Source organism: Megascapheus bottae, chromosome 18 (genome assembly GCF_031878675.1).
Source record: "Megascapheus bottae isolate mThoBot1 chromosome 18, mThoBot2.hap1, whole genome shotgun sequence".
Taxonomy (NCBI): Eukaryota; Metazoa; Chordata; class Mammalia; order Rodentia; family Geomyidae; genus Megascapheus; species Megascapheus bottae.
In genome coordinates this window covers 40889422-41028548 of record NC_143526.1, presented here as the reverse complement: position 1 = coordinate 41028548, position 139127 = coordinate 40889422, and the positions used below count along the sequence as shown (strand labels likewise).

At 53.8% G+C, this 139127-nt stretch overlaps 4 protein-coding genes across 10 annotated transcripts in view; 2 read left to right on the top strand and 2 right to left on the bottom strand.

Moving 5' to 3' along the window:
- Adnp (activity dependent neuroprotector homeobox) overlaps positions 1-14709 on the top strand; it is a 30326-nt gene extending 15617 nt beyond the window's left edge. For 6 of the 7 annotated variants that reach the window (XM_090352524.1, XM_090352528.1, XM_090352521.1 and 3 more), the window contains 3 exons: positions 5271-5383; positions 7821-7913; positions 10550-14709. In XM_090352524.1, the coding sequence (XP_090208650.1) occupies positions 5276-5383; positions 7821-7913; positions 10550-13654 (3306 nt within the window). In that variant the 5' untranslated portion in view covers positions 5271-5275 and the 3' untranslated portion in view covers positions 13655-14709. Of the gene's footprint in view, positions 1-2703; positions 2751-5270; positions 5384-7820; positions 7914-10549 lie in introns of those variants that run through there. The other variant, XM_090352527.1, reaches the window with a different exon arrangement.
- Positions 14710-23895: 9186 nt separating this feature from the next.
- Positions 23896-51010, bottom strand: Bcas4 (breast carcinoma amplified sequence 4). Its single transcript, XM_090352874.1, has 5 exons — positions 50840-51010; positions 45376-45447; positions 39942-40043; positions 36305-36439; positions 23896-24234 (listed from the first exon to the last, which is right to left on the bottom strand). The coding sequence occupies exons 1-5, from the start codon at positions 50924-50926 to the stop codon at positions 24157-24159; spliced, it is 474 nt and encodes a 157-aa protein (XP_090209000.1). The 5' UTR covers positions 50927-51010; the 3' UTR covers positions 23896-24156.
- Positions 51011-59752: 8742 nt separating this feature from the next.
- Positions 59753-79375, bottom strand: Pard6b (par-6 family cell polarity regulator beta). The gene is made up of 3 exons (XM_090352520.1): positions 79039-79375; positions 72753-72975; positions 59753-62562 (listed from the first exon to the last, which is right to left on the bottom strand). Exons 1-3 carry the CDS (start codon positions 79102-79104, stop codon positions 61736-61738), a joined length of 1116 nt encoding a protein of 371 aa, XP_090208646.1. The 5' UTR covers positions 79105-79375; the 3' UTR covers positions 59753-61735.
- Positions 78706-136980, top strand: Ripor3 (RIPOR family member 3). The gene is made up of 22 exons (XM_090352519.1): positions 78706-78738; positions 119426-119553; positions 123214-123360; positions 123454-123532; positions 124046-124069; positions 124530-124583; positions 125568-125717; positions 125845-125908; positions 126131-126174; positions 126327-126452; positions 126716-126861; positions 128011-128140; positions 128488-129054; positions 131940-132055; positions 132577-132700; positions 133178-133313; positions 133473-133634; positions 134026-134187; positions 134446-134648; positions 135443-135526; positions 136440-136530; positions 136704-136980. Exons 2-22 carry the CDS (start codon positions 119435-119437, stop codon positions 136802-136804), a joined length of 2829 nt encoding a protein of 942 aa, XP_090208645.1. The 5' UTR covers positions 78706-78738; positions 119426-119434; the 3' UTR covers positions 136805-136980.
- The last annotated feature ends 2147 nt before the right edge of the window (positions 136981-139127 follow it).

The following is a 139127-nucleotide window of genomic DNA, read 5'->3' as shown; positions in this document are numbered from 1 at the left end:
CCCAGGAATGGCAAAAAATAAATTAATTAAAATAAATATCTCTTTTACTCTGAAAATTGTTGTCACTTAAACTATTGTAAATCTCTGGCTCAAACACCAGTACAGCCTCTAGCTTAATTGGAATACTTGGTTTTTGTTTAAGGGTTTGGCTTTCTTGTTTGTTTGTTTGGGTTGATTAGGTGTTTGTTTTTGTTTTTGGCCAGTCATGACACTTGAACTCAAGGCCTAGGCATTGTCCTTGAGGTTCTTTTGCTCAAGGCTAACCCTCTATCACTTGAGCCACACTACCATGTCATGTTTTCTGGTCTTCACAGAGTCTTCACAGACTTTTCCTGCCCTAGCTGACTCAGAACTGCGATCCTCTGATCTCAGCGTCTTAACTGGCTAGAATTATAGGCATGAGCCACCAGCATCAGGTCTGCCAGGCACAGTGGCTCGGGACTGTAATCCTAGCTACTCTGGAGGCTGAGATATGAAGATCGTGGTTCAAAGCCAAGCCCGGGCAGTACAAAGCCCTGAGAGTCTTATCTCCAGTTAATCACTAGAAAATGGGAAGTGGAGCTGTAGCTCAAGGGTAGGGTGATTGATAGCCTTGAGCTGAAGAGCTCTAGGACAGCACCCAGTCTCAGGTCCTTTTGATGTGCCTGGGCTGACTTTGAATCTTGATCCTCAGTTCTCAGCCTCCTGAGTAGTTAAGATTACAGGCGTGAGTCACTACACCTGGCTTCTTTTCTAGTGAGCTTTACCCTTGAGCTGCCAGCCCTGCCTGTATTATTTATTATTCATTAGTTTTGTTTTTAACATTTTGTTTAATCTTATTTTACTTTCTAATAGTGTTTATAATATGAAATAATTTTCAACATAGGACTAGTTGATGCCACATCTGAACATGTCATCAGACTTGACCTTGAGCCACTAACCTGGCACTGTCATCCATTGGGTTCTCCATCTTCCCTAGCCCAGAAGAACTGAGCCTAGCCGTTGATTAGACTCAGAGTACTTGTTCTCATAGGTAGTTATAACTAGATTTGTCCGTTGGTGGACTCTGCTCTCCATTTCAAGTGTATCACCACTCTTCCCCTGTGGAGACGGGGCCCACAGGTAGATAGATCATCATCAATCACTACATAGGTTGTCTGACTTTACCTACTCTCTCAGTACTTGGAGTAAGAAATGTGTTTACTCCACATACTTGGGAGAGAGGTCGCACATACTGTTTTTATGGCTTATATGTATATCCTCAGATCCTGAGTGTGTGCATCTCTCTCTCTCTCTCTCTCTCTCTCTCTCTCTCTCTCTCTCTCTCTGTCTGTCTCTGTCTCTGTCTCTCTGTCTCTCTGTCTCTGTCTGTCTCGTCAGTCATGGGACTTGAACTCTGGGCCTGGGTGTTGTCCCTGAGCTTTTCAGCTCAAGGCTACCACCCTACCCCTTGAGCAACAGTGCCACTTGTGATTTTCTAGTGATTAATTGGAGATCAATCTGCAGAATCAACCTAAAAAAAGAGCATTTATGAGAAGAGCATTTGCATTAAGCTTCTTAAAATTCTGGCAGTGTTTTGGCTCTTTCCATGTAGTGTTTTTGTGTTTTATTTTATTTTCCTCAAGGCTAGCCACTTGAGCCACAGTGCCATTTCCAACTTTTCTATGTATGTGGTACCAAGGAACTGAACCTACGTCTTCTTGGGTGCTAGGCAAGCACTCTACCAGTAGGCCAAATTCCCAGCCCCTTTCAAAGCATTTTATCTGTTTGTTTGTTATTTTTTGCCAGTCCTGGGCTTGAGCTCAGGGCCTGAGCACTGTCCTTGGACTTTCTCAAAGCTAGAGCTCTACCACTTGAGCCTCAGCACCACTTCCGGCTTTTTTCTATGTATGTGGTACTGAGGAATTGAACCCGGGTCTTTGTGCATGCTAGGCAAGCACTCTACCACTAGGCCACACTCCCAGGGCCTGTTTGTTTATTTTTGCCAGTCCTGGGCTTGAGCTCAACAGCCTGAGCACTATCCTTGGACTTTCTCAAGGCTAGAGCTCTACCACTTGAGCCTCAACACCACTTCCGACTTTTTCCTATGTATGTGGTACTGAAGAATCGAACCTGAATCTTCCTGCTGCTCAGAAAGTACTATACCAGTAGGCCAAACTCCCAGCCCCCCAGTCAGAGCATTTTTAAGAATAACATCTAAAACTAGGCGCTGGTGGCTCACACCTGTAATCTTAGCTACTCAGGAGCCTGGGATCTGCGAATAGTGGTTCCAAGCAACCTCTGAAATTTCTCTGCTTTTTCTACTAGACCCATTTCATAGATGTTACTGTTTTATAGAAGGTACTCCATTTTCCTTCTTGAGTATTTACTTTTTGTCTGCCACTCCCTATTTGGTTTTATTTGTTTTTTGTGCATCATGGAGCTTGAACTCTACCTGAGGGCTGTTCTGTGCTCTTCATCTCAAGGTCACCTGCCCAACCCTGGGGCCAAGCTCTACTTCCCATTTTCTAGAGGTTAATTGGAGATAAGAGTCTCAGGTTCTTTTGTGTCAGGGCTGGCTTTGAACCTTGATGTCAAATCTCAGCCTTCTAAGTTGCTAGGATTATAGGAGTGAGCCACTGTGCCTGGCTGCCACTGCCTGTTGAGTCTACCAAGCCTTTTCATTTTGTGTTTGTATGTAGTAGGGGTGTTTCCTGCAGAAGTCTGGACAGACAAGCAAAGAGCACAAAGTATATCGGAGCATTTTTCAGCAGTACCACTACTGTTACAGTGTAGGTTTCCTAGAAATGATTGGTGAAGAGGGAGGGAGTACAGTACTAATCCATTGGATCTTTTCCCTATTTTCTGCCATGAGCAAAACAGGTTGCATTTTCTAAGAGGAGCTATCCTTGGTTCTGGGGTAATGGTGCTGACCTGTTCAGCAGCCAGCATGATGACCAGGAAGACTAGAGGATTGGCTACCAAGGGAAATGCTATTTGTGCATTTCTATCAACATCCTGCTCTATGACAGTTTTTAATTATGGTTAAGATTCTTCACCCATAAAAGTAATAATTATAGGGCCGGGAGCATGACGTAGTGGTAGAGTGCTCACCTAGCATTCATGAAGCCCTGGGTTCAATTTTATGGTGCCACATACACAGAAAAACTCAGAAGTGGCGCTGTGGCTCAAGTGGCAGGGTACTGTCTTGAGCAAATTGTCTAAGGGCAGAGCCCAGGCCCTGAGTTCGAGCCTCAGGATTGGCCAAAAAATATGTGTGTGTGTGTGTGTGTGTGTGTGTGTGTGTGTGTGTGTGTGTGTGTGTGTGTGTGTGTGTGTGTGTGTGTGTGTGTGTGTGTGTGTGTGTGTGTGTGTGTGTGTGTGTGTGTGTGTGTGTGTGTGTGTGTGTGTGTGTGTGTTAGTGTGGGTGTGGCTCAAGTAATAGAACACCAGCCCTGAGCAAATAAGCCACTTGAAGCCAAGTGTCATAGCTCACACCTGTATCCCTGCTACTCAGAAAGCTAAGATCTCAGTTCAGAGCCAGCCTGGGCAAGAAAGTCTGCCAGAAAATCTGAAGTGGAGTTGTTGTGCCCTAAATGAGCAAAAGAGCTCAGGGATAGCTCCCCCTCCCCACACCCCAAACATAGTGAAAACTTGAGGCCCTGCATTCAAGCTCAGTATCACATACACAATACATATACATATACATCTTCGCTTTGAAAAATGAAGAAATAGCCCTTGATCTCAGAGGCACATTTTACTGGAGATTTTTTTTTTTTTTTTAAGCAATTGTTTCCTTGTTCCAGGCTCAGGAAGTATCTTCTGGGAAGGGATGCTGTGGCTAGAGGATATAGAAGGGTGACTTCTTTACTGGCCTAGCAGAGAAAGGGCAGGGACAGTAGCTGCCAGGACTGTGAGGGGGCAGAGATGTAATTCATAATAAATACTCTCCTCTTTGTAGCCCAGTTAAACTTTGATATATCAAAGAGGATATTTTATTAGAGCTAATTGACTTGTAGTTTACAGGTGGTACTAGTATTAAAAGCAATATCTTGCCAGGCGTGGTGGTAGCTCATGCCTGTAATCATAGCTACTCACGAGGCTGAGATCTAAGGATCACAATTAAAAGCCAGCCCAGGCACTAAAGTAATATCTTTATTAATTATGGATTTACCTACGTGAAATTTTAGTTCTTGGTGTTTTAGCATTTGTTTGCTTTGCCATGGTTTTAGGTGTACTTTATTCTACAAGATAGTTCAGATTCAGATTAGTGAATTGATGAAAAATTCTCGGCTCTACTTTATGGAACTGTTTAGTCATGTTAGAAACTTTACAAACCATTCAGATTTTACTAACTGCAAACAAAGGTTTATATTTATTTAGTAAGCTGATCAAAATTTCTGACTTGATATGTTGGGATTGTTAAGCAGTGTTTTAAGTCCCTTACATGTCCTAGCTTTTTTATTTTTCAAAGGATCCTGTAAAGCCTGTGCAGTTGCCATGTGCCCTGGTGCTGAGCTCAGCCTTCTTCTGTCTGCATTTAACCCAGACCTGTGTGGGTCCCTTTGGCCACATGTTTTTGCTGGTTGACCAGCAATGTGGACAGACACTGCTAAGCATACTGTTCACAAATCCACTGCAGGAAGCAGCACATTTCCAGCAACAAAGCTTCCCCAGCCCTCAAAATTGTTAGTAGTCATAGTGAGAGGGTAAGCACTTTAGTATTTTCAGAGGTTCATCACCACAGGAAAAGGCACTCATACTTGATTTTAAAACAATTACTTGGTTGGTATTAAATCTCTGATTCTCAACTTCAAGTTTCTTGTTAAAATTGCTCTTTAAATCAGAATTGGCCAGGTGGCCGTGACTCACTTTTACCTGTAATCCTAGCCACTCAGGAGGCTGAGATCTAAGAATCAAGGTTCAAAGCCAGCCCCAACACAAAAGGATCTGAGACTCTTACCTCTAATTAACCACTGGAAAACGGGAAGTGGGGCTTGGCTCAAGGGCTAGGGTGGTAGCCTTGAGCTGAAGAGTTCAGGGACAGCACCCAGAGTTCATGCCCCATGACCCACCCAAAAAAAAAAAAAAAAGAATTGTGTCAGGTTAGACTCAAGAGTCAATCTCTATAATGGCAGATGTTCTATCAGAAAATGGAATCCGTGAACACTTACTTTGTTGCAAAATCTAGAACAGGGTTCTCTATCTAGTTGTATCAGATAGAGTCAGGGCTTGGGCCAGTAGCCATATAATTAGTAAATATTACACATTGTGCATGTTTTGACTTTGACTTAAATTTTTTTTTCCAATAGAAACTATGTTCCAACTTCCTGTCAACAATCTTGGCAGTTTAAGAAAAGCCCGGAAAACTGTGAAAAAAATACTTAGTGACATTGGGTTGGAATACTGTAAAGAACATATAGAAGTAAGTAGCATGCCGTTTTTAATTTTAATCTTAACTCCACTTCTCATCCATTACTGTATTTTGGGTCAGGTGTGATCTGAATTTTAGCTACAGCACTAACTTGGTCAACTTTCTCAGTGTACTTGTTCCCTTCTCCCTAACATGGGCTCTTTCATCTTTGCATCCTAAGCAAAAACAGCTGTCTTGAGAAGTGACAGGTACTTTAAAAGCTTGAGGACAGGAATTCTACAAGTTACAAAAGAGAAATGCTGAGAAGAGTGGTTTGAGCTCACAGCTGGGGAAAGGGCTGCAGGACTCCAGGGTCTGTTCACATTCTAAGAGTGTTCGGATTCTTGTTCTTGGGGTGAGGCTGTTGGGATGCTTGCTGTCTCTCCTTAGGATCTGAGCTTTTCTCAGCTCTTTTGGCCCTCTGGAGACTACTATCTTCTCCTTGTAAAGCAGTCCAACCTTGACAGCCTGGTTTATAACTTTTTAGTCTATGAGCAGACCTAAGCAGTAGTAGCCTCCTTTTTTTCCAACTCTTGTCGCTGGTTGGTCTGAACCTTTGGTTGAAACGTTGAGAGATGTTTTCCCACAAACCTTTGAGTTCCAGCTGGCCAAAGACTGCAACTACCTTGTTTGTCTGCGTATCCACTTTACCCAACTCAGGACTTGGCACTTAGACACCTGCTCTGAGCATGTTTGACGACTGGAATTAGAAGTTAAAGAGTAGTTCATTCATAAAACAGGTTTTCCTCTGCCGAGTGCCACTAACAACATTCTAGGAGCACATCCTGGAAATGGAAGTTTCTCAAGAGTGGCTTCTCTAACAGTGGATGTCCATGGTGGGAGGAGACTGTTCATTTGCTCTGCCCTTGGAGGGCGTCATCTTCACAGAGGTCTGCGTTTGATGAGTGCCTCCCATTATTGCACATATTCTAAAACTCTGGAATTCGCTTATGCTTGATTTTCCACCCAGAACTGTGAGCCATTTTGGAGCAAGGGAAACTTCACCCTCAGATTTTACCTTCCTAGTCCGGTGAAGGGTAGCATTTTAGTTTTTTTACTTAGGAGTATGAATTTAACATCATATGCTTACTTTCTTTGAAAGTAAAGCTATCTTTCCTTTTTTTATTTTAAAATTCCTAAATTTCAGCTGGGCACCATGACTCAAGCCTATAATCCTAACTACTTAGGAGGCAGACAGATCAGAAGGTCACAGTTCAAGGTCATTCTGGGCATGCTGTTGGTCATAAGACACCATCCAGTGACTGGACTCAGTAGCTCATGCTTGTTGTCTCCAGCAATACAGGGAAACATGAGTAGGAAAACCACAGCCCAGACCACCTCATACACCACAAATAATGCCACTGGGCATTGATGGTTCACACCTGTAGTACTAATGAGCTGCATGAGGCTAAGATCTCAGAATCAAAGTTTAATGCCAGCAAGAAAGTCTATAAGATTCTTATCTCCAATTAATCACCAAAAAAGCTGAAAGTGTAGGTGTGGCTCAAGTGGGTAGAGAGCTAGCCTTGAGTGAAAACCTGCGGCCCTGAGTTCAAGCCTCAGTACTGACACACAAAAAGTGGAAAAGGAGGGCCCAGAGCTTAGCCTAGTGGTAGAATGCTTGCCTAGCATGCACAAAACCCTGGGTTCGTTTCCTTGCTACCACATACACAGAAAATGTCAAATTAGCCAGGCGTGGTAGCTCATGCCTATAATCCTAGCTACTCAGAAGGCTGAGATCTGAGGATCAGGGTTCAAAGCCAGCCCGGGCACAAAGGATCCTAAGACTCTTAGCTCCAAATAACCTTTGGAAAACGAGAAGTGGTGCTTGGCTCAAGGGTAGGGTGGTAGTCTTGAGCTGAAGAGCTCAGGGACAGGGCCCAGGCCGAGTTTAAGCCCCATGGCCCCTCACCACCACCACCCCCCAAAAAAAAAATGAAAAAGGAGCTAGAGGTGCAGTTCAGATAGTAGAGAACTTACCTGACAAGCATGAAATCCTGGGGCTTGAGTGCTTTCCCTGAACTGTTTTCCTGCCAAGACTAGCTTCAAACCACCATCTTCAGGTCTCGGCCTCCTGAGTGCCCAGGATCATAAGTGTGAGCCAGTGACATCAGCAAATTCTTGAGTTTCCTTCCTAACTTCCAAAGTCACCTCTGCAACTCTGATTGTCAATTTTTCTTCAGTATCATACCTGCAGTAACTGTTGCTAAATCATCTCACTACTGCAACTGATATTGCCTAAATGGTATTAATACATGACTGCATTTTTTTTTTTACCTATTTACAACTTTCAGTAGTTTCTCAGAAAGCAGGCCATTGACTTTTTAACACTCCTAATTTAGTTATTAATAGGGCTGGTTTTCTTGAGCCTTTTCCTACCCCCTAGTTTAGATGTAGATTCCATATCATAGAATTGATACCATTATAAACTTCTTTCACTGTTTTCTAGGATTTTAAACAGTTTGAACCTAATGACTTTTATTTGAAAAACACTACATGGGAGGATGTAGGACTATGGGACCCTTCGCTTACAAAAAACCAGGTAAGTACATGCATAGGGGTATCCCTCAGTAACAACAGCCTTGGTACACCTCGTCAGTGATAGCCTTTCACACTAACACATTGTTCATGGGATTGTTACAGAATGTGGAAGATCTGCATTGTGTGTGTGTGTGTGTGTGTGCGTGCGTGCGTGTGTGTGCGCATGTATGTGAGTATCGCTATCTTATGTGGTAGGGAAAACTTAAGAGCATCTTTTTGCTATTTTTGTCATGAGATTAGAATTTCATATTTTTTTCTGAGTTTGAGGTGTTATGATTCACCAGTATTCCTTCTGTAAGTGCTTTGACTCTCCAACATTGTTTTTCCAGTTAGCTATCACTGGTCTGTGTCTGTGTTGCAGCCTCCTGTTTCTAAGGAGGAAAGGAGCTAAACTCTCTTGATCTGTGTTGTAGCACTATATATGTGGGAGGGTTACAAATTTATGTTAAAAATAGCATTACTCTGAGCCGGCACAGTAGCTCACACCTGAAATCCTAGCACAGGAGGCTGAGATCTGAGGATCAAGGTTCACAGTCAGCCCGGGCACAGGAGACTGAAAGACTCTTTATCTACAATTAATGATTAGAAAATGAGAAGTGGGCTGTGGCTCCAGGAGTAGGGAGGTAGCCTTGAATTGAATAGCTCAGGGACAATACCCAGGCCCAGAGTTCAAGCCCCATGACCCACCAAAAAAAAATTAGTCTTTGGCACCAGTAGTTGTCAGTAGATGAAGATAAAGTTTTGTGTGGCATTTCTTGGTGCATAGAGAGAAGTGGTTGTTCCAATTCCATCATACTTAGAAACTGTGTTTTCAACTTGAAGAAATGTGAGGGACTAGGAATGTGGCTTAGTGGTAGAGTGCTTGCCTAGCATGCATGAAGCCCTGGGTTCGATTCCTTAGTAGCCATAAAAAGCCAGAAGTGGCTAGGCATATTGGCTCAGGCCTGTAATCCTCGCTACTCAGGAGGATGAGATCTGAAGTTCACGGTTCAAAACCAAATTCAAGGCCAGCCCGGGCACTGAGGAATATGAGACTCTTATCTTTAATTAATCACTAGAAAACTGGAAGTGGGGTTGTGACTCAAAGGGAAGGGCGTAGCCTGGAGCTCAGGGACAGTACCTGGGCTCAAGTTCAAGTCCCATGACCACCCCTCCCCCCAAAAAAGAAAAAAACAAAAAACAGAAGTGGCACTATGGCTCAAGTGGTAGAGCACTAGCTTTGAGCACAGATAGATTCAGGGACAGAGCCCAGGACCAGCAAAAGAATAAAAAGAAATTAGAGGGAATTCTTACTCTAATCCTCTAGAACCAGCAATCAGAATGGGACAGCTTTCTAGTGCGATGCTTGCTTGCTTGCTTGTTTTTTGTTTTTGCCAGTCCTGGGCCTTGAGCTTAGGGCCTGAGCACTGTCCTTGGGCTTTCTCAAGGCTAGAACTCTACCTCTAGTGGGATGCTTTCTATGAGGCTTTAGCTTCCTATAACAACAGGGTTCAGCTTTGAAGAAGAGCGTTTTCACTTTGGTTCCCACCAGTATCTGAAGGAAAGCAGGTTTCTAAGGAAAAAAGATGTCTCCCTAATGTGTTCACTTGTCTTCATCTAAGGGCATCAGTTCAGTAATTCTGAATGTCCTTTGGTGTTGGTATATTTTGCATCCGATTATTGCCTTTTAAACACCACACCCCCCTCAGTGTATAGTATAAATTCTGTGTTTGAGTTAAAGAAGCGGTCATTTCATCACCCCTTGTGGAGCTGCTCTTGCTTGAAGAAAAAAAAATGGCAAGGCCTGTGAGAGGATGCTGACTTTTCTAATCAGGTGTCTGGTCCACCTAAAGTCTGAAAGCTAAACTATCCTTTCGATTAGAGAAGAAAACGTTTAAGATTTGCCAATTTCTATGAAAATTTTTCTATGATGGAAAGGATAAAAAAGTATGTGTCAGTTTCTTACAGTTGTCTAATTGTGTTGTAACAGTCTAGGCCACTTTACCCTGTTGTAAATCTGAGCAGTAGCCATTTGCCTTTGCCTGGCCTGAACTAAGTAAGTAGGTCTGGTTCTTTCTTAATCCTGAGGAAGAATTTAATATGTTGAGTTTTTCACTTACATTGGGAGACATAAAATATCTTCTCATGGGGCCGGAAGTTTGGCCTAGTGGTAGAGTGCTTGCCTAACATGCACAACACTCTGGGTTTGATTCCCTGGTATTACATACACTGAAAAAAAAGCTGGAAGTGGTACTATGACTCAGTGGTAGAATGCTGGCCTTGAGGAAAGCCCAGGGATAGTGCTTAGGCCCTGAGTTCAAGCCACAGGACTGACACCCCCCCCCCCCCCCCCAAAAAAAAAATACCTTCTCATGCCGAGTGGTGGCCTCATGCCAGGAAACTGGAAGTGGTACTGTGGCTCCAGGGATAGTACAGTAGCCTTGAACTGAAGAGCTCAGGGACAACACCCAGGCCCAGAGTTCAAATCTCAAAACCGACAAAAAAGGAAATGGCTTCTCATAAAGAGGACAACGCATACTGAAATCAGTACATTTTTACACTTGGTTCTTCCATTTCTGGGAGAGCTGGAAGAGCCTTTTGCTGCTTGTGTGAAGTGGCGTTCTCATGTCTGATGCTCATTTCTGCTTTTCTTTCTAGGACTATCGGACAAAACCTTTTTGCTGCAGTGCTTGTCCATTTTCCTCAAAATTCTTCTCTGCCTACAAAAGTCATTTCCGGAATGTCCACAGCGAAGACTTTGAAAATCGGATTCTTCTTAATTGCCCCTATTGTACCTTCAATGCGGACAAAAAGACTCTGGAAACACACATTAAGATATTTCATGCTCCAAATGCCAGCGCACCAAGTAGCAGCCTCAGCACTTTCAAAGATAAAAACAAAAATGATGGCCTTAAACCTAAGCAGGCTGACAGTGTAGAGCAGGCTGTTTATTACTGTAAGAAGTGCACTTACCGAGACCCTCTTTACGAAATCGTTAGAAAGCACATTTACAGGGAACATTTTCAGCATGTGGCAGCGCCCTACATAGCCAAGGCCAGTGAGAAGTCCCTCAATGGTGCAGTTCCCCTGGGTGCAGGTGCCCGGGAAGAGTGCAGTATTCACTGCAAGCGATGCCTTTTCATGCCAAAGTCCTATGAGGCTTTGGTGCAGCATGTCATCGAAGACCATGAACGCATAGGCTATCAGGTCACTGCCATGATTGGGCACACAAACGTGGTGGTTCCCCGGTCCAAGCCCTTGATGCTGATTGCCCCCAAACCCCAAGAGAAGAAGGGCGTGGGGCTCCCGACAAGAATCGCTTCCCTTGCTTCTGGAAACGTCCGGTCTTTACCCTCCCAGATGGTCAGTAGACTGTCAATACCAAAGCCTAACCTAAATTCCACAGGGGTTGGTGTGATGTCTGGTGTACACCTGCAGCAGAACAACTTTGGAGTCAAAGCTGTGGGCCAGAGCTATGGCGTCGGCCAGTCCATGAGGCTGGGTCTGGGTGGCAATGCACCTGTTTCCATACCCCAGCAGTCTCAGTCTGTGAAGCAGTTACTTCCGAGTGGAAACGGAAGGTCCTATGGGCTTGGGGCGGAGCAGAGGTCCCAGGCTCCGGCCAGGTACTCCCTTCAGTCTGCCAGTGCTGCTGCACTCTCGTCAGGCCAGCTGAAGCCTGCGTCCCTCTCCCAAGCACAGGCGTCCAGAGTACTTGGCCAATCCAGTTCCAAACCCACAGCTGCAGCCACAGGCCCTCCCCTGCCCAATACCTCCGCAACCCAGAAGTGGAAGATCTGCACGATCTGCAATGAGCTTTTCCCCGAAAATGTATATAGTGTACACTTTGAGAAAGAACACAAAGCGGAGAAAGTCCCAGCAGTAGCCAACTACATTATGAAAATACACAATTTCACGAGCAAATGCCTCTACTGTAATCGCTATTTGCCCACAGATACCTTGCTCAATCATATGTTAATTCATGGTCTGTCTTGTCCATATTGCCGTTCTACTTTCAATGATGTGGAGAAAATGGCTGCTCACATGCGAATGGTCCATGTTGATGAAGAAATGGGGCCTAAGACGGATTCCACCTTGAGTTTTGACTTGACATTGCAGCAGGGCAGTCACACTAACATCCATCTCCTGGTCACCACGTATAACCTGAGGGACGCCCCTGCGGAGTCCGTGGCCTACCATGCCCAGAACAACCCTCCTGCTCCTCCAAAGCCACAGCCCAAAGTGCAAGAAAAGGCTGACGCCCCTGTGAAGAGCTCGCCGCAAGCTGCAGTGCCCTACAAAAAGGATGTTGGGAAAACGCTGTGTCCTCTCTGCTTTTCAATCCTCAAAGGACCCATATCCGATGCCCTTGCCCATCACTTGCGGGAGCGGCACCAGGTCATTCAGACGGTGCACCCGGTGGAGAAGAAGCTCACCTACAAATGCATTCACTGCCTGGGCGTGTATACCAGCAACATGACCGCCTCCACCATCACTCTGCACCTTGTACACTGCAGGGGAGTGGGGAAAACCCAGAACGGCCAAGACAAGGCAAACGCGCCCTCGAGGCTCAATCAGTCTCCAGGCCTAGCCCCGGTGAAGCGCGCCTACGAGCCAGTGGAGTTTCCCTTGCTGAAAAAGCGGAAGCTGGAGGACGACAGCGATGCCCCCAGCTTCTTTGAAGAGAAACCCGAAGAGCCCGTTGTTTTAGCTTTAGACCCCAAGGGTCACGAGGATGATTCATATGAGGCCAGGAAAAGCTTTCTAACTAAGTATTTCAACAAGCAGCCCTATCCCACCAGGAGAGAGATTGAGAAGCTCGCGGCCAGCCTGTGGCTGTGGAAAAGTGACATTGCTTCCCATTTTAGTAACAAAAGGAAGAAGTGTGTTCGCGATTGTGAAAAGTACAAGCCTGGTGTGCTCCTGGGCTTTAACATGAATGAACTAAATAAAGTGAAACATGAGATGGATTTTGACGCTGAGTGGCTGTTCGAGAACCATGATGAGAAAGACTCCAGAGTCAATGTGAGTAAGACTGTGGACAAGAAGCTAAGTCTCGGGAAAGAAGACGACAGTTCCTCGGATAGTTTTGAAAATTTGGAAGAAGATTCCAATGCAAGTGGTAGCCCTTTTGATCCTGTCTTCGAAGTTGAGCCTAAAATGCCTGACGATCCAGAAGAACATGTGTCAAAAGTGATTCCAGAGGAGGCTTTAGAATCTGAGGAGAAGCTAGACCAAAAAGAGGAGGATGGTTCCAAATATGAAACGATTCATTTGACTGAGGACCCAACCAAACTCATACATGACACCTCCGACACCGAGGACGAGCAAGATGACGTGGCTGCGTGGAAAGATGGGCCTTCGCCCTCTGAGAGTGGACCTGGTTCCCAGCAGATGTCAGACTTTGAGGATAATGCGTGTGAAATGAAACCAGGGACCTGGTCAGATGAGTCTTCTCAGAGTGAAGATGCGAGGAGCAGTAAGCCAGCTGCCAAAAAAAAGGCTACTGTGCAAGGTGACCGAGAGCAGTTGAAGTGGAAGAATAGTTCCTATGGAAAAGTGGAAGGGTTTTGGTCCAAGGACCAGTCACAGTGGAAGAATGCATCTGAGAACTCTGAGCGCTTATCTAGTCCCCAGATGGAATGGCAAAACAGTGCCATCGACAGTGAGGAGGGAGAGCAGTTTGACGGCGTGGCTGATGGGGTAGCAGAGCCCATGCATGGCAGCCTGGCTGGTGTGAAACTGAGCAGCCAGCAGGCCTGAGTGCCTGGCACCTCCACCTGTGGACATGTCAACTGTTCTCTCCCAGCCTGACCACAGAGCTGCCTCTTAACTGGCACTGCCTGGGGTGACTGGTCAGCAGGCTGCTGGGGACACGTGGCTGTTTCTCAGTCTATGGCGCACGGTTGATTGGCTGATCTTGCTTCAGACCTTTCTGGTAGATACGGTAACTAAATGTGACAAGCCAGTAAGCTGGTGGCTCAGGAATGCACACGGGGAAAGCAGAAGCTTACTTCATCTGGCTTTCAACACTTCTGTCCACTGTAAACATGTGGTTGAATCGCCTTGAGCAGCGGTGTCCCAGCTTGCGTGGTGGGTATTGCAGGCCAGCGTGCAGGCTACCAGTCTCATGTGTACAGTAAACTCTGGGAAATCCACCCTCCTTTTTCACATATTCATTCTGGATAGCTAAAATGTATATTTGTACAGTCTTTTAGACCTATTCAAGTGATGCTTATGATAATTGTTATTGTGTGCTCCATCTAGATTCATTTCTTTTGCTTTTTTCTTTTTTAAGAGTTGCCCTTGCTGTGTAATAAACGCTGTATCTAGCTTACTTAGCAGAAGCTTGAACCTGCTTTAGTATGGACCTTTGGACAGGCTTAGTTTTTGCACATAATCTTGTACAATCTTGGAACAGAGGCCAGCCACATAAGATATATATCTGGACTCTCTTGTATTATAGAATTTTTCTTGTTCTGAGTATCCTTGACATTACAGCTGTCAAAAAAAAAAACCTATTTCAGATATGGTTCTGGAATCTCTTTTAAGGTAAAAAAAAAAATCACACACAAGAACTGACTTTGCAGCTACTAATTTTGACACCTTTTAGGTCTGTATAAAAGTGTGATGTGTTAAAGCAGCAAGCACAGTTGTGCTGCATTTTGGATATTTAGTTTTTTCTTTAGTTAAACACCATCTTGGTGGTTTCATTTATACCATCTAATATATGACACACTGTTGTAGTATGTATAATTTTGTGGTCTTTATTTCCCTTTGTATTCATTTTAAGCATCTAAATAAATTGTTGTATTGTGCTTAATGTAAATACTTGATTTATTACACACAATGGTGTCCCATGTCCAGTGTGTCCTGAGCCATTCGATGCCATGGCAGGCTTCCCCTCTTGGGAAGCACAGCCAGTCACCAGGAAACGTGTGGGAAACCAACATCTACTCTTCGTGTAAATGAGGCTTTCTCTTGAGGTACCTGTTACAAATACTCTGGTTTTGTGTTTTGGTTTTGGTTAGCACCCTTGAGTTTTTCGGCTTCCTTTGTTAAGGAGCTGGGTGATAAAAGAATGTGAACATAATTTGACATTGCTTTCCCAGGAGTCTCCATGCTTTCTGAGAACCTTCATTCTGAATGACTTGGGCACTAATTTTCACGTCATTATGGGATCAAAGTGTGCTAAGCAGTGCACCAGGAGTTTGGCCTAGAGGTAGAGTGCTTACCTAGCATGCACAAAGCCCTGGGTTCAATTCCTCGGTACCACATACACAGAAAAAGCCAGAAGTGGTGCTGTAGCTCAAGTGGCAGGGTACTAGCCTTAAGCAAAAAGTGCCCCAGGACCAGCCTGTGGGGAGGGGAGGGTACTAAACGGGTAGCGGCAACTCTGCCTTTACAGTCCCTGTGGCCTCTTGCTGTGAAGAGGTAGGCTTTAGAGAGCCCGTCTCAGACCATGTTTACTGTGCATAGATTTCCGAGAGCAATTCTACTTAGTGGGGGAGGAAGTTGCAAAGAAGCATAATTAGACCATTCTGAGACCGGTCATTTAACTCTCAGGACACTGCCTTACTGAAGTGGCCCAATTCTAAGTCCCTTTCCAAAAAATTCCACTTGCTACCTGCAGCTACTAAAATTTTATCTGGCTCCTTAGAAACAGCACAAGGAAGATATGCAGGCCTTGGGTAAACTACATTTGAGGGTAAGGGACTGATATGGATAGCTTATAAATTAGCTGTTCTCCTGCTAACACTAATGGCAAGTTGTCCCCACATTAAGACGCTACCTATTAGCAAATAAAGCCCCAGTGGAATTTAAGCCGTGTAGAAATTAGTCTGCCTGGGTGGAGCGGGAGAGCTTAGATTCTGAGTACAGGAGCCAGAGGCTGAAGGCCTCCTGGCTTACAAAGTGGGGGCAAAGTTTTGGCAGCAGTCGGTCAGATATCTGCACTGGTCTGGTCCCAAACTGGAAATGGGTTGCAGAGACCGTCATGCTTCAGTAAGGCCTTTTTAAGGGGGGTTGGGAGGGTATGCTGCTGCTGCTGTCCCACCCCTGCTGTCCTGCTCACTCAGGAGGCAGAGACCTGAGGATCCAAGCCAGCCTGGCAAAGAAAGATCTTGAGATGCTTTACCTCTAACTAGGCACCAGAAAAACAGAAGTGGAGCTGTGGCTCAATTGGTCCTTGAGCAAAAAACCTGGACAGCATCCAGGCCCCAGGATCTAACAGGTTCTCCCCCTTAGAGTGGGAGAGGAACTGTTAATGCTGCTTAGAAAACGAGATCATTTTGTGTAAAAGCCAGTGCCGTCTGCCACTTGTGACTGCTGAACTGTTCTTGTAGACTTGTAAAATCTTAATCACGGATGGAGCACTTTGGGTGGTTTTGTTTTTGTTTGGGGGCGCTCAGGGTGTTTCCCCACACACACCTTGCCTAGCTTCAAGCACTGGGCTCCCATCTCCTTTCTTTGTCCCCTGTTGAGATGCAAGTAGAAAGGGACTGCTTTCTCTGCCTGGAGCCCAGTCTGCTCTGTCATAATGTCCATCTTGGAAATGAGCCACGTGCAAGAGACAGGACTTGCCATCTGAAACGGCCCAGACACGCTTGGACCTGCTTCCTGCCACGTGAGCTTTGCCAGCACTGACCCTAGGAGGAGGGGCCAGACGTCAGTCTCCAAGCCATAGATGCCAGAGACCCCTTTCCTGAGCCACAGAAATGGAGGCGTTTCTGCACAGCACGGGTCTCACTTCCCAGCATGGTCCTGCCGTCCCCCTGCCTGCTGCTCACCACGTCACTATGAGCAGTCAACATTCCCGAGAGATGGAATAAAAGGAAATTGAGGTGACATGTGGCGTGTCCCTGAGTTCCACAGCAGTATTTGAACTTGAACTTTAAATTTGAGTGTGGTAGGGCTGGGTGAAAAGAGCAGGCAGTTGGACACGCAGTCACCATCTGCCCTGCAGGAGGAGGAGAACTTCAAGCTCAAGTGGCTTGTCTGAACTTCAGTACATGAAAAAAATGGCTCTCCTAGACGCAGCCTGCAAACTGGACATGGGACAGCTGCAGTGTGCTAGCTCTCCTCACAGGAACAGTGACAGCGGGGCCTGAGACAGCACCCAGGGCCCAGGAACTGAAAGAGCCATGACAGGTGGTTTTTGTCAGACCTGCTTGCTGCTGTCCAGCAAGAGGGGCAGGAGACACTGGGCCCTGTCCTGGGGGCATGGGCAGCAGGCTTGACTCCCACCTCTTTTGCCAGGGCATCCACTCCTTAATGGAGCCTCCTGGTTGAGACCAGCAGAGGGGCTAGCCTGGAACCCTCATGGCTTGAGTCCTCAGAAGAGGGCTCAGAGAAACCAACTCAAACAGATCTCGCTGATAAGGGGATGCTGCCTGCACAGCCAGCTCCTCCCCTCTCTTCACTGCCAGCAGCCTCGGTGCCGGGGATGAGAGCCAGGGCCTTGAGACTCTAGCCAAATGCTCTACCCCTGAGCTACAGCCCCAGGTCATCCTCAACACCCCTTTTTAATAAAGGGAAGCAAGCGGTGTCGGTGACTCATGCCTGGAATCCTAGCTACTCAGGAGGCTGGGATCTGAAGATAATAGTTCAAGACCAGGCAGAACAGCAGAATCTCTAAGACTCCATCTCCAAGATAACTGGCAGAAAATGACTGGGGGCTGTGGCTGGGGTGGTAGAGAGCCAGCTGAGCAAGTAAGCCAAGAGCCCAGAGGCCCTAAGTTCCAACTCCTATAAAGGAGGTCATGTTAACAGAAAATGGAGGGGGCGACCCACATACTTTACTATCAATAAATGTATCCATAAAAACAAGCACAAGGCAAAACTACATTGTTGCTATCCATTATTGTGAGCCTGACATTTGCTGTGTTCCCTAAGACGAGGCCCACTAGCCCAGCCTGGCAGCAGCCTTTCTCCTTGGCCCAGGGAAGTCAGAAGACTGCTGTGCCTTATCGGTAGCACTTCATTTTCCCAGTTAACTCGCTTCCTTTGGCAGCAGCCACACAGCTTGCTTTGCCCAGTCCTCTACACCTGAAGAGCCAAACGTGCCTCTGCCTAAGGGGGGCGGGGGGACACTCACCTTTCACATAGGCGGGTGCCTTGTATCTGTGGGTACTTTCCACCACCCCCCTCAGCAGCTCGGAGCCAGGGTGCTTCACTGCAGCCGGAGGTGCTAGCATATAACCGACAGCCTGACACACCTCGTTGGTCCTACACTTGGTAGAGCAGAAAGGAGTGATACGGGCAAGAAGTGGAGAGTCACAGGGTGAAAAATGGGGACCAGAGTGTGGCCTAGTGGTAGTGCTCCCCTAGCATGCATAAAACCCTGGGTGTAGTTCCTCTGTACCACAGAGAGAAAGCCGGAATGGTGCTGTGGCTCAAGTAGTATAGTACTAGCCTTGAGAAAGCCCAAGGACAGTGGCCAGGCTCTGACTTCAAACCCCAGGACTGGCACAAAAAAAAATAAGGGGGGGAATGAAAAATGCAGTAGTAATACTAGACACTTGAAAATGAACTTCACAACTAAGGGGGATGGGAGAGAGGAAGGGGTGACATTGCCCCTTAAAAAATGTACTCATGGCCAGGAGTTTGGCCTAGTGGTAGAGTGCTTGCCTAGCATGCACAAAGACCCGGGTTCGATTCCTCAGTACCACATACATACAAAAAAAAAAGCCGGAGTGGTGCTGAGGTTCAAGTGGTAGAGCTCTGGCCTTGAGAAAGACCAAGGACAGTGCTCAGGCCCTGAGCTCAAGCCCAAGACTGGCAAAAAAAAAGAAAAAAAAGAAAAGAAAATGTACTCATGAGCCGGGCATGGTGGCTCACACCTGTAATCCTAGCTACTCCAGAATTTGAGATCTGAGGATCAAGGTTCAAAGCCAGCCTGGGCACAGAAAGACCTGATACTCTTTATCTCCAATTAACCTCTAGAAAACAGGAAGTGGGACTTGGCTCCAGGATCAGGTGGTAGCCTTGAGCTGAAGAGCTCAGGAACAGCACCCAGGCCCACTTCAAGCCCCATGACCCACAGGAAAAAAAGGAAAGAAATGTACTCATGGGCCAGGGGTTTGGCCTAGTAGCAGAGTGCTTGCCTACCATGCACAAAGCCCTGGGTTCAATTCCTTGGTACCACAAACATAGACAAGTGGTGCTGTGGCTCAAGTGGTAGAGCTCTAGCCTTGAGAAAGTCCAAGGACAGTGTTCAGGCCCTGAACTTAAGACCCAAGACAGGCAAAAAGAAAAAAGAACCTGATTTACATGACTAACTCCTTTGTTGACTAACACTTTGTTACAACAATTTTTTTAAAAAAATCTATTGAGTGTCGGGAGTTTGGCCTAGTGGTAGAGTGCTTGCCTAGCATGCATGAAAACCAGGGTTCAATTCCTCCATATCACATACATAGAAAAAAAGCCCTCCTTGAGAAAGCCCAAGGACAGTGCTCAGGCCCTGAGCTCAAGCCCAGGACTGGCAAAAAAAAAAGTCACCTATTGATACCTTGGGGCTCCATCCCTGAATCCTGGCTCCTCCTGCACCCCGGCTCTGCTCCATCTGCCATGAAGCCTCTCCCTGCAAGGACTGAGACCTTCCACCCTCCAAAGGAAGAGATGGCCTCTGACAGGCAGCCTCTACTGGTTTAGTTAGTCAGGGAAAGCCCAGGCTTGCCTTCAAGTGCACGCTCCCTGGTAGACTCCCTGACTCCTTCCCCAACCAGAGCCACGAGGCTCAGCTTGCTAGATATCCAGGCAGGCCTTCCGCCCACCCAGCTGCTTGCAGGCCTGAAACACATGCGCTAATAGTTTCCCGGCATTTGTGATGTTTTTAAGTTCACCTTGAGCCCCTGGGCCTTGCCAGGAAGCTGTCTTTGAGCTTCTTTTGCTCAAGGCTAGCACTCCACCACTTGAGCCACAATACCACTTTTCTGTTTTTTTCTGTGTATGTAGTGCCAAGGAATGGAACCCAGGGCTTCATACACACTAAGCAAGCACTCTACCACTAGGCCACATTCCCAGCCCTAGAAACTGATTTTAAATGAATGTATTGAAAAGATAATCACCAAATGTCAAAAAGAATCACTGCCCTGGGGGGGCCTACTCCTGTTTTCACGCAGACACAGCTGGATGGTACTGCGTGCACCTTTCTCCACCTGGTTTTTGTATCGTGGCAGTGTACATGTCCAGCTCACGATCTCTCATCCCACGGCATACGAGTCCACCTGTGGACAGGCAGCTGGACATGGGCCCCACAGGATAGGCAGCTCCACTTCTGCCAGCCTTTTGCTGTTTCCCCATGCAAACACCTTGCTTGCACATTGTTGGGGTTTGGGTGTTGTTTAACGTGTATTTCTCGTTTGCACATGGAAGGTGAATTCCTAGAGGTAAAATGACTGGGCTGGGGGTACATACACCCGCCATTCTGATAAGCCCTGACAATGATGAGTCACCAATTAAAAAAAAAAACTGAGCCTGCTCAACCCCCATTGAGTGGTTACGACCACCCGTGTGGCTTCATCCGTGTGGTTATTGACTGTGGGCACTGCAGGGTAACATAATACTGTGACAGCGTGTGCTGTTGACCTTTAAAAGCTCAGCCGCACCGAAGCTCGGGCTCTGGTCCTTTTGTGCCAGGCTGGCTTTGAACCTTGACCCTCCCATCTCAGCTTCCTGAGTAACTAGGATTACAGGCACAAGCCACATCGCCCAGCTTTAGTTTACTTTTTTTTTTTTTTTTGCCAGTCCTGGGCTTGAGCTCAGGGCCTGGCACTCTCCTTGGGTTTTCTCAAGGCTAGAGCTCTACCACTTGAGCCATAGCATCACTTTTGGCAGTTTGTTTTTTCTATGTATGTGGTGCCGAGGAATCAAACCCGGGTCTTCATGCATGCTGGGCAGGCACTCTACCACTAGGCCAAACTCCTGGCCATATTTTACTTTTATTTATTAATTTTTTATTCTGGGGCTTGAACTGAGGCCCAGCTCTGTCCCTGAGTCTCTCTGCGCTCAAGGCCAGTGCTGTACCACTTGAGCCATAGCACCACTTCTGGTTTTTTTCTGTTTATGTGGTACTGAGAAATTGACCCCAGGGCTTCATGTATGCTAGGCAAGCACTCTACCACTACTAAGCCACATTCTCAGCTTTTTTTCTTGTCAAGTACTGGGGATCAAATCCAGGGCCTTGGGCCTGGAAGACAAGAAAGCCTCCGCTGTTCCTCTCGGAGTTTCCAGTGTTCTGTGCTTACTGGTCTCGCCGGGCTCCTGTGCACCTTTCCAGTGACCTTTGTCCTTACTGGTGTAAACAGTTTGCGTGTGTCTTTAGATGTTTAAGGGCCTTGGCAAGGCATTTGGCCTAGTGGTAGAGTGCTTGCCTAGCGTGTATAGACCCAGATTCGATTCCTCAGTACCACATACATAGAAAAAGCCAGAAGTGGTGCTGTGGTTCAAGTGGTAGAACTCTAGCCTTGAGAAAGTCCAAGGACAGTGCTCAGGCCCTGAGCTCAAGCCCAGGACTGGCAAAAATAGATAAATAAATAAATAGATGTTTAAGGACCTTCCGCATTCGTTTCTGTAAAATGCCTATTCTTTTTTTTATTCAGCAGCACCTACAAGGTGCAGTTTACACGTGAAGGAGATTACCTATTTGTAACATAAATTGTCAGATTGCCCAGTTTTCCATCCGTCTTGAATTTGCTCAGCATTCTGTTTGATTGGGGAGCCCTGGGGTGACGTTTCTTTGCTTCGTGGAGATGTTTGTGATTCTGCGTGACTCAACATCTCGTCATGGCCTCTGAGGCTTCACTCTTGCCTGTGTGCTCTGCTGCCTCCTCCATTTCAGACCTTGAACTCCCTCATTCACTTCCAGTCTGGAGTCCCACCAGGTGAACAGAGTGAGGTATGGAAGGCTTGTTTTATGTGCCAGGTGTCTCAACATAAAAACAATGTCAAATAGCTGCAGGTCAGCCACCAGCCTACGCTGCCCTCTTGAACCCTGCGGTCCACATGACGGACGACCCCAGAGCGGGGCTCCTGTGGCACCTGCAGTGACCTTCCTCCTGATGGCCAGTCACCTCCCCCAGGCCCCAGTGACCCTTGCCTGGCTGGAGGACAGCCATTGTGGCCGGCTCCTTGTCACCTCCTGCCCCTCGCCAGGCTCCGGGCCAACCACATAGCTAGGAGACAGTAAGCAACAGGACCAAGGTCACAAAGCTGAGGGACGAAGACTGCACCTGCCCCAGCAGGTGTCTCTTCCTGGCCAGGCCTTGCACCATTTCCTCCCCCCCCCACCCCCCTGCCCGGTCCTCGGGCTGAGCACTGTCCCTGAGCTTCTTTTGTGCGGGGCTAGCACTCTACCACTTGACGCACAGCACCACTTCCAGCCTTTTCTGTGTATGTGGTACTGAGAAATCAAACCCAGGGCTTCCTGCATGCTAGGCAAGCACTCCACCACTAGGCCACATTCACAGCCACATGCTGCATCTTCCGGTGCCTTCATCACAAGACACTCCCTTCCACAGCCCCCTGGCTCCTGGTTCAGGCCCTGCCACAAGTGATCAGACACCAGACCTCCTGGAAATTGGCGTTCTCTACTTGTCTAAATACGAACTTCCCAGCAAGCCCGGCACGGCCTGAGCAGGTAGGCATGGTGGGTGTAAGTGCCCTGATCAATACAACACCGCCATGAGAACTGAGGATCTGCAGCTGTCCTTGCAGCCAGCCAGCCAGCCCTGATCTAGCCAGGTGGCATCTCTGTGGCCAAGGCCCCAGGGAGCTCTGGGAACAGTCGGGATGGCTGGCCACAGAGACGGGCGTGGTGAAAATCCGGTAAGCCACACACGTGGGGGTCCTTCCTGTAAGGTGAATCTTGCCTCTGTAAGGTTGGCCAAAATGGTTTCCACAGAAAAATGCTGACTCCCTGAAACTGAATCTACCGCATTCGTCCAGTCCCCAAGCTTCCCAGAATATCTGCTTTTGCATTGTCTTGCCAGATTCAGTATTTTAGCTTTCCTTGAAATTTGTGTGCCTGTGAGTGTACCTCTGTGTGTGTGTGTGTGTGTGTGCCAGTACTGGGGCTCAGATTCAGGGCCTCATGCTCTGGTTTAGCTTCCCCTCTCTCTTTCTCTTTTTTGTCAGTCATGGGGCTTGAACTCTGGGCCTAGGCCCTATTCCTGAGCTCTTCAGCTCAAGGCTACCACCAGACCCCTGGAGCCACAGCACCACTTCCACTTTTCTAGTCATTAATTGAATATAAGAGTCTCACATTCTTGGGGCCGGGAGTTTGGCCTAGTGGTTAAAGTGCTTGCCTAGCATGCATGAAGACACAGGTTCGATTCCTTGGTACCATGTACATAGAAAAAAGCCAGAAGTGGTGCTGAGGCTCAAGTGGTAGAGCTCTAGCCTTGAGAAAGTCCAAGGACAGTGCTCAGGCCCTGAGCTCAAGCCCAGGACTGGCAAAAAAAAAAAAAAAAAGAGTCTCACAGTCTTTAGTGCCAGGCTGGCTTTGAACTGCGAGCCTCAGCTCTCAGTCACCTGAGTAGCTGGGATTGCAGGTGTGAGCCACCGTGCCCAGCTCTTCCAGCTTTTTGCTGGTTAATTGGGGATGAGAGTATCACAGCCTTTCCTCCCCAGACTGACATAACCTGAAATCCTAAGGTCTCAGCCACCTGAGCTACAAATCCAGGTGTGAGTCACTAGCTTCTGGTAATTTCTTTGAAATTTGAATCCCACAGTTCAGTCATGTGTGTGAGAAAGCACAGGTGTGCGTGCATGTGCACGCTTGTGGTGGGGAAGGGTGGCGGAGTGGAGGGAGTGAGAGCTCTCCAGGGTCAGGACAGGCCACAGGCTGTATGGGAAGCTAGGAAGGTGGCTTCCACACTGTAGCTGGATTGCAAGGCCAGGCCAGCTCTCTCCTTTGCCACAACCTACAATGCAGCCCAAAGACAGGTGGACACGAGTGGAGAGGGAAGCCACCCTCCCCGTTGCGCTCACAAGCTGGCCATGGGGAGCTCTGGATGTGTTTATTGAGATGATTCACAAGGCAGGGAGCTGGGGTCTGCAGGCTGCATGCTCTCCCCTACTTCCCATGCCACCCGAGATCTGTACCCGTGAGTGCCCGCTGCTGCTGCAGACTCCATGCGGGGGAGGGGGTGCAAACATGATGAACAGCAGGGGGTGGAAAGGGCACTGCGGCCGCCAGCGCTGTGATGGGTGTGCGGGAAGCGCTGGCTGGGCGCTGGCTGGGCGCCGGCTGGGCGCCGGCGGCTTCAGTCTCCGCTGTCCCCGGGAAAGAAGTCGTCGGTCCTGTACAGGTCAGGCAGCTCGTAGCCTGCTGGCGCAGACGTCTGGAACAAAACCAACAGGTGTCAGCAAGAGAAGCCAGCACCCACCCAAGCATCCCAATTGCTTTGTTCTTCTGGTGTCTTGAACTCAGGGCTCAAGTGCTGTCCCTGAGCTTTTGTCGGGAAAGACTGGTTCTCTCCCATTTGAACTACTCCTCCACTGCGGCCCTTTCTCTTGTGGTTGTTACTTAACTGACGATGAGAGTCTCACTGACGTTGCTGCCCGGGCTGGCTTTGCACCTCGATCCTCAGATCTCAGCCTCCTGAGTGGCTAGGATGCCAGGCGTGGCCACCAGAGCCCACGGCTCAGCAGGCAGCCTCTCTGCTGGGGCCAAGCAGGGCCGTGGGGACGCTCCACGCAGGGGTCCCCCAGGCTCCGGGAGGGCCTGCACCTGGGGCTACACATGTGACGTGAGCTGAGCAGTCCTCCAAGAGAGGGAGCTGGCGGTGCCCCCCCACCCTGGGACGCGAGCCTGCGTGGAAGGGCCTGGCAGCGGGCGCGCCTTGGTGGGGAGGGTAGGCTGGGAGCTCTCCCATGGCAGCGCTGTGCAGGGACAGGGGCCCCGGGAGGGCAGAAGGTCGTCTCCGTGGCAGCGTCGAAGTTTTGGGAGCCACGTGAGGCAGAGCCTGCGCAGTGAGCGCCGTGAGCTGTCAGGTGGTCTGCACGCTGGGCCACAGCAGACCCCAACGCCCAGACAGCACCCCCAGAAAATCAACAGAACCAACCGGGCGTCGTGGCTCACACCTGTCACCCTAGCTACTCAGGAGGCCGAGATCTGAAAATGGCGGTTCAAGGCCGGCCTGGGCACTTAAGTCCGTGAGACTCTTCCATTGATCACCTGAAAACTGGAAGTGGCTCTGTGGCTCAAGGGGTAGGGCGGTCGCTTTGAGCTGAAGAACTTGGGGACAACGCCCAGGCCCAGAGTTCAAATCCTACAATGGACAAAAATAAATAAAACAAGCAAACAGAATGAAGGAATGAATGAAGCGGCTGGGATGGACTCTGTTGGGAGGGAGGGCTGGTGTGGCTCTGTTTCCACAAGGGACAAAGGCCCTGGCATGGGGGGGACACATGGAGAAAGGGCAGGGCCTGGAACAGCAGAGGGAGGGACGGGGGCAGCCAGAGCTCCGAGGTGACCACTCTGCTCAAGCTCCGTCCCTAGAGATGGTGGCGGGTGGCGCTGCTGTGCCCTGTCCACTTCTCCTCGGTGACTCCGTGGCTCTGTGGCTGTGGCTCTGAACCTCAAGATTCACATGTAAGATGACCACAGGGACTGTGAACAGCCAGAAGATGGAAGGAGTGATCAGTCAGAAGGCAGGGTGGAGCCCAGCTGGGCAGTGGCCCTTCCTGATAAAGGGCCAGCGGCTGGAAGAGGGGTGCGAAGGCAGGACCGGCCCCTGAGGCCCCTGAGCTGTGGAGAGGCTGGGGACAGGGGACTCACCCTGTCGTCCAGGCGTCACCTCCAGGGCTCCCCTTCTCTGGCTCTGGCCCAGGAGGTCGCCCCAAGCGTTTCCTCCATCCTCCTCTTCCTACCCCGTGTGCTACCTAACACTTTGTCCAAGAAATCCACCAGCAGCAGAATGGGGGACAGAGGGGACCCGCTGCACGGGGCATGGCTTCTCCCGGCCCAGGCGACTGGCCCAAGGCGGAGCACGTGACCCGGCGGAGCCTATGAGAAGCCGCCTCGGGTCTCCACTGGAGTCGGTGGGGGAGGATGGCCCTGGCCTCCACACTCCTGTAAGTAGGGCCAAGAGCCGGGCAGGTGCAGCCTTCCTGTCAGCACCCGGCCTGCGGCCAGGCTGGGAGGAGGAGGCCAGAGCGCAAGGCTGGAGTAGCCCGGCCTTCTCCTGCTTCTCCACCTCGGTTGCTGCCACTCGCAACTGAGGATCCTGCTTAGAACAACCCACGAGTGCTTAGACACAGCAGCTTGGGTGGGCAGGCGAGGCCAGCCGGCCGGGCTGTCAGCACAGACGCCCGCTGCCGTCGGGGTGGTGAGCGGGGCCACTGCCATGCACACAGCCTGCAGGGGCGGCAGGGCTGGGGACAGAGCGCTGGGGGAGCAGAGCTGGAGACCCCACTCCCCCACCTGGGCCTGGTGCCCGCCCCACCTCCCAGGCCGCAGGCAGCCCTGTTCCTCGCTCTGGATGGCTAGGTCAACACGGAAATCCCACACCCAGGGGCTCAGCCTGGCTCTGCAGCCTGTGCACTTTGCCCCCTCCCCCCTCCCCCCCCACCACACATACCCAGTGTCCCCACACCATACCTTGCTCTCACCATTTTATTTTTTGTGTGGGGGGGTCATGGGTCTTTTTGTGTGTGTGTCAGTCCTGGGCTTGAGCTCAGGGCCTGAGCACTGTCCTTGGACTTTCTCAAGGCCAGAGCTCTACCACTTGAGCCACAGCACCACTTCCGGCTTTTTTCTATGTATGTGGTACCGAGGAATTGAACCTGGGTCTTTGTGCATGCTAGGCAAGCACTCCACCACTAGGCCAAACTCCTGGCTGGGTCATGGGTCTTGAACTCAGCCTGGGCGCTGTCCCCGAGCTCTTCAGCTCAAGGTACCGCCCTACCCCTGAGCCAAGCCCCACGTCCCGTTTTCTAGAGGTTAATTGGAGATGAGAGTCTGGGCTGGCTTTGCACCTGGAAAGAAGTCTGGTTTTTAAAGTTTACAATAGATTCCACCTTTACAAAATGATGAGAGCTGGGGGGTGCCGGGGCTCACGCCTGTCACCCAGCTACTCAGAGGCTGAGATCTGAGGATTGAGGTTCAAAGCCAGCCCGGGCACTAAAGTCTGTGAGACTCTTATCTACAATTAACCACCAGAAAATGGGAAGTGACACTGTGACTCAAGGAGTAGGGCAGTAACCTTGAGTTAAAGAGCTCAGGGACAGTGCCCAGGCCCAGAGTTCAGGCCCCATGATTGGGGCAAAAAAAAAAAGTCCTGCTGGGAGCACAGCTGTGATGATGGTGGTGCTGCAGCCACCTTGGGACTAGGAAGACAAGTCCACAAGGTAGAGATAACATAACAGCCCCCAGGAGTCTACTTCTTGAGAAGCCAACTCAGCTCAAATGGCCACTTCAGTACTTCTTTATCATGGGAGGGAAAGCCACAAAACACTTTCAGTTAAACCACTTGGGTCAGGTTTCTAGGAGACAGCCACAGGCAGCCTGGGGACCTGCAGCACGTGACCGTGAAGGCTGTCCTCTGCCGTGTCACCAGGAGTTCCCAGGGCCATGCAGACAGGCTCAGGACTATGAGATGAGGTCTCCACCGGAAATGAGATGGCATGTCCAGGAGCAGGCAGGCGCCAGGCGCCCAGCAGTCCACACTCACTAGCACTTGAGCTCAGGCCCGGCGCTCCCGGCCCTTCTCCCTAGAACGAGGACAGCTGCCCCAGCGGGAAGGTTCTGTGAGACACCGAGGCGCCGTTCTCAAGACCTTCCACCACTCACGAAGGCCCGGGACCACGCCACGGGTCAAGAGGGTAAGGAACCCTAAGCTGCTCTAGCAGCCGGGCGCCGGGGCTCACGCCTGTCCTCCTAGCTACTCAGGAGGCTGAGATCTGAGGATCGAGGTTCAAAGCCAGCCCGGGCACTGAAGTCCATGAGACTCTTATCTCCAATCAAGTGGAGTGGTGGCTCAAGTGGTAGAACACTTGATCAGAGAAAGCTCAGTTCAAGCCTCAGTACAGGTACACAATGCGCACACACACGCGCGCACACGCGCACACACTCACACACACACACGCACACACACACAAGCTGGCTCCTGCCTCCGGGCTTTGTCAGGGCCCATCCTGACTCAGGGATCTCGGTACCTGTTGTAAGCATTTAATAGGGTGAAAATATTAGCATGATGGATATAATAAATATAATATGAAATGGTATATGATGAATGCTAAATGAATAGGCTATAAAATAGTGATATCATGATATGAGAAGAGTAGAATAATTAAATGAAATACAGTAATGAAATGAAACTAAGAAATATATTGCCAATACAAGCTTGTATTAAAGGCTTCTGGACATACGACTGTAACCATAGGAACGGTCAGGACCATGGCTTACAACATGTAGTATAATAGGAGCCCAGACACCTGGGCAGACTAGATAGCAACCAGCACATCTCTGGGCACCGCTGCCCAGGGCGTAACCAATCCAGACCAAGCAAGGACCAAAGCAAAACCAGTCCAAATCAAGGAGTTTGGGCCAGAAAGGCGCGGGCCAAGGACCAATGTAAACCAAGGACCCAGAATGAAGGGCGGCACCTCTGCAGGCCTTAATACTGCGGTTTCAATCTGGCAAATATCATGTAACCCTTTTATTAATTACAATAAAAAATTTTAAAAAAATACTGCGGTTTCAGAATCTTTGGCCATGCAGAATCTGCTCCTTGCCGAGAGAAGTCCAACAAGGCCGACACTCATGCAGCCCCGGAGCTCGCACCACAGCAGGACTGAGAGCTGGGTCTAACATCTGACGGGCAGGCCCTGTTCGACTTCAGGACTAAGAGATGTCAGCGGGGTGAGTCCAGCGGGTGTGCTGGACAGGCAGATGAGGACTAGAAGATAGGAGCTAGAATACAGTGTCAGCTCTGCGAAGCTAGGTTAGATCAATAAACTATGTTGCATCCTATTATCTGCTTATTGGTGAGTGACTTCGCCTGCTCACGACAGTACCGCTGCCCCTTCTGGGCTTCCTGCCAGGGCTCAGGCTGCACTGCACTGACCTTCAAGTGTCAGCTTGGTGAGCCCTTCTCAACTCTCCTGGGAACCCCAAATTTCAGCTTCCATGTAATTTTTTTTTTTTAAGCACTGAGAGTTGAATGCAGAGTAAGTAAGAACTCCACTGCATCCCCAGCCTTTTGTTGTTGGTCATGGAGCTTGAACTCTGGGCCTGGGCTCTGTCCCTGAGCTCTTCAGCTCAAGGCTAGCACCCTACCCCTAGAGCCACAGAGCCACTTCTGGTTTTCTGGTGGTGAACTGGAGATAAGAATCTCACAGACTTTAGTGCTGGGGCTGGCTTTGAACCATGATCCTCAGATCTTGGCCTCCTGAATAGCTAGAATTTCAGGCATGAGCCACCAGAGCCACCAGGGTCCAGCTCAGCCTTTTTTTTTTTTAGGTAGTTCTCTTGCCTGTGCCTCCCACACAGCCACCACACTGATGGGGGAAGCATGAGACAGAATCTTGGTGTGGTTTTATTTGCATCTCCTTTAAAGCTAAGGAAGCTGAACCTGGGTCCCTGAATCTATTCAGCATTTGCATTTCTGAGAGCTGTCTGCCCAGTTCACCCAGCCATTTATTAATTGGGGGGGGTCCCCTCTTCCCCAGCTTGGTATAGAATTCATAGCCAGGGCAATAGAGCTGGAGAAAGAAAGAAAAGGAATTCAAGTTGGGAACAATGAATTTAAACAATCCCTATTTGCAGATGTCACAATTTCATACTCACAGACTCTACCCACTCTGCCACAGCACTTCTAGGTCTAGTCAACTATAAACCTTGCAGAGGAAGTGGCACTGTGGCTCCAGGGGTAGGGCAGCAGCCTTGAGCTGAAGAACTCAAAGAGAGTGCCCAGGCCCAGAGTTCAAGCCCCCAGCCACCACCACCACCAACAACAAAATACCTTGCAGAAAGTAACTAAAGAAGATACTAATGTCTGGGTTCTGGGGGCTCACACCTGTAATCCTCGCTATCAAGAGTCTGAAATTGGGCAGGAGTGTGGCCTAGTGGTAGAGTGCTTGCCTAGCATGCACGAGGCCCTGGGTTTGATTCCTCCATACCACATACACAGACAGTGCCCGGGTCCTTGGCTAAAACCCCAGGACTGGCAATAAATAAGTACAAAGTAAACAGTGCTCAGTGAACACTTGCTATTTTCATTGCAGTACCAGCCCCCTGAACTCACACTTGCTTTTTAAATGCTGTCATTAGCTGGTGAACAGGCCAAGTGTATGCGGTCTGCTGTGTTCTCAGTACCCAATGCATCATTTTAAACACGAGGCCTTTAACCCAGGGCTGTGGGACTCGGTTCTAACATGCCAAGAGTCTCAGAAACAGGGCGTGTGAGGCGTGAGCTTAGCTGCCAGAGGGCAGCTCAGGAATGGACAGACCACCAGGCAGGAGGACAGGCGCTGGGCTGGTGGCCGGCCAGCCCAGGGGTTCTGGGCACCACCGGGCAGGGTGCAGCATCTGCCTGGCCTGTGGCTGTCCACCTCCCAACCCTTGACTGACAAGCTCTGTCCTCAGAGCCAGAGTCCTTGTTTCCCCTCAGGCACAACTCCTGCGCCCCACTGCCTGTGGGGCCGCTCCCCCGACGGCCTCCTGCTCTCCCATCGGTTCTGGAACATTCCTTCATCTTTTTTTCTCTCCCGTCAGACAGGGAAGTCAGAAGCAGGAGGCTGAGCTGTGGGGGTCCCTGATGGGGGGCTGGCCTGTGGCGGTGTGTGAGGCTCGGAGCCCCATGCAGTGTTCAGAGCGGAGCCTCTGGGAGGCCCCAGACCCCTGGCTCATGGGGCGGAAGCTTCAGGAGAGGGCCTGCTGGAAGAGGTAGCTTGCCCTGAGGGGACTCTGGGATCCCAGCCCGTCGTGTTTTTCTCTCCCTGCCCTTCCCCCTTCTCTCCATCCTGGCTGCCCAGGGCTGCTCTGTTCACCCCCACGCACCCCCTGCCATGAGCCTCATGAATCTTTCCCTCCTCTTGCCTGTCATCGCAGCACTGCCTGACCATACACGTGTGATTGTGATGTTTGCATCTGTGTGAACACACACTGGGCGGATATTGCACTAGACCCTTCTGGAAGCCGAGAGGAGAGGTGGTCCCCAGAGCTGGGAAGGAGTGGGGGAGGCTGGCCAGTGGGTACGGGGGGGGGGGCTCTGTGGAGGCCTGCACCACAGGGTGGCAACATGTGGATTCTAGCAAGAGTGACTGTGCCAGCCTCTCTACCCACTCCACCGTCATCACTCCCAGCCCCCAGGGCCCATCACACCCCAACACGTTCCTGTGGGCTTCATGCATTCAGGGCACCAGCTCAGGAAGGGTACTGGCTGCCACTCACTTCTGATGGCAGACTGGCCTCAGCGCTGGGCTGGGCCCTCAGACCATGGTGGGTGTCCTGAAAATGCCAGGACCCAGCAGGGTGACCAGAGCCAGGAGGATGCGGGCAGGGGGACAAAGGGAGGCTCTGTGGTCATGTGCAAGAGGCTCGGAGAGGGCCTTGGGATGGGACAGGGAGCCAAGGAGGACAGAGGTGGGGCCTGAGCATGGCACACAGGGCCTGTGGGGACTCACACTTTTTCTGACCTAGAACAGTGCCCACATGGAGCAAGGGCTGGGAGAGCAGGAGTCATGTGGGGCCCGGTCTCAGTCTACAGCCACCAGGCCACAGAGCACTGCCTGCAAAAGAGCAATGCCAAGCTGAGGGCTCCAGGCCCAGGGCAGAAAGCAAGGTGGCCAGGACACACCCAGGACAGTGGCAGTTGGCACTTTGCATTCTAGAGACTTCTGTCTATAGGAAACACAGGAAAGCCGGGCAAGGGCACCAGTATCTTCACCCTGACAACTGTCCGGCCTCTCTCGCTGGTCTTTCTCAGTCTTCACACTGGGGGAAGCGCTCCTGGTCCCCCAAAAAACAGCCCTGCCTCGAAGGTCAGAATTCTGTATACAATGTGGGGAACAGGGCAACATAGAGGGTGTCACCCTAAAACAGGAAGGTTAAGGGGCTTCCCATGAGACCATCACAAGCAGACCTCAAAAATGAAAACCCGCAGGCTGGTGCAGTGGCTCACGCCTGTCATCCTAGCTACTCAGGAGGCTGAGATCTGAGGATCAAAGTTCAAAGCCGGCCCAGGCACAAAAGGACCTGAGACTCCTATCTTCAATTAACCTCTAGAAAACAGGAAGTGGGGCCCTGGGTGTTAGCCTTGAGTTGAAGAACTCAGGCAGAGAAAATGCCCGGGCCCAGGGGTAGGGCAGTAGCCTAGAGCTGAAGAGCTGAGAGACAGTGCCCAGGCCAAGTTCAAGCCCCATGACCCACAAAAAAAGAAAAGAAAAGAAAACCTGCAGTGAAAAGAAGCATCCTCACCCCCTTCACCCTTCACGTTTTTACAAGAATGCCATGCTTTTAACCCAGGATCTGGTTCCCAAACCAGCCAGCCTGGAGCCCCAGTCAGGCCCCTGTGTGCACCCCCCACGCTGCTGGCTCAGGGGGCCTGTGTGGTGGGGGCTGGGAGGTGGTGTTCGCTCCTCCATGGTCACCTTCATAGTCGCCATTTTGCCGCAGAGGCTGCTGGGAGCAGAAGGAAGGCCAGTTTAGGAGGAGGCGCCTGGAACCTGTTGGAGGTTCTTTGTGTCTGCGTATGGCCTGCGCCAGCCGCCAGCCTCACCACCAGATAAAGCCCGCCAGGCTCCTCCCAGCCACCCCTCCAGGGGGCCCCGCTGGGCCAGGCCTCCTCCCTGCCAGCCAGCTGGGCGAGGCTCCAAGGGGGAGGGGAGGGACGCCGGCCTGGCACGGACGCCTCCTGCAGGCCAGCCGGGGCAGGGCAGCTCTGCCCACAGCCCTCCTCCCAGAGCCTGGGCCTCCCGAGGAGCCGGGGAGGCAGGCTAGTGGGGGCCAGAGGCCTCTCCAACTCTGCTGGTGGGTATTTACTGAACACCTACTGTGTGTTGGTATTGCACGGGCAGCACAGATACCCACAGAAAATACTAGGAATGCCACTGCGCCAGACCTGCTAAGCATGGAAGCTGACGAAGGCCCACCCAACCTCCACTTTACAAGAGAAGCCAGGGGACGAAATTCTTCCATGAGATTCATCCCCTAAAATACTGGCAATGAAGTCTAAGGAAAGCCAGTCACACCCTGAGCTGGCCTAAGACGTGTGGATTGGGTAGATTTGGCTCAAGGAGCACCAGTGTATACCCAGGGTCATTGGCCAAGCCTTTGGTCCCTGGGCAGACAAGAGGACGGAGAGACAACTGAGACAATCCCAGCTCTGCCACCTGTGCTGTGTGACCCTGGGCAAGTAAACAGCTGTCTCTGAGCCTCAGGTCCCTTACTTGAAGAATGCCATCATGAAATCTCCCTCTGTGGCTGGTCTAGGAAGCTGAGATCAGGCACAATGGCCCTGCAGATACAGGAGGCACCTGGTAAAACTGGGCTGCCACGCGGGCTGGTGTGAAGAGTAGAACTTGAGTGGAGCTGGTGCACAGGGCAGGGATCAAGTGCAGAGCCAGAAGGGCCCTGGCCCAGCCCACAGGGACATTAGAAAGACAGCTAGCTGACTTTCGGACATTGGAAAATTGGCATAGGATACCAACTGCCAGCTTTCTTCTCCCCTGTCCAAAGTAAGCCCCCACTTCTGTCCAGCACAGCCTGGCACCTTGCACCCCTTCTGAGTCCCCACCATGCCCTACTGTGAGAATGGGGCCAAGTCACTGGCTTGTGGCACCAGAGCGCCATGGCTGGTGGGGAAGGCGGCCGTGATGCTTCACAGCTGCTCCTCTGGACTCTGCAGCGGACCACCACCCTCCCCCGAGCCCCTCTGACTGCCTTGCCTTTTGGGCAGATCTGAGCCACTGAGGCCTGGCTGGTGCTGCTGGCCCTGCCGGACAGGGATGAACAAGGGGCCCAAGCCAGCCAAGTCCAGGCCAGGCCACCACTGCCTAGCAGCCAGCTCTGTGAGGGAAGCTGACACTGGCCACAGCTGGTTTTGCTGTTAGCCAGCATCTTCCTTGGAAAGCACCACGCTCCTCTCCATTGGAAAAATTAATCAAAATGACACCTCGTGAACAAGATGTCTTGGCTGGGAAACAAGACGTTTTGGCTTCACAGAAAACAAACGGTGGTTTATAACTAATTAGCAGGGCTCTGTATTCTCAGCACAGTGGCCAAGCGAAAGGTCAATTCAGGCCCGGCCTGGCCACGGGATACCTGCCACGGTTGCCTGGGTGGCTCTAACCCTGAGGCCTTACGCTCAAATTGTCTCCAGAACCAATTCCAAACCAGCACCAGCACCATCATCTCCAGAATGAACCCTGAACAACTCCAGATGGGACAGCTTCGGTGTGCGGACAGCAGGAGACAGGTCTGTCCAGGAGCCCGGGCCCCACCCCAGCCTCTTTCCCCTCTCTGACTGGACAGGGGCAGAAGGCCCTGAGGCAGGGATTCTGAGGAACCCCGGACCCATAGGCAATGATTCCAGAAAGGAAACTACCAACCAATGGCTCAGTGGCTCTCCCCTGTAATCCTACTAATCAAGAGGTTGAGATCTGAGGATCCAGGTTCAAAACCAGCCTCGGTACAAAAGAACCTGAGACTCTAATCTCCAATTAACCACTAGAAAACAGGAAGTGGTGCTATTGCTCAAGGATAGGGTGGCAGCCTTGAGCTGAAGAGCTCAGGGACAGTGCCCAGGCACAGAGTTCAAGTGTCACAACCACCAACAACAACAGCAAAAAGTCCAGGAGACTCTTATCTCCAATTAATCATTTAATCATCAGACACTGACTCAAGGGTAGGGCAGTAGCCATACACTGTAGAGATCAGTGACCACGCCCGGGCCCAGAGTTCAAGTCCCAAGACCAACAACAAAAAGAAAAAAAAAAAAGAAAGAAAGGAAACTACCAGCAATGAATTCTGAGCCTAGAGGGGACCAGGCACCTGCTCCCAACAAGTTCAAAGCTGCACAAGAGCCAGCGGCTAGGGCTCACTCCTGTAATCCCAGCTATGCAGAAGCCTGAGAGCTGAGGATCCTGGTTCAAAACTAGCTCAGGGAAACAAATCCAAGAGACTCTTAGCTCCCATTAACCGCCCTAAAGCCTGAAATGGAGCTGTGGTTCAAGCAGTAGAGTAGTAGCCTCGAGAAGACAGCTCAGTTCAAACCCTAGGACCAACACTCACTCACACACACACACACACACACACACACACACACACACACACACACCCCTCAGGACCAGGACAACCTTCAGCCTTACTTTACAGGCTGTGGGATGCCTATAGGGTTGACCTCCACAAACATCACCCCATCACCCCAGACTCACTCCAGCCTACACCTGGGGTGCAGCCACAGCCCTGTGTTCAGCCCTGCACAGTGGTGTGCACACACTCACTGCACCTTCCCTGGCCAGGACACGGCTGTCACGTGACTCACCCCCCCAGGGAAGGACCTGCTTCCTGGGACAAGTCCCCACAGGTAGGCCTGGGCCTCTCCAGGAGTCTGGCAGAGGTGAGAGATGCGGGTCCTGACATGTCCCAGACAGAGGACATGGGACGTGGGAAGGAGGGCCCCCCAAGGGAGGCCTAGCACTGACTGCCCTCCGGGGTCTCCTTCTTCACCCAGAACCCCGGAGAATGTGACTGCACAGGCCAAGGCCAGCAGGGCCTGCCATTGCAACACCACCGGGGGCGGCCTCGCTCTTCCTGCCCCAGCCTCCGGCCTCTCCTCTGCCATGGAAGCAGGCAGGTGAGCGGCAGGTGCCCCAGGCAGGTGTAGGACCAGATGGAGCCCCTGTAGGGCCAGGCCTGAGGCCCAGAGGCCCCCCAAATGCTGACAATGAGCACATGAACCCCACCTGAGACGCCAGCAGCTCACCCACCCCTCACACGACTGTCACAACCCAGCTGTCCCCACGCAGCTGACCATCGCCTGATCAGTGGAGATGTGGGAAAACTGGGTGGGGGGATGTGGCCTCAGAATTCAAGAAGGACACCGCGGTCCTTCCTCAGGGGCTGTGGGAGTTCCCAGGACAGGGGAGATGGGGAAGAGGCAGCTCTGTTGGCTGAACGCCTGTCACTTCCCTGCTCCTCTGCTCAGGTCCAGGCTGGCTGGAGACCAGGAAGGGCGTGGCTGTCACGGAGGGCCTTAGGCCTGAAGAGACAGAGCTAGGGGCCAGGGGTTGCCTCTGCTTGCTATGGTTAATTTTGTAGCTGGCAAACAGGAGGAGCTCAATAAAATGGTGGGTGCACTCAGGGAAAGGCTGAGTTCCTGGCTCCTTGGACTCCACACTGGGTCTGGAGGGGATGCCAGGAAAGGCCCCTGGCGTATTGGGGGGTGGGGAGGGGAAGCTACTCACATTCTGGAAGGCAGGTATCCCCAGGGAGCGCAGCCACCTCTGCAGGGCCTGCGGGAAGGCACCGTGATCCTGCTCCGCCTGCACAACCAGGGCTTCCAGGAAGGCGGCGTGATGTCCAACCATCTTCACGAAGGCCTGGAAGAGAGGCAGGAGCACGATGCCACATCTGGTGAGACCTTTGCTGGCACGCCCTCACCGGGGATGCCAGGCTCCTCCACCAGAACCCACACCCTCGGCTCGGAGCCTAGCAGGGCCACCTCAGACACTTGGTGCCAAGTGATTGCCCCTGCCACCTCAGCACAGTCCATACTCTAGATCGCAGTCAGTGTATTTAGCTCCCCTTAGAGCGGCCACTGAGGCCCAGAGAGCTTGAGTCACGTCACTAGAGGCACACAGCACAAAGTGGCAGAGAGGAGACATAAAGTACATCGTCAGATGCTGACACTGTCTTCCTAACTAGGTAGGAGGCTGTGATCTGAGGATCATGATTCAGAGCCAGCCCAGCTGGGAAAGTCGGAGACTTTCTTCTTTTTCTTTCTTTCTTTTTTTTTGGTGAGTAGTGGGGCTTGTCCCTTGAGCCACAACACCACTTCCAGTTTTCTTGTGGATAATTGGAGGCAAAAGTCTCTCGGACTTAGTGCTTGTGCTGGCTTGGAACTGAGATTCTCAGATCTCAGCCTCTTGAGTAGCTAGGATTACAGGCGTGAGTAACCATGCCCATGATTCTTATCTCCAATGAACCACCAAAAGCTAAAAGTAGAGCTGTGGTTCAAGAGGTAGAGTATTCACCTGGAGTGAAAAAGCTCAGGGTCAGGACCCAGGCCATGAGTTCAAGCCTTAAGACCAACATAAAAGGGTTAGGAGTTTAGCCTAGAGGTAGAGTGCTTGCCCAGCATGCATGAAAACCCAGGTTCGATTCCTAGGTACCACATACAGAGAAAAGCTGGAAGTGGTGCTATGGCTCAAGTGGTAGAGCACTGGCCTTGAGAAAAGTCCAAGGACAGTGCTCAGGCCCTGAGATCAAGCCCAGGACTGGCAAAAAAAAAAAAAGACCAATATAAAAAAAAAATGGCTAGGGGTTGGGAGTTTGGCCTAGTGGTAGAGTGCTTGCCTAGCATGCTTGAAGCCCTGGGTTCGAGTCTCTGGTACCATATACACAGAAAAAGCCGGAAGTGGGGCTGTTGCTCAAGTGGTAGAGCACTAGCCTTGAGAAAGCCCAAGGACGGTGCCCAGGCCCTGAATTCAAGTCTCAGGACTGGCAATAAATACTAATTTTAAAAAACCCTTTGTGGCGGCTACCCTCATTGTCTGGGGGAGCCCAGAATAGGAGACAGAGGGGAAGGGGGCCTAGCATATGACTGGCAGGTACTGAACTCTGGGCCTGGAAGCCAGATGAGAAGCCAGTTCTCCTCAAAGCCCCCAGCCCACAGACCCTTTCCTGGGCACATTTGGGGCTTCTGACTTCAGAGCTGTAAGACAAGCATGTGTGACCAAGTGTGGTTGCGCACACCTGTAATCCAGACCCTAGGAGGCAGAGGCAAGAGGACCCAGAGTTCCAGGGAAGCCTGGGCTCCCTAAACAGACCCTGTTTCTAAAAACAATGGTATGTTCCTGGAAGTTGTGTTTTTAGTAGTTTGCCACTGGGGGCACAAAAATGCTATAAAATTAACAATAAAAATTGGGTTTAAAAGCCGGCATGGTGGCTCGTGCCTGTAATCCCAGCTACTCAGGAGGCTGAGATCTGAGGATCGCGGTCCAAAGCCAGCCCAGGCACTAAAAAGTTCATGAGATTCTTCTCTCCAATTAACCGGTAAGAAAACTGGAAGTGGCACTGTGGCTCAAGGGGTAGGACAGTAGCCTTGAGCTGAAGAGCTCAGGGACAGCGCCCAGAGTCCATGAGGCCCAGGCCCAGAGTCCATGAAGGGAGTGTGGGGGAGAATTGTGCTTGAGCCAGGCATGGTGGTGCTGCCTGTAATCTCAGTACAAAGGAGGCTTATGAGTTCAAGGTCAGCCTGGCCTAAGCATCAGGACCTTGTCTCAAAAATAAAAACAGGAACTACCACATAAAAAGTAAATATGTACGTATTTTGTAGAACTAGAGTGAGAATCTTTACAGGTTCTTTCCCCTTTCAAATGTGCAGAATAAAAGTCCAATGAATCAGCCATTCCAAGGACAAAGTTTTAATCACATCCCTGCCCCATTCTCTGCTGACAGGAATGTTAATTCTCTAAGTCAGTACTGATTACCAAGCATGCGTGGTGTCTGCAGCCACAGAGGCTCAGCTCTGAGGACCACAGCTGGCTGGCCAGCCACTTCCCACTTCCCAGCCTGGCGTATCTCCTGGCCTCCCAGGCTTTCAAGGTAAGGAGTCAGCCAAGCTCCCCTCCCCCTCCCCCGCCAGGGGAGCCCGGGCTGGGGCGGATTCCTGCAGCCCGGGAAAGGACTACCTCCTTTCCTCTGGGGGATGAAGCTCCTCCATGGGGGGAGGGGACAGGAAGGGCAAGTTGCTGGAGTTCGAGCCGGGGACCCCGAGTGCGAGTCCCAGTAAATACTCAATCAGGGGAATGCAGAGCAAACAGCACCTGGCAGCCCCGCTGGCTGCCTCTGATCCCCACGACCTGGAGCTGGGGTGCACTGAGGCGCACTTGTGCTCATGCCAGTCATCCAGTGGAACACTCTGAACTTCACACAGAACTGGCATGAGGGGCACCCCCAGACAAGAGGGGCCAAGGCTACCAGTGCTGCTGAATTCCACGCCGGGCTGAGCACTGTCCTCGGGCTTTCTCAAGGCTGGCGCTCTACCACTTGAGCCACAGCACCACTTCCGACATTTCTGGAATCGAATCCAGGTCTTTGTGCATGCTAGGCAAGTCTCTACCACTAGGCCAAACCCCTGGCCCCTCAAATTCAGATGTTTATATAAAGGAGCTCCATTTATTTTATTATTATTTATTTATTTATTTTGGTACTAGGACTTGAACTTGGAGCTTGGGTGCTGTCCCTGAGCTTTTTTTTTAATTTTTTAATTTTAAAAATAATTTTTATTGTAATCAGTAGAAGGGTTCCCTTATATTCTCCAGATAGAAGGCGCATTACTTCACAATCATTGCTACCCCTTCTCATGTTTTGTCCCCCCTTGAGCTTTTTTTGCTCAAGCCTAGCACTCTACCACTTGGACCACATGCCATTTCTGGTGATTAATTGGCGAGGAGAGTCTCATAGACTTTCCTGCCGGAGCCGGCTTTGAATGGAGAACCTCCAAGTCTCAGTTTCCAGAGTAGCTGAGGCCACAGGTGTGAGCCCAGCAGGAGCTCAATTTCTTTTTTTTTTTTTCTTTTTCTTTTTTTGCCAGTCCTGGGCTTGAGCTCAGAGCCTGGGCACTGTCCTTGGGCTTTCTCAAGACTAGTGTTCTACCCTGAGCCACCGTACCACTTTTGGCTTTTTCTATGTATGTGGTACCGAGGAATCGAACCCGGGTCTTTGTGCATTCTAGGCAAGCACTCTACCACTAGGCCAAACTCCCGGCCCCTCAATTTCTTGAATGTTAGGAAAATCCTCACCTGGGCTCCTCCTTGGATCCCCACCTCCCTGCCCCCACCCACATTCCCAGCCCCCTTAGCCTGGCTGCACACGCACCTCTAGCCTGTCTACTCGAGCGTAGACACCCCGGATCTCCACCGCCTTGGCCTTCAGGAGCGGAAGGTTTTCCTCCAGGATCTGGGAGGTGTCACTCCTGATCTGAGAGAGAGGAGCAAGTGAGGAGTGCTGTACAGATCCCCCTGGGGCTGGCATGCCACCCCAGAGCCCCCTGCAACCACACAGACAGACTGGACCCAGCAGGACGCTGGGGGGACACCGCCACCACACAGGACCTGGGGCCCAGCTGAGCGTGCGGGTACCACAGGAACTGTCATGGAACAAACATTAGTTGATTTATTTTCGCAGTCCTGGGGATGAAAGCCAGGGCCTGGCCATGTGCAGCCAGGGCTGCACCTTGGAGCCACCACCAAGATGGCCCACCTGACCAGGGTAGAGGTGAGAAAGCTTTACAGCAGTAGCCAGAGCTTCAGGATTAATTCTGGGGAACTGGGCAGGGGGGAGGGGAGCAGGGTTAAACCTGGTCACAGGCTTTGGACAGCCAGAGTTCCTATTATCTGGGGATTGAGATATCTCAGGCCAGGCCTTGTGAGATAAGGAGGTCCCTGGCTCAGGGGAATTTCCACTCTCATCCCAGATGTTTATCCATGAGCCTCCACCACTGGAATCCAAGGTGACCGCAGAGAACTGGGGCCTTGAGCTGAGGAAAAATGGCAAAATGGCAGCTGAGCATGTGCAGGCAGGCCCAGAGCCCTCGCAAAAGCACCATCTAGGCTCCTGTTGTAGTGCCACCAGGCTGGAGAGAAGCCCAGAACAGGGGGTGCCTGGCCTCAGCACCTGTCACCCCTTCTTCACCAGGCTTGGGTCCCTCCTGGGCCTGCACAAGCCCAGGTGACTTGAGGGAGGGCTGCCTCGTCTGAAAGAATATACACCACGCACCTCTTGTTCTTAAGGCTGCGGGGATTTGTGGTTGCTGTTGTTGTTATTTTTTGTTTTCTGCCAGTCCTGGGGCTGACACAAGCTGTCCCTGAGCTTCTTTTACTCTACCACTTGACCCACACCATCATGTCTGGCCTTTTCTGTTTATATGGTACTGAAAAATCAAACCGAGGGCTCCATGCATCCTAGGCAAATACTCACTAAGCCACATTCCCAGTCAAGGGGGTTGGACTCTGGGCCCCGGTGCTGTCCCTGAGCTCTTCAGCTCAACTGCCCGACCCCTTTGAGCCTCAGAGTCACTTCTGGTTTTCTAGTGGTTAACTGGAGATAAGTCTCAGCGTCTTTAGGGTCCTTAGTGTCCAGGCTGGCTTTGAGCAATCATCCTCAGATCTCAGCCTCCTGAGTAGCTAGGATTACAGTGCTCCGGATGGCATTTTAACTGAATTTCCAATTTGGGCCTTGGAAAAGTAAGTGGCCGAGACTAGAGCTGGGACAGGAAAACAGAAGATGAGGGGGCATTAAATTCACTAGTTAAAATGAAGCCTGGTTGCTCAGGCCTGTAATCACAGCTATTCAAGAAGCTGAGATCTAAGACATGTGAAAGGGTATCAATGTACGTGAATTAATGCACCTTCTAGCTGGCAAATATCATGGAACCCTTTTACTAATTACAATAAAAAAATTATATAAAAAAAAAGAAGCTGAGGTCTGAGGATCATGGTTCAAAACCAACCTGAGCAGAAAATTGTGAGACTCTCATCACCAAGTAGACATCAAAAAGACAAAAGCAGCCAGACGTGGTGGCTCACACCTGTAATTCTAGGTACTCAGGGGGGTGAGATCTGAAGATTATGGTTCAAAGCCAGCCTGGGCACTGAAGTCATGAAGAATAAGCGGTGCTGTGGCTCAAGTGGCAGAGCTCTAGCCCAAGGACAGTGCTCAGGCCCTGAGTTCAAGCTCCAGGACTGGCCAAAAAAAAAAAAAAAAGACAAAAGTGGTGGTGGTGCTGGTGGCTCACACCTGTTATCTTAGAGTTCTCTAGAGGATGAGATCTGAGGACTGTGGTTGGAAGCCAGCCCAGGTAGGAAACGCTATGAGACTCTTTTATCACCAATTAACCACCAAAAAAAACAAACAAAAAACCACGGAAGTGGCACTGTGGCTCAAAAGAATAGAGCACTAGCCTTGAGCTGAGGCGCTCAGGGACAGTTCCCATGCCCAGAAATCAAGGCCCAAGACCAACAAAAACAAAAACATAAAAACCTCTTTTTTTTTTTGAGTGTGTGGGAGTCATGATACTTGAACTCTGGGCCTGGGTGTTGTCCCTGAGCTCTTCAGCTCAAGGCTACCACCCTACCCCTTGAGCCATAGCCCCACTTCCCATTTTCTAATGATTAACTGGAGATAAGAGTCTTCTGTTCTGTGTGCCAGGGCTGGCTTTGAACCTTGAGCCTCAGATCTCAACCTCCTGAGTAGCTAGGATTACAGGTGTGAGCCACCACACCTGGCTAGGAAAAAAAACAACAACAAAAAAAACCCGCCACAAAAAGCAAAACTTTCAGAGCTGGGAATGTGGCTTAGTGGTAGAGTGCTTGCCTAGCATGCATGAAGCCCTAGGCTCCATTCCTCAGCACCATAGACACAGAAAAAGCCAGAAGTGGTGCTGTGGCTCAAGTCGTAGCAAATGGGAAGCCTTAATCCTCCAGAACCAGATAGATGGGCAGGCAAGGAGGACGTGAGGCTGGTCCCGGGAGTGGAAAGCTGGGGACCCCCTCCCTCCATCCCACTGGAAGAGCTGAGGAGCCCAGACACATGTCTCTCCCAGGGGCCCTGCATTACAGGGCAACAGCAAGCAGTAGGGAGCTGGGCACACTTGCCACCAGCACGCTGCAGCCACGGGGGGGCGGAAAGAGCCCCAACTCTCTTCCAGGCTCCACTCTGGGCCAGAAACAGTGAGAGGTGACGAGCATTGTCCGGCATGGCCCAATAACATTGCTGGAAGACAGCCTGGGCACCGACCCATCCCTCTTCCAGCCTGGGCTGAGACCTTGAGCTGTCCAAGGTCATGGGGCTGGGAAGAGGGAAATGAGAGAGATCCCAGCCCAGGCTGCTCCACCACCCCCCCAGTCGTGGCCTGGCAGCCTGCTCAGATCCCACATGGAAAACAAATGCACATAAATGAGAGGCTGACACCTGTGAATCCCCGTACATCCCAGCACCTGGGCCAAACCACAGCGCCGGCTGTCCTGCGCCCGTGGCCCACGGGCAGCCATGAGCAGCTAGGGACAGATGCCCCACGGCTCCACTGTGCCCCACAGCCTCCCCAGCATGGAACCCATGGCCACCCAGGGCACTTTTTTCTTTTCTTTTTTGTGTCAGTCCTGGGGCTTGAACTCAAGGCCTGGGCCTTGTCTCTGAGCTTATTTTGCTCAAGGCTAATACCCTACCATGAACCACAGCACCACTTCAGGCTTTTTTGAGTAGCTTATTGGAGATAAGAGTCTCACAAAGTCAGGTACTGGGGGCTCACGCCTGTCACCACAGCTACGCCAGAGGCTGAGATCTGAGAATCGCAGTTCAAAGCCAGCCTAGGCAGGAAAGTCAGTAACACACTTATCAATTAACCACCAGAAAACTGGAAGTGGTACTGTGGCTCAAAGTGGTATAGCACTAGCCTTGAGAAAAAGATCTCAGGGAGAGGGGAAGGTAATGGGGACCAAGACATGTGAAAGGGTATCAATATATGTGAATTAATGCACCTTCTATCTGGCAAATATCATGTAACCCTTTTATTAATTACAATAATAATAATAAAAAAAAGATCTCAGGGATAGCACCCAGGCCCCGGGTTCAAGCCTCACAAACTTTCCTGCCTAGAGGTAGCTTCAAACCAAAATGTCGGCCTCCAAAGCAGCTAGGATTACAAGTGTGAGCTGCTAGCACAGAGCTGAACGTTGCTTCTTAAAGGGGGGTCTGAAGGGAGCGCCCACACCTGCCCCATCTCCCATCACCAAATGACAGGCGTCCAGACTGGCACTTCCTGCGAGGGCGAAGGCCGATGAGCATGGACTCAGTGCTCCTGGGACCTCTGCCAGGCCATAACAAGGTTCCTTAGCCCAGGGGGCTTGGCAGACCCCCGCCTCTGCTCCCTGGAGCCCAGAAGTCCAGGTGGCAGGTGTTGAAGTCAGTGGAAGAATGCCAGAGCCACAGGCCCATCAGCCCCCTTTGACCTTGGGCAGGCTTCCTGGTGGCTGTGACCAGCAGGACACAGAAGTGGCTGTCATTTCCACATGGTGACCTTAAGAGACTTGGCCGCTTCACTTTCTGCCAGTGAGGCCCAGAAGACTTTCCTGCCCAGGCTGACGGTGAGCCAGGATCATCGTGGCTCAGCTTCCTGAGTAGCTAGGATGACAGGCGAGCCTGGCTAAGCAGCCATGGCTTAACCACATCTACCAAGCTGTCTTGCTGAGAGGCGTCACATTTGCTTGGGATCCCAAGTCCTCAGAGCCACCAGCATTTGCTGACCTCAGAGCTCCGTGCCTGGTTAGGCTTTCAGGTCCTGGCACTTTGGGCCTTCTCCACCACCATTCACGAGGCTCCTGGATTGCCTGCCACACAAGGTGAGCTGATACCTGGCCACCAAGCTGTCCCTGGTCATCAGCCCGTGGCCCTTCTACCATGGCTTCCGCATTCTGGCATTCTCCCTCAATGCCAGGCCTGCCTGGGTCCCCCAGTACCCCACACCCTGCAGCCTGGGGCTCTCCTGCTACCTGCTCGCCTTATCGTGCCCTCACTGTGTCCAGAGGCTGCCCAGGGGGTGTGAATGCCTGCTGCAGGCACAGGAGGGTGCTCAGCGCCTCACTCAGGCTTGGGACCCACCAGGTTGGCGACCCCCGCTGTGGAGCAAGGCCTACCTGGTGCCCAGGATACAGCCTCTGCCTTTAGGCCTCAAATCTGGCTTGCTGGTTTGTCCTCAGTGAGCCTGGGGTATTCTAGAAAATTCTATCCCCACTCCCGGGGGCTCCAGCCATCACTGGCTGCAATCTGAGCCCCATGGATCTTGAAGAAATGTCTGGAGAATTTGAACCTGCCTGTGGGCTTCTGTCATTGTCTCCTGTCTTCTCCCCCACCAGCCCTGCGGACGTGACCCAACAAGCCCCGGAAGAGGAGAGAGGGGCTCTGGAAGGAACTCGGTGCCCAGCCCTGCCAGAAACAGGCGCAGGGCAGAGCAGCAGGCTCCCCCTGGGCCTCCAGGCCCAGCCACTTCCTGGCCGGCTCCATGCTTGAAGGGCGAGTTAAATATAGAGGTGTCCCCGCAGCGGGCTCCAGGCGAGCCCCCGAGCGCCACCTCGTGGCCCGTGCCGGCGCCTCTGTGGACCAGAAACCATCTTGGGGGGAAGAAGGAGATCAAGATGGCCGCCCCAGGAAACACTTGGGAGAAAAACAGATGCCAGACAGACACACAGACTGACAGACACCCCTCACCACCGGCCCATCTCTGGAGCCCTGAGCCCACCCCACAGCGCCCACTCACCATGTCCGCCAGGCTGCAGAACTCCTCCAACATGAGAAACAAGCCCTCCATGGTGGATTCCACCTGCCTCGCCTGCCAAGAGACCACACCGGCCACACATCAGCCAGTGGTTTCCAGGGAGACAAACCCTCCTGGCTCTTCTTCTTAAGCAAAGATTGTCTTCTTATGACTTCCTTCAAGACCCTTCCTGTCTGTGTCCTGTAGGAATTAGACCCCCACCCCCACCCCGCTTCCAGAGGGCCAGTGAAGGCCACGGTGCTCAGTGAGGACCCAGGTAAGTGAACGCGAGCAGGGAATAAAAACAAAGCTGCTCCCATCCTCCTGGTGTACAGAGGTTGAACCTGAGGCCCAGAGAGGTGTGGTGACCTGAGCAGGGTCACATGTCTAAAGGCGGGGCGGGCGGGGAGAGATGCTAAGGGCGGCTGGACCTCACCGCCTCAAAGCCACAGGCAGGCGAAGTGAGTCACAGAAGATGCAGAAACAGGCACTGCCACGACTCCATCTGATGGAGGAGGCCATGCCAGACCCAGCAGATGTACTGGGGGTTTGTTGAGAATTCAAGTTTAACCATGTATTGTACTTCCCCAAACCTCTAGGGAAGCAGGGGTGGACCTTGGCCTGGGCCCCGGGAGCCACTCTGACCAGTCAACCAAAGGCTCCAGCCTGGGCAGTGAGACATGGATGAGGAAAGAAACCACAAGTGGACAAGTGGACACCCGAGGCGCGGCACAGACTTGGTGTCCCCGATACCACCAGAATAAATGACAACAGCAATAAAATCCTAGGCTGAAATTTCCCCACTGGGCTGGGCTGGGTTCTAGGACAGAGCACTAGGATCCACCTCCAGCACCATGAAGAAAAACGGAGGAGCCAGGAGTCTGGCCTAGTGGTAGAGTGCTTGCCTAGCATGCACAAAGACCCGGGTTCGACTCCTCGGTACCACATACATAGAAAAAGCTGGAAGTGGTGATGTGGCTCAAGTGGTAGAGCTCTAGCCTTGAGAAAGCCCAAGGACAGTGCTCAGACCCTGAGTTCAAGCCAAAAAAGAAAAAGAAAATGAAGGGAGGAAGAAAAGACAGTCAGAAAACAGACAGACAGACAGACAGACAGACAGACAGAAAGAAAGAAAGAAAGAAAGAAAGAAAGAAAGAAAGAAAGAAAGAAAGAAGGAGGGAGCTGGGGCTTGGCTCAAGGGTAGGGTGGTAGCCTTGAACTGCAGAGCTCAGGGACAGCTCCCAGGCTGAGTTCAAGCCCCATGACCCACAAAAAAAAAAAAAGAAAAGAAGGAAGGGAGGAAAAGAGGGATGAAGGGAAGGGAGGGAGAAGGGAGGGAGGTGGAGAGGGAGGGAGAGGGAAGAAGAGGGAGGGAGAGAAGAGAGAGAGAGAGAGAGAGAGAGAGAGAGAGAGAGAGAGAGAGAGAACAAAGAAAAGGAAAAGCAGTACTAGGCTGGCTTCAGCTGGAAGGCGTGTGCCTAGGTCCTGCCCCCAGCAGCCCCCAGGGAACGCAGACCCTGACTTGCTACACCTGTTCATTCATCAAGAGAAGCCAAAAGTTCCAAGTCTGTGGAAACACCCCAATTTATTGTGTGTGTGTATATGCGCCAATAGTGAGGCCTAAACTCCAGACCTCCCAGGCTGAAGGCTGCACTCTGCTCCCTGAGCCACAGCTCTACTTCTGGTTCTTTGGTGGTTAATGGAAGATAACAGTCTCTTGGACTTTTTTGCCTGGGCTGGCTTCGTGAACCTGTGAACCTCATATCTTAGCTTCTTAAGTATCAGGGGTTATAGGCATGAGCACTGGTACCCAAGCTGTAAATACCTCAGTTTCTAAGTCATGGCATACACTCAAAAAGCCGGGTGAGGTGGTTCACGCCTGTAACCCTAGCTACTCAGGAAGCTGAGATTTGAGGATCGCGGTTCTAATCTACCCAGGCAGGAAAGTCTGTGAGACTCTTAACTCCAGTTGACCACTAAAAAACAGGAAGTGGTGTTGTGGGTAGGGTGGTAGCCTTGAGCTGAAGAGCTCAGGAACAGCACCCAGGCCCAGAGTTTAAGCCCCATGACCTACAAAAGAAAGAAGGAAAGAAAAAAGAGAAAAAGAAAGAATGGGAAAAGGGAGGGGAAGAGAAGGAAGAAGGAAGGAAGAAAGCCCCGAGTTCAAATCTTCCTTTTCTCTTCTGCCAGCCAAGACCTTAACTGGATGCAGGCTCGCTGGGACGGGAGCCATCACGGCCTTGTGACGTCACGAGGCTGCTCTGGTGCTGTACCTCACAGCCCTGCCACACGAAGATACCTATCATTCTTGCTCCCAGAAGACCAAACCTGCGGCTGACCCCTCTGTGTGACCCTCAGAACTACCACGAGTCAGCTCAGACTGCAAAGTCAGGGGCTTTTTGGTTTTTTTGGTCATGGGTCTTGAACTTAAGAGCCTGGGCACTGACCCTGAGTTCTTTGTGCTCAAGGCTAGCCCTCTAGCACTTTGAACCACAGAGCCACTTGCGGTTTTCTCCCTACTTCGGATTTTCTCCTAGTTGATTGGAGACACAAGCCTCAGACTTTCTGGTCTGGGCTGTATTAGAAGTAAGGACCCTCAGACCCCAGCCTCTGGAGTAGCTAGGATTACACAGGATTATAGGCAGGAGCTACCAGAGCCCAACTTCCTAGAGGCTCTCATCTCCAACTAAGCACTAAAAAGCTAGAGGTGGAGCGGTGGCTTCATGATAGCTAGCCTCGAGCAAAAACAGCTCCAGGCCATTGCACAGGCCTGGAGTTCAAGCCCCAGGATCCACACATATCCACACCCATACCCACAAGTCATTTATTCAAGTCACACAGCTAAGAACTACAGAAACCAGAGCAGAAGTCGGCTTGCAGAGGGGCCGCTGCCTGGGACAGGGCGGGGGGGGAGGGTAAGGCGGTGTGTGTGTGTGTGTGTGTGTGTGTGTGTGTGTCATCAGCTGCCCCCACCTGTATGGGCTCGGGAAATGCCAGGAAGCTGGGAAGAAAGCAGGTACTGCCTGCTGAACCAACAGAGGTAAATGCCCAGAATATTCCACACCTCCAGGAAGCCTGGGGGCTGGCCACACCACTGGGCCCAGTCACCACAGGACCCTTTCCTCCCGTGATAATCCTCTAAGCCGCCCCATGCGCCCCACACCAGCCACAAGCAGGCTGAGCGCCTGAGCTGCTCTGTGCCACACCCCAAGCTCTGAGGGGAAGGAGGCACGCACATATACGTGCGTACACACACAGAGAAACAATCTGTTTCCCTGATCACTGCCTCCAGCCGAGCAGGGTCAGGGCTCTCCGCGTGCTCTCTGGCCTCCCCTTTCCTGTTTTGTTCCCCTTCAATCTACTCATCTATAGGGTTCTGTTAAAAACAAATCTGCGGGCACGAGGTATGGCTCAACTGGTACAGTGCCTGCCCTGAGTTCCAAACCCAGCACTACTAGCACCACCCAAGCCCCCCCCCCCCTTTTTTGTCAGTCATGGGACTGGAACTCTGGGCCTGGACGCCGTCTCTGAGCTCTTCCTCTCAAGGCTACTGCCCTACTCCTTGAGCCACAGGGCCACTTCTGGTTTTCTAGTAGTTAATTGGAGATAAGGGTCTCACAGACTTTAGTGCCCCAGGTGGCTTTGAACCTCGATCCTCAGATCCCAGCCTCCTGAGTAGCTAGGACACAGGTGTGAGCTACTGCGCCCAGTTTCCAAGCCCTTCTGTTCAGAACAACTCATTGGGGACCACCCCACAGCCACTGAGAAGCCACCATCTCCAAGGTGGAAGGAGACAGGTGCTGGCAGGGCCATGTTGCAGCAGTCTGGCAACCTCTCCAAAAACAGGGCTTTGAAAACCCGTGACCTTGGGGCCAGGAGCATGGGCTTGTGGTAGAGTCTTCCTAATATGCACGAAGACCCAGGTTCGATTCCTCTTATCACATACACAGAGAAAGTGGTGCTGTGGCTCAAGTGATAGAGCCTCAGGACAGGGCCCCGTCCCTGAGTTCAAGAAAAAAAGAAAACCTTGTGACCAAGGCCTATCCACAGAACTGTGAGAACACATGCTGTTACAACTTATCATAGAAACAGCCTTGTATTGGTGTCTCTCACCTGTAATCCCAGCTACCCAGGAGGCTGAGATTTGAGGGTGGAGGTCCAATTACCCACCAAAATGCAGGAAGAACAGCTGTGGCTCAAGTAGTAGAGCACCAGCCTTGAACAAAAAGAAAAAAAAATCAGGGGCAGTGCCCAGGCCCCGGAGTTCAAGCTCCAGGACCAGAAGAGGCACACAAAGAAGCTTCTTCTGTGAAGGCAGGGTTTAGTTTTTATTCTTCAGTTCTAGGTCCTGACCTCAGGGCCTGGTACTGCCCCTGAGTTCTTCAGCTCACAGCTAGCATCCTGCGGCTTTGATCCTCTGATCTCAGCCTCCAGAGCAGCTAGAATTACAGGATGAGCCCCAGGCCAGTGTGAGGGCATGTCAACCCCCGGAATGACACCACCACAGTTAGGGCTGGGTCTGGGAACCGGGGAGGGGTGCATCAGGGAGAGGGAGGGCCAGGCTGTAGGTCAGTGCTCGGAGCCCAGCCCGCCGCGTTTCTGGCTGGTGAACTTGGGTCACTTTCACCTAGACCGCCTGCAGCTGGAAGGAAGTGCAGTTTGAAATCGACTTTGTATTTATGCTTTAAAATAGAAATGCAGACGGCGACGTGCTATTTCCCTCCTAGCAACCACAGCCACCGGGGCCTCGGGGCTTCCTGGCACCCACGCGGGGCTGGCGTCAGGCACAGCTGGGGGGGCGCAGGGAGGGGGAGGAGGGGAAGAGACCACGGACAGGGCCCAGGGCAGCAGGTCCAAGGGCGCTTGGCTGGGGGGTCCCAGCTTGGCGGATGTGGAGGTCCAGGTGCGGGGCCAGGTGCAGGTGGGGGCGGGCGCGGATGGGCGCGAGTATTGGAGAGCTGGGTGTGGGTGGGGCTGGTGCCGGAGTCCAGTGTTGGGGGTCCGGGTGATATGGGGCCTGGCGTTGGGGGCCCAGGCGGAATGAGGCCGATGCGGGGAGGGGGGGGGGCGCCGGATGCAGACGAGGCAGATGTGGTGGGTCGGGGCCCTGGTGGGGACGGTGCTGCTGTGGGGGCCCAGGCGCCGATGGGGGTGGTGCGGGGGTCTGGGTACTGAGGGGTCGGTGTGGATGAGGCCATGCGCTGAGCCGGGGCAGATGGGGCTGTTGCGGGGGCCGAATGCAGATGGCGCAGAAGCCGAGTGCTGGGGGGTCGGATGCGGATGGCGCAGGGGCCGGGTGTGCAGAGCCGGGTGAGGATGGCACTGGTGCGGCTGGAGGGCCTGGTGCGGTGGCGCAGCTGGAGCGGGCGCGGACCTCCGTGCATTCCGGGCCGCCGGAGGCGCTGCCCAGGGACCCCGGCCCCCGAGACCGACCCTCTTCCTCCCCTTCCTCCTGCTCTCCCACCCCTACCTCCGCCCCTGGCTCTGGGGTCAGGGAGAACGCGAGCTCGCGAGCCCCGCTGCGTACCGGCTCTTGTCGGCCGCCGTCCACGAGCATCCCGGGGTCCGCAGGCAGGGCGGGCGGGCGGGCGGAGGGCGTCTCGGTCCCGGCTCCGGAGCCCCGCCCCGGCCACTGCAGGCTCGGAGGCCCGCCTGGCGGAGGCGGGGCTGCGGAGCGCGGCGCCGGACGGCAGCGCCACCCGGTGGCGAGCGGCGCGTCCTGCGCCCGCCGCGGCCCGCGGAGCCCGGGCCTCACCTGCAGCGGCTCGTGGCTCCCCGAGCTCGCTGCCAGGTGATCCCTGCCAGGTGATCGCGACCTTTGGGCTTGGCGCCTCCGGATGCCATTCCGCCCCTGGGTGCAGGGTGGGGTGAACTCCGGGTGGCTCCGGGCTGCATCTCATCGAGATGCTGCACCCTAGCTGGGATCAAAGCTCCCAGGGACTCCGGGATGGAGGGAGCCTCTGAAGCCTTTCAGGGCTGCCAACTGCCAGGTGAAAGCCTGCAGTCCCCGCACCCGGGAGGCTGAGGAAGGAAGGACACCTGAGATAGAGCAACACCCGGTGCAGGGAGCGCTGGGAGAGGAGAGAAGGAAATCGAGGGGCAGCAAAGTGGGGGAGCCCCCTGAGGCTCCAGGCCAGCTCCCCCTGCCAGGGCTCCCCCTCTTTCTCATATCCTCCAGGGAATTCTTAGCACACTAAACTTGATACCCACCCACCATGCTCTCAGAAGAGGAGGAGGGGCGGGCCCAAAACATTGCAGTGAGCTAAGCACTGAGAAGAGGTACAGGGACTTCAGCAGTTCCGATCTTCTTCGGAAATGTTACGACTTTTCTTTTAAAATAGATTCCCTCCCGTCCCTCCTCCCAAGCCACAGCTTTAGCTATAGCTCCACTTCCAGCGTCCGGTAATCAAGTGGAGATAAACGTTGTACAGACTAGGGCCAGGAGTGTGGCCGGGTGGTGGAGCGCTTGCCTAGCATGCACCAAGGCCAGGCTCGCTTCCTGGGTCCCACGTACCTAGAAAAAGCCGGAAGTGGTGCCCAGGCTCAAGTGGCAGAGCTCTAGCCTCGAGAAAGCCCAAGGACAGTGCCCAGGCCCTGAGCTCAAGCCAGGACTGGGAAAAAAAAAGTCGTACAGGCTTCCCGCGTTGGCTGGCTCGGAACCTCAGGCCTTGGCCCCCTTGGATCGCCACCCGCGGTGCCCAGCTTAACCGGGTCTGTGTGTCGGCTGCGGTGGAGGTGGATCTCAGGACTCAACCCTCCCGGTCCGCGTATTTGCTCAAGGCTGGTCCTCTACCACTTGAACCACGCTCCTGGATTTACCGTCCAGGGCTGGCTTGCGGATCCGCAGGACACGACCGCTCTGCAGGCCCTGCGGCGTGCAGCCGTCTGCTCACCACGGCTGCGCGGTCCACCACGGTCCCTCCACCCGGCCTGCGCACCACAGGGCTCTCTGGAAAATTCTTGGCAAAGCCTTGGCGCGCAGGTGCGCAGGGAAAGGACTTCGCTATCCCAAGAGCCGTCTGAGCGCACGCCCGGCCTCAACCATGGCCCTGAGTCCCCGGGTGCGCACCGCCGCCGGCCGCGCCGCCGCCGGGGACGTGTGGGAAGGGCTGGCGCTCTCCACCGGTGCCCGGCTTCACCCCTCCCTCGGAGCCTCAGACGCGGGGTGGCTGCGACCGCCCTCCGCGGGGCCCCGAGGCCGGAAGGCAGCCTGCCCAGGCCGCGCCCTGCCCAAACCAGTTTGAACCAGCTGAGGGCGGGAGCCCGGCGCGGCCCCACGAGCTCCCTCTGGCGCCCGAGCGGGGCTGGGAGCCTCCGCGGCGGGGACAGCCGCCCACCCGCGGGCGCCGGGCCGCGGGCTCCCGCTCCCGGACGGGCCACCGCTCCCGCGCCCGGAGGGGCGCCGGACTCGGCGGAGAAACTTCGGGAAGACCCCGACGCCCGCCTTGCACCCCTCAGGCTGTGGCGACCCGGTGGGAGCCGTAAAGGATTCCCCGCGACTCCCGCCGGGCGCTGCTCCGTGGGCCCCGTCCCTGCGGGAGGCGCGGGCTGCGGCCACCCCCGCCCCAAGGTCCCGGCTTATCCCGAGCAGGACGAGCAGGAGTCCAGTGAGCACCTGGGGCTGGTTGGAGCCGCTGGGAGCCGCCGGCCCAGCGGAGGAGACGCCCCGGCGCCGCCTCCCCGCCGCCCATCCATCGCCCTGCGCCGCCTCCCTACGGCGCCGCCCCGGCCCTGCCCACGCCCCGCCCCGCCCCGCACCTGCACCGGCCCGCCCTGGTACAGCACTGCGCGGCCCTAGTACCGCCCCGCCCCCCGCGGCGCCCCCGCCCCCCGCCCCGGCCCTGCCCACCCCCCCGCCCCGCCCCCGCGGCGCCCCGCCCCGCCCCGCCGCGCACCTGCACCGGCCCGCCCTGGTACAGCACTGCGCGGCCCTAGTACCGCCCCGCCCCCGCGGCGCCCCGCCCCCCGAGGCGCCCCGCCCCCTGCCAGGTCTCTTCCTCCCTCCCTGCTGGCTCCCCCGGGCCCTCCTAAGGCGATCTCACCCCCGGCCGGCCTCCTCAGTCTCTTGCCGTCTTCTGTCTGAGCCTGGAGCCACACAGACCGCGGGGCCGCCCAGGACGCCCTGCAGGAGGCCGCTGCGCCCAGGTGCCTCTGCCTTACCCAGTCCTGGCCCGCAGTCCCAGCCTGCAGCCACTCCAGTGCGTGTGTGTGCACGCGTGTGCGCGTGCCACTTGAGTCACAGCTCTACTTGCAGGGTTTTGGTGGTGCATTCGGGATTAGTCTGTTGGAGTGGTCTGCTGGGGCTGGCTTCAGGTAGGGATCTGCAAGCCGGATGGCCTCGCCTGCAATCCTAGCTGCTCCGGAGGCTGAGGACTGCAGTTCATAGCAGTCCAGAGGACGAGGTTGGGAGTTTGGCCTAGTGGTAGAGTGCTTGCCTGGCATGCACGAAGACCGGGGTTCGATTCCTCAGTACCGCATACATAGAAAAATTGGAAATGGCGCTGTGATTCAAGTGATAGAGCTCTAGCCTTGAGGAAAGCCCACGGACAGTGCTCGGGCCCTGAGTTCAAAGCCCAGAACTGGCCAAAAAAAAATAGCCAGGTGTGGAGCTGTGCCAACTTCCTATCTTTATTTTTATTTATTTATTTATTTTTTTTTACCAGTCCTGGGCTTGAGCTCAGGGCCTGAGCACTGTCCTTGGACTTTCTCAAGGCTAGAGCTCTAGCCCCAACTTCCTATCTTTAGCTGAGGACAGAGCCTAGCCCTGAGTTCAAGGCCCAGACCACCCCTACACATACACACACACACACACACACACACACACACACGCACGCACGCACACACATCTCAGCCTTTTTTTTTTTTTTTTGGTCAGAGCGCTGTCTGAGCTCTCCAGTTCAAGGCTAACACTCTGCCACGTTGAGCCACAGCACCACATCTGGTTTTCTGGTGGCTAATTGGAGATAAGAGTCTCCTGGTCTTTCGTGCCCCAGCTGGTTTTAAACTTCAATCCTCAGATCTCAGCCTCCTGAGTAGCTAGAGGCACCAAGCTAAAGTCTTTTGATGGTGAGGTCAGGTTGTTGTTCTATCTCTGAGACTTGAAGGCAGGTCACTGAGCTTGCTTGACCGGCATCTTACCACATGCGCCTTGCCCCCAGCCCTTTTCACTTTATTTTTCAGGTAAGGTCTCTTATTTCCTTGCCTCCCTTTGCCTTCTATGTCGTTGGGACCACAGGCTCATACCACCACATTAGGCTTGTTAATGAGATGGGAGGGTCTCACTAACTTTCGCTCTCAAACCTCAATCCCAAGTAACTGGGATTACAGACGTGAGCCACCAGGCCCAGGAGTGCTGAAGTTTCTCTGAAGAAGAAATAGGCGCAGTACAAGTTGTAGTACAAGTCCTGCAGGTCTGCACTGGCCATTAACGGAGCTGCCCACCTCTCACACGGATCCCTAAAGGGTCTGAGGCAACACAGGACGTGGCTCCACTTCTGGTTCAAAGTCAGCCTAGGCAAGAAAGTCTGAAACTTTTTTTTTTGGTGAGTCGTGGGGCTTGAGCTCTGGGCCTGGGCGCTGTCCCTGAGCTCTTTAGCTCAAGGCTTCTACCCTACCCCTGGAGACACAGCCCCACTTCCTGGTTTTTAGTGATGAATTGGAGATAAGAGCTTCATGTTCTTTAAGTTCTTTAATGCCCCGGGCTGGCTTTGGACCTCAATCCTCAGACCTCAGCCTCCAGAGTAGCCAGGATTACAGGCGTGAGCCACCAGGCTTAGCTTTAGTCCAAAACTCTTATCTCCAAATAACTACCACAAGGCTGGAAGCCGAGCTATGTCTCAAGTGGTAGAAACCATCTATAGAATGCACGAGAAAGCGGAGAGGTGGGCTCTCCTCGTTCCAGGCTCTTGGAAAGCTCCATTGGGTTGGGCAGTCGGCTCCTCTGAGCACGGTGTGACCTTTGCAGTTGCTTACCTCCTCTGGGCTTCATTCCTGAGTAAGTACATGGCAGGTCACCGGGCCATGGCTCATCCACATGCATGGCTTCAGGCTGTTTGGCAGAAGAACACTCAATAAATACGTGCGTGTGAGTGGGATCAAGAACAGGCAAGCGTGGCCAGGCAATAATGTAACAGAGAACCCTGCCAGAAAAGGCGTCTGTCACCCAGTGGTGTCAGATGTGTCCCATGGGACAAGCTGAAGCTCTGCCTGGGCCTCCAGAGCAGCGGGTGGGGTGGGCTGGCTTCCGAGGAGCTGGAAAGATGGTGCTTGCACCACCTGTGTGGCCAGGACAAGCAGAAAGCCTGGAATTCCTGGGCGCTAAGCAGCCCAAGTTTTCTGAAGGTAACACCTGGTTCCTAAGCAGACTGGCTGTCTGGGCATTGGTGCCCCCAGAGGGACACAGGGGGGTTTGGAGGGGGTGTACTTGGCGCAAAGGGTTGGCATGAGGTGGTGTGGAGACAGACTGCTACCTCTCCCCCCCCCCCGGGACTCCACTGCAATGTGGATTCTGAGATGGCCCAACAATTCCTGAAGACCACCAGTAGGCCTGCCTGCCTTCCTCCCTCCATCTCTCTCTCTCCCTCCCTCCATTCCTCTCTTTCTTTCTTTTTTTGGTGGGTCATAGGGCTTGAGCTTGGCCTGGGTGCTGTCCTGAGCTCTTTAGCTCAAGGATACCACCCTACCCTTGAGCCAACCCCACTTCTTGTTTTCTAGCAGTTAATTGGAGATAAGAGTCTCATGTCCTCTTGTGCCTGTCTTTGAACCTTGATCCTCACATCTCAGCCTCCTGTGTAGCTAGAATTACAGGGATGAGCCACTGCTCCTGGCTTCCCTTCCTCTCTTTCTCTCCCTCAATTCCTCCCTTTCTTTCTTTTCTTCCTGTGTCAGTTCTGAGGCTTGAACATAGGGCCTGGAAACTGCCCTGAGTTTCTCCTCTCAAAGCTAGCACTCTTCTACTTGAGCCAAAGCTCAAGCTGTCATAATTAAATGGAGACAGGTGTCTCAAAGACTTTCCTGCCTGGCTGGCTTTTTTTTTTTTTTTGTGGGTCATAGGGCTTGAACCTCAGTCTTGAACTTTCTCAGGGCTCTACCACTTGAGCCCCTGTACCACTTCTGGCTTTTTCTATGTATGTGGTACTAAGGAATCGAACCCAGGTCTTCGTGCATGCTAGGCAAGCACCTTAACCACTAGGCCAAACTCCCCGCCCTCCTATATTTTTTCATAAGAAACATTTATATCAAGAAGAACATTCTCTTTTTCTTTCTTTCTCTCTTTTTTTTTTTTCTTTTTGCCTGTCCTGGGACTTGAACTCAAGACCTGGGCACTGTCCCTGAGCTTCTTTTGCTCAACGTTAGTACTCTACCACTGGAGCCACAGGGCTTTACTTCCAGTTTTCTCTGTGTATGTAGTACTGAGAAACCAAACCCAAGGCTTAACGCATGTGAGGCAAGCACTCTCTCACTAAGCCACATTCCTCACCCTAAGAAACACATTTGCTTGATCCCTTTTCAGATCTCACTTTGAAGTTCCAGCTAAAGTCATGAATACCAAAAGAAAAAAAAAAATTCCTGTCTGCAATTTTTACCTTTGTTGTTTGTGGATGAAAACAACCTCCAGGAATGAGCTGATCTGCAAGAAAAATGTAGAAACAATTAGCCTGAGGGAGAAAAGTAAAGTGAGGTGGAGGTGGGGAGGTGAGCCTCAGGGGACCGGCTTTCAAGTCTGGGAATTCCTGACTGACAGCAGAGTCACTGGCTACTGTAGACCTGCACCATCACTGGGGAATAAATTATGTATGGCACTGCTAAATATTTCAACCCTCCTTAACCATTATTTGCCTTCACACAGCTAAAAGGGGAACGGGAAGGAGCAGGCCCACACCAGAGCATTATTGATCTTTGTCACCCTTCCTCCCCTCAAAAAATGGCCACATGCACAGGCTGGGGACCTATGGGGGGTGGGGGGGAGAAGTGAGTACATGGGCTCAAAACCCAGCAGCACAGAGGTCCACGGGGCATGCTGGCTTCAAATCTGCAGTTCTTGGTGCTATCTGGAATGATGGTGGTAGGTGTCCTGGATTCTCCTGGGGACCTTGAGGGGTGGTGGCCTTGTTCGCCTGCTTCAGGTCTTCCTTCTCCCTCCCTTCCTCCTTGCACTGGCCCTGAGCTTTTTTGTTCAAGGCTAGCACTCTACCACTTGAAACACCGATTTTCCTCCGGCTCGCTTGGCTCTGTGCTGGGCTGATAGAGGCAGACAGCTCAACCACACTGGGGCCAGGCCTGTATCTGCCAGCTCAGGCACCATGCAGAGTGAGGAAGGGGTCCTCTGTCCAGGGCTGCAGCTGCTTTAAAATGACCCCGGTCAAGGCACTGGTGGTTCACCTCTGAATCCTAGCTACTCTACAGGCTGAGAATGGAGGATCGCAATTCAAAGCCAGTCCAGACAGGAAAATGTGTGAGACCCTTATCTCCAAACAACAACAAAGCTGGATGTGGGACTGTGGCTCAAGTGACAGACCACGAACCATGAGCAAAAAGGCTCCAAGTTCAAGCCCCAGGATCAGCACACAGCTTTTTCTGGAAAGCACTGAGCCTGAGCACTTACTAGAGTCCCAAAGTGAATGGTCCTCCTGCCTCACAGAGGCAAAGCGGGGCTCCCAGCCTGCACCCCAGCCTCGCCCTGCACCCCAGCCCCCCTTCTGCAGTCACTCCAGTGGTCAACCTGAAGGAATCTTGGAGTCAGGGAAAGGCCGGGCTTGCTCAACATACCCCGACAGGGACCTACCAATGTCTGGGTCTGTAGCTGGGCGGCCCTCTGCCTCAGCCAAGTGTCTGGAGGAGATGGAACTGGGTTCAAATGATGCTTTTCCTCTTTCTGGGGACCCATAGTCAATTTCCTTTTCCTTCCTCCCTCTATGTCTTATTCCCCGGTGTCAGAGGGTCAGTGGCTGGCCTCTGGGACTCCTGATGTTTGGAGCTAAAATCTGTTTCCGTAGCCACCCTGTACAGGTTTTCCATAATGGCATTTTTTGGGATGAGATCTGTTTGTAGCCACGGTTCAAGAGTTCCATGGTGGGGACCAGGAGTTTGGCCTAGTGGTAGAGTGCTCGCCTAGGATGCACGAAGACCCAGGTTCGATTCCTCGCTACCACATATATAAAAAAAAAGCCAAAAGTGGTGTTGAGGCTCAAGTGGTAGAGCTCTAGCCTTGAGAAAGTCCAGAGACAGTGCTCAGGCCCTGAGCTCAAGCCCAGGACTGGCAAAAAAAAAAAAAAAAAAAAAAAATCTGCGGTGTTGCCATGCACACATGCACAGCTCACGCCATGTCCCAGAAGACCAGGTGTGAGCGTGTGTGCCCAGCGTGGAGGTAGGTGTGGCTAAGTCAAGAGGCTCTGCTATATTCTACAGAGATTCAACACATGACGAGAACGGGGGGCTGCCCAGGTGATTCATGGGCTGGACAAGGCTCAGGCCCACCAGGAGAGAGTCCGGCTCTGTGGCCTCAGCGGGCCCCCCTGGAGGCGCTGGCTTCCCCTGTGCACCCTAGGTACTCACCCCATGAGTGATTTGTGTTTCTCCTCACATACCTGACACAGCAGTGGTGGAGCGCCTCCCTAGCAAGTGTGAAGCTGGGTGTCTGAGCCTGGTCGGAGGAGGAGAATGCTAGTCTTTCCTGTAGCAAGACTTGTGTTAAATAATTTTTTTAGTGGCTAAACTTAGCCAATTTCCTCTCCCTTCCCAGCTCAGCGGGGGACACAAATGAACGGCAGGTGCACGTCCCTGGGCTCCTGAGAGCACAGCTCATTCCAGATGTCAGCTGGCAGAATGAGGGTGCGCCTTACTGCAAACAGCCTCCGGGGCCTGGTGACGTTCGGTGGTCAGGCCAGGCACACAGTCAAGGCGCTGGGGGTGCGGTATTCCCCCACGGGGCCCAGGCAGTCTAGCTGAGCTGTGGAATCGGGGCACGGGAGGCTTTCCTTTAGTCAATTCCATAACTTTTTGTTTTTCTTCAGAATAAAAGTTTTAAGTTTGCCTTTGTATTTACGCATGCACGCACCCATGTCAGTCCTGAGGCTTGAACTCAGGGCTCAGGTGCTGTCCCTTGCTCAAGCATAGTGCTTCACTACTTGAGCCACAGCTCCACTTCCTACTTCTTTGGTGGTAAATTAGAAATGTCTCGTGGACTTTCCTGCTAGGCTGGCTTTGAACGCTGATCTTCAGATGTCAGCCTCCCGAGTAGCTAGGATTCCAGCTCATGCCTGCTGCTCACACAGTGCGGGGAGAGGACCAGAGTGCAATACTGAGCATTCTCCACCGAGCTGCACCCTGAGTGCCGGAGAAGTAGCGTGGGTGATGGTTCTCATATGACTTCAAACAAGAAAGGAACCTTTACACAAGTCTATCTTTATTTGTAAAAAATAATATACAACTAAAGCTAATTTGATTTTTAAAATCAAACTTCATTTAGTGATAATGTACATTTTATAATAAAGTTGTAGTAAAATACTGACATTTGATAGTTTAAACAAAGTATCATTCATGTAAAAATCATGTTTAGCATGTAAAATTTAATTAGAAAATTCATAGTTCACAAAAGTACATATATGTTGTTGACAGCTTGAGAACATTATAATTTTACTTAGGATACAGAATAAAATTCACAGTTAGGCCTGACATTTAGTACTATAAAATCTTACTGGATTAACTGATACTTCTGTTAGGAAGGTACACTGGAAACAACTGATTCTGATGACCAATGAACTGGTATTTTATTGTGTAACAGAGACCTACTGGTTTTTATAATGCTTAATCACTGAGCCAATAATTTATGTGACAGAGATCTAGTTGAACACATAGTCTATGGAATTAAAAGAGTACTAGCAGCTTTGATTTATATTTCTATGAACAGACACAAGACAAATCTGTATTGTACTCTTAAAATCTGTACAAAAGTCAAGCCCTGAAGTATGTTTCCCCAAGAGAAAAGTTCTAATGTTAAAACTTTGTTTAAAATAAGAGAGAGAGAAAGAGGGAGGGAGGGAGAGAGAGGAAGGGAGGGAAGGAAGGAGGGGGAGGGAGACAGAGAGAGACAGAGAGAGACAGAGAGAGAGAGAGAGAGAGAGAGAGAGAGAGAGAGAGGTAGTGTGTACAAGTATTTTACGTGAGCTGCTGCACCCGGCACCAGGCCCGGTCCCTTCTTCTTCACTAGTCTCGTCTGACCACTGAGGACTCACCGGTTGGGTCTGACCTGGAAGGGACAGGGAAGGGGGGGGGACCAAGGGAGCCCTTCAAGGATGCAGCCATTAGAGGACTATGCTGGGGCCCTGTGGACAGGCATCTTGGGGCAGCAATCTGCGTGTCATCTTCATAGTTACCACAGAGAGGAAAGAACACATCCTTCAAAACGGAGTCATCTGAGCCTTCATGGTGCATGGCACACCGCCACGAGGCGTCCATTCTAGCCTGGGTGTGAGCAGCCACAGGAGCTCAAGGTCTGGAACCCAGGAGGCGGGCACCGTGCTCAGCCCTGGTCCTCAGCAGAGGCATCGGGAAGAAATAAATAGCCCAGCAAAGTGAGTGAGCGCTACCTGTCAGAGGTGAACGCTACCTGTGCTTCACAAGGGGAGGCAGGGGTCACCGAAACCCCCGTGACGGAAAGCCTGGCCTTTGATACAAAGTGCACAAGTGTATCCTGCCAGTTTTTTGAATCCAGCAATTTCAGGGACCATGAAAACAGGCCAAGAGAGCCACGCACAGAACAGCAACAGGGGCTCAGGGGAGGTCAAGGTGCAGGTGGGAGCCCGTGGTGAGACCTGCAGCAGGCCTGCCGGGAACTGGCCTGGAGCTAAGGCTGCAGACAGGTGGGATGTAAGACGTGGGATGTGGGGACCCCCCCACCCCGCCACGTGCCACAGCTCAGCCATGTGGGGGAGTGACTCTCCTAGCCTGCTGACTGGACTTCTTGCAAACTGGAGAAAAATGCATTTGAGAAAAGAATGTTACAGTTAACAATGCAGGAATAGTAATTAAAAAAACAATTAAAACCACAGAGTTAGGAATGACGTAGGACTGAGGTCCCCCTGCACTGACCATGAGGCCCTCATGGGTTCAGAGCGCTAAGCACAGTTCGGGGACAAGCTGGGGCTCTGTGCAGGCCAGGCCCGCCTGGACAGTGTGCCATCCCACCCTCTGGTCGGCGATGGCAACAGCAATGGCTGCACGGCGCACTCCACCTGCATCTGTCCAGGAATCCACTATGGGCAGCACTTGGGCTGGCAGAGCTGGGCCCTCCTCAGTTCACGCCTGGTATAGGCGGGCAGCTCCCTGCCAAGCCCGGCATGCACGTGTGCCCATGGGGCTCACACGCTCACAGAGTTATGATGGTCCCATCCTCCTCCAAGAGTTTCTGACCGGGAGCCCGGGCTGTGAACTCGGGGCTCGCTCCGCTGGCCGCCGGCGCCAGACCCCCGGCACTGGAGGGGATGAAGCCGTTGTGGGGCGACTCAAAGCTGAGCTCTATCTGCGTCAGGGACTCCAGGCTGTCGGCGTCGGGTGTGGCCTTGGGGATCTGCCGGGGCGGCCCGTCGTCCTCGATGATGATGTCCTCCTCCTCGCTGTCCTCGTCCCCGGGCTCGAGGCGGGGCTCCGCGGGCGGCGGGTGGCCCAGGCTGGTGTCCGTGGACTGGCCGGAGCTGCCCGAGGCACGGCTGTTCCTGACCACGTTGTTCCTCTGGTTGGCGGGCCGCACGGTGATGATGAGGTTGTGGCTGTTGGCAATCATCATGTCCGTCACCTGGTCGAGGCTCTTGCCTGACACCTCGATGCCGTTCACCTCCAGGACTTCGTCGTTGACCGCCAGCAGCCCCGTGCTCTGGGCCAGGCCCCCCGGGACGAGCCGGGAGATGAAGATGCCGGGCACCTTCTCCAGGCCGTGCGGGGTGACCCTGACGCTGGAGCCGTCCCGGATGTAGAAGCCCAGGGGCTTCTCGGTGCCGTACTTGTAGAGGCGCACCCTGCGGTGCGTCTCGGGGAGGATGTCCACGTCGATGATGGACGACACGGGCCGGAAGTCCTGCGGCATGCTGATGACCAGGGCCGGCTTCCGCCGGTGGTTGTCGGGCCGCAGCACGTTGCTGAGAACGTGCTTCTTCTTGAGGAGCGTGTCCGTACCGAAGGCACTGTAGTCGGCCTCTTCTGTTCAAAAGCCAAATGCAAGGAAATTAGGAAGGGCCGTAAAAGCGCATGCCTGTGGCTGGGCTGGCCGAGAAGGGCCGGGCAGGGGCACCGGCTGGCACACAGACAGGCCACGCGGAGGGCAGACGCAGGGCAGAGGGCGGGAAGGAGCACTAGGGGGCGCCCTCTCTCAGAGACAGCAACCCGGAGGTGGGTCTCACGGATTTCTTAAGCTATCACCCAGCAGCCTCGCAGGTCCTCCTGCCTCAGTCTCCCCAGTCCCCAGACCACAGGTACATAGCATACCACCACACTCTAAAATGTTTTTGTTTTTTGTTTTTCCCCAGTCACTGGGACTGAACTCAGGGCCTGAGCACTGTCCTTGGGCTTTTTCAAGGCTAGAGCTCTACCACTTGAGCCACAGCACCACTTCCGGCTTTTTTCTATGTATGTGGTACTGAAGAGTTGAATCCAGGTTCTCTGTGTATGCTAGGCAAGCACTCTACCACTAGGCCAAACTCTTGCCTGTTCTTCCTGCCCCCTCCTCTTTTTCTTTTTTTTCTTTTTTTTCTTTTTTTTTTTTTTTTGCCAGTCCTGGGCTTGAGCTCAGGGCCTGAGCACTGTCCTTGGACTTTCTCAAAGGCTAGAGCTCTACCACTTGAGCCTCAGCACCACTTCCGGCTTTTTCCTATGTATGTGGTACCGAGGAATCGAACTCGGGTCTTCATCCATGCTAGGCAAGCACTTTAACCACTAGGCCAAACTCCCGGCCCCCTCCTCTTTTTTTTTCTTTTTCCCCCCAGTCATGGAGCCTGAACTCTGGGCCTGGGCGTTGTCCCTGAGCTCTTCAACTCAAGACTAGTGCTCTATCATACGAGTCACAGAGCCACTTCTGGTTTTCTAGTGGTTAACTGGAGATAGGAGTTTCGCAGACTTTTGTACCCAGGCTGGCTCTGAACCATGATCTTTAGATCTCAGCCTCCCGAGTAGCTAGAATTACAGGCATTAGACACCAGTGCTCAGCTTACAAACTGATTCTTGAACATAATTTTATGACCGCTTCTGAGTGCAGATGACTGACTCACACTTGTAATTCTAGCTACTACAAGATCCGAGGATCAAGGTTGGAAGCCAGCATAGACGGAAAAGTCCCTAAGACTCTTATCTCCAAGAAGCCAGATGTGGAGCTCTGGCTTAAATAAAAGAGCACTAGCTTTAAGGCCCCATCCGCCCCAAAAAAGGAGGAGGAGGAGGAGGAGGAGGAGGAGGAGGAGGAGGAGGAGGAGGAGAAGCAGGTAAGGACCAGCACCCAGGCCCTGAGTTCAAGCCCCAGGACCAGCACAAAAGAAAGGAACAAAAAGCTATCTATCAGCAGTGGGGCCGAGAGTATGGCCTAGTGTTAGAGGGCCTGCCCAGCATGCACAAAGCCCTGGGTTCGGTTCTCAGTACCATACACAGAAAAACGCTGGAGGTAGTGCTGTGGCTCAAATGGCAGAGTGCTAGCCTTGGGCAAAATGTTTCTAAAGACAGTGCCCAGGCCTGAGGTTGAAGTCCCCTGACTGGGAAAGAAAGAAAGAGGGGCCGGGAGTTTGGCCTAGAGGTTAAAGTGCTTGCCTAGCATGCATGAAGACCCGGGTTCGATTCCTTGGCACCACATACATAGAAAAAAGCCGGAAGTGGTGCTGAGGCTCAAGTGGTAGAGCTCTAGCCTTGAGAAAGTCCAAGGACAGTGCTCAGGCCCTGAGCTCAAGCCCAAGACTGGCAAAAAAAGAAAGAAACAAACAAAGAAAGACGGAAGGAATGAAGGAAGGAAGGAAGAAGAAAGAACGAACGAACTCTCAGCACTGGACAGATGGCTGGGTGAGGGGGCATGCAACAGATACTCGGGGCCTTCGCCTTCTGTAAATGAACCTGGAGGCCCCAACGCCATCTTTACTGGGGGTTCTCTCATTTCCTGTATGAGAAAGAATGTAAGACTTTTAACTTTTCCTTCACTGTCACACAGTGTCATTGTAGTGGGAATAGACAAGAGGGAGGGCGCTCTGGAACCTATTCCCAGTCTTAGGCTCATTTTCTTCATGCTAGAAAGTCTGCTTAGCCAGACATAGGTAGCTCACACCTGTTAAGCATCCTAACTTGATCTGAGGATCAGGGTTCAAAGCCAGCCCTGGCACTGAAGAACTGGAGACTCTTCTCTCCCATTAACCTCTAGAAAACGGGAGGTGGGGTTTGGCTCAGGGTAGGGTGGTAGCCTTGAGCTGAAGAGTTCAGGGACAACGCCTAGAGTTCACGCCCCATGACCCACAAAACAAACAAACAAAACAAAACAAAAAACCCCCCAGAATTGTGTTAGGTTAGACTGAAGAGTCATTTGCAGACTTGGGAATGGGACAAAATAAGCAAAAGAGCTGTAACTGGGTTCTTTACTGAGCCAGAAGTCCACACCCTGTGACTGGGGGTATCTGCTCTTTGGAGGCAGGAGGAAGACCACCTCTGCAGCACTCCCCCGGGAGGCTTTTATCTCACTTAAACCAGTTCTCACAGAAAGGCACTTATAATATGGTTAGGATACATACACACACACATACACACACACACACACACACACACACACACACACACACACGTATGTGTATACTTTTTTTTTTTTGGCCAATCCTGGGCTTGAGCTCAGGGCCTGAGCAATGTCCTTGGACTTTCTCAAGGCTAGAGCTCTACCACTTGAGCCTCAGCACCACTTCCGGCTTTTTTCTATGTATGTGGTGCCGAGGAATTGAACCCGGGTCTTTGTGAATGCTAGGCAAGCACTCTACCACTAGGCCAAACTCCCGGCCCCGTATGTGTATACTTATTTATTTATTTTGCCAGTCCTGGCGCTTGAACTCAGGACCTGGTCTCTGTCCCTGAGCCTTTTTGTGCTCAAGGCTGGTGCTCTACCATCTAGCATTTTGAGTAGTTTATTGGAGATAAGAATAGCAAGGATTTTCCTGCCCAGACTGGCTTTGAACTGAGAGCCTCAGATTCTCAGCTAGGATTATAGACATAAGCCACTGGTGGTGCCTGGCTATAACAGGATTTTTTTTTTTGTCTATCCAGAGGCCTGAACTCTGGGTCTGGGAGTTGTGTGTCCCTGGGCTCTTCAGCTTAAGATTCCTGCCCTAGCCCTGGAGGTACAGCATCACTTCTGGTTTTCTGGTGGTTTGTTGGAGATAAGAGTCTCATGGACTTCAAATGCCTGGGCTGGCTTTGAACATCTATCCTCAGATCTCAGCTTCCCGAGTAGCTAGGATTACAGGCTTGAGCCACCATGCCCGTTGTTTTTTTTGGCAGTCCTGGGGCTTGAACTCAGGGTCTGGGCACTGCCCTTGGACATTTTTTTGCTCAAGGCTAGTGTTCTGCCACTTAAGCTGCAGTGCCACTTCTGGCTTTTTCTGTATATGTGGTACCAAGGAATCAAACCCAGGGCTTCATGCATACAAGGTGAGCACTCTACCACTAGGCTATAATCCCAGCCATACACTGTGGTTTTGAAGTCAAGTAGTTCACGCCTGTAATCCTAGCTGCTCAGGAGGCTGCGATCTGAGGATCATGGTTTGAAGCCAGGTGGAAGAGGAGCTATGTATGGCCAAGCCAAGAGTACAAGGCTCTACGCCAAGCTGCAGGATTGGTGTGTGTTGGAAATAAATCCACTGATTCACGAATATTTTTTGGCAAACTTTGGTCAGAGCCTGGGTGTGCTTTCTGACGTGTATTTTTATTTGACAACAGTCAATAATGAGAGACTGCAGGACACGGAAGACAAGGGACATTCCAGACCCTACACACTGGGACCCACATGCTGCCCACGCCTCTATCCATGGGAAACCTCACCAAGAAACTCCAAATCTGCATAATTTGGCATGGCATCCAGACTCCGTGTGAACGCCATGGGCTCCAGGACAAAGGGGCCTTTGTGCGCCATCTAGCTAATCAGTTTCCAGCCACTGGGAAAGGGCTGTGCTGGCGGGGAGCCAGGGTGCAGGGTGTTGGTGGGAAGTGTAAAGGTGAATGTCCACGGCCAGCACTGGCGTCCCGCAGTGTGGACCTGAGCACTCGTCCCTCGTGACTCATAGCGGCACACCTGCCTCCAGTGCAGGAGGGTGACTCAACAAGGAGACAGCGGCACCTCCCCGCCCCAGCCCTACAGCTACCCTCGGAAAAAGGATCCACTGATAGTCTTCCTTCATCTCACAGTCCGCTTCCCCATCTGCCTCCCTCTCCCCCCTCAGCACACTGCAGGCTCCACCACACACATTCAGGAATTGAACGCAGGCACGGGTGGCTCACGCTTGTAACCCTGGTTATTCAGGAAGCTGAGACCTGAGGATCGTGGTTCAAAAGCCAGCCAGGGCAGTAAAGTCCATGAGACTCTTATTTCTAATACCACCAAAAAAACTCCCCAAAGCAGAAGTGGCACAGTGACTCAAATAGCAGAGCAACAAAGCTCAGAGACAGTGCCTAGACCCTGAGTTCAAGACCCAGGACCAGCACACGCACATGCAAGCACATGCAAGCACACACACACACACACACACACACACACACACACCCATAGTGAAGGAAATCAAAGACTCCTCACAAACCCCACCAGCAGCTCATTCAGCAGCAAAACAGTGCCAGTGAAATATGCTCAGTAGGGTCTGCAAGAAAGGTCCAGTTTGTCCATGCCTGTAATCTTAGCTACTCGTGAGGCTAAGATTCTGAGGATCAAGGCTCAAAGTCAGCCAGGGCAGTAAAATGTACAAGATTTTTACCTGTGGGACAGTGCCGAGGCCCAGAGTTCAACCCCCCCCCATCATCAACAGCAACAAAATAATACAACTGTTTAAATGTCCTGATTGCGATGCTGTGGCTCATGCCTATAATCCTAGGTGCTCAGGAGGCTATGAACTGAAGATCGTGGTTCAAAGCCAGCCAGGACAGGAAAAATCCACGAGGTCCATGAGACTCTTCTCTAACCACCAGAAAGCTAGAAGTAGACCTGTGGCTCAAAGTAGTAGAGCCCTAGCCTTGAGCAAAAGAGCTCATGGACAGCACCTAGGCCCAGAGTTCAAGCCCCAGGATCAAAGAGGAAAAAGAAGTCCTGATTCTGTTCCATCAAGCCAAACAGAGTGGGCATGCTGTAATCCTAGCAGTGGGGAGTTTAAGGCCTGCTTGAGCCCCATAGCGAGGGTATAAGAAAAAGAAAAACAACAATAATAACCACTAACAGTCCATGTTTTAAGATAGCAGCACATGTCAATCGAACACACAACTCATAGGAAGGAGTCAGGGCTGTGGGGCACAGGGAGCACCCCACCCCCTGCCTGGCTTGTGGTGGGGTGATGCAAGGTTGTTCTGAGGAAGTGAGGTAACTAGGAAGGAGAAGAAGGTTGAAAAGCAGACACCAGGCCTCTTGGGAAGTGACAAGGTGTATGACTCTTGGCCCCAGGCAGGGGAGAAAAGCAGGAATTTTAAGGGAAAGAGATGGTAATCTCATCTGTTTTTCCCCCACTGCACCCCCCAAGCTGGAGGACAGAACAAAGCTCCGCAGGAATGTGGCAGGGGACAGGGAGGGGAATTAGAGCACAGTTTTCTAACAGGGCTGGGGAGAGCTGAGAGCAGGCAGGCCTGAGTTACACCAGAGCCGCCAGCGGCTTATCTGAGACGTGGCTCCACAATTTCTTATTCAAGACCCTGAGTGAGCCCAACTATAGCCTTCTAGAGTTTCTCTTCACCCCCTCTGAATAAACCCAAGATGCAAACATATTTGACCCATTTACAAAGAACAGTGGCAAGCTGCACTGTGGCTAAAGTGGTAGAGCACTTAGCCTTGCACAAAAGAAGCTCAGGGGCTGGGAGTTTGGCCTAGTGGTAGAGTGCTTGCCTAGCATACATGAAGACCAGGGTTCCATTCCTCGGTACCACATACATAGAAAAAGTTGTAAGTGGTGCTGTGGCTCAAGTGGTAGAGCTCTAGCCTTGAGAAAGTCCAAGGACAGTGCTCAGGCCCTGAGTTCAAGCCCAAGGACTGGCACAGAGAGAGTGAGGTGCAGATCCTGATTTGATCTTGGGGAGCAAGGTATCTGAGCTCTTGCAGGGCCAGGCAGGATGTGGATCTGAAAGGTCACGTCTGGCACAAAGCGGAAGAAGCACACAGCTCCTGTGCATGCCCAAACCTACAGGTCATTCTAAAGGTACAACAACTTGGGAGTATTTTCTATTTTTACTAACTGCTTAGTGCTCAGCAGAAGCTAAGCCAGTAGGGGTAGGACTTTGTGACTCTCTCTTCCCCTTCTCCCCAATCCATCAAGACAACTCGAGGGCCTCAGGAGGGGGCCGGCAAAGGAGCTGAGGATCTGCCATGCAAAACCTTTTGGTTTTTGCTTCCATGATTACAGCCTAAGAAATAGGACACAGAGTTTTTCTCCTAATAATAAACCGTTTGAACAGCAGAAGGGGTGTCACTGACCAAGAAGTACTGTACTCATAACCTGATTTATGGAATAGTAATACCTCTGTACAACTACTTAATAATAATTGTTATTTCATCTGCTTCTCTGCCTGGACTAGCATTGAATTTTACAGACCCCCAGCTCCCTGCCTCCTCAGGAGAGGCCCAAGTCAGTCATGCCAGGCTGTCAAAAAGCTTTTCAGTGGGCTGGGAGTTTGGCCTAGTAGTAGAGTGCTTGCCAAGCATGCACGAAGACCTAAGTTCAGTTCCTCCATGCCGCAAACATAGAAAAAGCCACAAGTGGTGCTGTGGCTCAAATGGTAGAGGTCCACGCCCCAGGACTAGCAAAAAAGCTTTTCAACAGCTACAATAACTCTATCTTAGAGTCTATGCTATAAAGCAGTTTACACATTCAATCATGAGCTTGCAATCAACAAAACTTTATTTAGTAGATTTATCAGATTTTAAAACATGACATGGTTTTAAAATCATTCTGAAATTTAAAAAAAATGAATGTTCCAGCAGATAATACGTAATAAAGTCTAACTACAGTGATTATTATGCTTTCTATTTGTTTCAGTAAGGTTTATGTAAAATCAGCTTTCTATTTAAGCATGTTTGGCTTTGTTTGAAAGGAAAGAAAGTATCAACATGCCTCTGGCACACTGTGAGTCTGTCCTGATGGAGACACAGGACAGGCTGGGGTAAGTAGGAGGGAAGTGAAGCCGTTCACTCTGGCCTATGAGGAGACCCTGGGTCATTAGCTGGACACAGCTGAGGGAGCTGCCAGGGCAGAGCTGGAGAGTAATGCTCTCTGGGAAGAAAAGGCAGGCCTATGCAAGACAGCAACAAGCTTGCCAGTCCAGGGTCAGAATGCCAGCTGCTATGGGCATGGGTGACACTGGGGGGGGGGGGGTGGAGCTGGCAACCACACCGCGCAGGTCTGGTCCTGGCTGTCATGGAAAGCCATCACAGGAGGCACAAGGACTGTAAATATACTTTCACATTTTGCTCGTCATACTGGTGCTTTTCATTTTAAAAACAAAATAACAATTCCTTGTATACCATATACATAGAAAAAAAGCCAGAAGTGGTGCTGTGGCTCAAGAGGTAGAGCTCTAGCCTTAAGAAAGCCCAAGAACAGTGCTCAGGCCCTGAGCTCAAGCCCTAGGACTGACAAAAAAAAAAAAAAAAAACCCAAAACAAGACAACAACCAAAAAAATATTCCTGTTGAGTAGACTGACTTTTCCTCCTCTCCTCCTCCCTCTCCCTCTCCTCCACTGCTAGTCCTGGGGCTTGAACTCAAGGTCTGGGTACTGTCATTAAGATTTTTTTTTTATATCAAGGCTATCATTTTTGACCCATATTCTACTTCCAGCTTTTATTATAGTTAAATGAATGAGTCTCACAGACTTTTCCAGCCAGGCTGGCTTCGAACCATGATCTTCATATCCCCAAGAGCCTAGGATTAAAGGTGTGAGCCACCAGTACCTGGCTTTATCTTTATGTATTATTATTTTTATTTATTTATTTATTTTTTTTTTTGCCAAACCTGGGGCTTGAACCTCATGATCTCCCTTGGCTTTCTTGCTCATAGTTGGTACTCTATCATGCCTCCAGTTTTTTGCTGGTTAACTGAAGATGGAGTCTCATGGATTTTTATTCCCAGGCTAGCTTCAAACCTCCAGCTTCCAGATCAGGATTATAGGCCTGAACAATTAGCACTCCTCTGATTTCTAAATCAAGACTAAGGGTTATGAATTGCCTTGCTCATTCCATTAGTTAAAAACAAAACACTCATAAATATAATAAGTGTGTATGTATGTGTGTGTGTATTTAGACAGGGTCTTACTATGTAGCTTAGCTGTTGGGATTAAGGATATGCACTACCACACCCAGCTCATATAGACTTCCTAACAATGAAAATATCCAAAGGTTGACTTGCTCAGGGCCTGAGCACTGTCCTTGGACTTTCTCAAGGCTAGAGCTCTACCAATTGAGCCTCAGCACCACTTCTGGCTTTTTTCTATATATGTGGTATCGAGGAATCAAACCCGGGTCTTCGTGCATGCTAGGCAAGCACTCTACCACTAGGCCAAACTCCCAGCCTCTTGACTTGAAAAATTTTAAGATATTAGCCGGGGACGGTGGCTTATGCCTGTAATCCTAGCTATTCAGGAAGCTGAGATATGAGAATCATGTTCAAAGCCAACCCAGGCACTAAAATCTGTAAGACTCTTATCCAAATTAACCACTAGAAAACCAGAAGTGACTCTGTGGCTCAAGGGGCAGGGTAGTAGCCTTGAGCTAAAGAGCTCAGGGACAGGCCCAGAGTTCAAGCCCCACAACAACTAAAAAAAAAAAAAAAAGTTATATCACAACACTAAAATAAAAACTTGCTTTTCTGCTCAAGGCTATCTTGCTTTACCACTGAAGCCATAGCTCCAATTCTGGTTTTTTGATGGTTACCTACAGAGAAGAGTCTAACTTTGGGCTGGGAGTTTGGTCTAGTGGTAGAGTGCTTCCCTAGCATGCATGAAACCCTGGGTTCGATTCCTCAGTACCACATACATAGAAAAAGCGGTGATGTGGCTCAAGTGGTAGAACTCTAGCCTTGAGAAAGGCCCCAGGACAGTACTCAGGCCCTGAGTTCAAGCCCCAGGACTGGCAAAAAAAGAAAAAAGAAATCTAACTTTCCTGCCCCAACTAGCTTCAAATCTTCAAACCATAATCCTCAGATCTCAGCCTCCTATACAAACTAGATTACAGGTAAGAGCCACCAGCTCCTGGCAGGAAGACATCCTTAAGAGAACACGGAAGTACAAGGTGTTGTGTTACATACCTATAATCCCAGAACCAGAGTGACTGAGGTAAGAAAACTGCACGTGAGGCCAGCCTGAGCTACATAATACACAGCAAGAATTAGTCTCAACAATTAGAAAGAAGGCACCCGTGGCTCCCATCTGTTGCCCTAGCTATTTGGGGGGCTGAGACTGGAAGGACCTTGGTTTGAGGCAGTCTGGGTAAGAGTTCAAGACTCCCTTGTCAAGGAAGACTGGATGTGATGGCTCATCTGTCAACTTGGGCACACAGGAAGCCTACTGTGGGTGGCTCACACCCAGGCAGGAAGTAACAGGTAAACACAGGGCTGGAGGTGTGGCTCAGTGGTAAGAGCACCTCACCAAGCAAGTTCAAAGCCCTGAGTTCAGACAGACGCAGTTTAAGAAAAAGTTTTGAGGGGCCGGGAGTATGGCTTAGTGGTAGAGCGCTTGCCTATTGGTACCACTTACATAGAAAAAGCTGGAAGTGGTAGAGCTCTAGCTTTGAGAAAAGCCCAAGGACAGTGCCCAGGCTCTGAGTTCAAGCCCCATGACTGGCAAAAAAAAAGTTTTAAGGACTAGAGCTATGGCTCACATGGTAAAACACCAGCCATGAGTGGAAAAGACCAAGGTCCTGAGTTCAAGCCCTCGTACAAACACACACAAAGAAAAATTTCTAAAGCTGGAGGCATGGCTCACGTGGTAGAGTGCCAGCTGAGCAACCAGTTCCTCCATTCAAACTCCAGTCCGGCACGAACAAAACCTCCACATGTTGCCAAATGCGCCTGGTAAAGGGAAAAGACACTAAACCAAAGCCACAGGTGTTCCCAGCTGCTTAACACTGATCTACGAGGTTCCCAGCAGGGCCGGGCACTTCGCCATGGACACTGGGGCCAGCGGCGGTCTGCGAGATACTCACCCTTCTTCTGGATGAAGACCCGCAGGAGCGGGTTGGCTGTTGAAACGGCCTTGTGGTAGTTGTCATCGTTGTTTATGGGCAGCAGGTCCCCGTGGATGTCGGCATAGCCCACCAGGACCTCCACGTTGGGGATCTTGTGGACGTGCTGCAGCAGCCCGTAAAACTCCTCAAATCTCCCCGGCTTCGACCTTTCCAGTGAGAAGCGCCGGAACTCAGCTCCGAACTGCAAACACAACAAGCACATGAAGTAACCTCACAGGGACTCGACCAGAGAACTGCTCATCACACAAAACCAGAGGTAAGCTTACCCACCTGCAAGCCCCGCTGCTGAGGCTGAGTTCAAGGTCAGCCCGAGCAACAGGAAGCCCACCTGAAGACCCCAAAGGAAAAGGAGGAAGTCCACTGCCAGAAATGAAGATGCAGCATGGCGTGCACATGCACCGCTGCGGCTCCGATGGGAGGGGCACCTGTGAGGAGGTGCCGGCTCTGCTTCACCCCTGTGCGCACGGGTCTCCCGGGAACTGGCTCACAGGAACTCAGCTCAAAGCCTGACTGGAGCCCAAGCTGACAGAAGTCCCCTCACTATGGTATGGTGTACCAAACGTGATGCCCACCCAGATCTTTAGTCTGACCACTGACCTAAGCATCTGTCTCTTCTCCCATGTTCTCTAGGGATGTGGCAAGAATCACAGCAGGGAATCCAGAGCCAACTAAGCTGGGCAGCAGGAGTCACTCAGCAGGGTGTGTCATGCAAGACTTAGGTCTTCCCCAAGGAAATACAAAATCATAAGCATTAAAGACATTGTGCAAGCTGGGAATGTAGCTTAGTGGTAGAGTGCTTGCCTAGCATGCATGAAGCCCCGGGTTCAATTCCTCAGTACCACATAAACAGAAGAAAGAGCTGGAAGTGGTGTGGTAGCTCAAGCGGTAGAGTACTAGCCTTGTGCAAAAGAAGCTCAAGGACAATGCTCAGGTCCTGAGTTCAAGCCCCAGGACTAGTAATAAAAATAAATGAGCTCGGGGCCGGGAGTTTGGCCTAGAGGTAGAGTGCTTGCCTAGCATGCACGAAGACCCAGGTTCAATTCCTCGGTACCACATACATAGAAAAAAACCCAGAAGTGGTGTTGAGGCTCAAGTGGTAGAGCTCTAGCCTTGAGAAAGTCCAAGGACAGTGCTCAGGCCCTGAGCTCAAGCCCAGGACTGGCAAAAAAATAAATAAATAAACGAGCCCAATGCGGTGGTTCACGCTGTAATCCTAGCTACTCAGGCTGAGATCTGAGGATCGCAGTTCAAAGCCAGCCTCGGCACTAAAGTTCCTGAGACTCTTATCTCTAATTAACCACCAGAAAACCAGTAGTGGCGCTGTGGCTCAAGGGGTAGGGTGGTAGCTTTGAGCTGAAGAGCTCAGGGACAGCACCCAGGCCCAGAGTTCAAGTCCCACAACCGACAAGACCAAAAAAATAAAAAAGTCCCCACAAGACTCTTCTTTCCAAATAACCACTGAGGATGAGGAAAACAAAAATAAAAGACAGAAGTGTTATGTTACTCAAGTAACACTGGCCTAGCCTGGAGCACAAAGAGGCTCAGGGTTAACATCCAGGCCCTGAGTTCAAGCCCCTCAATAGATGTGTTGGTGTGCTTGGCACAGACCAGAAGGCTCAGCTCTGCTTCCGAAGCTTCCCAATTAGCAGGTATAGAGAATAATTACTTCAGGGAGGCGGGCAGGGACCTCACAGGTAGGGTGGCCAGTAATGGTCACGGCTCAGTCTCCAGCCCACCAGATGCCTCTGCATGCCCAGGGCCTGACCCAGGAAGCAGCTCTCCTCAGCACCAGGGCAAATTCCTCACTCACTGTGGGACTGGCATGGTAGTTCCACCACTGAGGTTGGAAACTTAAAATGGCTTATGCAGCCTCCATCAAGTGTCCCATTCACATAAGTTTGGGTCCCTTTGACTGGCCCCCAGGAAGCACTGTGAAGACAGCACCCGAAAGGCTCAGTTGAATGGCCGGGGTACAGCTTCGTGGCAGAGGATTGCCTAGCATGTTCTAGGCCCTAGGTTCTATCAGGACACACAAGGAAAACAAAGCAGAAAGACTTGGTCTGTTGTTTTCCAGAACCAGTGTGTCATACTCAATCCTAACTATACAGAAGGCTGAGATCCAGAGAATCTAGGTTCAAGAGTAGCCTAGACAGAAAAGTCTATTAGTTAAACAGTTAAAACAAAAAGCAGGGGCCAGGAATTTGGCCTAGTGGTAGAGTGCTCACCTAGCATGCACAAAGCCCTGGGTTTGATTCTCCAGAGCCACATTCATAGAAAAAGCCAAAAGTGTCACTGTGGCTCAAGTGGCAGAGTGCTTGCAAGCCTTGAGCAAAAAATATCCAAGGACAGTGCCCAGGCCCTGAGTTCAAGCCCCAGGACTGGCAAAAAAAAAAAAGTAGGGCTCAGCCAAGTGCCAGTGGCTCACACCTGTAATCCTAGTTACTCAGAGAGCTGAGATCTAAGGATCACAATTCAAAGCCAAACCGGGCAGGAAAGTCCGTGAGAGACTTCCAATGAACCACCAGCAAACTGGAAGTGGTACGGTGGCTCAAAGTGGTAGAGCGCTGGCCTTGAGCAAAAGAGCTCAAAGATCAAGGATAGCACCCAGGGTTCAGGCCCTATGTGTGAACACCCCCCACACACAGAAGAGCTATAGCCATGGCTCAAACAGTCAAGCATCAAGCTCAAAGCCTGAGTTCACAAGGCCCTCAAAACTGCCAAGATAAACACATTTTTAGGTTTCGGGTATAGGTCATGATGGAACACAGCGCCACACATGTAAGGCCCTGGGTTTGACCTTTCAGAACCACAAAACTTGAAGCGAATGTTTGCCCAACAGGTTGACCACTGACCTTGCTTCCCCCCCCAAACTCCAAACGGAACAGCCTGAAGCCCAGGCACTGAAGCACTGCCTACAGATCTGTGGACTCCATTTCCCCCTCCTCACGCCTCACGCCTCTGCTGGCACTAAGGTTGCTGGAGCTTCCCTCGGCCTCTCGTCCCCCCTCCACTCACGAGCTTACATCAAACGTAAGTAAAAACTCACGAAACACGAACAGTTAAAATAGTTTTTGAGACATGCTCCTGAAATATGAACACTAACATTTGTCTTGACAGTCAGGTGACTCACACTGAAAGATCTCAGTCCAGTCACACCTTCTGGTTTGGGAGTCAATAAAGACTGGGGCCCACCCTTCCTATCAGCCGAGCCTGGCGATGCTATCAGTCAGAGTTTCTCCTCAGAGTTTCAGACTGCAGTCATGGCTCACTCCTCCCCTCCCCCACCCCACCCCTGCTGCACTGCCCAAGGGGAGCCACCCCAAGCACTCACTGTGAACACACGAGTAAATGGGGGCCAGGCGCCCCCTCAGCTCCCCCGCCTATCATCCCAGCTACTCAGAGGCTGAAATCCCAGGATCGAAGTACAAAGCCAGCTGCTGTAGGAAAGTCTATTTGTAGGAAAGACTCTTATCTACAATTAACCAGCAAAAAGATGGAAGTGGAGGTGTGGCTCCAATTCCAAGACTACCAGCCCTGGGGAGAGGGGAGCTGAGAGAGCAGGCTCTGAGTTCAAGAAGAGAGGGAAGAGAGACCAAGAAAGGCAGGAGGGAAGAAGGGGGAGACACACACAGACACAGACAGAAAGACAGACACACAAACACAAACACACTGTGAAGCTGGCTTCACAGATGTGTCTATGCTTTTGTGAATGCTGGCAAGGAGAGAGGAGACCAAGAGAAAAAGCTATGCTTCTTGTAGCAAAATGAGTAGAGAACTTTTAACCACAGGAAGAAAATTGCCATGAAAAAGTTAAGACTCAGTCACTGCGTAAACCATTTCCAATTTTTGTCTGGTCTTGGGCATGCAGAATGCATCACACACACACATACTCCCAGCCTACGACAGAACATTCTGGAAAGGCAAATGTAATTAGAATATTCTGTCTTCCTAGGAATAATGGTTACGAAGGTTTATGGTTTCAATAAGGTTCCAAGGTTACTTATTATTTTTTTTTTAATGATGCTGGGGTCAAATCCAGGGCCTCACACAGTGAGACCGGCACTCGGCCACTAGGATATCCTAGACCCAAGGTTGTTAAAAGGACACCGTCAGATTAATTAAGAATGTTTAAGAAGATAAATCAGTCACCAGAGAAGTCACCTGACTGCTGGTATCACAAATTTAAGAGTCTTATATTTACATTACCCATTATTTTTATTATCTATACCATTTTTACCTACCACAGGCAAAGATAACAAAGTAGACACTACTGTTTTCTATGCAAAAGGACTAGAGAAAAAGAGAGCATAAAAGGAGAAGCTACAAAATACTTGGTCAGGGGGTACAGATCAGGGGTAGAGTACCTGCCTAGCTTGTGTTTAGCCCTAGATCTGATGATCTCCGATTATGGTAAAGGGAGAGGAACTTATACCCAAATAGTTGAGATGATAAATGTTAAGCTGGGTGTGGTGTGGCATGCCTGCAATCCTGGGATTCAAGAGGCTGAGGCAGGAAGTTCATGAGTTAAGAGGCCAGCCTGGTTTACATAGCTAGGTACCTATGTCAAGAAAATATGACATGTTTTCTTTAGCCTATTAAAAAAAAAAGTGTATCCACAAAATGTATTTACAACCCGAGTGCCACAGACACAGCCTGGATGCTACCTAAAGTGATCTCAGTGCTCTCAAGTGCTGGAGGCTTGCCTAGAGACACCGTTCACTGCAAGTGCAGTGTGGCAGGTCAAACTCAGCATGTAGCTCAGACCTAAGTATGTAAAACATTCAAACATCAGCAGGCAGAGGAAGGCAAAAAAGCCTGAATTTCTAGTCTCCACTTCCTTTCTACATCTCACAACTAGAGACAAATCCCTATGATTCTATTTATCAGTATACCTACAGTCCCAACTCATTTTTTCTCCTATGATAAAAGACTCACCCCCCCTCCAAACATGGAGACCATAAACGGAGTTTTAGGATTATGCAATATCACATCCCCCCACATTCTTTTTTTTTTAAACCTCAACTACTCACAAACCCAGAGTAGATGTCTAATGCCAGGAGAAGGTGTAACTGCTGGATATGGCACAGAAACCCTTGGTCACTAGATCACCTTGTCCCCAGTCAGCTGTGCCTGGGTCCAGGAAGGCAGGGCCCAGGGCCAAGCCCATCTTAATACGCTCTACGCGCATTTCTGACATCAGTATCGGTTCTCACATACACACTTCTCTTTTCTTTCTTCTTTCATGTCAGGTCTTTCTTGCTAAATAGCTCAGGCTGGCGGCCAGTCTCTCGATCCTCCTATCCTGGCCTCCTGAGGGCTGAGCTTACAGGTGAGAACCACCACACCCTGCTTCTAATGCTTGATATGTTCTTAAGTCTCCCTCTCTCTCACGCACACACAGCACTTTAGAAATGATGCGAAAAAGGAACACCGACTTCCCTGGGGCGCTTCTTCGTTAGAGAAACATACAGAACTTTGCTATCAACCCTGGACAATAACACTATTTTTCCCACAGGCTCTCGGCAGCCTTCCAGGCGATCCTCCGGTCACTCCTCGGTCCTGTCCCGCACCTTCTCATCAGCGAGGCTCATTCTTTCTAAAATTGATACGATTTTGCATTTCTCCTCCCATGTGGTCTAGCCGTCTCGGTTCTATCTCGAACGTTCCCAGGGCCTGGCCAGTCCCTCCTGCTCTGTGTTCCAGGAGGTCTCCGCTTGGACTGGGAGAAGCCCTCGGTGCAGGACTCGCCCAGGGGAGCCTGCCTCGTCGCAGCCTCCTGGGCCGAGTGGGCCCGGGCAGGCCGAGACCGCCGGTGCCACTCCTGAGAAGCTTGCGGAAAGCTCCCTCGGAAGAGCCGGGAGGCGCTCCGGGCCCCGCGCCCGGCAGCTCCGAGCACCCCCAAGTCAGCGGCCGCGGGACGGGCGACCTCCCGCTGCTCCCCACGGTAAGCCGAGCGCGCGCTCCTCCTGGAGACGGCGCGCGCCCCGGAGTTGGAGCCGAGCACAGCCGGGCGGGAGGCAGAGCTAACTTCTGCCGGGGCCCCGAGCCCGTCGCAGCTCCGGCCGGCGGGCAGAGCCCCCTGCCTTCCCGGCCCCGCCCCTGACCCGAGCGACCGATCGCCCCGGGGGCCGGGGTCACCCGGCCGGCGCCCCCGCCAGCCTCTCCAACGAGTTCCTCCCGGCGCCCGCAGCCCGGCCCGCCGCGGGCGGCGCCCCGCGGCCTCCCCGCCCGCCCGGCCGCGCACCTTGCTCTTCACCTCCATGGTGCCCAGGCAGCCGCTGCTCGCCCCGTGCCGGTGGCCGCGGTTCATGCTGAGCGCGGGGCCGGGCCGCACCGGCCCTCCGGAGCGCGGGGCGCGGGCTCGGGACGCGCCGGGGCCCGGCGCCTCGTCACCGGCACCTGCAGAGGGGCGGCCGCGGCCCGGGCGTCCGCGCGGCGCTGCGCGCGGCCAGCTCCTCTGCGGCGGGACCAGCGATCAGACTGGACTGGCGGCGCAGCCGGCGGGGACGCGGCTCCCTTCTACTCTCGGGGCTCCGGGGGCGGCGGCGACCGCGGTGGGTGGAGAGGGCGGAGCAGAGGCCACAAGCGCCGCCGCAGCCTCGCTCCCGGCTCCCTCGGCCCCGCCGCCTAGCGCCGACTCCCGCGCGCTCGCGCGCGCGCGCGAACTCAGGCTCTGCCAGCGCCTGGGCGCGTGCGCGCGTTCACCTGCAACCCCGGAGCCGCCCCCGCCGCTCGCGCTCCGCCCACACCCAATAGGAAGCGCGCACCTGCGCCCGCAGCGCCAACCAATCCATAGCCGTCTTGCGCGATGCATGGGCGGGCCGCTTTCGCTTAGGCCACGCCCCATTGTCACGCGATTGGTCCTTTGCTAACGGGGAGGGGCGGATCACCTGAAGCTGTGGGCCTCCTCTCTCGACTCAGCAGGAGAGCGGAAGAGCGCATGCGCTGGCCTAGGAGTTCCGCCCCAGGAAGGCGGTACGTGGAGGCTTGCCGGAAGCGCGAGAGCACCTGGAGAGAGGCTCGGCCCTGGGGTGCTTTCCGCGCATGCTCGGCGGCCGGCGAGCCCCCTCCCGACCCGAGGCTCGTCGAGCTGGGCGCGCGCGGGCCGTACGCCTGGTCCGGGGAGGTGCGCGCCCCCGCCCCGCGCGCGTCCGCCTCGTCCCGCCGCGGCGCGTTCCCGGCCGCCTCTGCGGCGAGAAACCCGGGCTCGCGGCGGCTTGTGTCGGGGTGCCCGCCCCCCGCCCGAGCTGGCTGGGGCGCGGGGGGCGCGGGGGGCGGAGGGAGGCGGCCCCGCAGGCCCGGCTCCGGGGCCGCCCCGTCGGAGCTCAGTCTTCCTCCTGGCCTCCGGTTTGTGTGGGTGACCGGCGCGTCCCTGGCGGCGGCGCGGCCCAGCGGGGAGCCGGGGCGGGTGACTGCAGGGCCTTCTTTTGCGCCTGTGACCGCGGTGCACCCTCAAGGTCCCCAGGCGGGGGCCACCGGACGCCGTGCGGCACAGCCCCGGCCTGGGCTCTGGGGCGCCCTCCCTCCTGGAGGCTTCCCAGTGACATGGCGTGGGCGACGTGGAGGCTTTGCCTGGTGTTTGCGGTGGGTGTTCAGAGGGGAGGGAAGCCAGGCTGAACACTAGGCACCTTCTCCTCCCCCGGGCAGAGAGCACCTGTGTGACTCAGGCTCGGGTGGACGGTAGAGTGGGCCGGGAGGGGGTGCGCGGGCCGCGGGTGGGGCAGCCGCGCAGGCCCAGTTGGCACTGCTAGAGCTTTGAAGGATCTGCAGGTGTGGTTAGTGGGGTTTTTTGGTTTCAGTCATCTGTGCGGTTCAGACTCGGGGCCTGGGCACTGTCCCTGAGTTCTACTACTTTGAGCCACAGCACCACTTTTTGACTTTCTGGTAGTTAATTGGAGATAAGAGTCTCATGGACTTTGATGAACCTCTATTCTCAGATCTCAGGCTCCTGAATGACTAGGATTACAGGTGTGAGCCACCAGTGCCCGGCTTGCAAGAAACTTATCTCCAGCTTTCCAGAAATGGAGGCATGGCTGAAGTGGTAGAGTGCCAGCCTTGAGCAAAAATGCTAAGGGAGAGCACTAGGGCCTTGAGTTCAAGCCCTAGTACCGGCACCAAAATAAAATAGATATAAATTGGTTGTGGTGGCTCACACTGTAATCCTAACTACTCAGGAATCTGAGATCTGAGGATTGTGGTTCAAAGCCAGTCCGGGCACTAATAACAAGTGCCGGTGAGACTCTTATCTCCAATTAACCACTAGAAAACAGGAAGTGGCACTGTGGCTCAAGTGGTAGAGCTATAGCTGAAGAGCTCTGGGACTATACCCAAGCCCAGAGTTCAAGTCCCATGACCAAACAAATAGAAAAAGAAAAGAAAATACACATCTTGATAGCCATCAGAATTATAGTGTCATTGCATACCGCATACCGTCTTCATTCTAGAAAACTCTTATCATGTTCTTGTGAGACAAGACAGATGAGATGAAATGACAGCTTAGTGGTGTGTGATCTCATTGGCCTCAGGAACTCCATGAGATCTCTGGGGTTCTCAGTGGCACCCTAATCTTCACTAATAAGCATGTCACAACCTGGAGCAGCCTCCAGTGTCCATCTTCTCTGTCCTCCACATTGCTGGCAGGGCCCCACTTGGGGCCCCAGCTGGGAAACTAGCTGATGGATGGCTGAGCTTTGAGCTTTAAGACTTGTGACTGTTATCCACACTGGTGTATCAGGTCTCTTGAGGAAGTTCATAGGTGCCAACGCACCTGCGTGGGCCCTGCATTCCTGGAGGTGTCCTCACATCCTCCCGGCCTGCCCTCCCCTTCTCTGGGTGTGGCACTTCAGGTCATAGACTTTCCTTTCTAGAAGAGAGAGGCAGGCCAGAGCTTCCTGGATCTAGTAACACCAGAACTGGCGACGTCACTGGGTGCCGGGGCTGCGCTAGGGAGGAATGTGGGGAATGGCTTGAGGTTGATAAAGGTGTGTGGAGGAGAGACGTTCACTTCCATTCCTGGAGCAGCCAGGCCCCTGGGAGTTTGTTCTCCAGGTCTGATTCTTGAGAAACATGAAACCTAGACAAACATCGGAAGACTCTTGTCTCTTCAGTTGGTTTTTTTTTTTTTTTTTTTGCTAGTCCTGGGCTTGAGCTCAGAGCTCAAAGCCTGTCCTTGGACTTTCTCAAGGCTAGAGCTCTACCACTTGAGCCTCAGCACCACTTCCGGCTTTTTTCTATGCATGTGGTACCAAGGAATCGAACCCAGGTCTTCGTGCATGCTAGGCAAGCAATCTACCACTAGGCCAAACTCCCGGCCCCTTCAGTTTGTTTTTTTAAAAAAAGTTTTTTTTTTAAATAGTCTTAGTCTGTAGCCTAGCTTGGCTTCAAACTCCCTAGGGCTGAGGTTACAGATACGCACACCACACTCAGCTTTGTCTCTTCTCCCTAAAGCAGGACCCTAACCTCATTTCTGCCCATCATCCTTCCTTCCCCACCCCCAAATCCTCCTGCCAAAGCTGCTCAAGACCTACGCATGGACTAGAAATCTGGTCCCATGCCTGGGAGAATTAATACCCAGTGGCTTAGAGAGATAAGAAAGAATAGCTGACCAGCTGTGTAAATTACAGGTTCCCAAAAGCATTAGTCAGGAGAGGGCTATGGGTGTGTGTGTGTGTGTATGTGTGTATGTGTGTAGTACCACTGTCTCACACCCACGCATACATTGGATCTCTGACCCTCTCTGCCCTCTGGGAGATGTTAATGAGGGTTATGCTTTTGCATAACTTTCTGTCTGTAAATCCTACAAACAGCTGTTAGCTTCCTTTGAAATCTACCTTATGAGATACAGTTTGTAATTTTCCACAATCGGTGGTTTTAATTCACATTTTGTTTAATGATAACTCTGCCTTCTTCCTCTAACTCACGCAAAAGGAAGAGGGGTGACAGGAGTCATAATTCTTTTTCTTTCTTTCTTTCTTTTTTTTTTTTCTGGGGAATTTCTCTTGCCAGCTCTTTTTCTCCTTGGTTGCTCAAGTTCTAGTTTTGATGGAGCTGGTTAATAATTCTTTGAAAAAAAGCTGAAGTATATATTTAGGAATCCCAGGCTACTCAGTGAAGCATTTTAAGTCCTTTAGCAGAAGCCAAATTAAGTCACGTGGTCTGGTTTCTGGTTAATGGCTTATGAAGCTTTACTGGTTTGGTGGAGGGGGGGAGTGGAGGGGGGTGGAGATAAACCACTAGAAAAATGAGAGAAATATTTCCTATGGTGTTTAAGAAGCTTCATGCCCATTTAGGTAAAATTAAAACATCAAAACAAAATAGAAAAAAACACCCTACCTTTGAGAGGGCAGCAGGATAGGCGAGGCATCATGTCTAAGCCTTAGCCTTGATTTGGTACTAGCCTGGTTTGCTTCTGACCCCCCCCCCCCAGCCCCATAACTCAGTTTCTCCATCTGTAAAGGCAGGCGTGCACCCGCGCACGGTGGGGTGAGGTCATCTCCCCCTCCTTCCCGTGCTCAGCCATCTATGGCTCCCAGGGGGTCATGGGAGATGAGCCTGGCTTCAGCCTCTGCAGGAGACTGTAAACTGTGGATCTGGTGCACACTAGCAGGCTGTGGTCACCGCCAAAATGCTTACTCCCAGGATTCGGAATGAAGATGAGGAGGGCTGAAGTTTCCAAGAGATGGTGGGAGCCAGGAGCTGGGCTAAGTGCTTTTCCATAGATGAACTTACTTTGCCTTAAGTTACACAGAAAAGCAGTGAATCTTCTAACATCAGAAGGGGTGGGTGATGGAAGCTGGTAGCTGTTGATAGCAGTTCTTGCTGTCTGGGAAACTTACCCTGTTTTCTTAAGTATACAGCCTCCCCCCTCCACCGAGTTTTATAAAAGAGGTCTCCCCAACTGCCTAGAATTCCCTTGGTAGATCAGGACCCTGGTATAACAAACAATAATTCCCAACTCAGAACTTGAGTTAAATATATTCATCCTCTGCTTCCAGCTATGTGTCCTCAGTCAAGTTCTTCTCTTCTCTGAGCCGTTAACTCATCTGTAATATGGGAATAATAGGAGCATTACTTACTTTAATTCACAAACACAGCGTTGAGCGGAGAGCCCAACGTTGGGTAAAAGTCCCATAAATATTACCCTCAGCTGGCATTGTTGCTATCTAATTGTTACCTACTGCATAATACCTTCACATAGCTCACTGATATATCAATTATTTATTAAGTGCACATAGTTCACTATCAATTATTAAGTGCCAAATGTGTCCGTATGTAAATTGAGCTCCCAAGGTATGAGGAAAGGAAGGGCGCCATTCCTGCTGTTCAGATCTGCACAGCTCCCCACAGGCTGCTACAGACATTCAGTGGACAGCCACAGCCCTCACAGCAGGAGACAGAGCCCCCGCCCCGGCCCCTGCCACACCTCTAAGACAGAACTACCCACTGTCCCCTAAAAGTGTGACCCACTCACTCAAAGTGGCACTGTGGCTCAAGTGGTAGAGCACTAGCTTTGAGCACAAAGAGACTCAGGGACAGCACCCAGCCCTAGTTCAAGTCCCAGGACTGGCTAAAAATTATAATAGTAATAATAAATGGGTTGGCAGAAGGTGGGGCTTGGTATACCTCTAATTCCAGCTACTTGGAAGGCAGAGGCTAGAAGATCACTTGAGGGGCCGGGAGTTTGGCCTAGTGGTAGAGTGCTTGCCTAGCATGCATGAAGACCCGGGTTCGATTCCTCGGTACCACATACATAGCAAAAAGCCGGAAGTGGTGCTAAGGCTCAAGTGGTAGAGTGCTAGCCTTGAGAAAATCCAAGGACAGTGCTCAAGCCCTGAGCCCAAAACCAGGACTGGCAAAAAAAAAAAAAAAAAAAATCACTTGAGCTCAGGTATTTGGGACAATATGGGGGGGGGCATTGCTTCAAAAGATGGATGGATGGAGGGGGCCAGGAGTTTGGCCTAGTGGTAGAATGTTTGCCTAGCATGCACGAAGACCCAGGTTCGATTCCTCAGTACCACATACATAGAAAAAAAGCTGGAAGTGGTGCTGAGGCTCAAGTGGTAGAGCTCTAGCCTTGAGAAAGTCCAAGGACAGTGCTCAGGCCCTGAGCTCAAGCCCAGGACTGGCAAAAAAAAAATGGATGGATGGACAGATGAATAGATGGATAGATGGATGGATGGGCAGGGCAGGCCAGAGGTGAGGCAATGAGCCTGTTTCTCCAGGTTTCGAGGCAGGGGAGGCTTATTTTTGGGGGGTGGGAGGCTGAGGCTGAGGAGATAAAGTGCTCAGTCCCGTGCCTGGCACCGAGACAGGCTTTCAAGGAAGACCCCAGCTGCTATTTGAAGCTATTACTCAGCCAGGCTTGAGTGGGAGCTGCAGGGGAGGACTAGCTAGGGCAGGGGTGGAGCCAGGCTGGGAGGCCTGTTGAATAGGAGACAGGGGAGCGGGGGGGGGGGGGGGGGGGGGGGGGGGGGAGGGGGGGGCAGGGCATTCCAGGCAGGGAGAGGGGGAAGGGCAGAGGCATGGAGGAGGAGAGCTGAGGTGGACTCTGGGCCTTGCCGTGCACAAGGTGGGAGCTGCTCTGGAGAAAGGGTGCAGAAAAGGTGGCAGGCAGATCATAAGGTCCTCAAAGAAGTGTGTTGAATTAATGCTGAAGTGTTTAAACACGAGAGAGAGAGAGAGAGAGAGAGAGAGAGAGAGAGAGAGAGAGAGAGAGAGAGAGAGAGAGAGAGAGAGAGAGGGACTGAATCTGTGTTCCAGTAAGGAAGGTCTACTGGGGAGGAGGCAGGCACTGGGCAGCTAATTACTGAATCCTGCAGGGCAGTTTGATTAAATGGAGACATGAGTGGGGCGGCCCCAGGGCCTGGCATTCCTTCTGTCTAAATGGACAGGCGGGGAAAGGGATCTGCTGGTGCAGATGTGCAGAGGCCCAGCTGTGTGCCAGCCTGGGCCCCTTGCTCGGCCACCCTGGGAAAGGAAACTGTAGTTCTAAGGGGGAACAGATGAACCGTGACCTGGACAGCCTCCTCCTTTGAGGCAGACGTGTGTGCACACAAGACAAGCACGTGTGTGTGTGTGTGTGTGTGTGTGTGTGTGTGTGTGTGTGTGTGTGTGTGTTTTGGATGTGCATGGTGGTGGAAGAGGATGTGTGTCTTTCCAGGCAGAGAGAAGGGCTAAGCTTCCAGGCAAGGAGAATTTTGGTGCCCAAGGTATCAAGGCAAAGCTGGGTGACTGAGTACTTACTTAGCTGAGCTGGGCCTTCATTGGAGCTCAGCACTATAAAAAAAGTAAAAAGAAAAAGAAAGTTTGGGCCTGGGGTGGTTTGTTGTTGTTATCTGACTTGGTCCTTCTTCTTTTTGGCAGTTACTGGGATTTGTAATCCAGGCCTCCCATTTACTAGATAGAGGCTCTGCCACAGGAGCACGACCTCAGCCCTGGGCCTGGAGCTCCTAAGGAGGAAGGATGGCCTCTGATGGTGGCCTCTCGTGGCCTGAGCATGGCCGGCTCTGCTGCAGCAATGTATTCGCCGTGGCAGGGGTCTGGATATCCTCTGAGCCAGGCGGCTTCTCAACCTGAATAGAATCACCTACAGGCCTGTGTCTCTGAACCTAGATGAGAGGGAACAACCAGGTGACCCAGGCAGGACACTGGCCAGGACAGGGATCTCCAGGGAAAAGCAGCTGGAGCCCAGCAGGCAGGTGTCCCAGGGTGACAGTGGAGAGTTGGGAAGCTTCCAGAAATGGCAGGGGGCCCAGAGGTTGTCTCTATGTTATGGAGGCCATCGAGCAAGGTCTTTGGCCTCTTTCAGATTTTATCTCAAAGGTCAGAATGTCCCCAAGGAAGAGAATTATTAAAATTCTTATTAAAATGGATGCCTATTTTGGGGTAGGGTGGGAGTAATCTTAGGGCTTGATCATAGGGCTAAACTCAGGGCTAGGCCATCTCAGAGCTGATTTTGCTCAAGGCTAGTGCGCTACCACTTTGAACCACCGTGCTACTTCCAGGTTGTGTTGTTGTTTGCTTGCTTGTTTTTGTCAGTCATGAGGCTTGAACTCAGGGCGATGTCTCTGAGCTCTTTCAGCTCAACGCTACCCCTGGAGCCACAGCCCCACTTCCTGTCTTTTAGTTATTTGGAGATAAGAGTGTCACAGTCTTTAGTGCCCAGGCTGGCTTTGAACCGTGATCCCCAGATCTCAGCCTCCTGAGTAGCTAGGATGACAGGATGAACTACTGTGCCCAGCTTACTTCCAGATTTGTTGTTGTTGTTGTTGTTGTTGTTGTGGCTAATTGGAGATAAGAGTCTCACAGACTCTCCTGCCTGGGCTGGCTTTGAACAAAGATCCTCAGATCTCAGCCTTCGGGGCAGCTAGGATTACAGGCTAGAACTCAGTACAGCACTCAGGCCTGAGTTCAAGCCTCACAACCAACAAAAAAGTTAATAACTAAATTTTTTTAAAAAGTTAGCCAGGTACAGTGGCTCACCAGGAGACTTTTTCTTTTTCTTTTTCTTTTTTTTTTTGCCAGAGCTGAGGACCAAATGCAGGGCCTTGCCATTGCCAGTCAAGGGCTCTTCCACTGAGCTAAATCCCCAACCTCCATCACTGGGAGCCTTATCTCCAATTAACCACCAGAAACCCGAAGAGGTACTGTGGCTCCAGGGGTAGGGTGGTAGACTTGAGCTGAAGAGCTCATGGATAACACCCAAGCCCAGAGTTCAAGCCCCATGACAGAGGGGAAAAAAACAAAAAACAAAACTTAGGCCATGGGGATCATGTTAGCTTCACCACACTGCACAGAACCCGTGGTTTCCCTGGGAGCTGAAACAGCCACGCCCAACATGGCAAGGGACGTCTCCCAGACATTCGAGTTCCAAGTACGGTTTCTGTGAAGCCCATCGCTTGTGGACCATTTGGAGACAGGATCATCTGCCCGCAGGCTGGGTGGCTTCCACAACAGAAATGTGCTCTCTGGGAGTTCTGGAAGCCAGGAGGCTGCAGTCAGGTGTTAGCCGGGTTGGGCTTTCCAGGGACAGGCTGCTCAGCCTCTCCCAGCTTCTCCGGTGACCAGCACACTCTGGCACTCCTTGGCTTGTAGCTGTTTGGCCTCATGCACACGGCATGCTCACGCCCCTGTACTTCGGCACCTGTTTACCTCAGGACAGTGGTGATTGGATTTAGGGCCTGACTTGGGGATCTAATCGTAATGTGATTATGTTCCTAGCAGTTCCGGGAGGTGTCTGCATCTTCTTTTGAGGGAGCAGAATCTGATCCACCACCGGGACATTTTCATAGAAAGGCAGCACCATAATGTCATCATCCTGTCACGCGCATTCCATCTCCACAGTTACATGGTATGAATGCACAACCTCTTGCTCTTCAGGAGGAGGAGGAGGAGGGGAAGCTAGAGGGGTAAAGGCCTGAAGCTCAGCAAAGGGTAGAGAGCTGGGTCTCTGGTCTGCCCCTGGTAAAAGCAAGCTGGCCTCTGGGACTCAGCTTTCTTTTCTGTAAAATGGGATCCATGTGGGGGACTCACCCATTGGGCTCGTCTTGAGGACATGGAGAGATATTTGTTAGTGTTTGACACAGGGCCTAGGTCACTGGGCTGGGGTGGAGCTCAATGCCAGAGCACTTGCCTAGCCCACAGGGTCCTTGGGTTTGACAAGCTCAGCACAGCAGAAAAAAAAAATGGTGATGATTGGTGCTGCTTAATTGGAAGAGAGCAGGGTAGTTAGATAACAAGTCATGCTGGAGAGGAGAGAAGTACTGCTTCTGCTTCTGGTTTCTTTTTGATTTTAGAGACAGGGTCTCCCTGTGTCGCTCAGGGCTGACCTGAAACTTGAGATCTCTGCCTCCTGAGTACAGCCATTCCAGACATGCCACATCACTCCTGATATCTCTCTCTCTCTCTCTCTCTCTCTCTCTCTGGACTTTCATCATCCCACTTTAACTTTTAAATTTCATGTCTAAAAGTTGAAGAGCATGAAAAGGGAAAGAGAAGCACAAGTCTAATAGGTGTCCAGGCACTGGTAGAATGTCCACCTCAGAGCACTGTAGAAGGGATATCGGGTACTGTGAAGCTGGTCGAGTGGCTCAACTACTCAGGGCCAGAAAAGTCTTTGAGATTCTTAGCTCTAACGAACCAGCAAAAAGCCAGGCTGGAAATGGGGTTCAAGTGGTAGAGCACCTGTGGTTGATCTCATGCTTTTTAGGCCCTGAGTTCGAGTTCCAGATTGAGCATAATAACAACAGAAGACCCAGTGGAGGCTCTCCTCAGTGGGTACGGAGGCAGGTAGGTGTAGGGGGTGATAGGGGCTGACTGGACATCGGGCTGTTCCGAGACTGTGCCTTTCCCTGTCCTCAGCAATTGCCAGCTCACCTTGGCAGTTCCTAGACTTAGTCCCTGGCATCACAGAGAATGCTCAGGCCCTGCAAACCCTGGTCCATCTTCCCCAACACCTGTGGTGGTAGGACTGCTCTCCCCTGGGCTCGCAGATCTGGGAGCCTGGGTGGGGAGGTGGTGGATTCACTCATCTACCTCACACAGGTGGACGCCTGGTGTGGAGCTCCAGCTGAGCCCTGGGCCTCACCAGTCCTGTGGCCTCTTCCGGGGCCAGGTAGGACAGCAGGACTTGCTTGGAGCCCTTTCTCCCTCTGTGACGCCTGTCTGCAAGAGCTGAAGGCACACCTTTCTTCCCTGTGCTTGGGGAAGGAGGGTTGAGTTGCAAAGCTTGCTGGCTTCTAGAACATTCTAGAAAAACACCATTCCAGGATCTGTTTTACAGCCTAACTACTACTAATCAGAATTGCTCCTGAGTTTGTTTGCTTTTTTTTTCTTCTTTTGGTCAGTCCTTGAGCTTTCCTCAAAGCTAGCCCTCTACCACTTGAGCCACAGCACCACTTCTGGTTTTTTTTTTTTTTTAGTCTTTTTTTTTTGCCAGTCCTGGGCTTGAGCTCAGGGCCTGAGCACTGTCCTTGGACTTTCTCAAGGCTAGAGCTCTACCACTTGAGCCTCAGCACCACTTCTGGCTTTTTTTTTCTATATATGTGGTACCGAGGAATCGAACCCGGGTCTTCATGCATGCTAGGCAAGCACTTTAACCACTAGGCTAAACTCCCGGCCCCCACTTCTGGTTTTTTCTCTATGTATGTGGTACAGAGAAATTGAACCCAGGTCTTCAGAAGGCAGACCAGGCAAGCATTCTTCCACTAGGCCAAACTTCTGGCCCCAACTCCTGAGTCTTTTTTTTTTTTTTTGTACTGGCACTAAGGGTTGAACTCGGGGCCTGGCCACTTTCCCTTAGCTTTTTCACTCAGGGCTGGTGCCCTGCCATTTGAACTATAGCTTATCTTCCAGGTGTCTTTCCTTCCTTCCTTCATCCTTTTTTTTTTTTTTTTTTTTTTTGGTGGTTAATTGGAGATAAGCGTTTCATGGACTTTCTTGCCTAGGCTGGCTTTGAACCAGAATCCTCAGATCTCAGCCTCCTGATTAGCTAGGATTACAGGTGTGAGCCACCTGTGCCTGGCTCTGGGAGTTTTTGTTTTTGTTTTCAAAGGAAGGCTTCCCAAATAAAATAAGCAGACAAACAACCCAGCTTGCTAATAGAGGCCCAAGGACTGTCTATTCAACACCAACGGGAGCAAAGTCTGTTGTTTCATGAAACCTTGTTTTCCTCAGGAGACATTTGAAAGAATTTCAAGGAATGCCAAGTTTATGTAAAATGAACCCAGTGACAACAGAGTCTTGAGAACGGTGAAGCCGCACCGTGGCTCACACCTGTAATCCTAGCTTCTCAGAAGGCTAAGATTTAAGGATTTTAGTTTGAAGCCAGATGGGCATGGAAGTCTGTGAGACTCTTAGCTCCAATTAACCATTAAGAAGCCAGAAATAGAGTTGTGGTTTAAGTGGTAGAACCCCAGTGGGAAAAAGCCAAGTGAGAGTGGGAGACCCCTAATTAAATTAAAATAGTGACAAAGCCAGCAGACGAGGATGCTCAAGAGTTGGTGTTCTTGGGAATCACAGAATGTGAGTCCAGATTCCTGGACAAGGGGTAAGAAGGGGTGCCCCACTGGGGAGTGTCTGGATCTGGAGGAGTCTCAGCCCCAGGGCCCTGACCTCTGTAAATGTATCATTCAGCTGCACTTCCTGCACAGGGTTACGTCTTAATGAGAAAATGACCCACCCTGTACAAACCAACAACCAAAGAAGGTGAGGAATATCAAGATTTGCGGGGGGGGGGGGGAACCAGATCTACCCTCTTCCTCTTGTACAATCATTTTCTTAATTCCAGACCTACTTGATTCTGGAAAGTGCCAGGGGAATTTTCCAGATGGAGCCTGGTGTGTCAGACAGCCTTCTCCACTGGGGAGCTGGCTGCAGACACAGAGACAGGGAGTGTTCCGCCTGTCTAGAGCCCCCAGGGCAGACCCGAGGACCCGCCACAGTCCCCAGCGAATCCTGCTCACCTGTTACTTTCCTTGCCCTGAGCCAGAGGTGTTCAAAAACTCCTCTTGCAGCAGCAGCACTTCAAATAGGCTCCGCCCTGGTGCTGTCTCCTCTGGTTGCCTGGGGCTGAGGAGCTACCTCCCCTCTGGTGATTCTATCAGTAGCACACTCAAAGGTTTTGTTTTCCTCCAGTGTTAGTACAGGAGCTTGTCCTCAGGGCCTCTCACTCTCACTTGGGTTTTTCACTCAAGAGGAGCACTTCAAGGCTGGGAGTGTGGCCTAGTGGTGGAGTGCTTGCCTAGCAGGCGCAAAGCCCTGGGTTTGATTCCTCAATACTGCTTACACAGAAAAAGCAGGAAATGGTGCAGTGACTGAAATAGTGGAGTGCTAGCTTTGAGAAGGAAGGCTCAAGGACGATGCCCAGGCCCTGAGTTTAAGTGCCAAGACCAGGAAAAAAAAAAAGTCTAGCACTTTACCTACAGCTCCACTCTTCTGACTTTTTGGTGGTTCATTGGAGATAAGCATCTCTTAGGATTTTCTGCTGGAGCTGGCTTTGAACCTCAATCCTGAGATCTCAGCTTCCTAAGTAGCAGGCAGTAGGTGTGGACCACCAGCACCCAGCTTTAGATAGTAATGTCATTTGAACTCAGGGCCTCGTACATGGTATGTGGGTTCTTTCCCACTGAGTCATGCCCCCAGCTGGTCTCTCTTAATAAGAATACTACACAGAGCCCGGAGTTTGGCCTAGTGGTTGAGTGCTTGCCTAGCATGCATGAAGACCAGGGTTCAATTCCTCGGTACCACATACATAGAAAAAAGCCGGAAGTGGTGCTGAGGCTCAAGTGGTAGAGCTCTAGCCTTGAGAAAGTCCAAGGACAGTGTTTAGGCCCTGAGCTCAAGCCCAGGACTGGACTGGCAAATAAATAAATAAAATTTAAATTAAGAATACTAAACAGCCAGGCATGATGGCTTACGCCTGTAATCCTAGCTACTCAGGAGGCTGCGATATGAAGATCAAGGTTCAAAGCCAGCCGGGGCACTAAAAGTCTGTAAAACTCTTATTTCCACTTAACCAACAGAAAACCAGAAGTGGTGCTATGGCTCAAGGGGTAGGGTGGTAGCCTTGAGCTGAAGAGCTCAGGGACAACACCCAGGCCCAGAGTTCAAGCCCACGAGTAACAGAAAGAAAAAAAAAAAAGAGGGGCTGGGAGTTTGGCCTAGTGGTAGAGTGCTTGCCTAGCATGCACGAAGACCCGGATTTGATTCCTTGGTACCACATACATAGAAAAAAACCAGAAATGGTGCTGTGGCTCAAGTGGTAGAGCGCTAGCCTTGAGAAAGTCCAAGGACAGTGCTCAGGCCCTGAGCTCAAGGCCCAGGACTGGCAAAAAAAAAAAGAAAGAAAGAAAAAAAAGCTAAACCATATTTCATGGTGATACCTCCTCTTTTCCACCTACACCTTCTTTCTTTTTCCTGGCTGCCTAGTTTTCTGAGGAAAAGGTGTATCCTAATTAGGCAGTCTTGGGTGGTGGGCAGTGGGGGGGATTATTATTTATGGCACTGCGGTGACCATCCTGTGTGTGTCCAGGATTCTTACATGTATACATCTCTGGGGCAGACTTCAGAAGATCAGTGAGCGTGCATCTTTTAAATTTTATATGTTTCTCCAGGTTAGCCTCTTGAGAAATGACAGTAATCATCAGTAGATTTGTTGTTGTTCTTGTTTTGTCTTGAGAAAGAGCCTAACAGGGCTGGGAATGTGACTTAGTGGTAGAGTGGTCACCTAGCATGCATGGAGCCCTGGGTTCAATTCCTCAGTACCATGTACATAGAAAAAGCCAGAAGTGGCACTGTGACTCAAGTAGTAGAGTGCTAGCCTTCAGCAAAAGGAGCTCAGGGACAGAGTTCAAGCCCCAGGACTGGCCAAAAAAAATTTAAAAGAAAAAAAAGAACCTCACATGACATGCAGCCCAGGCTGCCCTCAAATTCACTATATGACATGGGCTAGCCTCCAACTTCCATCCTCCTACCTCAGCCTCCCAAATGCTGGGCACAGAGGTATGTGGCCTTCCTGCTGACTTGCAGTGTCTTATCAATCTCCTCGTGCGTGTGCACGTGTGTGTGTGTGCGTGCATGTGTGTGTGCACCTGTGTGTGCGTGTGTGCATGTGTGTGTGCGTTTGTGTGTGTGCACGTGTGTGCACATGTGCATGTGTGTGCGTGTGCATGTGTGTGTGTGCGTGCCTGCGTGTGTGTGTGCACGTGTGTGCACATGTGCATGTGTGTGCGTGTGCATGTGTGCGTGCGTGCCTGCGTGTGTGTGTGTGCACGTGTGTGCACATGTGCATGTGTGTGCGTGTGCATGTGTGTGCGTGCGTGCCTGCGTGTGTGTGTGTGTGTGTGTGTTTGGCTGGCTGGCTGGCTGTTTGACAGCAAGTTTGAACTGTCCTTCAGCTCCCGTGTCACACAAGGTCACCTCGCTGTGGGCTGAGTACTGGGTGAGGTGTGAGCTCTGACCTGAGCTTTGCCTGGATGTGGAGATTTGGGGTTGGGTGTTCAGCCTCTAGGCCTCAGTTTCCTTGTCCTAGAAACAGCAATGGTGCCTGGAGCAATGGTGAAAGAAAATGGGGGAAGTGGGGGGTGGCAGTCCTTTCCCCTCCTCTTTTTTCCAGGGTTCTCAGAGCTCAGGAGATTGTCTTGGGGCCCCCACAGGGGGCGCTGTCCAGGCTGGACATGGGCCGTCGGGAGCAGAACTGATTTATCCTTGGAGTCCATTTCCCTGGGGTGGAATTTTTCTTATCATTGCTTCAGGGACAGCAAAGATAAGGATGGAGAACATTAGGTCACTTAGGACAAGTGTCCAGTGCACAAAGTCCCTAGCCAGGCCAGCGCTGTAATGGCCGGCAGCCCCCGTCCTGGGGTTTGCTAGCTCTCCAGAACCCCCCAGGTCATCCAGGGTGACAACTTGATTTGGGGCCATCTCCCTCAATCTTGTTCTAGATTCCTCCATCCGCCCCTCTCAACCCGGGACACCCGTCTTGCCAGGAACTCAGCACCCCCCCCCCCGGGTGTGGGGACCTGCCCGTGCAGCTCCTGCAAGGGGTAGCCCAGCTCCCAAGGGTCCCGCTGTGCCCCCCAACCCTTGGCCTCTGCTGCTTGTGTCCAGTGTGCATAAATCTTTGAAGCCTAATGTCCCCGGCTGGGAGGGCTGAGGGGACAGATGGCAGTATTAGGCAGGCCCCAGACAGAGGAGGAAAGGAGAGCCAGCAGGGTGTAGCCATTGCTCAAAGTCACTTAGTTGGAAGTGGTGGCTGTGGCCGGGTCCCCTGGGGAGCTGCTTGAAGAGTTTCATGGAATTTTGTCAAAGTAGGATGCAGATTTCTCTTTCCTGTGGCGCCGGAGCCTTCTTCTTGCCCTGCATAACATGTTTCCACCCCGGGGAAATGGCGAGTTTCCTTGTGGGGGGAATGGCACAGGTGACAGGAAGGCCGGGGCCTCAGGGCGCTGACCCTGCATACAAGTCACAGCTGCTGTGCAGCGAGGGGGGACGGGGCCCTCCACCCCTGACTTTGCTCTGATCAACACATACCAAAACCAGATATTATTTGTTGAGTTGTTATTTCACTGTGTCTGGATTCCAGTTAAGATACAATCATTTCTTTTATGAAGTGCATTCAAAAAATGTACTGGGGCTGGGATGGATGGAGCTCAGTGTTTGTCTAGCAAGTGCAACGTCCTGGGTTCCATCCCCAGTACCGGAAAAGAAAAGGCAACAACAACAAAAATGTGCTCGAATCCAGATGTGATGGGTTCCACCTGTAAACCCAGCCCTGGAGAGGCAGAGGCAGGAGGATGAGATGTGGAGGACAGCCGCCCTCTGAGAGCAGAGGTCCAGCCAAGGGGCCTCTGATCTGATTCCATTGATCTTTCCGAAAAAGAAGCTGAGAGGCAAGCCAGGGTCATACTTGGACATTCCAATGGAATGCCTGGAACAAACCCCGAGGGGCCACTGGGTTCCAGAAGAAAAAGAACACATTTATTGACCATGACCTAAAGTCTCTCCATACTAGAAGTGTTTGGGCCTCCGTGGAGACTCTTCTGCCAGGCAGATTTGTGAGGACAAAGCAGCTGTGACTTCAGATCTGGTCCTTCCTCCTGGGTCCCCCCAGCCACACCCCAGGCCCACTGTGTGCTGGGGGCTCTCTTCTCAGGACATCAAGACGGCTTCCAGACGCCACCGAGGGGCTGGCTCTTATCTTATCAAACCTCTGAGGATGGAGGTGTTTATCTCGTTACCCTCCTCCCGAATTCCTCCCCCACCCCAGCCCCTCATCCGTGCCACGGCCCCACCTCCAGCCCAGTGTCCCCTGTGGCACTTCTAAAGGAAAACCTATCTTGCCACTCAGGGACTAAAACCATCCGTAGCTCCTCAGGAGTCTGACACTGAAGATGAAGTGTTACTGATGGGCCGGACCAGGAGCAGCTTTCAACCACCCTCCCCAGATCTCAGCCTCTCGAGCGGCTAGAATCACAGGTGTGAGCCGCTGCCGGAGCCACTGCCGGAGCCCTGCCGGTTTTTTTCTTTTCAGGGAGGGGATTGCAGGCATGTCCCCCCACCTTGGCTTGCGTTCATGTTTTTGCACAAAGCTGTAGTTTCACTTCTTTTGGGGCACATGCATGGGTGCCACACTCTTCCATCCCCAAGGGCAGTGCAGGAGGCGTCCCTCTCCTGTGAGTCATAGCGTACTGTGTGCCCCAGGCTGTGTCAGCTCTCACAGGCCTGCCTGCTTCTCTCCGGTGATAAAGAAAGGTCCCGTGGGTCAGGAAATGTGGACAGCCTGTAACCAGCCTTCCTCTAGGATCAAAGCAGGAATATCTAGTGCTCAAGCCATAAGACAGAGAAGGATAAATAGATATTTGAACATTAGGAATCCTGATGAGGGAGTCAGGTGTTGAACTTACAGAAACAACTGCCATGCAGGTACAGGTACAGCCACCACGCAGGTGACTGACAGGCGTAGGTGAGAGCTTCACATGTTGAGTGTAGCAGCTGCTGGTGCTATTATATTACTCTAAGGGGGGGAGGGTGTGTGTGTGTGTGTGTGTGTGTGTGTGTGTGTGTGTGTGTGTATCCGTGTGTGTATCTGCGTGTACACACACACGCGCACTTGCTGGTACTAGCCTTGAACTCAAGGCCTTGACCTCTTGCTTAGCTTTGTCTGCTTGAGACTGGCTCTTTGCTACTTGAGCCATGCCCTCACTTCTGGCTTTTTTGTTGGTGGTGGTGGTGTGGGACTTGAACTCGGCCTAGGCACTGTCCCTGAGCTCTTCAGCTCAAGGCCTACGCCATGAGCCACAGTACCAGTTCCAGTTTTTTTCTGGTGATTAATTGGAGATAAGCGTCTCATGGACTTCTTTTGTGCCCGAGCTGGCTTTGAACCTTGATCCTCACATCTCAGCCTCCTAAGTAGCTAGGATTATAGGTGTGAGCCACTGCACCCAGCCTCACTTCTGGCTTTTTACTGGTGAATTTAAGAGTCTCAGACTTTTCTGCCCAGGCTGGTCTCTTGAACCATCACCCTCAAATCTCACTCACCGAAGTGGCTAGGAGGGCAGGCGTGAGCCACCTGTGCCCGCCAGCCTAGAAATCCTTTCCCCTGCTCTCACGTTGTCTGCTCTGTCAGGCTTCTGGGTCTCACCTAAACACTCAGGACCTGTAGTGTGGTCATGTGGCAGTGTGGCCCCCAGTTGTCTCCACAGCCGTGGGTGGCACCTTAGGGCCTTTAATCTGTTGGCAAGCCCCTGCTGTCCTGTTTTTGCACTAATGTCTGTGTCCCCATGGGACCCAGAGCCCAGCTGGATTTGTGACATACCTGTCATTTCACTCCCAGCCCTAGACTTGTTGCGTCCTATGCAAACATTGTATGAATACCTGATCTTATCAGAGTGGACTTCCTTTCCCTGTGCTGGGAGGGGAGCCCGCCTCTTGCCTCAGAGGCCATCCCAGCCCTACCTAACCCTGCCCATGGTCTGTGTGCTGCACTGTGCCACACCTGAGGGAGCCTGTCCCCAGCGCTCAACCACTTGAGCCATAGCTCCACTTCCAGCTTTGGTTAATTGGAAATAAGAAACTCATGGATTTTTTCTGCTCAGGCTGCTGTTGGACCCCGGTCCTCAGATCTCAGCTGCTGCTGCTGCTGCTGCTGCTGCTGCTTCTTCTTCCTCTTCTTCTTCTTCTTCTTCTTCCTCTTCTTCCTCTTCTTCCTCTTCTTCCTCTTCTTCCTCTTCTTCCTCTTCTTCCTCTTCTTCCTCTTCTTCCTCTTCTTCTTCTTCTTCTTCTTCTTCTTCTTCTTCTTCTTCTTCTTCTTCTTCTTCTTCTTCTTGTCCTAGGGCTTGAACTCAGGCTCTCGACACTGTCTTTGAACTTTCTCAAGGCTACTGTCCTACCCCTTGAGCCACAGCCCCACTTCCCATTTTCTAGTCGTTAATTGCAGATAAGAGTCTCATGTTCTTTAGTGCCAGGACTGGCTTTGAACCGTGATCCTCAGATCTCAGCCTTCTGAGTGGCTAGGATTACATGCGTGACCCACCACACCTGGCTCGGTTTTTCCTTTTGGTATGTGGTACTGAGGAATTGAACACAGGGTTTCATGCATGCTAGGCCAGCCCTCTACCCCTGGGCCACACCCCCAGCCCTGATCTCAGCCTCTTGAATGGCTATGATTACAGTCATAAGCCCCTGGTGCTGGATCATTTTATTTTATTTTATTTGCCGGTCCTGGGGCTTGAACTTGGGGCTTGGGTTCTGTCCCTAAGCTTCTTTTTGCTCAAGGCTAGCACTTTACTACTTGAGCCACAGCACCACTTTTGGCTTTTTCTGTGAATGTGGTATTGAGGAATCAAACCCAGGGCTTCATGAAGTTAGGCAAGCACTCTGCCACTAAGCCACATTCACAGCCCAGGTTTATTTATTTATTTTTATTGGTCATGAGGCTTGAATTCTGGGCCTAGGCACTGTCCCTCAGCTCTTCAGCTCAAGGCTACCACTCTACCACTTGAGCCACAGTACCACTTGTGGCTTGCTGGTGATTGTCTTCTTTCTCTCCCAAGTCACCTGCCAGGGGAACTTGAGACAGAGTGTTCCAGGCAGTTCGACATCTGACCTGGAGGCCCTGAGATGGTGTAGACTGTGGTTCTAGAGCGGGACTTGTAGATGAAAGCCTGGGCTCTGTCTGGACAAGGGAGGCTTTGCTCTCATCCCGGGCTCCAGGGACTGAGACAGGAGGATTGTGAACTCAAAGCCAGTCCCTGGGTCCCATAGCAAGGTCCTGTTCAAAACAAAAACAAAAGCCACGGTGGAGGGGACAGCTCTGGAGAGGGCTCACCTGACAGGCACCAGGCTCTGGGCAGCGGAGGAGAAAAAGAAAAAAAAATTGGTCTATATCCATTCTGAGCTGTAGAACCTGGAAGAGAACATTCACCCTCCCGTGCCTCAGTTTCCCCCTCATGCCTAATGCCTATAGGGGTTGGGTGGATATAGGGGGAGAGCACCTGTAAATATCAGGCATTAAACAGTGCTGGCACAGAAAGGGGCATAGGGTGGGGAAAGGTGGCTGGGGGCACCTGTGTCCCCAGAGGTGAGGGGGAGGGCTGTGGGTGGCCTCATCGCCCATGCTGCTCTGCAGAGTGCGTGTGGGAAGCAAGGTAGCCTAAGGAAGAATCTTCTAGAACATCCTTCTGAGCAGCACGTCTTACACTCGCTGGGTCTCATTCTAGCTGTATGACGAGGTAGTTGTACTTTTAATATAAATTACAAAGCTAAACACACATGGGTTTGTTTCTCCCGAAGCAAATTCCGACCAGCTCCAAACCCAGCCAAACCAAATAAATTGTGCACTACAGCGGCTGTGGCAGCCTTGTGTAAACCCTGGACTGCCTGCGTGGCCGGCTTTGGAGAGGGAGCCCCGGGAGCCTCGCAGCCCCCTGGGAGCCTCGCAGGGCCAGCCTTCCATTTAGGCTCTTCATATTTGAACTTTGTGGCACAGAAAGACATGGCCTATGTGTGTGTATATGTGTGTCTGCACACACGTGTGCAGAAGGCTCTTATCACACCAGGCAGGAGGCGTGGGTGGGGGTGTTGTCTTGAAGCAAGAAATAAAGCAGAAACCCTGAACTCCAAGGGAAATCTCTGAATTCTTCAGCTGGAATTCCCAGTCATCTGAGGAATGTGAAGATTGCGTTTCCCTGCATTTGCAGGGAAATGGCAGTCACATTGTGGGGACCGCAGGGTCCTCTGGGAGACCCTCGGAACACTAGGTCTGCAGGAGCTTACACATGCTGGGGCTTGCTGCTGCACATGATTCTGCAGGGTGGGGTGTGTGTGTGTGTGTGTGTGTGTGTGTGTGTGTGTGTGTGTGTATGCAGGCATTGCGGGGTGGGGGGGGGACGCATGTCAGGCCTCCCCTAATCCCCTACCTCGATGCTGATAAGATTCCAAGATTCCAGGATTTCATTCCTCCCCGGAAACAACATTTGTTTAAGGCCCTGGCCAGAGGCTCTGACCTAGGCTTAGCACCCTGGTGTGTCAAGGGATGGGGGTGGGGGTTGGCTGAAGGGTCTGGAACCAGGCTTCAGATTGTGAGAAGATTAGACAATTATCCTCAGGGACTCCTCTCAGTGATGAGGCACAGGACTTCCGCAGAGGATCTGACCCTCTGGCTCCTCCAGCATCTATCTTCTCTGTGGGTGGCAGAGCTCCTGGGTGAATAGGTGTGGGTGGTGAGGGAATGGAGAGGTTGCCTGGACTCCCCCACATAGCCCTGCTACTCACTTGGCTCCAAATGCCACTGATGCAGGCATTTCAGTGACAGCCCTGGCTTTCTGGAGCTACCTATTTTTTTTTTTTTTTTTTGGTCAGTCCTGGGCCTTGAACTCTGGGCCTGGGCCCTGTCTCTGAGCTCTTCAGCTCAAGATTACCGCCCTACCCCTGGAGCCACAGCGCCCCTTCTGGTTTTCTAGTGGTTAATTGGAGATAAGAATCTCATGGACTTTAGTGCCCAGGCTGGCTCTGAACCGCCATCCTCAGATTTCAGCCTCCTGAGTAGCTAGGATGACAGGCGTGAGCCACTGAGCCCAACAATACCCACTTTTAATTAATTAATTTCGGTGCCTGTGCTGGGGCTTGAACTCAGGGGCTGGGCACTGTTCTTGGACACATTTTGCTCAAGGCTAGAGCTCTGCCACTTGAACCACAGCACCACTTCCAGATTTTCTTCTGTGTATGTGGTACTGAGGAATTGAACCCAGGGCCTCATGCCTGCTAGGTGAGCACTCTACCACTAGGCCATGCTCCCGGCCCCCCTGAGCTCTTTTGCTCCAGGCTGTGCACCCAGCTGCCACCCACCTCTTATGGGCGTCAGCTTGCGTTTCTGCTGATTCACTTCTCCCCACCTTCTTAATTGAGATGAATGTCAAGCTTCCAGGAGCCCCAAGGGAGTATCACAGCACCCTCCACCTAGCTCAGCTGCGCCAGCGGTTCAGTCTCACCACACCGCCTTCTCCCTCTGCCCTCCTTGTGTGAATTTACGCATGTGTTTTGTTCTCAGCTCATTGCAAATCTATTTAAATAAGGCAGGGGTGCAGCTCAGGGGTAGAGTGCTTGGCCAGCAGGTGTTAACCCATCTTCAGAATCACAAAGCCAATTCATATTTGTTTTTAAGAAAAGGAAGAAGAGGAAAGGGCAGGACAGTAAGAATATGTATCTATTATCTGTCTGTCTGTCTGTCTGTCTGTCTCTCTCTATCTATCTATCTATCTATCTATCTATCTATCTATCTATCTATCTACCTATCTATCCATCCATCCAGTTATCTATCCTGTCAGCACTAGGGCTTGAACTCTGGGCCTGGGTGCTGTCCCTGAGTTCTTCGGCTCAAGCCTAGCGCTCTACCACTTTGGTTTTCTGGTGGTTAATAGGAGATAAGAGTCTCAAGGGCTTTTGTGCCTAGGTTGGCTTTGACCCCCGATCCTCAGATCTCAGCCTCCTGAGTAGCTAGGATTACAAACGTGAGCCACCGGCACTGTCTGAGGGACTCTTACCTCTAATTAACTAGCAAAAAACTACGAGTGAAGGTGTTGTTCAAGTGGTAGAGCACCAACCTTGAGAAAGCTAGGAGCAATCTGAGAAAGCATCAACCTTGGGAAAGCTAGGCAAGGGTAGGAGATCCATGAGTTCAAGCCCCAGAGCCAGCACAAAAAACAAAAAAAAAAGGAAGAAAGAAGAAATAGGAGAGCAAGTCATGCATTCCATGCAGCAGGAGGCTGGCCAGACGCTGTCGGCAGTGCTCAGCGAGGTGGCCGGAGCCCGAGGCCTCCAAGCCAAGCCTGACAGGTGTTAGGATGGACTGCCCCCACCTGCAGTGACCCAGTGCCTCTGAGAAACTGCCAGGCAGAATGTCTTTGGTGCTGGGAGGCTCAGTGTGTTTGGCTCCACCCTGCCTACCCTTAGTGTGAGCGCCACTCCTGAGCGAGCCCACTGTCAGCTCCGAGGCCCCGCTCTGTGCACTCATGGCTGGGCTGTAATGCTGGACTTCCCTCTGCCAGGAGGGGGGGGCATGGGGGCCTGCGCTGAACCTGGCAGCCCCGGGTGTTGGCAGACCAGGACAGCACAGCACCCCCTGGAGGACTTCCAGGGCAGCAGCTCAGCTGACACAGGGCTGCGGGCCGGAAACTGGCCTTTCCACACCAAGGCCAAACCTTGGAGCCGGTCTGAGTTTTACGTGATGGAGCAGGTGGCGTTGCTGGAGACTGCAGCGGGGCTGTGTGGCTCGGTCCACACAGTGTGCCACCCACCCCTCCTTCACAGTGACCGGCCACCCTCCTGGGTTTCTCCTGACAGCTCACCATGGCTCACCAGAGGTGGCTGACACACACCGCCAGTTTCTGGGCCATCTTCGGGCTGCCATGGGCTTCTGACCTGACCTCTCCTGGTGGGATTCTTTGAGTCAGGGAAGGAAGAGCCTAAGAGCTTCCGCACAAAGGGTGCAGTGTGTTCCCAAACAAGGACGCTGCCTGGCAGGCAGGTAATGAATGGATCCACTGGACTCTCAGCAATGCAATTATGGCAGGTGAGGACATAGTCCCTGACCCTGCCCTCAGCCGGTGGTTTAGACCTTCTTTCTGGCTTTCCATGTGACCCATCTTGGTTTGTGTGTGTGTGTGTGTGTGTGTTACACACTCAGTATATTGGCCAAATGCAATGGGCCCCAGCTACTTGCAGATGGATGCAGGGATCATTGGAGCGTAGGACTTCCAGAGAGACCCTGTCTCTAAAAATCAAATAAAATATTACAATAGAATAGTGTTAAGCGCAGGATCAGAGCGAAGGTTTGATTGTTTGTGGCTCACCTCTGTAAACCTTGTTACTCAGAAGACTGAGATCTGCGGATCACAGTTCAAAGCCAGTAAGAGCCTGAGATAATAAGGTGGTTAAAAAGGAAGTCACTGCAGGCAGGCGTGGCTCACGCGCGGAATCTTAGCTACAGCTTAGGATGCTGAGGTCTGAGGATCACAGTTTGGGAAGTCCCAGGGGCTCCCAGCTCCATCCAAACAGCAAAAGCCCAAAGTGGAGCTGTGGCTCAGGTGGTAGAGAGTGAGGCCCTGAGTTCCAGTCCAGAAGTGGCAATGTACGCCACGTGACGAGAGGTGCCATGCACTTCTGGAGTGGAAGGGGTGGGGGGGGGGCAGGGGGAGGTCCAGGGCTCCAGTGGAGGAGGGGCAGTTCCGGGGGGAGTCGGGCGGCTCCGCGGGGAGCGGGGTGTCCCGGGGGGGTCCGGGGAGGCTTCTCGGGGCGCGGGGTGTCCTGGGGGGTCCGAGGCGGCTCCGGGGGGAGCGGGGTGTCCCGGGGGTCCGGGGCGGCTCCTCGGGGCGCGGGGTGTCCTAGGGGGGGTCCGGGGAGGCTTCTTGGGGCGCGGGGTGTCCGGGAGGGCGGGGCGGCTCGGGGGTAGCGCGCTGTCCTAGGGGGGGTCCGGGTCGGCTCCTCGGGGCGCGGGGTGTCCCGGGGGGTTCCGGGGCGGCTCGGGGAGCGCGGGGTGTCCCGGGGGTCCGGGGTGGCTCCTCGGGACGCGGGGTGTCCCGGGGGGTCCCGGGCGGCTCGGAGGGCGCGGGGTGTCCCGGGGGTCCGGGGCGGCTCGGGGGGCGTGGGGTGTCCCGGGGATCCGGGTCGGCTCCTCGGGGCGCGGGGTGTCCCGGGGGGTCCGGGGCGGCTCGGGGGGCGCGGGGTGTCCCGGGGGTCCGGGGCGGCTCCGCGGGGCGCGGCCCCTCGTGGGTGTTCGGCGCAGGCCGCCCAGGACGCAGGGCCGCCCGGCTCGTGGTCGATCGCGGACACGACGGCGCTCTCCCTCCCTCGCTCCCTCTTCGCTCGCCGCGCGCTCTCCTCTTGCAGCGGGGCCCGCGTCGCCCCAGGACGGGAGGTGGGGCCGGGGCGGGCTCGAGCCGGGCGCGGGGGCTGCGACCCGCAATCGGCAGGGTCCAGAGCCGAGCGGCATCCGGGGCGGGCGGCGGGGCCGCGGGCTTCCGGGAGCCCCGGGCCGCGGGCGATAACGCGCACTGGCGGGGAGCGGGGCGGCAGGGCCGGAGCCCTGCCCGGAGCCCTGCCCGGAGCCCTGCCCGGAGCCCTGCCCGGAGCCCTGCCCGGCGCCCGCCCTGCCCGGAGCCCTGCCCGGAGCCCTGCCCGGAGCCCACCCTGCCCGGAGCCCTGCCCGGAGCCCTGCCCGGAGCCTGCGGTGCTGACGGCGGCGGGGGAGGCCGACGAGCCGCGGCCCGGGACGGCGGGCTGGTCCAGACCTGCGCCCCGGTGAGTGCGTGGCGGCCACCGAGTGTGCGCGCGTGCATTGCCGCGTGTGCAGCGAGTGTGCGCCAGGGGCCACCGTGAGGAAGGGCTCGTGAGCGTCGCCAGGTGTGCGCACCGCGCGTGTCCACGTGTGCGCGGGACGCGCCCTCCCGGCACCCGGCTCGCTGCGCTCTCGGCGGGGTCCTCGCCGCCCCTCCCGCTCCAAACAGACTGCGGCGCCCGACGGACTCGCGCCCGCGCTCTGTCTCTCTGTCTCTCTTTCCTTTCTTCTTTCCTTCCTTCCTTTCTTTCTCCTTTCTTTCTTTTCTGTCTTTCTTTCTTTTCTTTTTTTCTGTCTTTCTTTTTTTTTTTTTTTTGGCCAGTCCTGGACTTGAGCTCAGGGCCTGAGCACTGCCTTTGGACTTTCTCAAGGCTAGAGCTCTACCACTTCAGCCTGAGCACCAATTCCAGCTTTTTTCTATGTATGTGGTACTGAGGAATTGAACCTGGGTCTTCGTGCATGCTAGGCAAGCACTTTAACCACTAGGCCAGACTCCTGGCCCTCTGTCTTTCTTTTCTTTCTTTCTTTCTCCTTTCTTTCTTTCATTTCTTTCTTTCTTTTCTGTCTTTCTTTTCTTTCTTTCTCCTTTCTTTCTTTCTTTCTTTCTCCTTCTTTTCTTTCTTTCTTTCTTTCCCTTCCTTCCTTCCTTCCTGCCTTCCTTCCTTCCTTCCTTCCTTTCTTTCCCCCTCTCCCCCTCTTTCTTTCTTTTGACAGGGTCTCACCATGTAGCCCAGGCTGGCCTGAAAACTCCTGAACCTCCTTCCTGCCTCCCCTCCTGCGTGCAGGGATTTGCCAGGCCGGACTTGACTAGGTGTGTGTGTGTGTGTGTGTGTGTGTGTGTGTGTGTGTGTGTGTGTGTGGACTGGGAATTGAACCCAGGGCCTTGTGCTTCTGCTTGGCTTTTTCTCTGAAGGCTGGCTCTCTACCCTCTGAGCCAGGGCTTCACTTCCTGCGTTCTGGCCATTGCTTGTAGTAAAAGCCCAGGAAGCGTCAATGCTCAGGCTGGATTCGAGCCATGATTCTCAGATCTCAGCCTCCTGAGGGTGGAATTGCGGTGTGAGCTCCTGTTCATGGCCCTGCGGTTGCTTGGGGTGAAGGTGTGGCAGTCAGAGCTCATGTTGCCTGCAGGGTGAGCCTGCCAGTCAGGCTGGTGTGACCCAGAGGACGGGACAGGGGTCCAGGGGTGGAGGAAGCTGGGCAGGGAGCAGGCACAGTCCCCAGCAGGCTTTGTTCCCATCCTATTTTGCCTGTTCAGAAATGTGTTTTAAATCATTTTGGATGCACTCAACTCCTCTGGACAGAACAGAATTGTGAAACACACAGCCCTGTGCACACGTACACAGGGTCGTGGACTGATACTGTCACAGCCATTTGTACACACATCCCGCAGCTATGGCTGGCTGCCAGGAGATCTGGTGCAGATAAAGTGAGCGCCTGTCTCCCTGGCACCACTCCACCTCGGAAGCACTGAGCAGCCACTGCAGGTGGGCAGGCCTGAGGAGCCGGGGCGGGCCAGCATCCACAAGTGGGCTCCTCTTACTCCTCATGGAAAGTTCCACCCGTAGTGACTCTGGAAGGACCCAGCCTCCCTTCTCTTCCAGGATTGACTCAGGACCCCAGTCCACTCCCTGGTGAATCACAGTCCCTGCAGCCTTGCACCTCTGAGGTTTGATGACTCTGGTAGAAGAGAACTTCTCTGAGCTGGTTGGGATACTGGGGTGTTGGGGTGCAGGTGGGCTCGGGGTAGGGGCTGCTGCCTGTGGTGGCAGGTCACCTGTGTTGGGGACAGCCTGAGGGCTCCTGAGAGGCTCCAGATGTTGAAGCATGCCCCCCCCCCCCCGCTGCACCTTAGCTGCACGAGAGGCATCCCACACACATGTCTGCTGTATGCAGCACCCCCACTTGTTTTGGGAACACCGTGTGCACACAGGGCCCACTTCTGTCTTGGAAGCTCTTGGGGTGTCTCACGTGTTCCCACACACTGGTTGTCTGCCCCATCCCCCACCCCCACTTGCTGCCAGCTAGAGTAGCCTTGAGGGTGGGGGGAGCTGGGACCACCTGGAGCCTCAGGAGCCCCACTGAGTGGCCCTGAGGGATCAGCTAAGCCTCAGGGAGACAGCCCCGCCTGATCCCACCTGTCCCCTTTCCCCTGGGTAGCTTGACCGGCTGGCCGGGTGGGGGACACTCACAGCACAGAGGTCGTTGGACTGTATGCTTGTGGATTATTGGGTTGATTGTCTAGATTTGAAAAAGAGAAGGAAGAAGAGTTCATGGCGTGGATTAAATGGAAAATCTGGGGGCGCTTTCCGGCCTGTGGTGAATGGACGCTGCCCTTAGCTGGGACTAAAGCAGAGCCAGTGTGCTTTTGCTGTATCCTAAAGAGCCATCAGCTGACATTCTTTCACCTGGAGCCATGGGGTGGCTGCATGTGCAAGTGCTGGGCCAAAAACCACCAACATGTTCTGTGCAAGGAGGTGGTTGTATGAAGCCGACCAACAGAAGAGTAGTTTATTATTATTATTATTATTATTATTATTATTATTATTATTATTATTATTTGCCAGTCCTGGAGCTTGAACTCAGGGCCTGAGCACTGTCCTCAGGCTTTCCTCAAGGCCAGTGCTCTACCACTTGAACCACAGCACCACTTCTGGATTTTTTTCAGTGTATGTGGTAACAAGGAATCGAACCCAGGTCATCAAGCATGCCAGGCAAGCATTCTACCACTAGACCAAACTCCTGGCCCCTATTGTTATTATTATTATTATTATTATTATTATCGTTATACCTTGAACTAGCACTGAACCACTTGAACCATATCTCTAGCTCAGCTTTTGGTTGGTTATTTTGGAGATGGAGTCTTGAGGGCTTTTCTCCCTGGGATTGCCCCTACACCGTGATCCTCTAGATCTCAGCCTCCTGAGCAGCTAGGATTGTAGGCATTTGCTATGAGCACACCACTCTTATTGAGGACAAGCTCTTGCTGCGGAGCCTAGGCTGGTCTGGAACTTGAGCTCCTCTTTCCTTAGCTTCAGAGTGCTGAGTTTACAGCTCTGTATCATCTGGCCAAGCTACCTAGATATTGTTTGTACAATGTCAGCTACTCATCCTTTACATTGATACATTTGCAACATGGATACAATTTGAAACACATGCATCAAGAGGCCTCAGACCCACTAAAGGTCTCTGCACTCAAGGCCTTGAGCCTCTGTCCCTGTTTCCTGCCTCCACTTGAACTGGACAGACAGCCGAATGCCTCCGTGCAGAGCAGAGGTGTCTGCTACGCCTGCGGATCCTGTGCCCGTGGGCTTCTAGGCCATGTCCCGGGATGTGGCTTCTAGGCCTGTCAGTTCACTCCACTGAGTCTTGCTGTGTGATTCTTCCTTCTGGTGAGCAGGGGACAGGGCTTCGGGACAGTCAAGCCAGCGCCAGGGAAGTTTCCACAGCTGTGGCACCCTTTGGGGTGTGCCAGTGCGCAGGAAGGGAGAAAGTTCCTGGCACCCAGGTTCTGCTCTGCTCTAGTCTGGGCCTAGAAGGGACTGACGGGGCTGGGTGCCCAGAAACCGGAAAACAGGCCCAGTTCCTCAGTGTGCTGAGAAATAGCATGGAACAGTGCAGCATGGCACAGTCCCCCTCACCCCCCGCCTCAGTGGTGCCCTGACCCCATCCTGTCGTCATGTTTAACCCAAGTTCAAGATCTCTTATTGTTAGTATTATACAGAGTCTCTGTTCATCTGTCTGTCAGTGTCCCCGGTCCTGGGGCTTGAACCCAGGACCTGAGCACTGTCCCTGAGATTCTCAGTCATGCCTGGCACTCTATCACTTGAGCCACAGTTCCACTTCTGGCCTTTTGGACGTTAACAGGAGATGAACTTTCCTGCCTGGGCCAAGTAACAGCCATGACCCTCAGATCTCAGCCTCCCAAAGAGCCGGGGTGGAGGCCCGAGCCACCACGCCTGGCTGAGCCTCCCTGTCTCTCTGGGTCCCTTCTTGGAAATGACCCTGCCTGTGCTGACTGGCAAACCCTGGCGGCTCCTCCTTGGAGCCGAGGGAGGGCGGGAGCCCACATCCGCTGAGCTGGTCAGCATGGACAAAGCCTCGCCCCAGCCACGTGCAGTGCCCAGGAAGGTCTGTCCACTCAGGAGACTGTCCAGTTGGCCCTTGACCTCTGTGACCGTCAGTGACTGCCCACATAGGCCGTGAGTGACCCAGGCTGCCCTTGGGGGTAGGGTTCCCATTTCTGTTGCCAGGCACAGGAACAGCTGTTCCAGGCAGGGACACCCCACCCCACCCCTGAGTTCTTCCGACCACCTCAGCAAGTGGGGCTGGCTTTCCTTGCCATGTCTCCAGGAAGGCTGTGGCTGGAGCCTCAGTTTCCCTATGTGTAAAGGAGTGGTCCCTGGGCCACAACAGCAATGCAGAGATGCCATGAGCCCCGTGTGCTAGCTGGACACATGCTAAGCCCTTCAAGAACAGCAGCTTCTGTTGGTTTTCATTCATTCCCCCCCGGGACCCTTGACTTGCTGGCCCTGAGTCCCTGTGGATGGCTGTGAGCAGCTCCAGTCCTCACAGGCAGGGCGGCCTTGAGTACCAGCATTCAGGTGTGCCAGGCCTGCCCCCTCCCAGGCACCTTGGTGCTGAACAGTCCTTCCCAGGGCTCTCAGGAAGAGGAGGGGAGGGTGCCCGGCCCGCCAAAGCCTGGCACACGAAGGGATGGGCCTGCGGGGCAGGGAGAACCCAGAGACAGATTTCTCTTGAGTCTCCGGGTGAGCTGGCTGAGCTGTGTGCCACGTGCAGGTCAGAAGGGTGGGCGGGACTTCCTGGCCGGTCTCCCGAGGTCTGGAGACAGAAAAGGCTGCACACAGCGCCTCTGCGCTTGTGCCTGGGCACAGTGCCTTTGGCTGCATCTGCTCCCAGCTTAGAACCTGTGTGCCTAGAGTCTTTCTTGAGCACAAAGCACAAGGTGGCCTCGACCCTAAGGGGCATCAGGGAGGCTAAATTGGGTCTGATCTCCTGGCTCCTCCATTCATGGAGGCTGAGATCTGAGGACTGAGGTTTGAGGCCAGCTGGGATGGTAAAGTCGATCAGATATGTCAGCTCTAAAATAAGCAGCAGGGCTGGGGGTTTGGCCTAATAGTTCATTGCTCACCTAGCGTGTAGGAAGCCCTGGGTTCAATTCCCTGGTACCATAAACATAGAAAAACCTGGAAGTGTGCTGCTGGTCAAGTGGTAGAGCTCTAGCCTTGAGAAAGCCCAAGGACAGTGCTCAGGCCCTGAGTTCAAGCCCCAGGGCTGAGTTTTTTAAAAAAATGGCCCTAAAATAAGCAGCAACAACCTGGGCTGGGAGAAAGCTGCCAGTATGCATGAGGATCTGACTTCAAGGGTGGGCGCCAGCAGAACAAAACAAAAGAAAAACAGGAGACCTGGGTACTGTTAGTACGTTTAGCAAAATCTTCAACAAGTGGTGGCTGGCGTTTGTTTTTCTTTTTCCTTTTTGAGACAAGGTCTGTTTCTGAAGCCTCGGCTGGCCTCGGTCACAGCTCTTCTGCCTGGGTCCCGAGCTGCTGGGATTACAGGGATGTGCTCTGACCCTGCTCTGTGACTGGCATTGTGTTGGTGTGAACTGCAGTTCTCCTGCCGGGGACCACGCCATGAGTGCACAACGACGGGGTGTGTGTGTGTGTGTGTGTGCGTGTGTGTGCGCGCGCGCGTGTGTGTGAGATGGGGAACACTTGTCCTGAGGTGTTGTCCACTGGGCACTACAGGGAGGGCAGAGGGGTGGTTCGTTTGTGGCTTGCTGTGGCTGAATTCTGTGAGGCGTGGAGCAGACGCTGTCACCACATCACATGACAAGCAGGAGCCAGGCTTGCTGTCCCTGCCTCTCTCCACCCCAGCCCTAGCCCCAGCCGGAAGCGGCTGTGGGGAAGCAGATGGCGGCCTCTGGGGCCAGAGCCCTTGCGTGCTTCTGACGGGGAAGGGTGAAGACTTCGATGAGCAGCCGCTTCCTGTGACCCCAGCAGGGTGTGTGGGTGTGTGTGGGTGTGAAATCTAGACTCTGTGCTCGCCTCCTCCTATCTGTCTGTCCCTCTGTCCTCCCCACTCCAGTAACAGCCTTAGTGGGAAGCTCAGAGCAGTGGGCAGACGACAAGAGGGACCGGGTGAGGTTGTGGATTGGACCCTGAGGATTGACTGTAGACAAATGGCCCGAATACCCTGTGCTGCCCCTGACATGCGTGATGGGAGGCGGAGGCCTCGGGGCCACGCCCAGTGGGCCCCCTCGGCGTGCTCAGGGTGCTTCGTGACAGCAGCTGTCTACATGCTTTTGCTTTTTGTGCTGTTCTCCGGCTTGAACTCACAACCTGGCCGTGTGCTCACGGCTCAACGCTCCTCCACCTTGAGCCACAGCACCATTTCCGGTTTTCTGGTGGTTTATTGGAGATGAAAATCTCATGGACTTCATGCCTTTGAATGTGGATCCTCAGACCTCAGCCTCCCGAGTAGCCAGGATGACAAGACTGAGCCACCGCGCCCGTCTTATCTTTTCTTTTCTTTTCTGGGTCCTGGACTCATACTTGGGGCTTCATGTGTGGTGAGCCGCACCCCCAGGCCCCAGGAAGATACAAACACACTCTGTCTTCCTCCTATTTCCTCTTTGGGGGCCTCTGGCCTCCTCGGATGACCACAGCAGCTGCTTGGGGCCCCAGGACACAGCCGCCTCCACGGGTCTGGAGGAGGCAGAGTGCAGTCACTTCCGGAGCCTCCATTCAGAGCAGCAAGTGCGAGCACCGTAATGGCAGGACCGTCTGGAGAGAGGGGCAAAGGCAGAGAGCCCCCCAGAGCCAGGCCAGCAGAGCCCCACGCAGTGTGAGGGATGTGGGGTGGGGGGGGTCACATTGGACCCCAAGTCCAACACCTCCACTTCCTGAGGCCTTTCACCCCATTGAGACTCAGTTTCCCCCGCTTGCCTGTTGAAGGAGGTTCATCCTGTTGTCTAACCACAGGTATGCTTCCAGAGCCGCAGGGAGACAGAAGCCCTGTCCCTGGCCCCACCCAGCCTCCTCACGTCTCTCCCAGGCTCCTGGCTTGCCCAAGGGCCTCACCCCCTCACCCTTTGTCCAGGATGTTCAGAAATGCCATCTGTTGGCTGCCTGGACGGCGTATTCCAAGGCCCAGGCCCAATCTCCTCTCTGCTTTCTAGAAAGAAGGAGATTGTCTCTCAGGATGTGCAGGGACAATGCTTTGGCCTTAGCTGTCCCCAGGAGCTGCCTCCTTGGGTCCTCTGGGTTCCCAAAGTTCAGGTTAGAAAGGGATGATGTAGAGTTACGCTGAACTTTTTTTTTGCTATTAAAAGAAAATTTAGCCGGGCATGGTGACGCACACCTGTAATCCTAGCTACTCAGGAGGCTGAGATCTGAGGATCAAGGTTCAAAGCCAGCCCAGGTACAAAGACTCTTATCTCCAAATAAACTCTAGAAAACAGGAAGTGGGGCTTGGCTCAAAGGTAGGTGGTAGCCTTGAGCTGAAGAGCTCAGGGACAGTGCCCAGGCTGAGTTCAAGCCCCATGACCCACAAAAAAATAAAAGAAAATTTGGGCCGGGAGTTTGGCTTAGTGGTAGAGTGCTTGCCTAGCATGCACAAGGACCCAGGTTTGATTTCTCTGTACCACCTACATAGAAAGGGCCAGAAGTGGTGCTGTGGCTCATGTGGTAGACAGCTAGCCTTGAGAAAACCCAAGGACAGTGCTCAGGCCCTGAGCCCAAGCCCAGGACTGGGGGGGAGAAAAAGGAAGAAAGAAAGAAAATTTAAACCCAGAAAACCCAGTGAAGTTAGAAGAAAGATTTGGTTCATGTCACAAAACTAAGACTGGGGTGGGTTTCAGGTAAAGGTTGATCCAGCTAATTGATCACTTTATTGGGACTCTAGGTCCCAATAAAGGACTTCACTTCTACACGTATCCACGCACCCCTAGAATGGCCACCCAGACTCTGACAGGTGGGCCTTCCAGTTCTAGCGTACACGCCAAGGGGACCCTCCTGGATCTTGTCACCCACAGTCCTGACAGAGGGAAGTTCATCGAGTTCTGGGCCTGGGAGTGAATGGTCTCCTCTGGCTGATTCGCCGATGGCCACGTGTACAGGTCACCTGTCCCAGGGCCCAAGGGCAGGCCGAACGCAGGGCTCAGCGGCGAGTCCTCAAAGCCCCTGTAATTCCCCCTGGGGCCTGCAGACCACCCAGAGAAGCTTCTTCTGTGCCTAACTTTAGGACGAGCTTAAGTTTGGCTCTGGATGATCTCCCTGCCTCCATCATTCCAAGGGTGTTGTCTGGGTCACTCGTTTTAGATTTGGGGTGCAGGAAGGGGCTGTAATCACTGTGGCTGAGAAAGCAGTGGACAGCCATAGGTCCACCCCAGGTGGGGAGCTCAGACCTGGCCTGCTCCTCTGAGCACGCGGCTCTGCTCACACCCGGAAGCTCCTCTGGTAAACAATGTGCTCACCTAGCTGTCACTGGGCTGGAAGAACTTGTTTGGCCAAATTTAGAACCCACAAGAAGGTCAGAGAATAAATTTAGACCTGACCTCTGCGTTGCAGGGTGAGGGTTCCACTTGGCACCAACACTGGCTCACTCTCCTGCCACCTTGAATTCGGGCCACAGAAGTTTAAAGCCTGTCGTGGGCATTGGTCTCTGCCCGAGAGCTGTGTGACTCCCTGGCGAGTTTGGCCTCTCTGAGCACAGGTTCCTTCTTTCCAAGGAGTGGAGGGAGCTGCAGTAGAAGCACCCACCTTATGGGAGGTCCTCACAATTAAGATTCGGGTGGGGACTGCACTAGGATTTGAACTCAGGACCTTACATTCAGTAGGCAGGTGCTCTACCACTTGAGCCATGTCCATAGCCCTTCTTGCTTGATTTTTTTTTTCTGAAAAGGTCTCATGTTTTTGGCTGGGGCCAGCCTCATCCATTGGCCTGAACACTGTCGTGGGGCTTTCTCAAGGCAAGAGCTTTACCACTTGAGCCTCAGCACCACTTTTGACTTTTTCTATGTAGGTGATACCAAGGAAATTGAACCTGGGTCTTCGTGCATGCTAGGCAAGCACTCTACCTCTAGGCCAAACTCCCAGCCCCAACCATTGGTATTTATTTATTTATTTATTTATTTTTGCCAGTCCTGGGCTTGAGCTCAGGGCCTGAGCGCTGTCCTTGGGTTTTCTCAAGGCTAGAGCTCTACCACTTGAGCCTCAGCACCACTTCCAGCTTTTTTTCTATGTATGTGGTACCAAGGAATCGAACCCGGGTCTTCATGCATGCTAGGCAAGCACTTTAACCACTAGGCCAAACTCCCGGCCCCCATTGGTATTTATTAACAGTTCCTGCGTGGCTGGGGTCACCGGCACTCGAGCATGTGCAGCTTACTGATCGAGATGAGGTCTCAATAGTGTTTTTGGCTGCCAGCCTCAAACTTCCATCCTCTCAATCTCTGCCTCCCGAGCACAGGTGATTCTAGGCCTGTTCCACTGTACTTGGCAAGATTTCTTTTTTTCTTGTGAACAAGTAGCCCAAGCTGATTTGTGATCCCCTTCCTGGAACTCTGGAGTGCTGGGATTTCAGGCGCCTGGATGCCTGGCCCTGATGATTACTCCATGTTCTTATTTTGTCTGTATTTCCCTCCTCAAGCTAGACAGCAAAAGAGAAAGGCAAAGAAGCAATGCATTAGGTAAGAAAGACCGGGCAAGCAGCAATTGCATCCCTGAGGATAAACATGCTGTCTTGTGGTTTTGCCACGGAAATGGTCCTGGGCCATTTTCTTAGCTGCAGGCAAGCAGCATGTCTGTGTCTTTCAGCTGATTGCTCCATAATGGGGATGTGTGCTGTGGAGACACACACACACACACACACACACACACACACACACACACACACACACACACACAGATAGGAGAGACAAAGCCAGCAGTAGCCAAAACTCTGCTGGATTGATGCAGACGCTCATGGGCGCCGCTTTCCTAAGAGCGGAGCGCAGTGAAATAAATATTTTTCCTGTGAGAAGAGCCTTCAAACCCCAATTCATTCCAGACCCACTCGGCGCGGCTGGCGTCGGCCGCACATCTTGATGCACTTAGTTTCTTGGGGACGGCAGCGTGTCTGCGTGTATGGCGCTTTCTACACTCGGCCGGGGGCCCAGGGCCCAGAGCAGTACAAGAATAAGCTTGTTCCTGAGGGCAGCTTTCCCCAGACTCTCTGGATCCCCCAACACTTTAGGGGGTTCTTTTTCCAATACAATTTCCTGACTTTTTTTTTTTTTGCCAGTCCCGAGGCTTGAACTCAAGGCCTGAGCACTGGCCTTGAGCTTTCTCAAGGAGACTGGGGTGCGGAGGCCATGTGGCAGGAGGCCTTTGGCTCTCCATCCCCATTTCACCCATGGTGGGAACAGGGCTTGGCTCTGCTTGGCAGGCAGGCGGCTCTCAGCTGGCCGGGGCTGAGGCCCAGATGTTCCACTCTGTGTCCCATGTTCTTGGCGCCCACAACAGCCCCTGCCTCGGTTGTTGGCCACGACCTCATTACTGTGCTTGGCGGGGAGACGCCTGCCTCTAGCCAGCGCGGCCCGGGTACCACATACACAGAAAAAGCCAGAAGGGGTGCGGTGGCTCAAGTGGTAGAGCACTAGCCTTGAGAAAGCCCAAGGACAGAGCCCAGGCCCTGAGTTCAAGGCCCAGGACTGGAAAAAAAAAAAAAGCCAGCGGAGCACTCGATGCTTAAGCATCTGTGGTGGGCAGGTCCCAGTGCCACACTGCCAGCCCTCACTGTTGATTCCGGATCTGGTCCTGGCTCAGGTGGAGAGGGGTCCCCTGGTGGCTACCTACCCTGTGGTGTGGGTAGAGCAGGGCTGGCATGCGGCAAGTGGCCAGCAGGGGTCGCTTGGTAGCAGTGGACAGGGCTGGAGCACTTTGTGGTTGAAAGCTTTGGGTTCCAGAAGGTTCTCCAAGCAGTGTGCTGGGGAGGAGCTGCGTTCTCCTTAGGATGCATATTCCCTGCCAGGTGGTGGTCAGTCCTGGGACCGGGGCAGCAAAGGGACCCTGCTGCCCCCACAGACCAGGGCCAGGGCCCCAAAGGAAAGCAGAACGCGTGGCAGGCCAGCTTCATTTGCTAGTAAACTGTTTACCTCAGGGACCAGACGGCTTCCGGTGCAGTCCCCACCCCCGCTCTGCAGCCAGGTGTCTGCAGGGTCCCCAGGAGCTCTGGGGACTGCCTGCACCTGCTAGAGTTGGCGGCACGCATGTCCTGGTGACACCCATGTCCTGGGGGACTGTTCCCATGCCTTGTATGGTCCGCAGGCCCTGGGTCTGGGGTACTGTGTGGGACTGATCTGGTCAGGCAGTGGGCAGGGCGTGCCGGCTCCCCTTGGCAGGCCACGGGCAGTAGCTGAGGGCTGGCAGGGTGTCACTCCACCCCATGGATGGACCCTGTGGCATGCCCTGGTGGTGGCTGTGTTTGTAGACTTCAACCCACAGTACTGGGGTTTGAACTCAGGGCCCTTGAGCTGAGCCTCCAGCCCTTTTTGTTTTCTGTTCCTTTTCAGGTAGGGTCTCCCTTCTGCCTGGGCAGGGTGGTCCTGGGTAGCTGGTATTCCAGGGGGCACCGCCCCGCCCTTCCTTTCCTGTCCACTTCAGCTTGCAGCAGGCCAGGCCCCTCCCCCTTCCCCGAGCCTGACAAGTCACCCGCTGGGCCCGGCTCGCTCTCCCAAGGGCCCATACACAGGCCAACCTGGCTGGCAGCCTTCTGCCCGGGGCCTGAGAGTGGCAGGAGGGAGGAGAGTCCCACGGTCCAAGAGACACCCCATCGCCCCCTCACTCTTCCCACAGTGAAGAAGGATGGATAGGGTGGCAGTGGACGGCTCTGGAGGAGTTTCTGGGCTGGCCCCTGATGGCCCCAGCTCTGAGGACAGGGCTCTGAATGGTGGGCAGGGTGGGTGCTTCAGCGTGATGCCACATGGCTGCAGGGGCCCAGAGGTGACCCCAGCAGGGGGGAGCACAGAGGGGAGGGTGGCAGGGATGGGGGGAGGGGAGCACTTCAGTAGGAGAAGCAGCGATTCTCCGGCTCTGCCCGTCTCCTGGGGTCCCTGCAGGCCACCTGAGCACAGGAGCCCCATTCTGCTGCTGGCAAAATGAAGCTTCTTCATTTCAGCCCCCTCAGGTACAGACAGGCTTGTTCTAGAACCTTCTGCCAAACACTCGGATGCTGGCCTGGGCTATTTTACTGTTTCCTGTCTTCCTGAAGCAGAGCAGTTATTTTGGCAGCTCCGGTGAGCTCGGGACGTGGTGGCTGGCCTGGCGTGGCTAAGTGAGGGGCTCACGGCACTAAATTTAGCTGCCTCCCTCTAAATGAGGTGAAATTGCAGGTCCCCCGTGGGCGGCGCAGGGCGCCGGCGGCACTGAGTGGCCCAGATTGCAGGGTGGGCTCTGCCTCCTTGGGCTGCACGGGGGCCGAGGTCCTGTGTGACCCACAGTGTCCAGCAGCCGCGGGCAGGAGCCCGGGGGCAGTGTGGAGGCCAAGGCCAGAGCCAGGCAGCAGCTGGGGACTCGGGAGCCCAGGGGTCGTCCTGCTGTCACCAAAGGTTTGTGAACTTTGCCCCCAGGGCCTGGGATGCTCTGGTGTCCAGCAGGGTACCTCTTCTGGGGGGCTGCCTGTCACGTTCCTGTCCTTACAAGAAACCCACAGGTCACTGCCTCAGCTTCTGCGTGTGTGTGTGTGTGTGTGTGTGTGTGTGTGTGTGGTCCGTGTCTGTGTCGTCTGTGTGTGCACACGCGTGCACCAGTTCTGGGGCTTGAACTCAGTGCCTGGGCACTGTCCTTGAGCTTTTGTGCTCAAGGCCACTGCTCTACCACTTGAGTCACAGCTCCGTTTTGGCTTTTTGGTGGCTAATTGGAGCTAGAGTCCCACAGACCTTCCTGCCTGGGTTAGTTTCAGGCTGCGATCCTCAGATCTATATTCCAAGCTGCTGGGATGGACAGGTGTGAGCTGTGGTGCCGGCTTAGAGCCTTCTCTCCCGCTCTTCCTGTCTCCACCTCGCCCCTCCTCCCCCCACCCCCACCCGTCCCTGGCCTCTCTGAATTCAAAGCCAGCACGCTACCACTTGAGCCCCAGCGCTGCTTCCAGCTTCTCTGAGTGGTTGAGATAAGAGTCTCTGGGACTTTCCTGCTTGAGCTGGCTTTGAACTGCGATCCTCAGATGGCAGCCTCCTGAGTGGCTAGGAAGACAGGTGTGAGCGCTGCACGCCTGGCCTCCCCTCCTTTAGCTGGGAAATAGGAGTGTCGTGTGGTGTTGACAGCAGGTGCAGGCACAGGCTGGCTGGGGTGGGGTGACGCGGGGAACCCCTTCCCCCCCTCAAGTCGAGTCCCCGCCCCCTCATTTGCATGCCACCCTAGGCCCATCCCCAAAACCAAGGGGAGAGGCTTCCTCCCGGCCTGGCAGAAATCCCCCGCCCACCCTGGGGTCTCACAGCCTTGGCTCCCTGTGCCTCGAGGTCCTGGCCGAGGGGGCTCTGCTGATGTCCAAGGCAGAACTGCCTGGGAACCCTGAAGAGTCAGTGGCTGTCCTGTCTTAGCTGTTGCCCAGCTGCTGGCCAGCCACTCCCTCCATCCCCCCCTCATCCCCCCTCCTCGCCCCCTCCCCCCTCCAGCTCCCTTCCCCACCACGCTTACTGGGTCCTGAAGACCTAAGGCTGACTGCTGAGCAGGAGAAGCCAGCGGCTGGGGCTGGGTCCCTGGGGCAGCTAGCAGGACACAAGGGAACACCAGGTGACACCAGGTGATGCCTGGCAAGGGTGCCGTGCCCACACTGGCATTTCTGGGGGCCCTGGCTGACCCAGCTGCCTCCCTACGCCTCCATTTCCCTGTCTGTGGACTGAGGTTTCCGTTGCTCCTGCCCGGGCTGTGTGGAGTGGAGTGGGGTGATTAGGTGAAGCCCCCTGCAGGGCTGGCTCCTTAACCTCCAGCACGGGTAAACCCGATCGCCTCCCCCTGGGGGCCGCTGGAGGGGCTCAGCCCCCACCTTCCCATGTCAGGGCTCCATGGGGCGCCCGGCCTCCCGCTCACCTCAGGCCCAAGTCCTGGTCCCACTTCCCGGCCGGCTCCCCCCGCCCTGGCACCCCGAGGCCCTAGCCCTGTGTCCTGAGTCTCTGACGGCCCCCAGGGGAGGCCTTTCTGAGTTGCCATTGTGGTTGAGACCTCAGAGACCCTCAGCCCGCCAGGGGCCCAGCCTGGACTCAGCTCAGGGCCGCACGCCTTCTGCTCGGTCTTCTCCAGGTCAGCACAGGGCCTGTGGGCTGTGGGGTGGGGGATGCTGCATGGGTGAGAGCTGTGAGGCGGATTGCTGAGGGGGGGACTCTGGGCCCGGGCACCGGGCAGCTGTGGTCACTCCTGGCCAAACCCCAGATTCAAGTAAAGACACGGAGGCAGGATAAAGCTGGCTGGTAAATGCCCACTGCTGGGTCCAGGCTGCGGCTGTGGCTGTGGTCTGGTGCTGCTGCTCTCTGTGGTTCTGGTCTGGCCCAGGGTGTTCCTGGAATCCATGGATTCCACTGCACCTGGCCAAATAGTGAAGTGTGAGACTAGCTGCAGAGATTTAGGTTTGATAGGAAGGAGGACTTTCCGACTGCCAGGCTGGGGTTACCAGCTAGGAGGGCTGTGTTCCCAAGGGAGATAGTGGCCAAAAAATGGCCAGGGTTTGGGTCAGAGAGGGGCCCCGATGCCACCAGCCTGTGAGCTGGGTTTGTCATCCAGTGACCTTTACCCACTTGCCACCTGTTACTCCGGGTGACGCTGGCCCAGTGGCAAGACCAGTGCCACCCAGGCCCTCGGGGACTGTGACATCTCTGACCCTGCTTGGTGCCACAGCTGTCCCCATTGACAGGTTCTGCCTGCGGTGCCCCTGGGCCTTTGTACCTGCTTCTCCCGAGATCCTCCACTCCCCGCCCCTCCTTGATGCTTGGTACCCAGCTCCGTGTGTACAGTGGTGCCCTTCTCTGAAGGCCTTAATCCCCAGCCATGGCATGCTGGTTGCGGGACTGTCATGCCCACACAGCGTGGACCCAGGGGGCCTTTGCTGAGTGGGGTGGAGGGGAGGCAGCCCTGCCTCAGAGGGCTGTGGTCACCTGCACAGGTCCCAGCCTCACCAGCCGCCTCTGCTGCTCTGGGGCGGTGTGAGGTGGCCTGGGGGCGAGTGGACAGGCGTGAGGTGAGGCTGGACCACGTGGCGGGGTTGGGCACACACAGGCAGCGCCCCGGCTGACCGTCCCTTTTGCTTGCAGGTGGCAGCCATGTCGGTGAGGCTGCGCTTCCTATCCCCCGGGGACTCGGGGACGGTGGTGGCCGTGGGCACCGTGAGCCGAAGTTCCTCCTTTGCCGGCTTCAGCGGCTCCCAGAGCCGGAGGAGCTCGTGAGTGCCGTGGGCCCTGGGGCGGGAACGGGGCCACGGGGCCAGGGTTCGGGTGCCCTGTGCTGCCGGTGACCTCAGGACTGGCTCAGGGAGTGTGCGGGCGTGCATGCGTGTGCACGTGTGCGCGTGTGTGTGTGTGTGTGCACCATGACACACCTATCATTTCCTAGAGACCTGAAAAATGATCATTTAAACCAGAGCAGAGCTGGGCACGGGTGGCTCATGTCTGAAATCCCTGCTACTCAGGAGGCTGAGATCTGAGGATCACAGTTCAAAGCCAGCCTGGACACTAAAGTCTGTGAGACTCTTATCTCCAATTAACTACTCAGAAAAAGTGGGGAGTGGGGGCCGGGAGTTTGGCCTAGTGGTAGAGTGCTTGCCTAGCATGCACAAAGACCCAGGTTCAATTCCTCAGTACCACATACATAGAAAAAAGCCGGAAGTGGTGCTGTGGCTCAAGTGGTAGAGCTCTAGCCTTGAGAAAGTCCAAGGACAGTGCTCAGGCCCTGAGTTCAAGCCCAGGACTGGAAAAAAGAAAAAAAAAAGCTAGAAGTGGAGCTGTGGCTCGAGTGGCAGAGCGCCGGCCTTGAGCAAAAAGCTCAGGGACAACACCCACGCAGGCCCGTGCCGGCCCCGGCCTGAGCCTGGTACTACTCACTGACACATGCACGGAGGCTGTCCCACCCCGCCCCTCGGGCCACCCACACGGCTCCCGGGGCCCTGGTGAGAGCCGGCATCGGCGGAGGGGAGGCCCACTGCTCGCTTGGCCACCACCACCACCACCACCACCGTGACCCAGAAGCCACCGCACCGTCCCCTGTGGGAAAGCTGTCTGGGTCCAGGGCACAGCTGGTCTGCACTGGAGATGGCATCGTGGTGCTGGGCCCGGTCCAGGAGGTGGGTGGTGGCCATGGTGGGGGGACGCTGGCCTCTGGGGTGGACGGTCTGTGTGAGAATCAGTGGCAGGGGAGGGTAAATGAGCTTTACATGTCCCCTCCATGGACGGGGACTTGCTCCACATCAGCCTGCCAGCCCTATGCTGGTGGTTTACAGGTGGGGATTTCAGGCTCAGAGAGGCCCAGGAACTTCCTCAAGGGCACATAGCCTGCCAGCAGGATGGTCGGGCACAGATCCCAGGTCTGCTTCTGCGGCCTGTGCTGTGGTCCTTCCCTGGGCTCCCCCTGGAAGGGGGTCCCCCCGCCCCCTGGCGTGTGTGCAGTAGGCGCTGTCACGTCTGTCCATGAATGACTAAGTGACAGGCGCTGTGGTGCTGATGCTTGGTCCTTTTACAGTTATGGACTTGAGGAGTCCGGGGCCTGGGTCCCAGAACCGCCCACAGGGGGCCCCAGTATGTGGAGACCCCAGGGTCCGTGGTAGCCGAGTGAGGACGGGCAGGGACAGGGCAGTCAAGGGCAGCAGTAAACATTGTCTCGTGTCTCTGTGGAATGCGCAGCATCTGGCCCAGCTGGAAACACAGCCTGGCTGCGAGCAGCTGCCTGGGGCTCCGGGCGGGCCCATGGCCCTGTGCCCAGGCTTCTGGAACTCTGTCCTGCTGGTCCAGGTCCCGGCTCTCCAGACCTGACCTTCCCTCCCCTGTGCTGGCGAGACCCAGTGCTGGCAATGGGGGGGGGGGGGCTGCCACAGGTGCTGTGAGAGGAGGCCGACTCCTGCCTCCTGCCTCTGGAGGAGCCGGGCCAGGAGGGACTGTCTTGTAAGGGCTCCTGTCACTGAGCCAGCCAGTCACTGGTGGTCTCTGGTGTTCTCTGGTGGTCTCTGGTGATCTCTGGTGGTCTCTGGTGTTCTCTGGTGGTCTCTGGTGGTCTCTGGTGGTCACTGATGGTCTCTGGTGGTCTCTGGTGGTCACTGATGGTCTCTGGTGGTCACTGATGGTCTCTGGTGGTCTCTGGTGGTCACTGGTGGTCTCTGGTGATCTCTGGTGGTCACTGATGGTCTCTGGTGGACACTGGTGATCTCTGGTGGTCTCTGGTGATCTCTGGTGGTCACTGATGGTCTCTGGTGGCCTCTGGTGGTCACTGGTGGTCTCTGGTGGTCACTGATGGTCTCTGGTGGTCACTGATGGTCTCTGGTGATCTTTGGTGGTTACTGATGGTCTCTGGTGGACACTGGTGATCTCTGCTGGTCTCTGGTGATCTCTGGTGGCCTCTGGTGGTCACGGATGGTCTCTGGTGATCTCTGGTGGTCACTGATGGTCTCTGGTGGTCTCTGGTGGTCACTAATGGTCTCTGGTGATCTCTGGTGGTCACTGATGGTCTCTGGTGGTCACTGATGATCTCTGGTGATCTCTGGTGGCCTCTGGTGGTCACTGATGGTCTCTGGTGATCTCTGGTGGTCACTGATGGTCCCTGGTGATCTCTGGTGGTCTCTGGTGGTCACTGATGGTCTCTGGTGGTCTCTGGTGGTCTCTGGTGGTCACTGGTGGTCTCTGGTGGTCACTGATGGTCTCTGGTGATCTCTGGTGGTCACTGATGGTCTCTGGTGGACACTGGTGATCTCTGGTGGTCTCTGGTCATCTCTGGTGGTCACTGGTGATCTCTGGTGGTCTCTGTTGATCTCTGGTGATCTCTGGTGGTCTCTGGTGGTCACTGATGGTCTCTGGTGATCTCTGGTGATCTCTGTTGATCTCTGGTGGTCTCTGGTGATCTCTGGTGGTCTCTGGTGGTCACTGATGGTCTCTGGTAATCTCTGGTGATCTCTGGTGGTCTCTGTTGATCTCTAGTGTCCACCAGTGATCACTGGTGGCCTCTGGGAATTGCTGGTGGTCCCTGCTGGGAGATGAGACAGGGCCTCCAAGTATTGCAAGCTCCTGGGCTTGGGCGATCTCCTGCTCTAGCAGGAGACAGGGGTGTGTGCAGACAAGGGTCCCCAAGGTGAGTCCCAGAAACTGTCAGCACACCCCAGCAGCTGCATGCTCCAAGCCCCAGGCCTGCTCTTGTGACCTGATCTACGTCTCTGCCTGGCTCCATTCTTCCTGTGTGGCGGTTGCATCCTGTATGTCCCGTCCCCCCCCCCCCCAGCAATGGCAATAGAAAGGACCCCTTTCTCTCTTGGGAACCAAACTCTTGTGCCATTTTCTCTTGGGCCAGGAAAATGAAATTCTTGTAGCCCTTGCCTGGGGAATGACACATGACTCTGTGTGTGCATGTGTTTGTGTGCCTGTGTGTGTACACATCTGTAATGTGTGTATACATGAGAACATGGAGGTCATCCGCTCACTTCCCCATGAGTATCAAGCAGAGCTGGGGCTCTGGGCACCCCTAACAGAAGAAGGGGGTGGATGCTGGGTGGTACCCATCTGCTGCATAACCCACAGGGCTATGACTTGGCCTCTCATGCAGCTTTACCTGCACAGAGAGCTGCGGCCCTTGGGCTACTTGCTTGTTTTTTTGTTTTTTTGTTTTCCTGTAAGCCCCTTTTTCATCCCAGGTACTCATTGTTCTCTTAGTCATCAACGCTAGGTCTTGCATGGATAGACAGGAGGCTCAGCCTTCTCAGGACCACACAGCAGAGAGTTGCTGAGGTGGGATTCAGCCAGGCCCCCCACTCCCTGAAGCGCTGGCCACTGTTCCTGGCACGTCTGGCCCAGGGAGAGCTTTGACCAGGCCCTGTGATGACTTCGGGTCACCCCGTCCCCTGTCACAGGAAAACCATCAACAGGAGCTCCGTGAGATCACGAATGCTCATGAAACCCTCCAAGGGGTACGGCACGCTGCGCAGGGGAGCGGCCGGCCTGGACCCCCGACCCCAGCAGGTGAAGCGGATGTTCGAGGCTCTGAAGAGAGGTCTCAGGTGAGTGAGGAGCTCGGGGCGGAGGGCTGGGAGCGTGCAGACTGTCACACGGGGACTCCAGACTTCCAGCCTCTGCTTCCTCGCTGTCCTCAGGGAACACCTGTGCGTGCAGCAGGCCGAGCTGGACACGCTGTGCGGCCGCCATGCGGACACCCAGAGGAACTCCAGGCTGGTGAGGCCCTGGAACGAGGTCACCCCACCCTAGCCGGCACCGGTGTGTTTGGGTCTTGGAAGTAGAGGCTCACAGGAAAGGGTGAACGGGCTTTGTGCCAGTCTTGCCACATGGACATGCGTGGCCTTCCCTTCTGTGTTCTAAATCATGAATGAATTATTATTACTGTGGTTGTCACCTAATGTGCCAGTCCCGGGCCTTACATCCAGGACCTGGATCCTCGCTGTCCCTGAGCTTTGCTGATCACGGCTAGCACTTTACCACCTAAGTCACAGTTCCACTTTCAGCTTTTTGCTGGAAAGTCTCATGGACTTTCCTGCCCAGGCTGGCTTCTAACCACGATCCTCATCAGATCTCAGCCTCCTGAGTAGCTGGGATTCCAGTCGTGAGCTGCCAGCCTGGTCCTGGATGCCGGCTTCTCATCCTCTGGGTTCAGGTGCCCCTGGGACGAAGCCCCTTGGGACTGGAGGCATCGGGGCTCTGACACTTCTCCTCCCCTTTGCTCCCCTGCAGGCTTTCTATTACGACCTGGACAAGGTGAGCAGAGCTCCTGCACCACGTGTGTCAGCCAGCAGGCTGCGCTGCAGCTGGGCCTGGCAGGGCGGGGCCTGGCTGGCCTTCCATCCTCCTGTGTTGGAAAAAGGGAAACTGAGGCCAGTGGGCTTTGTTGTCTGTGCTAGGGTCCAGCAGAGGGCAGTGGGGGCTGGCAGGAGCCCAGACACACACACACACACACACACACACACACACACACACACTTTTTTTTGCCAGTTGTAGGGCTTGAACTCAGAGCCTGGGCATTGTCTTTAGACACATTTTGCTCAAGGCCAGCACTCTGCCACTTGAGCCACAGCACCACTTCCAGATTTTTCTATGTATGTGTTACTGAGGAATCGAACCCGGGGCTTTGTGCATACAAGCCAAGCACTCTACCACTAGGCTATGCTTCCGGCCTCCTGAGCCCAGACATTTTTAACACTTCTTTTCCTGGGAGCAGCAGACGCGTTCGGTGGAAAGGTACATCCGCAAGATGGAGTTCTACATCAGCAAGGTGAGTGGCTTCGGGGCCACGGCGGGTGTCACGGGGCGCGGGCCTGGAGGAGGCAGGGCTGCAGTTCACTCCCAGGCCTGGGCCCGTGGAAGGAGAGCAGGGGCTCCTCCCTGGGGTGTGTGAGGGGCAGGCCTGGCGTGGGTATGGGACGGCTGGGCCCAGTGCCCCGTGGCACAGGTGGAAAGTGAAGGCCCACTGCACCGTGTTTCCCCACTCACACAGCAGCTTCTTCAGCCTGACTAAGGCCTGCAGTGCCGTCATGCCTGGCTCCCTGGGCCCCTGGCCATTCCCTGGCACTCCCTGGGTGGTGGGGTGTTACCAGCCCACTCCCCCCGCTTTCAATTAGCCCAGCTGGGCGCTGGTGGCTCACACCTATAATCCTACCTGCTTAGGTGGCTGAGATCTGAGGATCCAGGTTCAAAGCTAGCTCAGGCAGAAATGTCCCCAAGAGACTCTTATCTCCAATTAACCACTTAAAAACCGCAAGTGGAGCTGTTGCTCAAATTGGTGGAGCACTGGCTCTGAGCTGGAGAACTCAGGGGATGCTCCCAGGCCCATCATTCAAGCCCCACAACCAACCCCTCACCCCCCAAATCAGCCACCAAGCTCTGGAGGCTCGTGGCTGTAATCCGCACTGCTCAGCAGGCTGAGCTCAGGAAAGCCCTGGAGACTTACGCCCAAAGAACAACTAGAAGACGAAAGTGGGCGTGTGGTTCAGGCCGCGGAGCTCAGGCTTAGGCGAGATGAGAAGAGTGGAGGGAGAAGGCGGCTCGAGAGCGGCCTGAGTGTTTATCGTGTGCCAGGGGGGCACCGGCCAGCACGAGGTCCTGGCACTGACCTCTTCCTTGGGCTCTTGATCCACCGTGCCTGGGATGGGACTCTGGGCGCTTCCGGGGAGCAGCCTGCAGATGGCACGGGTTCGGTGCGGGATGGGCTCCATGGGGCACAGGCTGGTGCAGGAAGGTGCCATGGTCTTGTCCGCAGGTGGACGAGCTCTATGAGGGCTACTGCATTCAGCAGCGCCTGCGGGATGGCGCCTCCAACATGCAGCGGGCCTTCTCCAGCGGCCCCCCCAGCCGCGCCTCCCGAGGCAGCCTGCAGGAGCTGGGCCGCAGCCTGCTGGAGTGCACGGAGGTGGGCAGCCCTCCCCCTCCCCGCCCCTCCCCCACGCCCGACAGGTGGATGGAGCAAGGACCGATGGGGCCCCTGGGCGGGCAGGGAGGGGGCCAGCAGACACTTGAGCCACCTCGGGGCTTTGCAGGACATGTGGCTCATCGAGGCAGCCCTGGAAGTCCACCTGGGCGAGTTTCTCATCCGGATGAAAGGTCAGGCTGCCAGCTGTGAGCCGAGGTGGTTCCGGTGGGTGGGAAGGGATTTGGGGGCTCGTCCACAACCCCGGGGCTCTGGGTCCCCTGTGACATGTGGCTGTGGGCAGGCCTCCCCCGCCCCCGTCTGCCCCCCTGCATGGTGACTGCTGTTCTCTCCCAGCTGCCGGGCTCACTAGAGGGCCGGTGGCTCTCTGGCTGGGAACCTATTTCTCTCTGCAGGCTTGGTGGGCTATGCACGCCTCTGTCCTGGAGACCAGTATGAGGTACAGCCAGCACCGGGGGTCAGCTCTGGAGATCCTGGCCGTGGGGGAGGGAGGGGAGGGAGGGAGTGCGGGGCTGGGGGGGAGGAGGGCAGGCAGGTGGCATGGGAGACCACCGGAAGCCGACACTGCGCCCCTGTGGGCACTGCCTGCAGGTGCTCATGCGCCTGGGCCGCCAGCGCTGGAGGCTGAAGGGCCGCATTGAGTCCGATGACAGCCAGACCTGGGAAGAGGAGGAGAAGGCCTTCGTGCCCATGGTGCATGAGAGCCTGGAGATCAAGGTGGGGGCGGGGCCTGGCGGGGCGGGGCCTGGGTGGAGGGCGGGGCCTGGCGGGGCGGGGCCTGGGGTGGGGCCTGGGTGGAGGGCGGGGCCTGGCGGGGGGCGGGGCCTGGGTGGAGGGCGGGGCCTGGCGGGGCGGGGCCTGGGTGGAGGGCGGGGCCTGGGTGGAGGGCGGGGCCTGGGTAGAGGGCGGGGCCTGGCGGGGGCGGGGCCAAGGAGCCACCCTGGGCCCAGCTCAGATCCCAGCGCCATCTCCCACTCCAGGTGACGGAGCTGCGGGGCCTGGGCTCCCTGGCAGTGGGCACCGTGACCTGTGACACCGCCGACTTCTTCACCACGCGGCCGCAGGTCGTCGTGGTGGACATCACGGAGCTGGGCACCGTCAAGCTGCAGCTGGAGGTGTTGTGGAAGTGAGTGGGTCCCGCTACCCTTTTACTCCCCAAAGCCTGCGGAGCACACAGATCCCAGGCTCCCGTTCGACAGCCCACAGCTCAGTGCTGTGCAGCCCCAGGCTGGCCCTGCCGGGCCATCGGAGCCCACAGAGGTGCCTCAGGTCCCTCGGCTCCACCTAGGTCTCTGTGTGCCTTGCGGTCCTAGGCTGACTGTGACGCTGGGACGGTCAGTGCCCCATCCCAGCTCTTCCTGTAAGGCCTTGCAGGCACAGTGCAGTGATAAAAGCAAGCATCATAGATTTTGGATGAGGTAAGAGCTGGATGCAAATTCAGCTCTGTGTCTTCATATTCCTGCCCTGGAACTGTTCCTCCCCCACCAGCAGAGTGGAAAGAAAATTTCACGTAAAGAATTTCGCAGAAGCCGGGTGCGGTGGCTCACGCCTGTCATCCTAGCTACTCAGGAAGCTGGGATCTGAGGATCTAGGTTCAAAGCCAGCCAGGGTACAAAAGGACCTGAGACTCTTATTGCCATTTAACTTCTAGAAAACAGGAAGTAGGGCTTGGCTCAAGGGTAGAGTGGTATCTTTGAGCCGAAGAGTTCAGGGACAGAGCCCAGGCCGAGTTCAAACCCCATGACCCACAAAAAAAAAAAAAAAAAAAAAAGAATTTAGCAGAGCCAGAGCCAGGTGTATGGCTCATACCTGTAATCCCAGCTTACTCAGGAGGCTGAGATGAGGATCTCAGTTCAGAGCTAGCCCACGCATACAAGTCACAAAAGTCCGTGAGACTCATCTCCAATGAACCACCAGAAAAAGAACAAAAACAAGTGGCGCTGTGGCTCAAAATGGTAGAACACTTGAGCAAGAAGGTCAGGACAACATCTAGGCCCTGTTCAAGCCCCAGGACTAGCTCGTACATGCATGCACACACACACATACCACAAAGTAACAGGACCAAGAGAACTCAAGATGCCGTGCGTGGCTTCACAGCTGCCACGCAGGCCCAGGACCAACCCTCTAAACAATGAGCAGAGCCCTTTGTTTCTGGATGGCTTTGGACACTGTCTGGGAACCACAAAGCCATGGACCCCACCTGAGCCCTACAGTCCCCCCTCCCTGGCCGTGGCTCTCCAGGTCCTCCAGACACCAAGGACTGTCTGGTTTGCAGCCCCTTCGGCTCGGAGGGCCTGCTGCTGTCCCCCAGCCCCCCTGGCAAGTACTCTCTGGGCAGCAGGAAGGGCTCATTGTACAGCTGGACACCCCCGAGCACCCCCAGCTTCCAGGAGAGATACTACCTGGTGAGTGCCAGCCACCGCCCCTGGGGGAAGGGAAATGATTGTCTCCTGGGGGCAGGAGTGGGGTCAGCCTCTCTTGGGGTCCCCTGGAGCCTCTGTGGCAGTGTCCCCTCCCCAGTTCAAACCCCAGCGCACACACAGATCGAGTTCAGACCACAGGTGGCATGTGAGCCTGAGGGAGGCCAGGTAGCGCTATGGGGACCACAGGGCGTCACCGGGTATCCTCAGTGCCTGTGGGACACCGCACCCCCAGGCGCACCTCCACCGTCCTGAGCAGGGGAGCGCAGGGTGGGGTGGCCGGGCCCTGGGTGGCTGTGAGATGAGGGGTCCGCTCCTTCCGTCGGCGGCAGCCGGCACAGCAGGCGCTGCTGGGAACGCCCAGGGCCACCTCCATCTTCAGCTACCTGTCCAGCGGTGACCTCCAGGGCCCTGGCCCGCGCAGCCGGAGTCAGGAGCCGCTGGAACTGGACTCCTTCAGCTCCGAGGACCCCCAGGACCTGGCCGGCTCGGCGGCGGCGGCGGCGGCGGCGGCGTCCACCCTGGATGCGGGCTTCCCGCCCTCGGGCATCAGGCCTGCCACCTCCGTCCAGGCGGCTGGGGCCCAGCCCCCACCCCGGGGCCTGCTGCCAGAGCTGCCCTGCCGGCCAGGGGGCCCCAGCCTGGGCCAGTCAGGCTGGAGGGACCTGGGGGTGGACAGCCGCACCCAGCCTCGGGGCCTCCTGCTTCACAACCCCTGCAGCCCACCGGGCCAGAAGGGCCGGGAGGACGGCCAGGATGGGGAGCGAGACGACGGGCCCCTGGGGGCCCCCCTGAGGCCCCTGAAGGAGGTCCTGGAGCTGCTGAGGTCCACAGGCCCCACTCAGCCGCAGCTGCAGGAGCTGGAGTACCAGGTCCTGGGCTTCAGGGACCGGCTGAAGGTACGCGAGGCCCACACGGGGTGGCCCTGCCCCGCTCCCGGCCCAGTGGCTAAGAACAGGCAGAGCAACGCGCGGCCTGGGGTCGGGGTGTCTCCCTCCAGGCCTCCTTTGCCCCCCATGTCCAGGGGAGGGTAACAAGTCCTCGTGGGGCTGCGATGACAGCGCCAGGGAGACGGAGCTTCCCCAGGCTCTCTCCCTTCACGCAGGCCCAGAGGCTGGCTCCATTGAGAGCCTTCTGCGTGGGTTGCTGGGCTGCCACTTGGCGGTTAAGAACCCACACTTGGGGACAGAGCTGGCTCCCTGAAAGACCCCAGCCACCTGGCAGACTCGCCCCCACCCTCGTGCAGAGCCTTCTCCCCCAGGCAGCTCTGCCGGGGTTGCGGTCCACAGAAGGCTGGGGAGCAGGCGGCCAGCAGGCCTGACGGGGCAGATTATTCTATCTTTCTATGACATGAGCGAACGAGACCCAAAATAAAACAGCATACATGTGCCTGCTGACACAGGAATCAATTCCAGAAGCCGCAGAACTGCGCAATGGCAGCCCGCAGCCACTGTTTCTGTGTTTTACTCCTCACTTGACTTCAGTGTGAAAACTACTTGAGCCACAGCACCACTGCTGGCTTTTTCTATGAATTGTGGTACCAAGGAATCGAACCCAGGGCTTGTGAATTCTAGGCAAGCACTCTCCCACTAGGCCATGCTCCGAGCCCCAAGAAGTTTTCTTTCTTTTTTTTTATTTTTGCCATTCCTGGGCTTGAACTCAGCACCTGAGCACTGTCCTTGGACTTTCTCAAGGTTAGAGCTCTACCACTTGAGCCTCAGCACCACTTCCGGCTTTTTTCTCTGTATGTGGTACCAAGGAATCGAACTTGGGTCTTTGTGCATGCTAGGCAAGCACTCCACCACTAGGCCAAACTCCCAGTCCCCCATGTCTGCATTTTAAAAAATCCTGCCCACCCCACATGAAAACTCTGATTCTGCATTCTTTAGTTTCTCTGAAAGACTTCTCTTCTTTGGCCAACCAGTTAAAAACACTAGGAATTCTGGGTTCTGGTCTGACGTCCTCCATTCTACCCAACCCCTCCCCGTTGCCTCTTTTAATCTTCTTTGCCTTCGGTGCTTGGATAAGGCCTCTTGCCTTTTGCCTGCAATCATCCTACTTAACGCTTTTCCATTGCTGGGATTACAGACATGAAATACCATGTCCTGTTTGGTGGCTGAGATGTAGTCTTTTTCCCCAGGCTAGTTTTGAACTGAGATCCTCTCGATCTCACCCTCCAGAGCTGGGATTACCAGGCTAGCCTCTGTGCCTTGCTTAATTGGACTTTCAAAACAGAAGTTACTCAGAAATTCATATTTTTTTTTTTTGTGGTGGGTCATGGAGCTTGAACTCTGGCCTGGGCACTGTCCCTGAGCTCTTCAGCTCACGGCTAACACCTTACCCTTGAGCCAAGTCCCACTTCCCATTTTCTAGAGGTTAATTGAAGATAAGAGTCTCAGGTCTTTTTGTGCCCTGCCTGGCTTTGAACCTTGATCCTCAGATCTCAGCCTCCTGAGTAGCTAGGATTATAGATGTGAGCCACTGTGCCTGGCTTCCAGTCACTTCTATAGTGACAAAAACTTGAAGTTACCCTGCGTACACAGTCGTAACATGGTCAACAAAGTGACCCTTGCCTTTCTTACTTCATGCATCTGCAACCAAGTGTCTGTCCAATTCCCGTCTGGTCACGTTTGTGCCTTTTGTCAGTAGTGTGCGTTTGCGTGTCTTTGGGTGCAGAGTTGGCAGGAGCACATGCATCCCAGCTTAGAGCTGTGGGCTCTGAGCTCAAGGGCTGTGCACCAAAAATGTTTCTTTAAACAAAACCTGAATGAGGTTTGATCACAAGCAATTGGTGAAAACACCGCAACACTGGGTCTGCAGGACCCTGACCCAGCATCGCCAGCAGGCCACAAGGCTCAGTGTCGGGCGCCCACAGAAAATAGTAGAATGGCCTGTGCCGCACGAAGCCTCAGCCAGCCTTGCTCTCTGGCTGCCCAGGGTTTTCTCTGTGAGCTTGTCCTAGCACCACGTCTGGCCTTGAGCAGACTTTGCTTGGTTGGGCCTTGGGTGTAGTTTGTGGGGCACAAGGCCTGGGGATGAGGCTGGGCTGAGATCCGGCCCTGGAGCCAGCTCCAGCACAGACGAGACTGTCCCCAGAGCCAGGCACTAGTGGCTCTCGCCTGTGATCTCAGCTACTCAGGAGGCTGACATGAGAACCTCGATTAGAAGCCAGCCTGAGCAAGAAAAGGCCACGAGACTCTTCTCTATAAGGAGTGGCTCAGCCTGGGGAGAGGGAGCTGAGGGCCTGAGGTCAAGCCCCAGAAGCCTGTGCACATACAGTACACATGCGCGTGCACACACACACTCACACACGCAATCTGCCAGTCTCCAGCGCCACTGGGAGGAAGCCCCGATCCCTGAGCAGTGTTCCCTCTTCTGCCCCTGCTCCCTGGAGAAGTGCTAGGGCTCAGTCCCCAGCCCGCAGCGAGTCGTGGGCCAGCCGCCACCTCATTTCAAATAGATGGAGGCCACGGTTAAATGCTGGGCAGTTTCTGTCCAGAAACCCACGTTTCTGGGGATTTTTACACTAATCCTGCAGCCCAGTCAAGGCCCACAGGGTAAAGGTGGCTGGCACGGCCGGGGGGGGGGGTCCCCAGCGTCCCCCTGGATGGTTCACTCTCTGTCTCATATCCACATGTTTTTGGGTCCCTCCCTTGGGATGTCACTAACCACTGCGGGGGACCGAAGGCCTTGCCCCCCCCCCCGTGGATGTGCCCCGCGTGGAGCTGTGGGGGGCCGGTGGGAGCTGAGGCCAGCGGACCTCAGCTGCGGCGCTTGTCCACAGCCCTGGGGGGCCTCTGCCGAGAGCCTGATGGGCTGCATCCTCCAGAGCTTCGCCTTCCTGCAGGCCCACCTGGGCCCCGAGGAGCTGGCGCTCTTCGCAGGCTCCCAGGGTGCAGGGTGAGTGCCCCCCCCCCGGCATTGCGCTGTCCCTCCTTCCTGGCCCTGCCCCCTGCCCCACCCTCAGGAACAAGCTTTACAGAATCTCAAAAACACACCCAGAGGGCACCCCTGGACTCCTGTGACCTGCCCACCGGGCGGCACAACCTGGGGTCCCCGCCTGGTGCCCCCTGCAGCCTGTCCTGCCCCTCACAGTGGCCCCCAGGGCCTCTTTCTGTCCCCTTACCGCAGGCTGGGCAGGTGCTTGCCCAGCCAGCCTCTAGGTGGGGCCTGGGCTGTGAGACCCTCCGCCCCAGGGTGCCAGGCTCCCCTCCCACCTCACAGATGGGTAAGCTGAGCCTGGGCCAGGGCCCGAGCCGGGCTCAGGCTTGCACTCCTGGTGGGACCCCCTCTCCTCGGCGTGTCCAGGCGGTGCTGCACTCAACCCCTTCCCCAGCTCTCAGCTTGCTCATGGCGGGTCTGGGTTCAACTCAGTGGCCCGGAGGCAGCGGGCTGAGAAAGGCCACCCTTCTCCTGATCAGGAAGGATGGGACCCCGCCTTCTCCCACATCGCTCAACGCTGCGACGGGGGAGCTCACAGCTGGCGACCCCGAGCTGGACGCGCTCCTCACCGTCCACCTCCATGTCTGCAAGGCCCTGCTGCAGGTGGCTGGGCTGGGGCAGCGGCAGCGGGGTGGGATGGGCCTGGATACCAGGAGGTGGCTCTGCAAGGGGTGCCACCTTGGCACAGGCTGCATTGGCCTGTCCCGGGGTGGATGACAGTGAGGTCCCTCTGTGGGAGGTGCAGGCCAGGGCTGGTGAGGGGTCACGTGACCATCTCCCCCAGCTCGTGTGTTCCGGTGGAGATGCCAGAACCTCAGCCAAAACTGGCTCAGCTAAAAGAAAAATATAGTAGCTCGTGGTACAGAAGGGCTTCGACTCAGGGCCTTCAGGTCCGGCTGTATCCAGGGGTTCAAATGCCATCACATCCATTCTCTTCCTTTCTTTGGGACTTGGAACTGAGCCCCTTCTGGTGGGGGAGCCTGTTCCTGGCTCAGCCTGGCGAAGCCTTCCCAGGGGCTCAGCATGGCGGTCCTGGAGAGTGTTGTCTGGTAATGAGAAAGCACTCTGGGCTCCTTCCAGAAACTGGTCTCCCCTAACTTGTCGACACTGATCCACGACTGCCTTCTAGAAGAAGTGGAGCATCAGAGGCAGGTCCTGGAGGTGCTTGCTGACCTTGACTTTGAGAAGGTCAGCAAGGCCACGTGTGTGGAAGAGAGTAAGTAACTGCTCACCCGCCGGGGGCCATGCGTGCCTCCCTTCCCCGTAACAGATGGGCGGGCGGCTGCACGCTCCGCACACAGGGCGGGAAGGACTCTGCCGTGGTCGCGGTGTCTCTGGTTCTCACCCAGCCTCAGGCTTCCCCATCCGCTCTCAGTCGCCCCGCAGGCCTCCTGGCGGAAGGACTGCCTGCTGCTGTGGCGCGGCTGCACGCAGCCCGGCCGCACGCTGTACTGCCCGGCGCTCACGCTGCTGAGCCAGCTCAAGAAGACGTTCCTGGCCCGTGTGCGTGGGAAGTACCCGGGGCAGCTGGAGATAGGTACCTCCCTCCGGCCTCGCCACGAAGGGCCTGCGTGCGTGGATGGTGGCCTTGTTGCAGGCCTGTGCCAGGGCCCGCACGGTGCCAGGCTGGGGTCCTCCCAAGTGCCCAGATGTGTCAGCCCCTGCCCCCTGCCTGAGCCTTAAAGGGGTCAAGGATGCCAGTGGAGGGGGTGACAAGTGGGCATGGGCAGGGTCCATAAGTGCTGGGGGCACTTCTTTAAGGGTGAGCCCCTCAAGTTTCCTCTGTCAGGCTAGGGTAGCCCCCAGCCACTGGACTCCATCCAGTATGGCAGACATGGCCTGTGGCTGCCTGGGTTGCTATTAGAGAGCCTTCTCCCCTCAGTGTCTGGAGGAGGCCTCAGTTTCCTCTTCTGGCTCGCGTGGGCCAGTGTGCCGCAGGCTCCTGGAGCAGGTGGTCAGCTGCAGTGGGCTGCTGCCCGTGGCCGGCCTCCCGGAGGAGCGGACTGTCACCTGGTTCCAGTTCCATGGCTACCTGCAGAGGCAGGGCGTGTCGGAGCTGGAGAAGCACCTGGCCCAGCTCACCAAGGAAGGTAGGGGCCAGGCCGGCTCAGAAGCTGGTGCCAGGCTCGGTGCCAGACGTCAGCGACACAGACGCCATGTATAGCTGCAGGGGAGGCATGGAGATCAGGGCTGGTACCTGGAGAGCAGCTGATACCTAAGGGGCTGCCAGCCTGGAGGTTTGGTGGCCATTTTGTGTACCCTCAGGGTGGGGGCTCCCTCTGCAGCCACGGGACCTGAGGGACCTTGCCTTTCCCCCCACACCGTGCCTCCCTGTCGCTGTCCTGCAGTGGCACTCGCGGAGGAGCTGTGCGGCGCGGGGCAGGCCAGGGCCCTCCGGAAGCTGCAGGGCAAGCGGCTGGGCCGGCTCCAGCCCCTGCCCCAGACCCTGCGCGCCTGGGCACTGCTGCAGCTGGACGGGCCCCTGAAACTATGCAGGCTGGCCAGGGCGCGCCTGGCCGCAGCCACCAGAAACAGAAGCTTCCGGGAAAAGGTACAGGTCGCCAGGACACAGATGCCCAAGGCAGGGGGCAGGGTGGCACTGAGATTGGGGCCTAGGGCACTGAGGATTGGATCTGGCTTGAAGTGGGAGCTGTGCTGCATATGCATGGCATCTTGAGTTCTCTTTGTGTGCATGTGTGCACGGGCATTCGTGTGCATGCTGGTCCTGGGGCTTGAACTGGGTGCTGTCCTGACCTTTTTGCTCAAGGCTGGTGCTCTACCACTTGCACCACAGCCTCACCATGCCATTGGGCTTTTTTTTTTTTTGCCAGTCCTGGGCTTGAGCTCAGGGTCTGAGCTCTACCACTTGAGCCTCAGCACCATTTCCGGCTGTTTTCTATGTATGTGGTACCGAGGAATTGAACCTGGGTCTTCGTGCATGCTAGGCAAGCGCTCTACCACTAGGCCAAACTCTTGGCCCCATTGGGCTTTTTTTTAATGGCTTACTGGAAGTAAGAGTCTCATAGACCTCCGTGCCTGGCTGATGTTGAACCATCCATTCTAGCACTCACTCACTGGGTTTAGTCCACTCTAAAATCAGTGTGGTGGCCCCTACGCCATGACAGGCAGCAACCGCTGAGGTGGCAGGAAAGGAGACCCCAGGCCTGAGGTTTCCAGTCACACCATCAGCTGGTCCTCAGGGACACTTAAGACTCCATGTGGAGAGTTCACACACACATCAGAGAGCCATGTAACAAACCCACATGCCGGCACTTGGCACTTCAAGTTAGAGGAGGGCAGACTGGAGCTCCCTGGCCTGGCTCATGCCACCCGCTCTCCTCCCAGGCTGTGATCTTCTACACCAATGCCCTGGCTGACAGCGACCCCAAACTCCAGCAGGCTGCATGCATGGCGCTCCAGCAGCTTAGGGTGAGTCCCGGTATCCTGGCAGAGTGGTGGGAGCAGGCTTGTGGCCCACACTACGGACCAAGAAGGGGCGAGGCCCTGCCCACCCAACGACAAAGGCAGCAGCAGTCCATGTGCTTGGCCTCCGGGCGGGTGGAGGTCCGGGGAGCGGGGACCCATCCCAAGTTCCTGAATCATATGCCTGAAAATTCCCAGTTAACTTGTACAAGGAAAAAGGTGTAAAGCAAGCACCCTGCCATCTCGCCCTCTGAGCACGGGGCAGAAGGGAAGCAGTGTTTTGCTGGTGGGAGGGCGAGAGCACTGGACAGCTGAATAAGTGAACAAAAAGAACTCAGGCGCTGGTCCAGGGTACCGGGGGTTCAGTGTGTCCTCGCTTTATGATGTGGGCTTCAGGCCATCACCCCCTCCCCACACACACCGTGACCCAGTGAGTGCCGGGCACACAGCATGGGCCTCCGAAGACCTGGGAGGCCCTGTGCTCCCCCTCCTGCACACCTCCGACGTGAGTGGCTGCCTGCTCTCCCTCCCCTCATCCGCACTGGCAGTTTACTTCATCGTCCTTGGTTAGATGAAGGGCTGCTGCACCCACTGAAAGCACCCAGGGTGGACCTCGTGTAGGAGCCCTGCATCTGCCCCAGCGTCCAGCCACATGGGGCCAGCAGAGGGCGCTGGGAGACATGAGAACAGATCCTGGTTCTCCCAGCCCAGCGGCCAAGAGGACTGGTCAGTGCCAGGAGGCAGAGAGGCCCAGGGGTGCAGGGCTCCTCACGTGACATCCACCAATTGCCAACAGCTCGCTGGCTGTCATCACCTGTGACCCCAGTGCTTGGAAGGCTGAAGCAGAAGCCAGTCTGGGCTGCAGAGTGAGACGGTCTCAAGACAGAACACCCCCACTGGACATGTGTTCTCCCCACAGGGCGTGGAAAGCATTGAGCAGATTGTCAGCCTGTGCCAGTCTGACCTGGAGGCCGTGCGAGCGGCAGCACGGGAGGCTACACTGTCCTTTGGTAAAGCAAGGGTTCTTGTGCGACTAACAGGGAAGGGCAAGAGGGGCTGCAGGGCCATAGCTGGCCAGCCATGTTCCAGGCAGATACCCAGGTGGGGGCCAGGCCGGGTGGAGGTCCCCTCGGGCCCTGCAGAGCCAGTGGGGACATCTAGTAACGTGGGCTTTCCGTCTCAGGAGAAAAAGGACGCTTGGCCTTCGAGAAGATGAACAAGCTCTGTGCAGGGCTGGACGGACTCTGTGACCAGGAGGCCGACGTGGAAATCACAGTCTTTTAAGGTCTTGGCTGGCATGGTCTTCCTTGCTATGTGACCTCCACACAGGGCCCGTGGGCCTGGCTAAGGCAGCTGCCTGGTAGAGTGACCCGGGGCACAAATGGAGTTTCTGTGGAGCAGAAGGGGGGCCCAGTACCTCAGAGGTGGCTGGCCCCAACCAACACTGAAGCTTTTGCCTCTCAGAGTCCAGACAGCTTGCCAGGGTGCAGAACCAGGCCAGCACCAGCTGGACCCAGGGGCCAGGGCCAGGCAAGAAGAGATCTGCATAAAGGCTGCAAAACAGTGCACATGGGCTCCCTGCACAGCTCATGAACCACTGGGGCCAAGGCGGCCAGTGCAGGCCTGCTGGTCAGCGCGTGTACTAGGCTTCAGTGGCAGCAGTAGCTGTCCCCTGGAGAGCCAGGGGAGGTGGAGGTGTGAATCCAGGGGCTAGTGTGACACTCACAAGGGCTCTGCAGGCAGGGAAACCACTCGATCTGGTCCTATTTGAACATGCAGTCATTCCCCAGGCCACTCCGCTGAGGCATGCTAAAGAAAGCCAGGGCTCCAAGAGCCAGCGCTGGTTTGTAAGATTTTATCAGAGCATCCTACTTATTTATTGGCAGTACCAGGGAGTGAACTTGGGGCCTAGCGCTTGCTTGGCAGGCACTCTAGCACTTGGGCCCCACCTCACACCAGACTGTAACTTTAAAGAAACACAATTTCCCAGTAAGTGTAAAAAAAAAAAAAAAAAAAAAAGCAAAGCACGATAAAGCCATGTCCTGAGATATTTGTTAGCTGTGCAAAGCTAGCCCAGGGCTTGACCGCTGCCTGGACAGCACGGCTGAGATTCACAACTCATTTTCATTTTTCTGCTTGTATGTGTCATGTACTGTTTGGTTTATCTTAATATTTATTTGCTTTGTTCATATGGCCCATGTTCTGAAACTTCCATTAAAAGCCACTTTTATGGATGGGTACTTTGCTTTACTTCCAGCACAGAGAACGGGGGGTGGAGAGGGAGAGGCAGCTCCCTGTGCCAGGATCCCAGTCTCTCCTTCCTGTGGCACCTGGCCAGTGGCCTCCTGCTCATGGCATGTCTGGCCTGTGCGGGAAGCCGGTGCTTCTCCACATTGGTGCTCCTGGTCCTCCCCATTGCTTAGATGCCAGTTTTTAGGGGATACCTGGAAGCACACAGCCGTAGGGTGTCCCTTGGGCCCTGCTGGCAGCTGCAGTATGGGGGTGTCTGTGCAAAGTGGAAATGACTCCAAAACAGGAAGTTAAAAAAAAATCACTTGAGGGACTGGGAGTTTGGCCTAGTGGTTAAAGTGCTTGCTAGCATGCATGAAGACCCGGGTTCTATTCCTCAGTACCACATACGTAGAAAAAAGCCGGAGTGGTGCTGAGGCTCAAGTGGTAGAGCTCTAGCCTTGAGAAAGTCCAAGGACAGTGCTCAGGCCCTGAGCTCAAGCCCAGGACTGGGGAAAAAAAAAAATGACTTGAGGGCTGAGCACCAATCCTACCTAGTCAGGAGGCTGAGATTTAAGGATTGCAGTTCAAAGCCAGCCCAGGTAGGAAAGTCGGTAAGACTTGGAGGGGTCATGGGGCTTGAACTCGGGGCCTAGGCGTTGTCTCTGTGCTCTTCAGCTCAAGGCTACCACCCTACCTTGGGGCCTGGGCTCTTCAGCTCAAGGCTACCTCCCTACCTTTGAGCCACAGCCCCATTGTTTTCTAGTGATTAATTGGAGTTCCTCAGCTTTAAAGTGCCTGGGCTGGCTTGGAACCGAGATTCTCAGATCTCAGACTCCAGAATAGTTATGATTACAGGCATGAGCCACCACACCCGCTCACAGGACTTTTCAGCCCCAATTAAAATACCAAAAAAGCCAGAAATGGAGCTGTGGCTTAAGTGGTAGAGCCTTGAACAAAAATGCTCAGAGACAGCGCCCACACCTTGAGTTCAAGTCCCAGGACTGGCACACACATGCATACACACGCGTGTGCACACAGATAAGACACAGACACACCTGCATGCACAAATCATTCTGGAGGATTAACATTGAATCCTGTGCTCATTTCTGCACCAGGCGCACCAGACTGCATCTGACAGGTGCAGGCTAAGGGAACAGCTCTCCCAACAGCTTCCCCAGCCCTGGCAGGGCACAGAGGGACAGGGAGGAGGCCTGTCACATTGGTGAGCTTCTGGGCCCTATGTTTCCATCTGACCACCCAGACTCAGCTCCACTGAGCTCAAGAAGCAGAAGTCTCTATGTTCTTTAGAAAAAAAATTTATTATTGCAACTAAAATGCAAACCCATCCTTTATATGGCGAGTTCGGAAACTGTAC

Bases quoted from the DNA above. Each gene is read 5' to 3' on its own strand.
- Bcas4 (XM_090352874.1), bottom strand. From the start codon at position 50,926: ATGCTCGTGGACGGCGGCCGACAAGAGCCGGTACGCAGCGGGGCTCGC. The intron at 45,448-50,839 runs GTAGGGGTGGGA...GTCTCTTGGCAG, and splicing joins CCCCAGAGCCAGGGGCGGAG to GCGAGGCAGGTGGAATCCAC. The intron at 36,440-39,941 runs GTGCGTGTGCAG...CCTCTCTTCCAG, and splicing joins CTCGAGTAGACAGGCTAGAG to GCCTTCGTGAAGATGGTTGG.
- Pard6b (XM_090352520.1), bottom strand. From the start codon at position 79,104: ATGAACCGCGGCCACCGGCACGGGGCGAGCAGCGGCTGCCTGGGCACC. The intron at 72,976-79,038 runs GTGCGCGGCCGG...TTGTGTTTGCAG, and splicing joins CCATGGAGGTGAAGAGCAAG to TTCGGAGCTGAGTTCCGGCG. The intron at 62,563-72,752 runs GTGAGTATCTCG...GCTTTTGAACAG, and splicing joins GGTCTTCATCCAGAAGAAGG to AAGAGGCCGACTACAGTGCC.
- Ripor3 (XM_090352519.1), top strand. From the start codon at position 119,435: ATGTCGGTGAGGCTGCGCTTCCTATCCCCCGGGGACTCGGGGACGGTG. The intron at 125,718-125,844 runs GTGGGCAGCCCT...GGGGCTTTGCAG, and splicing joins GCCTGCTGGAGTGCACGGAG to GACATGTGGCTCATCGAGGC. The intron at 128,141-128,487 runs GTGAGTGCCAGC...CGTCGGCGGCAG, and splicing joins TCCAGGAGAGATACTACCTG to CCGGCACAGCAGGCGCTGCT.